The 121,896-nt window shown below is 47.2% G+C and overlaps 3 protein-coding genes across 5 annotated transcripts; 1 reads left to right on the top strand and 2 right to left on the bottom strand.

The window, feature by feature from the left end:
• Positions 1-1,319: 1,319 nt before the first annotated feature.
• On the bottom strand, positions 1,320-24,936 carry COPS7B (COP9 signalosome subunit 7B). Of its 2 annotated transcripts, none has more exons than XM_042950506.1 (7): positions 24,715-24,936; positions 18,073-18,250; positions 14,238-14,313; positions 12,821-12,909; positions 10,955-11,157; positions 8,514-8,619; positions 1,320-2,287 (listed from the first exon to the last, which is right to left on the bottom strand). In XM_042950506.1, the coding sequence occupies exons 2-7, from the start codon at positions 18,232-18,234 to the stop codon at positions 2,129-2,131; spliced, it is 795 nt and encodes a 264-aa protein (XP_042806440.1). In that variant the 5' UTR covers positions 18,235-18,250; positions 24,715-24,936; the 3' UTR covers positions 1,320-2,128. The 2 variants fall into 2 exon arrangements, with proteins under 2 accessions (XP_042806440.1, XP_042806439.1); XM_042950505.1 differs by lacking the exon at positions 24,715-24,936 and adding an exon at positions 20,139-20,247.
• Positions 24,937-25,280: 344 nt separating this feature from the next.
• PDE6D (phosphodiesterase 6D) lies at positions 25,281-76,858 on the top strand. The gene is made up of 5 exons (XM_042950507.1): positions 25,281-25,546; positions 72,729-72,817; positions 73,426-73,551; positions 74,276-74,381; positions 76,273-76,858. Exons 1-5 carry the CDS (start codon positions 25,497-25,499, stop codon positions 76,352-76,354), a joined length of 453 nt encoding a protein of 150 aa, XP_042806441.1. The 5' UTR covers positions 25,281-25,496; the 3' UTR covers positions 76,355-76,858.
• A 14,655-nt stretch (positions 76,859-91,513) lies between these two features.
• PTMA (prothymosin alpha) lies at positions 91,514-96,521 on the bottom strand. Of its 2 annotated transcripts, none has more exons than XM_042950503.1 (5): positions 96,276-96,521; positions 93,454-93,525; positions 93,091-93,187; positions 92,513-92,586; positions 91,514-92,266 (listed from the first exon to the last, which is right to left on the bottom strand). In XM_042950503.1, the coding sequence occupies exons 1-5, from the start codon at positions 96,318-96,320 to the stop codon at positions 92,219-92,221; spliced, it is 336 nt and encodes a 111-aa protein (XP_042806437.1). In that variant the 5' UTR covers positions 96,321-96,521; the 3' UTR covers positions 91,514-92,218. The 2 variants fall into 2 exon arrangements, with proteins under 2 accessions (XP_042806437.1, XP_042806438.1); XM_042950504.1 differs by having other exon boundaries at positions 93,091-93,184.
• Positions 96,522-121,896: the final 25,375 nt, after the last annotated feature.

Below are 121,896 nucleotides of genomic sequence, written 5' to 3'. Positions count from 1 at the left end.
CTCTGAGTCGCCACTTTCTCATATGGAAAGTGAGGATGACTGTGGTAATACCTACTTACTTACCCTTTACCGGCAGGAGGAGACTGAGTGGAAAGTATTCAATGGCTTATTGTACATGGAGACACTTTACAGAGCACTTGACAAATGTGTTCTAAGTGCTGCCGTTACCATCTTTAAGGAAGCAAACAGCAGACTTGTAAAGATGAACCTAGAGCTCCTTAGGGCCCTGGGGCAAACATTTCACACAAGTCAAGCCAGCTTCCTGGTCTACTTGCCAGGTGGGAAAGATAAGGATGAAAGACCACCTGCCAAGAGCAACGTGCCTGTTTCAGGTATCGAAAGAATATCTGTAAAAACCTAAGAGGCTGGAAGGTGTTTCTGAGAAACAGATGTTTCCAAAGATTTCCTCAAAATGTGTTCCACTAGCTATTACCAAGAATTTGGAGAGATCAGTGTGGGAATAGGTTTCCTCACTCAGGCCTCTTCTGAGACCTTAAAAATGAATTTCCAATGTGGATGTGGGATAGAGGATGTGCCGTATTTATTTAATAACGGAACCCCTTTTCCACAGAGCATCTGTCAGGGGTTTCGTGGAACATACTTTGAGAATTAAACTCTCCAGTCGGGCACAAGGTTAGATGGGCACACAGACCAGCTGAAAAGGGAAACGAGAATACTTCGCTGACATTCAATCCAACAGTCGACACCTGCTGGACAGTTTGGAAAAAGGAGAAACCCATTTTTTCACCATGGTACTGAAACAGTGTCACATTTTCCCTGAACCACCCTAACTCCAGACCCTCAAGATCCACCAGCCATGCAACCCCGCACTCCACAGTCACATACGTTAAATCTACACTTTTATTTTTTGTTCTAAAATGTGCTTTTACTCCCAATGAACTTGAATAAGTCGGTCCAGGACCACCACCTCCCCTTTAAAAACAACAACAACAACTACAACACACGCACACATACACACATGCCACCCTCCAACCAGGTGAAAAATCCCCGGCGATTAGTCTGTAACAAATATTGACACGAAGGGGAAAAAAAGCATGTTGAAATGTATTAGAATCAGAACCTGTACAAAAAAAAAAAAAAATTAAAATATAACCTGAAACAGTCAAGTTCAGAAAGGCCAGTCAAGTCCTTTTCTCTTGCCAGGAGAATGTCGTCATCAGAGGGCCCTGGGTCATCAGCCAAGGAGGGGCAGAAAGAGAGAAACAGAAGCAGCAACAGGTCCTTCACCAGACAGAGGGGCCTGGGCACTGCCATCCCCAGCACGGACACAGCCGGGAGGGATTAAAGATCTTGGGGGGGGGGGGGGGGGGGGCAAGTGTCGGCAGACAGTCCCGGGCGGCAGCTGGGGCCTTCGCACCGAAAACCAGTCTGAGTGGTCAGGGGCAGCAGGAAGCGAGGCCAGCAGAGAACACCAACCCGGAAGAAACTTCTGCCACCCAGCAGACCCACAGCGCCCTCCACTGGTGCTCAGATTCCAGAGGTTAGTGCTCCCAATGGATGAGAGATTGGAGCTGGGCTTAAGAGGCTGAAAACCCGCAGGTTTAGTAAACATAGCCCAGCATCACATCCCTCCGTGGCCTGATCGGAGCTGCCAACAAGGGATAAGGCAGGAGAGGGGAAACAAAGCATTTGATACCTGGCTAGAGATCACCTGCACCAGTGTGGGAACTGTGGTACATGGGCTGGAGAAGGCACACCCCCCTCCTCACGCAGAGAGGGGCCTCCTCCGCAGTCATCCCTGTGGGCCGGCTAAAGCTGCCTCCGGCTTATGACCAGCCTGACAAAATGACATGGAGCAAAAGAAAAACTGGGAGGGAGACAAGCCCTTACACAGAGACGAGAACCTCCTGGAGGAAAGCTGGGCAGTGTCTGACCCTGTTGGGATGGCATCAGTGGAGCCCCTGAGTCTGAAGGAACTGGGGGAGGAGGGAGGGGGTGAGGGAAGGATTAACGGTTCTTCTGGAACAGTACCAACAGGGTGGGAGGCGCTGGTGAGGGGACGGGCAGGTCTGGAACTCACTGAAGGTAGAGAGGGGAGGAAATAGGCCCTTGGTGTCCCCTCCCCACCTGACCCAGGCCTGGTGAGTGCCAGCTGCCCCAGCCGGCCCTAGTGGCGGCTGGAGACCAGACCTTTCACTTTGGACATCTTCTTGGTGGGCTGCCTCTGCTCAGCGTGAGGGGGACACTCCCGTTCAGCCAACTGCTGCTCCATCTCCTGAGCCGAGGAGGAGGCGGTGGCTTTGAGTGTCTTCTTAATGTTGGTAACCTGCAGGGAGACACAGGATTAAGGTGCTCAGCCTCTAAGTGCCAGAAACTCACTGAAACCTGTTCTCATTGTACTGGGGGCCACCCAGGGAAGAAATCAGAATCCTCTGCAAGAAAATCTGAGATTATCTTCAGAAACCCAGATGAGGAGAAACAAGCAGGGGCCACTCATAGAAGATACGTGGAAATGAATCACGCAAAAAAAGGAACTAACACTTTCTTGGTTGAAAAGAGTGAATATGGGGCGCCTGGGCAGCTCAGTCAGTTAAGCATCCGACTCTTGATTTTGGTTCAGGTCATGATCATGCGGACAGAACGGAGCCTGCTTGGGATTCTCTCTCTCCTGTCTTTCTGCCCCTCCCCCTGCTCGCTCGCTCTCTCAAAATAAACAAACTTAGAGAGAGAGAGAGAGGATAAACCAGTGGAAGTGGACCATCTGACAAAGAGGTACAACACACCAGGTTAAAATGGCCTTAGAAACAAAAAGGAGGTCCCAAGAATGCAATAGTCAGCTAACCACTGGCTCATGTATGAAACTAAAAATGCTTTCATAGGAACTTTGGGAATACAGCTCCACGAGCCTTCTGGAATAAACAACTAGTGGATGAAATTTAGCCAACCAAGTGACAAATGATGAAAACACAGCAAAAGGACCGACAGACAAGATTACGCTAGGTTTCAGCATACCTTTCTTCACTTAACAAAGGAGGGCTCAAAAATATTTAAGCAACTTCTGAACATTTTCCACATCAGAATATATGTCCTTGGTAACATCTGCGTATTGTTATTAAGAATGTTCTACAATTTTTAAATTAGTTCCCAGTTTGCTTTGCACTTAGGTATAGCGCTGCTATGAACAGTCTCCTATGTTTACCTGTTCGTACTTGTGTGACCAGCTCTGGAGGGCATATTCCTAGAAGTGAGCTTTCCAGATCAAAGGGTTGGCACATTTTACATTTTAACAACTATCATTATCTTGTGGAAACTGATTGCACCACCCTGTACTTCTACCAACTGTGTCCTCCTGTGCCTGTTTATATACACATTCCCCAACAGCCGTTCTAAAAGATCCTTTATGGGACGCCTGGGTGGCTTGGTCGGTTAAGCGTCCGACTTCGGCTCAGGTCATGATCTCATGGTGAGTTCGAGCCCCACGTCGGGCTCTGTGCTGACAGCTCAGAGCCTGGAGCCTGTTTCAGATTCTGTGTCTCCCTCTCTCTCTGCCCCTCCCCTGTTCATGCTCTGTCTCTCTCTGTCTCAAAAATAAATAAACGTTAAAAAAAAATTAAAAAAAAAAAAAAGATCTTTTATGCTTTTGCCCTTCAGCCAGATGAGAGGAAGAAAAACGGGAGGAAAAGCATTGGAAGGAAGAAGAGAAAGTAAAGATGTTTCCCCAGTTTGACGGCCCCCATGTTTTCTGGGAAGCAGGCCTGGCTTGCTATAAAGAAGGGAATTGTGGGGGTCAAAAGTTCTCAGCAGTTAGACTACCAGGAGCTGGAATAAGAGGCAGTTCAACCCAGAGATGAAACAATCCTGTGACTGAGGCCAACACCAGGCTCTTGCAGATCTATCATCTGCAGAATGAGCCTTGACTAGATTAAAGCTCATCATTTATTTTGGTTTTTGTTGTTGTTTTGTGATGAAGGAACAGCCACGCCCTAAACTGATGTCACCCTGATCAACATTATAACCTTTCTGAAAGGACGGTGAACAGAGGGCTGTGGGCTGGGACACTGAAGACACAGGGCAGCCTAAGTCAAGTGTGGCTTCGTCCTGTGTCCAGTCAGTCCAAGACATGCCATCTCGAACCCCAGGCGGCAAACGTCCCAGGGCGTCACTGCCTGCTTTGGGATCTCTTGTTCAGGAGAGTTACTTGGGGATAGAGTAGAGAAGAATCTGAAGCAAATGGATGGCCTGCCACTTTTATCTTGTAAAAGAGATATTTAGGTTTTGTTTGTTTTATTTCAAGGCGTATTTTGGCTGCCAAGGTAGGTCCACCAATTAAACCTGTTGTGGCCGCGTGGAACAATCAGGACAAATCCACTTCCTCTTTCACAGAGCCACCCTTCAAATGATGGCAAACATCCCCAATGACTTGTCTTTTTTGGCCTAAGTGTCCCTGGCCCCTTCCAATTTTCTTTGAGTAGCTAGCTGGCAGGCCATCACATCTCATTTACCAGATGACCTAGAGTTTGTCAAGCCCCACAAACCATGGGCCTCAGGAACTTTCAAATGGGACTGTACCCGCTAACAAGACTGCAGCCTAACTCCATCAGAGACCTTAAAGATTCAAGCCAAAGGAGGGAGAAGAGCCTCCTGGGGGAGGAAAACTTTTGGCTGTGGGGCAAAGGTGGACGAGAGGAAGCAGAGTAACAGCTTGGGAAGGTCAAAGATGAGGAGAGCAGCAAGTGGTGAGAATGAGCCTCCAGGAGGAAGCAGGGGCACCCTGTACTCTGGCAGCCGCCAGACTCAATATCCATCACTAACTTAACCCCCTGGGATTCTCTACAGAATGGAAAGCAGCTTACTTTGCCCAGTTACGGTTTTTCACCTACATGCCTGGAACACAGCCTATTTTGTGAATGTAGCAAGAGCTATACGCTGACATTCCGTAGAACATCAGACATAAGCACATTCAAATGTGAAGAAAAATACATTCCAAAATCAAATATAAATGAAAAGGTGTTTCATATTGTTTCAGCTAATCATTACCTCCCCTCCAGATTGTTGGCTGCGAGATAAGGAAATAGCTCACAATGTTAATGTTCTATCTCCCCCAGGTATGATGGAATTGTAACTAATATGTATCACTTCTGTGAAAGGCAGAAAGGAGAGAAGACTCCTAAGCAGTTTATGATGGGACTGACTTCACTAATAGGGAAGGCTCTCAAAACTAATATTCACCAGAAAAAAGCTGCTGTTATAAGATTTGGGGGGAAAAAAACATCAAGTTTTTCCCTCTGAGAACAAGCAATCTAATTTAAGGAGAAATAAAAGATCAACTTAGTTGAAAAAAATGCCAAAAAAAGTTGGGTTGAGGATAACAGAAGCATAAGTACAAGCAGAATATGACAGAATTACACATTCATTCTTAATAGATTTGTTTTCAAGTCAACAAACTGGGATGCCTGGGTGGCTCAGCGTCCGACTTTTGATTTCGGCTCAGGTCATGATCGCACGGTTCCTGGGATTGAGCCCTATCGGGCTCTGCACTGACAGCATGGAGCCTGCTTGGGATTCTCTCTCTCCCTCTCTCTGTCCCTCCTCTGCTCATTCTTGGATGTGCACGCTCGCCCACTCTCTCTCTCAAAATAAAAACAAACAAACAAACAAAAAACAGCTAGCCTTCCGTGTGCCTTAAGCTGGGGAATGGTCAGTAAGTATCCTACACAGAGTATGCATGTACTGAATGGAAAACTGACAAGGCTCTGGGTTTTGACCATGTTCCTTCTCTCCTCATACTGGTCTGTTCCAGGTTTTCTAAAAGACTGTTAAGTCAGTAGACTGTTTTAATTGGTGGTGGAAGTGGCCTTGGTATTTTTCTCAAATTTCTTTCTCTCAAAATTTAATTAAATTATCACCACCACCTGGTGGCAGCATCAGGCTCTGGCAGCAGGAGTAACCTCAGCTGTGGTTTTCCAACAAATCCATGTGCACAGGTCCTTTTTTTTTTTTTAATGTTTATTTATTTTGAGACAAAAACAGAGAACATGAGTGGGAGAGAGCAGGGGGGAGAGGGGGGAGAATCCCAAGCAGGCTCCATGCTGCCAGTGCACATCCTGACGCAGGCTACATCTTTGCAAACCGTGAGATCGTAACCTGAGCCGGAATCAAGAGCCAGACGATTCACCTACCTAGCCACCCAGGCGCCCCTCTCTTTTTTGTTTTAATATCTGTAATTTAAGGAACCCACACTGTTCTCAAGTATTGGTCATGGCTCAACATTAGTCAGTGCCTTCTTTCATCAGATGCCATTTGTCACAGAAATAAACTAGAACCACTCAAAATTCTAAAATTAATATCATTCATTTTTGCTAGTGACCACACTCCAAGCCCACCACCTACCACACTATGAGCAACAGTCTGGGCACAATGGGGCAGCCAGCTACTAATCAGGTTACAATATGGTTTGCTTCACACAGGCCACCCCAAGTCAGGCGGGCACGGTTCACCTCCAAACCTCATGTTTCCACGGTTTGATTTACAGAGAAGTATCAAGGATAGGAGAGAGTGCTCAGCCCTTCCTACTTTGCTGAGACATCAGTCTCAGCTCAGAGAAGAGGTCACCATATTTAAGAGGGGAATTATACAGATTAGAGAAACAGCAGGCTTTCTATCCTAATTGTATATGTTGTTGGCTAGTGCTAAATTAAATGTAGTTCATACTTCTATGGCTAGAAGTAGGGTTAAAAATTAATGCACTGGGGGCGTCTGGGTGGCTCAGTTGGTTAAGCGTCCGACTTCAGCTCAGGTCACGATCTCACGGTCTGTGAGTTTGAGCCCTGCATCGGGCTCTGGGCTGATGGCTCAGAGCCTGGAGCCTGCTTCCGATTCTGTGTCTCCCTCTCTCTCTGCCCCTCCCCCGTTCATGCTCTGTCTCTGTCTCAAAAATAAATAAACATTAAAAAAATATATATTTTAAAAAATTAATGCACTGAACCAATTCACAGACCTGGTAGGTATGTACCTACAAGCATGTAGGGGGCTGTGTGTATCCAAAATAAATTTGTTCTAGTTCATGAAAAGTCTAGTTCAGCAGTCCACCGACACATAGGGTGTACCAGAAATATTCAGTACAACAAACATTTCAGCACCTACTACGGGTCAGGCATGTGACAAAGAGATGGTCTTACATAGACAAGAGAGGTTTTATTTTCAAGGAATACATATGACAGAGTAAGGGAAATCTTCAAATTCCACGAGTCCCCCTTTGAAACCTGACTGAGACTGGGTGGCTCAGTTGGTTAAGCATTCGACTTCGGCTCAGGTTCATGATCTCACACTTTGTGGGTTCAAGCCCCATGTCAGGCTCTGTGCTGACAGTACACAGCTTGCTTGGGATTCTCTCTCTCTCCTTCTCTCTCTGCCCCTCACCCACTCACACTTTTTCTCTCTCAAAATAAATAAATAAACTTAAATAAAAAAAAAAAAAAAAGAGGAGCGCCTGAGGGGGGCTCAGTCAGTTAAGGGTCCGACTTCTGCTCGGGTCATGATCTCACAGTCTATGAGTTCGAGACCCACATCATGCTATGTGCTAACAGCTCAGAGCCTGGATCCTACTTCGGATCTGTGTCTCCCTCTCTCTCTGCCTCTCCTCCGTCTGTGCTCTCTCTCTCTCTCTCTCTCTCTCTCAAAAATAATAAAAAAAGAAAGAAAGAAAGAAAGAAAGAAAAGCACATCTACATCTACATATTTCTTATGTTTCTTAAGTATAACTCTGGGTCCCATTCTGCCATAGTCTTGGCCACCTGATTTATAAAACCCATTAAATAACATTAACACTTCAAGCTCCATCACACTAGAAAAGGACTTTCAATGCTAAAATGTTTATCTTATGGGCTCCAAATTCTGAGGTCTCCCTACAGGTGTCCCGGCCACAGGCACACAAACTCCCATTAATCCAAAGGCTAGAGCCTATGTCTTTCGGACAGGTTAAAAGTGTCAGGAACAACTAGGTGTCACTAAAACCACAATCACACACTTTTAACTTCACCTGCTTTTCACCTGCCAAATGTTTTCCCTTTCTTCCTTTTTTCAATGTGAAATCTATCATGCATGTCAAAAGGTTATCACACGTATAGTTTAAAGAATAAAGTGGACACTGTGAGCCTATCACACGGCTTTAAGAAGCAGAACAGAACCAGGGCCTTGAAGCTCCATGCGCCCCTGCCCCCTGCCCCCCTCCTCCATCCCGCCAGCTAACCACCATCCCCTCACCCATCTCGAAGACCTATCCCCAAACTCGTTTCTTTTACTCCACAGCTGCAGAATGCATGTGTACTGCGGAAGGACAGCATTCTCCACTCTCCCAAGCCTGCTCACCCTCTGGTAACCAGGAATCAGAAAGGAGACAGAGAGCATCAAAAGCAGGGACCACGTCATACTCATCTCTACCCCACTAGCCCAGTGCCTATCTGTTGGTGACTGTTTCACCTGCGCCAAGAATCGCAAGATGAAGGAGCAAACAGGGATACCCTGGAGCAAGTAACAAATGTTCTCTTCCTTACCTCGGCCTCTACCTGCTGCTGAGTTCGGCTGTGGTTCTCCTTGTACTGGTTGGCTCTCAGAACTTGCTGCTCGATGCCCAGCAGAACTGCTTCGCAGCCATCACACCTACAAAGGAGATAATGGGCTCTGAGCCACAGAAAGGTCTGGGAGCTCTCCACCTCTCCCAAATCTCCCTCCCTAACCCCTTATGGGGACTTCCTTTAACACCCTGTCTGCCAAGGAGGGCTCTTGTGCTTCACTCCTTCCAAGACCAGTGTTTCTGAATACAAAACACAAGGCACCTGGAGACAAACACGGAGGATGTGGGATGGTTTCCTAGAACACAGCTTGAATTTCAACCTTTGTCTCCAATGGGAAAGGCTTACAGAATGTGCCCTTAAAGAGACTAGGACAGCCCTTACAGGTAGAACAGATTCACCGCTTTTCTCAAAGGAAATAATGATTTTCTAAAAGCCTCCCATTTTAAAGATTGCCCCTTTCCTCAGAAGTTTGTTACTTCCTAATTGCCATCCCCCTTATTTCATTTCCCAACTTTTTATTTTGAAAATGTTAAAACCTAAAAAAAAACTTGAAAGAACAGTACAATACCCATTTACCCTCTACCTAAAAGTCAACAGGTGCAAACATTCCGCCATATTTGGGGTACTGTTCTACCTAACAATTTTGTTTTAAATCTAACTCAGTGCTTTAACATAAGCTTTAAGAACCTGGACTGGCAGGGGCGCCTGGGTGGCTCAGTCGGTTAAGCGTCCGACTTCGGCTCAGGCCATGATCTCGCGGTCTGTGGATTCGAGCCCCGCGTAGGTTCGAGCCCCGTGTCGGGCTCTGTGCTGACAGCTCAGAGCCTGGAGCCTGTTTCAGATTCTATGTCTCCCTCTTCCTCTGACCCTCCCCTGTTCATGCTCGCTCTCTGTCTCAAAAATAAATAAATGTTAAAAAAAAAAAAAATTAAAAAAAAAAAGAACCTGGACTGGCAAACATCTTGGGATGGGGTTAGGATGGCACCTCTAGGTGGAAACACAGTGAAGCCAGACTATGGATGTGAGAACAGTGTCAGCCATCTCAAAGATGGAGTAAGAGCCAACACCGGTAGGGCTAGAGGCCTGGATTGTACTCCAGCTAGAGCACTTCCACACAAGGGGCGTTTTCTAAGTTTTTTCCCCCCATTTACTCTGACTGAAGACTTTTACAGTATTTTGAAAGTTCCTGCCTGTGTCAGAAAGGTGTTTGGGGTCATACCTGGGACAGAACCTGGGGTAAAGGGTAGACAACACATACCCTGGGGTCCAATAGTAGCTGAAGGAGGGAAACTTGGGGGGCTGTGAATGTGGGGTGGGGGTGGGAAGTCAAAGCTGAGCCATTCATGCCTGGAAAGTTTCAGTCTGTTTTAAAGAAGACAATTTCAGGGGTGCCTGGGTGGCTCAGTCGGTTAAGCATCCAACTTCAGCTCAGGTCACGATCTCACAGTTCATGAGTTCGAGCCCCGTGTTAGGCTCTGTGCTGACAGTGTGGAGCCTGGAGCCTGCTTCGGATTCTGTGTCTTCCTCTCTCTCTGACCCTCTCTGGCTCGTGCTCTGTCTCTGTGTCTCTCTCTCTCGTAAATAAATAAACATTAAAAAAAAATTTTTTTTAAATGAACAAAAAAATAAAAAATAAAGAGGACAATTTCCCTATCCCTTGCACAAAGCTTGAGTGCTCTGCTTCGTGATCTCCAACAACACCACGTGCCTGCTTGGGGACATGCTCTCCTGACCTCCAACTACGCCCTAACCCTGCCCTCCTTCAAAACTCAGCTAGAACCTCTTCTCCAACTAGTCCCACGTAGCTTTGTAAGCTCCAAATCATTTCAATAACTTCATAACAAATCCTTCTAGAACATGCAAAGCTATTGCAAACATCAAATCCTATTAACATAGAGAACATGCAAAAACAAAATAAAATACAGAACATGCAAATGCCCCCCTTCTTTTTACATACCAGACGTTATCAAACAGTCTATGTGTACATCTTGTGTTCCAACTTAGAATAACCCATTCCTTGTCTTCATGATCCCTCACAATGTTTTGCCAACACTAGCCCAAGGTTACTGATGCTGAACATGGGTTCTCTTATCCAAGGAATCTGATCAACACTAACTTCCTGAGCTTCATCAAGCTCAGAGGCTGAGTTTGCAAAGCACTGGATCCACGTCAGAAGCCAGGTCTCAGAGGCTCCAGCTGCCAAGACTACCATCCAATAGTCCCCCCACTGCAACAGGACAACCAAGGCCCTGGGAGGCCTGCAGTGACTCCTGCTGCCACACAGCTTTAGTCACAAATGCAGCCCAACCCCCTGGCTTACTGTCCCAAGGCTCCAGCTCCCAGGCAGCCCCAGCTGACACTGGAAGACATTTCCCCAAGCGGAGGCACGAATGGCACACCCCTCCTTCTTTCAGCCTCACCATTCATGCAAGGTCTTGACAATATTATTGATATCCTTCTTTCGGATGTCACGGCCAATGCAAAAATCCACTTCCAGCAGCTGGTTTCTCTGGTCCAGCTTGCCCTGGATGATGTCAGTATAGACAGCCTCAATGATGAGGTCTTCCAGTTCCCGGAGATTCCGCATCTCCAGGTCCTTCAGCAGCACGGAGTAGGGGATACACTGTAGATAAAGCCATGTGATATTTACAAAAACTGCTGACAAGCACTAAAGAAAATGCAGGTGTACACCTGCCTCGGGGCTTTGGGAAATGCAGTCTGGTTGTAGTTATTAACATCTGTGGCAATAAGACATGGATAAATGAGCTGTGAGACCTATAGGATCCAAACAAGACCCAGAGCCTCTAGGAATGCATTCTCCTAGATTCTCTACCCCTGGACTTCACCCAGACTTTAGCTTTCATGTTGTGAAGCACTCTTAGAAAGTGTCCGAAACAAGAAAGGGAAATACTCAGTGTGTGCCACTCTGCCACCTTCTGGAAGCTTGCAGACTTGACATAAAATGCCAGATCATCAAAAAACTCCAAACAATTTCAGACACTGGAGAGAACTGGCTGCCTGCCCAGGAAAGCACAAGCAAAAAACATTTGCAAGCTAACATATCCACCTACAGGTAGCCAGTGGGTACTGCATCTGTTTTCTCAGACTTGCAACCAATGTCAGTGCCCCAACAACAGTCCCTTACTGGGGTACACCAACATTTTGCATTTCTCCAAGACAACTGTATATCTAAATATCCACTTTTGTGGACACATCACTACTAGTGTGGAAATTAACACAACAATCAAATCTGCAAAATCAGACAGGAGGAAGAGGTATACAAAAAAGAGAGTAACAGCAAACACTGCTAGGGAGATTTTTAATAACTAAAGGTATAGATGGGTTTATAATGACAGGTTGCAGAAAGAGGAAAAAAAAGTTACCCCTAAAATTTGCTACACTTGGGAAGTCCATGATCAGGACAAAAAGAAAGATCAGGTCCTCATTTCCTAACAAAACAGCCATCCCACCTGAAATGCCAGGCTGAGAATCAGAAATTTGTGACTAGACCAGGGAAAATGATCTCAGCAACTGAAATGGCAATGCAAGAACAAATCTACATCTCTCAAGCTCAATCACAAAGGGGAAATGTAAAGGGCAAACCTCTTCCGATGGCAAAGCACTACAAAAACTTTGACAGTTATGCCAAGGTTGGGCAGAGAGCCAAAATCAACTATAAATTAATGGAATCTGGATCTTCTTTGTTAACGGCTATGAGAAGCTGGCTGCAAGGCCTTTTCTAAATTGAGTGGGGCAGAGACCTCAGAGAGATGATGAAGTAGTTTTCTTATAGAAAGTTAGGGTCTAAAGATAGCATATAACGTAAAAATCCAGCTTAGTATAATTAACCTTGACAATCCCCAGAAGAAGGCCACATATTAAAAACCTAGTCTCGGTAAGTCCAACAAAGCCAGTTTTTCCTCCAGCACTGGCACAATTCACTGTGCACTGAGCAACAGATGGAAGTGGTTAACCTGCCTTGAGATGTCCTGCTGTTTGAAAAACTACGTCTCCCTTTAGTACAGCAAAATGCTCACACGGAGTGAGTCACCACAGCATGCCAGAACTGAGACCTGCTGATTCACAATGTCTCCTGGGCATACTTTTCCTGAATGAAATGGTGAGTAGTTGTCTAATTGTTATCTTTTCTTCTTTTGTCCTTTGCCAAGCAAATTTTATGCATTTATGACATGACTACCGTGCACAGCTAGCAGCTCGCACACTGATGCCAGTGCGACACCCGCCTGAGGGTGAGGAGCAAGACGGGAAAGAGTTCAGGACTGTACCTTCATTCTCGACGCCAAGCTCACGATGGTTAGGTGCTTCAGCTTGTTCTGCTGAGCTGTGCTCAATTCTGGCAGGCTCTCCTTGTTGGCTGCTCAGTCCCACCCACCACAAAAATCAAGACACAAAATAAAATTAGAATTTCTTTACCGAACAAGCTTACCAACTCCCCACATGAAATCTACTATTGATTCACTGTCATGACTCTGCACTTATTCATGAGACAAATGTTCCACGAGCACCTCCTGTCTTCTTTGAAGGACTATGTGCTCCTGAAAAGCCAGGCATGAATGCACAAAATGACAGGACAATCATCTTAATCTATCTGTGCCCTTTGTGACATTCAACCAAGCTCAACACGTCTTCACTGGGAATCTGTTACGTGCAATGCACTGTCCTAAGTGATTCAGAGACGTCAAGGATAAATTAGATGGGCTTTGTCAGGGCTGCTGCGCTATACAACCCCAGGGATAATAACCACCAGACTCGTGCAACTCAATGGCCTTGGACTTGTCCTCGGTCTTACAATCAGGTATTTCAACAGCTACAAGTCCAAGACAGAAATACTAGAAGAAAGGTACAAACCACCAGAAGAGAGCCAGAGAGTGAGGAAGAGGAGGAGAGGCAGAAAGGGAGAGAGAGGCAGGCAGGGGAGAAAAGGAAAGAAACAGAAAGGGAGAGAGCAAGTGAGTGCAATCACATTGAGGAGGTACAGGAAAGGAAAACAAAGATGGAGTTTGAGATGAGCTTTGAAGACTGGGCAAAATTTTAGTAATAATAATAACAGCAGCAAAGGCAGCAGCAAAGACCATGTGTACACACACACATGCAGTTAATCCTTCACAACGACCTCACAAGATAGTTCCCAAATGCCTTCAATTCCTTATCTGTAATCCTGGATTCCAAAAAGGTGAATCCAAACTAATTTTTTTTCTTGAGCATGGTGCTGAAATCCATCTGGTGGCAATTCCTGACCTGAATTGATGCAGGCTTTTAACCCTACTTGTTGTAAGTATCCATTTGTTTAGCTGAAAAACTGAATGTGTTTTGACTACAGGTGCTGTCCACGTCTTGAAGCGTGTTACATAAAAAGGTATATATGTATCATATTACCTCTTTAGAGTCCCCAAAATTCTAAATTCTGAAACATCTAGCCCAAGGAGTGCATGTTCAATTGGATTTTCCCCGATCTTTCAAATTATTAGTAACCCAATCTAATTTTACCCCAAGTTGAGATAAAAATATTGACTAGAAGGCGCCCAAGACATCATCCTTGCTCTCTTTCCCTCTCCCTCCCCCAACTTCCCATTCCTGCTCACCAGTGCACCTCACAAGTCCACAAAGCTTCAGCCCTGAAATTCCTTGGAAACCAAATAGAGTGACATAAGAAAAGTCTTTGGAAGATCTTAACCAACTCACCTATGTAATCTGGGTATGTTCCATAGGCAAACAGGTTCAGCAACTGCAAATATGCAGCATTAGCTCCTTCTGCAAGCTGAGGAAGAAAAAATAAAAGAGTTCACAGACGTCTACCAGTCACTGCAGGGTTCAAGCAAAGGATGATGATCGTGTGCCTCAGTTGACTGTTTCACTAGATGGTCCCTGAGGTTCCTTCCAACTCTGATTCTTTGGAAAAAAATAAAATTTAATTTTAAATTTAATTCTTCTCTCTTAGCAATACGTGTTTTACGCACAGCATACCCAAGTAACTACTTCTGTCTGTCCATCTCTCTCTCTCTCTCTCTCTCTCTCTCTCTCTCTCACACACACACACACACACACACACACACACACACACACACACACACACAGGAGTTAGTACTGGAAGCAGTGCAGGTTTTCTCAGGATTTCCTTGCCATTAAAACAAAGAGTGGAGCAGCCTTGTCTACATACCACGTTGGTGGGTACAACACTAGCCACTATCAGTCCAACCTGAACAAGGTGTAAGGCAGGTTCCGAGGTTCGGGACCACGCAAGTAGAAGAAGCGCTAGGAAAGATTAGCACAGCATAAAATGTAACACAAGAGCCCAGGTGGGACAGGAAACCACAATATCAGGCAGCTTCAAATAAAAACATTCACTAAAATTACTTATTCCTCACTAAAATGGCAAAGAGTCATCTGTGGAAGTAAAACAGAGATACTAATCCGTCTGGAACTGCTCTGCTCTGTTGTTGGTTAACTGGGTGTTTCTTTTACTTACAAATGTGTACCTGTTACTCCATAAACTCCATATACCAAACTCCATAAAGTAGTACCCAAGGAGTATTCTGTGGATACTGACAGTAATACTACTTAATTTGACCTATCTTTTTATTGGGACGCCTGGGTGGCTCAGTCAGTTAAGTGTCCGACTTTGGCTCAGGCCATGATCTCTCAGTTCTTGAGTTCAAGCCCCGCGTCGGGCTCTGTACTGATGACAGCTCAGAACCTGGAGCCTGCTTCAGATTCTATGTCTCCATTCTCTCTGTTCCTCCCCAACTTGCTCTCTCTCTCAAAAATAAACATTAAAAAAATTTTAAAAGAAAATAAACTATCATTTTATTTTATTTTATTTTATTTTATTTTATTTTGTAAGTTTATTTTGAGAGAGAAAGTGCGAGCAGGGGAGGAAGAGAGACAGGGAGAGAAAGAATTCCAAGCAGGCTCCACACTGTCAGCACAGAGCCTGATGTGGGGCTCAAACTCACAAAACCATGAGATCATGACCTGAGCTGAAATCAAGAGTCAGTTGCCTAACCAACTGAGCCACTAAGGCGCCCCTAACCATCTTTAAAAAAAAAAAAAAAAGGTTCCAAGAACTACATCCATAATTTCAGATCACTGAAAAACTACTAGTGTTCCCAACTCACATACAGAAAAACAAACAAACAAAAAAAACAAACTGTGGGGAGATAGAGGTGATTTGCTCAGCACCCGCATGAGAACTCTCACATCCTAATAACCTAGTCTACCCTATCAGGGTTATCAAGAACTTCTTGAGGTCCTGAATCAGAGGAGGAAGAGATCATCAAACGTAGCCCCTACTTTTCAGACAGATGATTACAAAACTAACCCTAAAAGACTATTTTCTCTAGAGTAGATACTCCAAAACTGCTCCCACTGGCCTAAATCAATGTCTTTCTCACTTTAATTTCCATCCATCTCCTCTTAGCCAATCTTCCTTAGTTACGAAACCACCACTTGACATATTCATTTAGGCTTTTCATGAACCTGAAGGAACATATTACCCCTTTGTCATCTCTTCTGTTGATAAAATGATGAACTATCAAACCATAAAAAGACACGGAAATTTAAGTGCATATCACTAAGTAAAAGAAGCCAATCTGAAACAGCTACATACTGTATGATTTCAACTCTATGACATTCTGGAAAAGTCAAAACTAGGAAGCCAGTAGAAAGATCAATGGTTGCCAGGGATTAAGAGGGGAGGGAGGGATGAAGAGGCGGAAAAAGAGGATTTTTAGGGCAGAGAAATTACGCTGCATGACACTGTAACGGTGGACACATGTCATTACACATTTCTCCAAATCCACAGAATGTACAACATCAAAAGTGAACCCTAATGTAAACTACGGTGTTTGGGTGATAATGTGTCACTATAGGTTCCACACTGGCTGGGGATATTGGTAATGGAGGAGGCTATGCATGTATGAGGGCAGGGATATATTGAAAATCTCTATACTTTCCTCTCAATTTTGTTGTGAATCTAAAACTGCTCTAAAAAATAAAATCTATTAAAAAAAAAAAACAATAACAACCTAGCTTTAAAAATTTTTCTTCACAGGATTCCTTTTACATCACTGGTAAATTAAAATTTGACTATAAGCCAACTGTGTGTCAAGCTATATATTAAGTGCTAAGGAAACAATGAGGAGCACCAGAGACCTTACCCTTACTGAGCTCACAGTCCAGCAAGCAAGGCTGACACTAAATAAAAATTCACAATTAAAAAATAAAAGCGGCTCTTTCGGTCTCCGGCTGCCATAGGGAGACAAGATGATGCAGGTCCATACATCAGCAATGGACAGCCACGGGGAACCGCTCCAGTTTCCTAATCAAGAGGAACAGCAGACGTGCAGCAGTGAGTCCCACAGCCTGACGGCCCACACCTCTCCTACGAGGGGCTGATTCACCACAAGGCTGCGGACACGGAGCCAGCAACTGCCAGCCAAGGTGTCCTAGTGGTCATGAAGTGAAGAACCAGTCGGCAAGAACCCACTACCTCCTATATGTGGACCACCATCGACAAGAATGCCGCCCTCAGCAGCATGGTGCACACAGCGAGGCGCACGCAATCCACAAGAACGAGCACCACACAGATCTGTGCACGGCGGCCATCCGTAGAGCCAGCGGCCGTCCACAGAGCCAGTGGCCATTGGCAGCGCCAGCACCATCCTAGGCAGCCAGAGGGAAGTTGTGATGGGGAAGAGTAAGCTCACCCACCCTCCAAGAGCTTCTGAGCACAACCCCCAAAGTAATAAAGATGTCACCAGACTTTTCAATCAGTTAGTCAACACAAAATTATCAATCAATAAATGTAAAAGTATCCAAAGTGAGAAGCAGAGATTGAAAAGTATAGGTTGCTTCACAACTCTTTGTTCTACCTGGTCATTCTTCACCAGTCTTCTCATTTTTAAGGCACAATAACCAAAATTAGATACCCAAAGTTTTAAGGACAACAATCAATAAAAAAAAAAAAAAGTAAACAAAGCAAAAAGGACTACTTCCCAGCTTTTCATGTCATATTTTTTTTACATACCAACTTAGTATAACATTGTCCTTTTCATCAGGACAATATATTCCTTCTACAATATATTCCTTCTTCATGCCCAGCTCATTCAACAGCAACCATCTTCTGCTACGTATGTACCTAACCAATCTTTGTCTATATTTGCCCTAGAGGTTTTTGATCCCTGCAAATGCCTGAAACAACCTCTGTTAAATATCAGCCGGTGCTTATACTCTACTTTTCTTATTTATCGGGTTCAATTGGATTTTTCCCCTACCTTTCAAATTATTAGTAACCCAATCTAATTTTACCCCAAGTTGAGATGAAAATATTGACCAGAAGGAGCTCAAGACATCATCCTTGCTCTCCTTTCCTCCCCATCCCCCAAATTCCCATCTCTCCCTCAACAGTGCACCTCACAGGTCCACAGAGCTTCAGCCCCGAAATTCCTTGGAAACCTGGAGAATCACAGGAAGGTTTAGATCAAAGAAGACAGAGAAATTGTTTGGAAACTGCTCTTACCTCCTGCACATTGGCCAGCTCCAGCAGTTCTCCAAAGACATACACTCCAGGAGCCTCCAAGACTTGGCTTATGAGAGCAGTGAGGGCTGAGCCACTGGTACCTTTGGCTAGTAAAATAAACTGTTCTAGGAGGTTACTTGATGGTTTCTGTTCACCTGCCATTCTCTGGCCTTGAGATCTGTCCAAAAGAAAAGTGTTTCAGTCATTCTTCCTTCTCCTTTGCAAAGTCTATGCTTATTTAATGCCAGATCAGACATCAGTAATACTTTAATTTTATAGTATTCAAAAAGAGGGGCGCCTGGGTGGCTCAGTCGGTTGAGTGTCCAACTGCGGCTCAGGTCATGATCTCATGATTTGTACGTTCGAGCCCCGCATTGGGCTCTGTGCTGACAGCTAGGAGCCTAGAGCCTGCTTCAGATTCTGTGTCTCCCTCTCTCTCTGCCCCTCCCCCACTTGCACTGTGTGTGTGTGTGTGTGTGTGTGTGTGTGTGTGTGTGTGTCTCAAAAATAAACAACTAAAAATTCAAAAAGAAAAACAGCTCCTGAGTCCGTATGCTACAGCCACTTTGTGAGACGGACAGGGTTCCACCTAGAGTTAATGGGATTTTGTCCTTGCTCAAAGGTTTGAAACACATTTAGGAAAAACCACTTCATCCCCATCTGGCCCTCTCCCAACAGCAAGCAGCACCTTCTAAGCCCTTAAACCTGACCAGACCCAAAGAAACACACAGGAGTTTCTCAGGAGCGGTTTTATCTACCTCACTTACAGACTCTAGTTAAGAGAGAATCTGGCCCGTACACAGAGGCAGCAGATGTAAGCAAAAGCAATCAGTTACAGCTTTCAGTGTATCAATGGAATCCCACCTACAGCCAGATACAAATGAGGAAAGCCACAAAAAGTAGACAAGACCTCTCATTAAGTCAAAGAAGTCATTTAAGCATAGAAAAAGGGGGGAAATCATATTGAAAGATAAGCAACATATTCAAACTCAGAAAATACATGCTGTGTAAGTCCATAAGGAAAATCCCTCTATTTGACTTCCCACTGCCATATGATTTTACCAACTAGGACTTCAGAATTTGTACAAAATCCTAAGAAAATAAAAAGGTTTGAGAAAACAATGAAGATACTGTACTGCAATCCTGAAGATATCCGGGAGGACGGCCCCTCAATTGTACAATCCAATTACATGCTGGGTGTATGTGAACACACACTGCATACCTACACTGCAGGAGTCCTGCATAAGAAAAGACTACCCCTCCAAGAATGACACATTTTGGGGGTACTAAGACAAAAAGAAGAGAACAATTCCAAGAACTGTTTGGTGCAAGAGAAACTAAGTTTTCCTGTGGAGGCAGGCATAGAGAGCAGCAGCCTTTTCAGAGTATGACAGAAACAATGATGTCGCCTCACTTAGGGTTACGTAAGAACGTCTCGTCGGAAACAGAAACAGTGAAGTGCTAAGGGAATAAAAGTTGCTGAGGAGAAAAGAGGAAAGAGGAGAGGGATGGGGTAGGGTGGGAGAAGGCGGGAGAGAGGTGATGGTTAGGAGAGTAAAGAAAGAAAACCTCCCCTCCAAGCGGACACATGTGGAGGCTGAATGGAAAGGCCTGGGGTGGAGAGGGAGTGGAGAAAAGACAGAAACTTCAGTCCCTCAAAAAAATTCCGGCCTAAGGCGCAACGCCCTTAGGGGCAAAGAGGTAAGAAGACGCAGAGTCGCTTTTTTGTGAAGTGGGAGGGGCGGAGGAGGAGGGGAGATGAGTTCGCGTCGTGGGGGGGGCGCTATTTTGATGGACAGCAGAGGGGCAAAGAGGCAGCCTGTGGGGGTGGGGAAGCGAGAGCAGCCGCGGGTTAGGAACTGAGGGTCGCAGGCTGGGGTGGACTTCAAGGCGGACGGCGTGCTCCAGGCAGGGCCGCGGGTGCGGAGTGAGGGGCCGAGGGGCGCGCTCCCCGGGGCGGGGCCGGAGCGGTGTGGCCGCGGGCTTTCCTGAGGGCTGGCGCTAAGCCAGACGGCTGGGACAAGGCTGGCGCGCCGGGCTCCGCCCTCTCGCCAGCCCCTACCTACCCTCGCCACCTCTCCGTCCTCTCGGTCGCTGGCTCGGCCTCCCGGCGCCTGTCCGCAGGTTGTCAAGCGTCCATGATCGGCCCGGCGTCCGACGCTTTTCTGCCTCCGCCGACCCGTTGCCCTTGCGGCTCCCCCGGAAGCCTCCTGCCGCTGCACTCGAGTTCCGCCCACACTACGTTCCCCCCGCGGCGTAGGCGGCCTCAGATCTCCCGTGCGGCCTGGGCCTGGGCGAGACCGTCAGAGGCGGGTCGTAGCCCAGGAGCCGGGTGGAGAGGAGTCCGAGGAGCGCAGCCTAGGGCAGTACTGGGGCCCAAACCGTCGCCATCACCATCCTGGGCCCGAAATTCACCTCTTTGGCCGAGCTACACCTCAGGAGCTCCCTATGGCGACTGCGGCTACCCAGGGGTACAAAGACCTATTAAGTCTAACAACAGCTACGGCTTATTGTGCCAGGCGCGTACATTGTCTTGTGGAATTATCAAAACTCTATGGCCTGTAGCAGTAATCCGATTTTTCAGATGAGTTAACAAAGCTTAAAAATCCAAAAGCCAGTAAGTAGCAAAGGTTGCTTTGGAACCCAGGCTTCGGAAGCCAATGACCATATTCGTGACCTCTTCAGAATACGTTTTAAAATAAGCAAGAGACGGGTTGAGCCAACAATGGTTCTGTGAGCAAAATGACAGAGGTTGCGTTGCATTTGGTACTCAGCAACTCTCCCGGAAGATGGCTAAGGGATGCGAGGCAGCTGAACACTTAAGCTGGTTCCTTTAAAGCGTATACCACAGACTTTCGAGACTTGAAGAGCCCTGTTTGCCTTTGGTGAAATAGAGTGCAGAAATCAGACAGATGCAAAGGAACCTAGCACCAACTCACTGATCTATTCAAAAGATGTCTTGTTCTAATTTCTATGTTCTGGAAGATTTATATAAAGAGAAGACAAGGTCCTTGCCCTCAAACGGCTTCAATGTGGGAGCGCCTGGCTGGCTCAGTAGGTACAGCATGTGACACTCAATGTGTGGTGGTGAGTTCAAGTCCCACGTTGGGCATGAAGCCTACTTATAAAAAAAAAAAAAATTCAATGTGTTATGAGGATGCTAGGGAAGAGAAAGGCATCTTCCAGGCAAAAAGGCAAAAAAAAATTTATTTTAAGGCAAAAAGTTGGCAGACCATAGTCACAGAGGTTTGCTCTGTGTAGCATACACTAATGCAGAAAAGAAACACGGAGTGTCTGGAACCCAAGGTTCAGGGGTGAGAAATGAGGGCTACAGACCCGGAGTCAGGTCATCAAGGGTCTTCTAAACCATATGCAAGGCACTATACCCAGCAAAAACCTTAATACAGCAAAGTTCCTACCTGGGGGAGCCCACAGCCCCTGAGACAGACAGACCTGTCTGGCTATGACAAACAGTTGCCATAGGCACCCTAGTGATACAGATAAGGCTCTCCTGCCTCTGCTCTGGGAAGAGGTGATTTGAGGCAGGGTTCTAGAGGAGATGAGGCTTGAGTTGAGCATGGAAAAATAAGCAAGAAAATCACAAAAAGGGTAAGCCATGGAAAGGAGTTTTTATTTTATCTTAAGGGCACTGGGGAACTATTTAGGAGTTTTAACCTGTGAAGTGTGAATGATTGCCACTTTAGAATGATCACACTAGCTGCTATAGGAATGGATTGGCTATGCAAAGAGCTGGAGGCCAGGAAACTCTTGAGGGGACACAGTCTAGATAAAATACCGTGAGGTCTTGAACAAAGGCAGTGGCAGTTGGGCATGAAAAAGAAGGGATGTTGTTGGAGACATTTAGACCATAGAATCTATTGGACTGGGTGACCAGCTGAATGCAGGTATAGGGGAGGAGGATATTACCCAGGATTCTGGCTGAGTAGGCCAGACAGAGCTGTCTTGGAGGTGGTGTTAAGTGAAAAGGGCGGCAGAAAAGAAGAGGCAAATTTGGCGGTGGAAGGAAAACAACTAAGTTCTGTTTGAGTTCATAAATATTCTGGCAGTGCCTCCACTTCCTCCAGAATAATGTCCAGACTGCAAGGCTGCAGTGAAAGCCCTTCTCAGTATGCTTCCCTCAACATTTCCAGCTTTGTCTCACCCCACCTTCTTACAGTCCAAACTCCAGGCCTTCCCATGCCCATCACAAGAGGTGTACCTTACCTCTGACACCAGGGTCTATGCTGAAACTTGCTCTCTCTCTTTTTTTAAAAAAGTTTTATTTATCTATTTTGAAAGAGAGAGAGAGAGAGAGCGAGAGCGAGCAGGGGCAGAGAGACAGGGAGGGAGAGAATCCCAAGCAGGCTCTGCCCTGCCAGCGTGCCCAGATGCCCCAGCTCTCTCTTCTTTTTTGCAATGCTCTTCCTTCGTATTTGCCTGTTAAAATCCTACCAACCCTGGCGTGCCTCGGTGGCTCAGTCAGTTAGGCATCTGACTCTTGATTTTAGTTCAGGTCATGATGTCACCACTGTGGGATCGAGCCCAGCATCGGGCTCTGTGCTGACAGCGTGGAGCCTGCCTGGGATTCTCTCTTTCCCTCTTTCTCTGTCCCTCTCCAGCTCACACGCATGCTCTGTCACTCGCTCGCGTTCTCTCTCAAAATAAGTAAATAAACATTAAAAAAAATCCTACCAACCCTGTAGGCAAAGATTTCTTAAACTCAATGCAAAAAGGCACTAGTCATAAAACACTGAACTATTGCACTCCATTAAGAATCGCTGTTTACCAAAGACACCAGTGTGAAACTGAAAAGGCAAGCCACAGACTTGGAAAAGATATTTGCAAAGCCTGTATCAGACCAAGAACTCCATACCCAAACTTTATAAAGAACTACAAATAAATAAGAAGACAAAAAGCCCAAACTAAAGAGTGGGCAAAAGACTTGAACAAGCACTTCACAAAAGAGGACATTCAAATGGTCAAAAAACAAATTAAAAGGTGTTCAACACCAGAGACCATGTAAGAAAAAACTATAAGAGACCACATTTAGCCAAAATAGCTAAAATTAGAAAGACTGACAAGACCCTGTTTTGACAAGGATAAAAGACAACTAGGTTTTTTTTTACATTGCCGGTGAAGGCAAAATGATACAAACCCTTAGGAAAACTGGCAATATCTAATGTTGCTGATCATATGCATACTGTACAAGCCAGCTACTCCTCTCCTAGAAATGAGTGCAGTCTACAAAAAGGAAACCTATAAGAATGAGCATTGCAGCTTTGTTAATAAAAGCCAAAAACTGATAGCTGACAACCTAAATACCCATCAACAGAATAGATAAATATTGCTACATACATACAATGGAATACTAGTAAGCAATTTTTTAAAAAAAAGTCTACTGTTACATATAACATGGATGAATCTCACAAAAATAACTGCTGAACAAAAAATGCCATTTACTCTACATACTAAATGATTACATTTAAATGAAATTCAAGACAAAACTAATTTGTGGTAATAGAAGTCAGAAGAGTGGTTTAGGGGGTGGGAGGATGCAGTGCTGATTGCGGAGGGGCACAGGGTGTTAGAAATCTTGATTTGGGGGATGGTGACACAGGTGTATACATATGCAAAACCTGTGCCCTTCCTGCATATGCCATACCTCATTAACAACAACAAAAAAATTTAAGAGTAAGTTTTTCAGCAGAAAAAAAATCCACCCGTCCTTCAAATTCAAATGCCACCTCCTCCATCAAGTCTTGTCAGCTAGAATTAATCTTTCCACAGAACCCCTGTGGCATTCCGATGACCTTTCCCTTATGACATTTATTGAAGCCCATCTTAAATCTCAGCAGAGTCTCCTTTTTTTCCTAACTAGATGGTTATCTTCCTTGTGGCAGTGACAATGCCTTTCACCCTTTACCGGAAACCTGAAAAGGCTTTTTGTTGAATTACATGGAAGGAAAAATTGGGTGGGTGAAAAGGGGACAGGAAGAGGAAGGAAGGCCTAGGAAAAGAGATAGGAGATCTCTAAGGAAACCTTAGCTTACAGTACAATTTTACCTAGTTCCTGAACTGAAATCACATTAAATGTCACCTTGAGCAACAAAGAACAAATCAAAACACCAAGTCCTTCCTAGACTGAAGATAAACATCACACTCCTTCACTTGCAGGAAATTCACCAAATAAATGCTTACTTAACCTCTGGGTATTTCAACCTGGATGGGGAAACTTCACCAAGCAGAATAATAATCACATAGCCATGCTGCTAAAAATATCGCCACCTTAGTGTGGTGTAAACAGCCCAGACTGCGGATCAGGAGACTTAGGGCCGAATTCTAACTCTATCCCAACTTGCTGTAGCCGGTGGACAATCTCTGAGCCTCTCTGGGCCTCAGTTTCCTCATATGTAAAACGACAGGGGTTGGATTGGCAAATTCTCTTAATATCCCTTCCGGTATGGATATTCTGAGTATACAATCGATATCTCTCCCAGTCCAACGCAGTAGCACACCAGAAACCCCTGCAAAACAAGTAAAAAGCGCCCCAGACCAGCAAACAAGCACAATTTGAAGGAGTCATTTTGTTACATTATCTTCCATGGTTTAATCAGTGTTTTTGTTTGTTGTTTGCAGTCTTACCATGATTTGCAGGAGATTTCTGAGTTCCATGTAAACAGATGTTACCTCTCTGTGGGCTGTCATCTTCTTCTGAGAGTTAACGGGGTCTTCCCGCCTAGTTTCAAGTCTCCGAATTCAGAAACCCCCAAGGCGGAGGACGGTTTATGAATTTGCGCACACTGCGCGGCACACTGGAGTCTAAGTTACAGAGGAACGGGGTGCAGGGAATGCTGGGATTTGTAGTCCCTGGGCCTCTTTGTTGCGTGATGGGATCTGTGGTCCCCCGAGCACTCTCCTGGAATGCTGGGAAATGTAGTCTCTTTCGCATCGCCCAGTGCAACCTGCTGTCATCCCAGAACCTTATTGTGCCCAGCGGCGGGAGCGGGCCCCTCGAGCCTCTGCAGATTTGAAACCAACCCTCCGCTGGGGCAAACTCTAGGCAACAAAACCTAAGAAACGATTTGTCCTACGGGACTTCCCGGGGAGGGCCCTTCCCACTGACGCTCGTCGTCCCCCCCACCCCCTCCGCGAAGCCGCTGAGTATTTCTATTGGCTGGTCAGGTTGCCAGTCGGCGAGGCGGGCTTTCCATTGGCTTCGGGGCGGGCACTCCGAGGCTAGGGGGAAGGAGAAGAGATCAGGAGCGGGAGCTGAGGGGAGGGAGAGGCCGGTCCGGGTCTGGCCGCTACCGCTGCTCGCCCGAGGTCTCCAGGCCGGGCTGCGGCTCCGTCCTCGGCTCCTGGGCACCGTCTGCGAGGCTCCGCCGGGCCAGCGTGGGAGAGCCGCGGGCGGCGGCCGCCGCATCATGTCAGCCAAGGACGAGCGGGCCAGGGAGATCCTGAGGGGCTTCAAACTGTATCCGCCCGGGAGCGGGGCGGGGCCGGGAGGACTTGGGAGGCGGTCGCTCTCTGAGGAGACTGGCGGGGGGCGAGGGTCGCGCCAGGTGGACACCGGACGGGAGTGCGGCGGGAGGCGAGGGAAAGAACGGCGTCCATGCCCCCGGCGGGACCGGGCGCTGGAGGCGGGGCAAGGGGCGTCCTGAGGGAGGAAGGGGACGTTGACGCGAGCCCCGGGGGCTGGAGGCGGAGGAGACCCGGAATTGGGCCGGGAGAAGCGCGGAGCGTCGGACACGGGTGTCGGGGAGGCCAGCTTGGCTCCGAGCTTCGGCCCGCACCCAGAGGCCGGGAAGGGGTTGCGGCCCGCAGGGGAGGGCCGAGGGGGCGCGGTGGGCTGGCCTCGGAGCCCAGCAGCCCATTTGGCGGGAAGCACCGGGGGAGCAGGAAAAAGTGACTTGGGGCGAGTGACCTTGTGTGGGACAAATGCAGATGCTTGTGTGAAACTCTCCCGGGTTCCCCCATCCCATCCCATCCCATCCCATCCCATCCCATCCCATCCCATCCCACCCCCGCCTTGTTTCCACAACTTCTCTGCCTCACTTGTGGCTCCTTCCAGGACTGGAGCCGAGGAAGGTGGGGAAAGAGAAGTCCGGGATCGACCTTATCTTAATTCTGGCTTGGCCTTCTGAGGCATTGGATGGTGGCTGCTGCTTTCTCAGCTTTTCACTTTTCTGTCCAGCGAAATGAGGACCCTAAACTCGTGCGTGAGATGCCTTCAGGTGTTTGGGTTTTGCCCTGGGACTCCCGGCAAAGGTGTCTGCTGGATCGCGTCGGTGTGGTTAACGCGTAGACAGGGTGGAGCTGTCCAGCAATTATTTGATTACGTTGGGGACACGGTAGGATTTAGCAGGATATAGAAATCATTGCCTCGGGCCTGTTGTGGTGCCGCCTGTGCAGCCTCTCTCCTTCACGTAGTGAGGAAGCCTCGTGTTTTAACGGAGTGTTGGTCGGTAACCGTATGATGCGGATGAAAAAATGCAATCCCGTACATTCCAATTTCACATCTTCCTGCTGACCTTAATCTCTTTTTTACATCCTGTGCCTACGATACGGAACATTCTTAAATTCCTCTCTCAGCGAAATCGTAGTCGTCCCTTTCGGTCTCCTCCCCTAACAGATTTGGCGGAGACTGTTCTCTGAGCCGCCTGTGTGTTTTCACAATGCCCACTTCAGCCCTGCAGGTTTTAATTGCTTTGTCACAGTCAGAAACCCAACTTGGTAGTAAACGTGAGAACCAGAGATGCAAAAAAGTTGCAGGATGTTTGGATGTACAAATGAGAAGTTTCACACGGAAACAGACCTGCTGTGCTTCCTTTGAAAAAACAGAGGGCATCATCACCTATGCGTACTGCCATGCGTTGTAAACTTTCCTACTTTCACGTGGTGAAGTTTAGTGACAGCCTCTTTCATCGCTTCATGCACCTTTCCTTGTTTCTCTTCATAATGGCACCTAGAAGTAAATAGGGATGGCTGACGTGTTAGAAGAACTCTGACACAGATTTCATTTTTGCCTTAAGGAATTTGTATTGTTACTTAACAGGTATGCTGTAGACAGTAAAGCCAGAGACTGTGGAGAATTGGGAGATTTCAGAAGCAACGTTTTTATCCGATAGGAATTGATGTATTGCCGAAAACAAGAAAGAATTTTTTAAATGGCTTTCAGACAAAGCAGAAGGGGAAAGTTTAACTTCTCACCTCATTCTGGGCTCTTGCAGCTGTCTTTCTTTGCAGAAAGAAAGCTTTGTCTTTCTTGCAGAAAGACGCTAAGGGACAAACAGGGAGGAGAGTAGAAAGAAGAACCTGCGACAGCCCACTAGAAGGGCAGGTGAATTAATCAGTTCAATGATGACGCTGGTGTGTCAAGAAACAGGCTTTCAGAGAAGGTTTGACCTGAGCTGATTAAATCTCAAGGGAAGCAGCCACATAAAAAAGTTAGCATAGGACCAATAAGATGCCATCGTCTGGTACCCTTTATTGACATCTGAGGATTAAGAGAGAAAAGGAAAAGAGTTCTAATATTTGCTAGTACCTTCGAGGAAAAAAAACCAATATTTTAGTAAAACAAACGACCTGTCGCCCACCTTTTATTGGGTAAATTGCTTTTCTAAACCTTCCTTGTATCTGTTTCTGTAAGAGTTTTTTCTACAAAAAGAAAGTGCCGAGATATTCTCCTACTGATGGTGTTGACAATACTCATTTTTCACATTGACTATGTCTTTTTTATTTTTGCCAATTTAGACAAATGAAATCTTGTTTTAATTTGTATTTCCCTGGGTACCTAGATCCCTGGACAGGCAATATAGCATGGTGCTTAAGAGTGATTCCGAACTGTAGAGCTATATGCTGTCTGCGTTGGAATCCCAGCCTTGCTCTCTTGGTTGTGTGTCCCTGAGCAACTCCTTTAACCTCTGCCTCAATTTCCTCATCTGTAATCAGGGATAAAAATAGTACTTATCTCATAGGATTGTTGTGAAGATTGAATGAGTTGATAGCTAAAAGCATTTAAAAAAAACACCTGATCCCTAGTAAGCATTATGTATTAGCTATTGTTAGAGAAGTTGCAAAATCTTCCGTTTGGCAATTTCTTTTCTGTGAATTGCTTGTTAATTTGTCCTTTGCCCATTTTACTTTTGATTTTTTTACTTTTCTTATTGGTTTATAGGTGTTTTTATTTTAATATCAATCATTTGCCTGTTCTGTATATTGCAACTATTTTTTATCAATGTATTGCTCATCTCCTTTTTTGTTAAGCAAATTTTAAATTATCATTTCAAATTCATCAATATTTTGCACATGGCTTTTGCATTTTGTGTCTTAAGAAGACCTTCCTGACCTTGGGCTAGTCATTCAACTCTCATTTTGCATCCATTTTTTTAATATTCAAACTGATAAAAATCATACAGATTAAGTGAATTGTTATAACAGACAGATAAAACAAGACCTTCCTTATCCCAAGATTAATTAAATACTCTTTATTTTCATCTTTTTTTAATGTTTAGCTCTTTAATCCACCTGGAATGTATTTACACAGATGATATGTGGTAGAACTCTAAGTTCTTGTGCAGTTTTAAAATAGATTTAGGGGAGCGCCTGGGTGGCTGTGCATACAGCCCACTTAAAAAAAATATTTAGTGGGGGGCGCCTGGGTGGCTTAGTCGGTTAAGCGTCCGACTTCGGCTCAGATCATGATCTCACAGTTCGTGGGTTCGAGCCCCATGTGGGGCTCTGTGCTGACAGCTCAGAGCCTGGAGCCTGCTTCTGAATCTGTGTCTGCCTCTCTCTCTCTGCCCCTCCCCTGCTCACGCTCTGTCTCTGTCTTTCAAAAATAAATTTTTAAAAAATGTAAAAAAAAAAGAAAAAGAAAAGAAAAAGAAATATTTAGGGACACCTGGATGGCTCAGTTGATGGAGCATGCAACTCTTAATCTTGGGATTATGAGTTTGAGCCCCACATTGAGTGCAGAGATTACTTAATATATATATAATCTTTACAAAGTAAATAAAATGGTATTTAAATTTTCTATTACAAACTCCAGCCACCTAGAAATGACCTTTATTGATAATTTAATACAGCCTTCCAATGTAGCTAATGTAATGTATTTGCTTTTATAAAAATAGAATCACAAGCATTATTTTGTAACTTACTTTTTTCACTTAATTTACCATGTTCGTAATTTCCAAAGATAATTATTTTTAATTGCTTTCCATGACATAGACGTATCACAGTCCTTTTATACTAGTTTTCTAGGGTAGTCTGTATAATGCACTGTTCTACCTATTCAAACTGCTCCTCCTCAAAATAAATATAATTGATCCTTGAACAACATGGGTTTGAACTATATGGGCTCACTTATGCGACAATTTTTTCAATAACTACAGTATACAGTATTGTAAATGTATTTTCCTTATTTTTTTGCATTTTCTCTTACAATTTTCCTTTTTGTTTTAATTTTTTTTTTAATGTTTATTCTTGAGAGAGAGAGAGAGACAGAGCTTGAGTGGGGGATGGGCAGAGAGAGAGACACACACACACACACACACACAGAATCCAAAGCAGGCTCCAGACTCTGAGCTGTCAGCATAGAGCCCAATGCGGGGCTGTAACTCACCAACTGTGAGATCATGACCTGAGCCGAAGTCAGATCCTTAATTGACTGAGCCACCCAGGGGCCCCTCTTATGACTTTCTTTTTTTTTGTTAAATTTTTTTAATGTTTATTTATTTTTGAGGGAGGGGAGGGGCAGAGAAAGAGAGAATGAGAGACAGAATCCAAAGCAGGCTCTAGGCTCTGAGCTGTCAGCAAAGAGCCCTATGCGGGGCTTGAACTCACAGACCTCAAGATCATGACCTGAGTGGAAGTCAGACACTTAACTGACTGAGCCACCCAGGCACCTCTCTTACGATTTTCTTAATAACATTTTTTCCTCTTGCCTTACTTTATTGTAAGAATATGGTATATATTCATATATATAAGAATGGGTATACAGTGTATATGCTGTGTGTGTGTATGTGTATGTATATATATATATATGAGTATATACCATATTCTTATACATATATAAGAATATATGCCATATTCTTATCTATATATATGTGTGTATATATATGTATATATATATATAAACACATGAAGCACGCATTGACTGTTTATGTTGTTAGCAAGGCTTCTAGCCAACAATAGACTATTAATAAGTTTTGAAGAGTCAAAACTTATATACAGATTTTTGACTGTGAGGAGAATTGATGCCTCAACCCCTGCATTGCTCAAGAATCAACTGTACAACTTTATTAATATCAAGAAACTGACAGACTACCGTAAGAAAAATTATGCTTTTATGATTTTATTATTTTTACTCCATCTGGAATTTGCTTTGGTCTAAGGTATGAAGTAGTAATTTAACTTTTTCTTTGAAGATTAGCTAATCATTCCTATTTACTTATATTCCAGAAGTTAATATAATATCTAGAATGTAAATGACTGCCTCCAAATCAAGAAGATATTTAACTGAAAATGGACAAAGGCTATGAACAGTTCACAGAAGAAAAATAGCCAATGAATAAGTTAAGAGATATTCAACCTTAATAACTCAACAAACTATCCCTTTTTCCCAATTAATTGACAAAAATTTAAAAGGTTGTCAATAGGGGTGCCTATCTGGCTCAGTTGGTGGAGCCTGTGACTCTTGATCTTGGGGTCATGAGTTCAAGCCCCACGTTGGAGTATTTTTAATAAATAAAAAAAATTTTTTTAATGTTTACTTATTTTTGAGACAGAGAGACAGAGCATGAGCAGGGAAGGACAGAGAGAGAGAGAGAGAGAGAGAGAGAGAGAGAGAGACAGAATCCAAAGCAGTCTCCAGGCTCTGAGCTGTCTGCAGAGAGCTCGACATGGGGCTTGAACTCCCAAACCATGAGATCATGACTTGAGCCAAAGTCAGACATTTAACCGACTAAGCCATCCAGGGGCCCCTATTAATTTTTTTAATGTTTATTTATTTTTGAGGAGAGAGAGACAAAGAGAGACAGAGCATGAGTGGGGGAGGGGCAGAGAGAGAGGGAGGGAAACACAGAGTCCAAGCAGTCTCCAGGCTCTGAGCTGTCAGCACAGAGCCTGACGCAGGGCTCAAACCCACAATCCATGAGATCATGATCTGAGATGAAGTTGAATGCTTAACCAACTGACCTCCCAGGTGCCCCCTCAAGGCCCCACATTGGGTGTGGAGTCTACAATAAATAAATAAATAAATAAACAAACAAACAACCAATCAATTGATAATATTCAGTATTGGCAACTCTTGATGGAAAGGGACTTCATTTGCTTCATTTGCTGTGTATGTATAGCTTTTATGGAGAATAATTGAGACCTACAAAAGTTTACACATAACTGAAGCAGAGCATAGAGCAGTGGTTAAGAGTGTGGACTCTGGGTTCAGACTTAATGCCTCCACTATTGTTACCCTACACAGAGCATTCAAACTCGGAACCTCGGTATCCATTTAATTTCCTCAGAGGGTTGTTATGAGCCTTAAATGAGACTGCACATATAAAGTACTTAGTACAGTGCCTGGCACATAGTAATAAATGTTAACTGTGTTATTTGTTTTATTAATAATTACTAACATTATGATAATAACCATGATGTTAGTATTACTGGAAAGCCATTTTTTTTTCCTGAGATAAACCAATGCCTTCATGCTGTTATTCTCCTTATTGAGAAACCATAATATTTCTGTTTTGCCTCTTTGAAGAAATGATTTAGTTAATAAGCAAATATGTATGCCTAGTGTTTTCTTGTTTTCTAGGAACTAATTACATTTCAATTTATGACAACAGAAAAAGAGCTAGTTTGGCTCAGAAGGTTTCTGAAAGTATTTTTCACTTGTGTTTTTGCATTTCCTGTCCATAGTTTGGTCCTGGATCCCCCATATCCTCTTTCTCATAGCACCTTGATCTTTGACTTTACTTCCAGTCAAAAATAGTTGGCTTTAGATCTTTTGTTCACTTAGATTTCCTTATTAAAAATAGTTGACTGGGGCACCTGGGTGGCTCAGTTGGTTAAGCATCCAACTCTTGATTTCAGCTCAGGTCTTGATCTCAGGGTCATGAGTTCAAGCCCCACGTTGGGCTCCACGCTGGGCATAGAGCCTACTTTACTTTAAAAAAAAAAAAAAAATAGTAGACCGTCAAACTTTTCTTGAATATCAGTATTCCCTAATAGATGCCTTTGCCAAGTGTTAAAAATGAGTTTTAATTTCAAGTAGATTGTGATTGCTAGTATGTTTTCCAGGATCCTCAAGCATGGACTCTGAGAAGTTGTTATTATTATCCTGAACGGATTAAATGAATATAATGTCCTATTGATTATGTTACTTAGAATTTTAAAATGGGTATTCCTACTTTCACATTTTGGGGAAGATTTTGGAATATAATTAGATATTTATAGTCTTCTTCAGACCTTCTAAATTTCTTTCAGGATTCTATATATGGTTTGTAGTGAAAATTATAGTAACTTCTGGAGAAATGGAACAGAACATGGTAAGACTCCCATGAAAAATTCTAGCTGTATTGTCAATGTATTTGATAGAAGGCTAGCAACAGTGCTGCGGTTTGGCAGCCCTAAGTTCTTATTAAACTTGACCTCACTTTTGGCTCACAAGCCTTCCTTGTCAGCATTCTGCATCCTCAAATCCCCATGACAGAGGAGAACTTGACTTCTGAATGTATGGACTTGTCCCTATTCCTGAGCTTTAGCATCATAGGAAGGTAGTTTAAAGGCCAGTCATTGCTTGAATACTTAAACTTTAATTTTTAAGATTTTTAAGAGCAGTGTTCTTTATTTGCTTTTGACCTGCTGATAATTTTGGAGCTGAGAGGAAAAGCAAATCTATTTTCTTACAGTCCCATGTCCATAAAGATCACAGTGATTGGCAAGGAAGGTAATAGTCCCACACGTGAGGAATTTGTTTGGTCTACAATGAGGGGGTCATGGTTAAGTGGTGCTGTCCCAGAGGAGAGGCACTAGAAACATGTCATACATACAATGATCTGAGAAGTGGGAAGGTTTGACCTAAAGATGAAAAATGAGGCAAAGGATGTGAGTGTTCTCTTCTGAAGCTTAAGATACTGTTCCAAAGAGAAGTAAACATGTTCTATGTGGCTCTCAGAGAAGTATGAGACTCAAGGGTAGACATTATAGGGGACAAGGTTTACTTAGCCCAGTTTCTAACAATTAGAATTACCGTGAGGGGAAAAAGAAAAGAAAAAAAAATACACACACACACACACACACACACACATTTTCCAGAAAGTATTTTCAGCAGCACATGGGTGCTCCTGTCCATCAAGAGTATTGCAGCAGGAGATTATACATGCATCAGAGAAGGTGTTAGAGTAGATGGTCTCCAGAAGGACTCAAATCCTTTTCCAATACCGCATTTCTTTGATTTGGTGACAGTCATTCTTAATTAACAAACATTCTTTTCAGCAAGTATTTCTATTCAGATATATGCTACACCTAAAATAGGCAAAACATTTTTTTGTAATTTGATATAATTAAACAAGATATCATTTCCATTTTCTTTTTCAGACCACTCTTCCTAGATACTCAGTATTGATGAAGTATTCTGTTCAGTGCATTGTGGATCACTGATTCAGAGTCATGGAGAGCAATTATTGTCTCTGAATTTAGATGCGGCCTACAGAACTAAACAAAATAGCTCTAATATAAATAACACTTTAACTATGACAAGAAGAAAAGGGGTGGCCTAATAATATCTGACCTTCCTATAGTCTTTTTCAATTTTTCAAAGTACTTTGATATATTATTACATTATGACAACAATTCTATACATTACTATCCTCACTTTCTAGATGGGAAATTAAAGATTGATGAGGTTATCACTGAGATAAAGGCAGAACCTTAATTTAAACCTTGCTTTATCTTTGTATAAACTGGTTTTTTCTACAGTGTACCATGATGTCTCTCTAGAGAAATTTTTTCTGTATTACTGATTTTGAGTTTAGAAACTTGCCTCAGTGTTTAAGTTACAGATTTATTTTTCACTTGAAAATCATTCTTTTCTATTGTGGTCTTCTTTGTTTTTCCTCAACTCTCAGTTACAGAGAGTAAGGTGTAGCTTGGGATTAGAGTTACTTGAAAAGGACATCTTCCAGAAAGTTTTAAGCAGCATGTATTAGTCTATTGGAGCTGCTATAACAAAATACCGTAGACTAGGTAGCTTAAACAATGGACATTTATTTCTCAACAGTTCGGAGGCTGGAAAGTCCAAGATAAGATACTCTCTCATTTGGTTTCTAGAGGGGTCTCTGCTCCTGGCTTGCAGATGGCCACCTTCTCCCTGTGTCCTCACATGGTGGCAAGAGAGTGGATGGGCAGATGGTAGGACAGCACAACTATACCATATGTGGCACTGCTACCTGGGTGACAGTTCTACTTGGAAAGGGTGGTTCATGGACAGGTTGTTGCTAAATAAAAAGTTTTTTAAGAGAGACTAAATCTGAGAATCTAACCCGGCCACTTTCATGGAATAAGAAATAAGGAATTTAACTCTAAGCCTTTGCTTTTGAGCCATCTTCTGTGGAAAGAGCAAAAGCAGAGGAGCTCTGGCCTTAGGCTGCCACTTAACTGGCCATTCATTCAGACACGTGTTAGCAGGATCTATAAGTGCCATGTAAACTGTTAACCGAATGCAAAATGATAAACCAGTTTTCATATCCAAAGAAGTTGTATAAGGGAGAGAGGAAGGGACAGTAACAGGCAGAACACAATGTGATAAGTGCCTAGTAGCATAAAGTGCTCTGGAATCTCAGAGGAAGAATGGCTGCTGCTGGAGGTGTTGTGGAGGACTTCAGAATTGTCATTTGAATAGGATCTTGAAAGATGAGTAGGTGTTGAGCAGTTTAATTTTGAAGACATGGGAGAGTAACAGGAAGAAAAATGATGATGTGAAAAATTCAGAAAGAGAGTGTTTCAGCGGGGATTTGGGATCAAGAAGGAGGAGGAAGGAGGGTTAAAAACAAGTCCTTGGAATTGCTGGAAACTATTCATTGACTGAATGAATATTTGAGACTCTACTGAACATCTGATGATCCCTTATGATCATTGGTGAGCCTTTTGACAGTACCTGATATTTGGGGAAACAAATTAACTATAATCTGCCAAGATTTGAAAATGGATAATAGATGAGGAAATAAAGTCACCAAGCATAGATTACTCTTTTTTTTTTTAAGTTTATTTATTTTGAGAGAGAGTGTGTGACCAGGGGAGGGGCAGAGAGAGAAAGGGAGAAAGAGAGAATCCTAAGCAGGCTTTGTGCTGTCAGCACAGAGCCCAACACAGGACTCGAACTGACAAACCTTGAGATCATGACCTGAGCTGAAATCAAGAGTCAGACGCTTAACCAACTGAGCCACCCAAGCGCCCCAAGAATAAATTGCTTTATAAAGAATCTTGTGACCTAGGAAAGCAGAGATTAGAGAAGTGGCTTTAAGAGCCTGGGTGGCTCAGTTGGTTAAATGTCCAGCTCTTGATTTTGGCTCAGGTCCTGATCCCAGGGTCATGAGATCAAGCCCCATTTTGGGCTCCATGTTCAGCATGGGATTCTCTCCTCCTCCCCCTCCCCCTCCCCCTCTCCTCTCCCTCTTCCTCCCCCTGCCCCTCTCCCCTGCTCAAGCACACTCTTTCTCTTTCTCTAAAATAAATAAATGAATGATGGGTGGCTCAGTCCGTTAGGTGTCTGACTCTTGATCTTGGCTCAGGTCATGACCTCATGGTTTCATGAGATGGAGCCCCCTGTCAGGCTCTTTGCTGTCGTCCACAGAGCCTGCTTGGGATCTCTCTCTCTCCCTCTCTTCCTCTCTCCCTAATCCCTCCCTCCCCGTTCCCCTCTCCTCCATTGCCCATGAGTGCTTTCTCTCTGTCAAGATAAACGTTTTTTTTAACAATTTTAAATGAATAGCTGAATGAATGAAAAGTAGCTTTAGTAGATAGATCTTTATTAAAGAATGGAGGGGTGGAGTGCCTAGGTGGCTTAGTCAGTTAAGTGTCCGACTTCGGCTCAGGTCATGATCTTATGGTTCATGAGTTCCAGCCTCTTTTAGAGCTCTGTGCTGACAGCTCAGAGCCTGGAGCCTGCTTCGGATTCTGTGTCTCCCTCTCTCTCTGCCCCTCCCCTGCTAGCTCTCTCTCTTTAAAAAATAAATAAACCTTAAAAAAAAAAAAAAGGAGGGGCACTTGGGTAGCTCAGTCAGTTAAGCTTCCGACTTCAGCTCAGGTCGGGATCTCACCATTCGTGAATTTGAGCCCCGCATCAGGCTCTGGGCTGACAGCTTGGAGCCTGCTTCAAATTCTGTGTTTCCCCCTCTCTCTCTGCCCCTCCTCCACTGACACTCTGTCTCTCTCTCAAAAATAAACATTAAAAGAATTTTTTTTAAATAAATAAAGTATGGAAATCACTATGGTGCCTGACTGGCTCAGTTGGTACAGTATGAAACTCTTGATCTCAGGGCAGTGAGTTTAAGCCCCACATTGGGCATAGAGATTACTTAGTTTAAAAAAATGGAAATCACTTATTTAAGCTATCTAACCTTGTGCAAGTTGCTTAACATCTATAAAACAAGGAAAATGCTTTGTCTGCTTTACAGAGATGTTAGGAAATTTGAGTGAAATAATACATGCCTACTCACTTTAAAAACCATAGCTCTACAAATGCATTATGCTTACTATAGCATTGTTTCAATTATTTATTTTTGCTTTAAAGTTCAGGGTTGCTTTCTCTTTTGTAAATGTGTAGGTTTCATGTTTCAGGGTATTAATAAAAAGCCAGAGTCTTAGTGATTCTTTTTTACTCCAGCTTAGAAATCTGAAGCTTTGTTTTCACAGTTCTGGGAGGTAGTGACTATTAGAGTGATAGCAAAGGAAGCCTTCTACATGACACTTATGTCCTATTTGAAAACCAAAATCATCTTTGCTTTTGCTTTTCTTTTTTTAAGAGGATTATAACTTGAAGAGGGTACCTGACTGGCTCAGTCTATGGAGCATATAACTCTTGATCTCAGGATTGTGAGTTCTAGCCCCATGTTGGGTATAGAGATTACTTTAAAAAATAAAATCTTTAGAGGTACCTGGGTGGCTCAGTCCATTAAGTGTCTGACTTCAGTTCAGGTCATGATCTTGGGGTTTGTGAATTGAAGCCCTACATCGGGCTCTCTGCTGTCAGTGCAAAGCCTGCTTCCAATCCTCTGTCTCCCTCTCTCTGTCTGCCCCTACCCCTCTCTCTCTCTCAAAACTAAATAAAACATTTTAAATAAAGTAAAATCTTTAAAAAAAAAAAAAAGAGGGTTATAACTTGAGGAAGTTGATTTCCCTCTCAATACTAGCATTTTTTAAAATCTAGGTAAAATTCACAGATCTCTGAATGTGGCTTTTGGTTAGATTCAAAGCAATATCCCTCTGCCTCCAAATAGTATATAAGAAATAGTGGCTGATACTTTCAGGAACATATCCTTGGGAAAGGACCTTGTATTATCTCTTCTTCAATCAGGAGGTTCTGGGAAGCAAATAAAAATGCAAAGTGGATCTCTAAGAATCTCTAGGGCTATGTCTATTCTAGCCTGTTTCTGACCAGTTTTAGGCACATAACTGCACACATCAGTAGAGTAATTGACCTGTTAGAAGAAAAAGGGTTTGTTTCATTTGACTTTGCTAGTGAGAAGACTGTGTTATATTTCAAATAGTGATCTTTTTCTCATTACTAAATTACTTGCCTCCACTGTTTCCCAGGCCAGTTTGAATTTTGATTGTATGCTTTCCAAACACAGCGCCTTTGCCAGGGCTAGAGTATTATTTCACAGGGATATCATCACCACTGATTACAGTGCTGCATATTATGTTTCAAGGATACTGAAACCTGGTTTCTCAGGGATCCATTTATATTTTCTCACCTTGTCCCCCACAAACAGGAAAAGATGCCACAGGGAAAATCACTGGGAAATTTTGGGGCAGAGAAAGATGTGTAAATGTCTGTGAATTAGAATTGGTTCTTATAAATGTAAGGATATGTACAGATTGCTCTGTGTAACCAGTGCTAGTGCAGAAAAAGCCTACAAGAAGGGCTTTGAAAGAAGTGATATTTAAGAATTATTGAAGGTTCGGGGTGCCTGGATAGCTCAGTCAGTAAAGTGTCCAACTTCGGCTCAGGTCATGAATTTGCAGTTCATTAGTTTGAACCCAGCTTTGGGTTCTGTGCTGACAGCTCAGAGCCTGGAGGCTACTCCAGATCCTTTATCTCCCTTTCTCTCTGTGCCCTTCCCTCACTCATGCTCTGTCTCTCTCTGCCTCTCAAAAATGAAAAAACGTTAAAAAAAAAAAAAAAAAAAGAATTAACAAAAGTTTGGGGCACCTGGCCCACTCAGTCAGTAGAGCACGCGACTCTGGACCTCAGGGTTGTGATTTCAAGCCCCATGTTGGGTGTAGAGATTACTTTATAAATAAATAAATAAATAAATAAATAAATAAATAAATAAATAAATAAAAGTAAAAGAATGAAGGTGGGAGCAAGAAAAGGAAATGAGTTCAGAAAGTGAGCATGGAGAGAGTTTGAGTGGGGAGAGATCATAAAGGCAGAGTGTTAAAAGCAAGCACGAAGAAGAAAGAAAAAGAAAAAGCCACAACCCAAAACTAGGAAAGCAGAGCAAAGAAAGGCATTCCTATGATGAAAATGCTTAGGATACCACCAAATAGAAACTCCCTTTGTTTATTTCTGGTCATTGCAACTGCTTCCAGCCCAGAGAAATGAGAAGAGAGAGGTTTTTCTTCATGCCTGTGACCTTGGTGTTGAAGCTTTGCCTCCTTTTGCTCTGGCCTGCCATGGTAGACATTAGCATATATCAGTATGTGCTGAGTCAGGCACTTTGCCTGGAAATTCTACTTACCTTGAAATTCCTCAAACTATAGGTAATGAACCACATGCCCATATATAATTTACAGATACTCTGCCAAGTCATGAATTCAACTTCAAGTAGAATGGGTTTTTAAATTCTAATGTGTTTTTACCTGCAATTCGCCTGCCTGACTTAGCTGTTCTCCTTAGGGAGAAGGGGGGTTTTTTGGTTAGTTGGTTTGCTTCTTGTTTTTGCCGAGCTCCAGTTCTAAGTAGTCCTTTCGACAGCCTTCTGAATCCTCAGTGAGCAGTTCTCCATGTTTGGCTCCTGGATACTCTTCACTGAGCCTTGCTTTCTGGTTGCTCAGCCTGAGAGAGAGAATTCTAGTCAACCCCTCTGACTTGCTCTCTGATACTCATTGTGGTTCAACACACATTTGAGTGCCAATTATGGGCTGAGCACTGAGAAGGGGTAAATAATATTGTGCCAGTGGAATTTAGCTTGCATTCTGGTAAGTACTGTGATGCAGGTGTAAACGTGTACAGGTGCACTGAGAAGGGATCAAATAGCCTTGCGTCAGGGTGTATCAGGGACCACAGTTAGAGAGGAAGTTGGCATAGCACTGTGGCTTTAAGGAGCATGCTGGGAGTGGGATGCATGTTGTAGGCGGAGTAGAGCAGCATGTGCTAAGCGCTGAAGCACAAGAATATACCGTCTTTGGGAAATGTAGCAACTAAACATGGCTGGAGGATAGGGTGCATCTGGGGGCTCAAGAATGGAATGAAAGGCAGAGACCAGACTCAGTGTCTTTCTTCCCCCCAACAAACCTTAATTTACCCTCTTAACTTCATTATCCCAGGGTTATAGCACTTAATTATACCTGCTACCCTCTGAGTTCTTGTTCTTTATCAAATTGTCCTTTCTACTTGACACTACCTTCCTATCTCACCCCTCTCTGTTGTTCTTTTAACCTACTATTAACTCATAACCCTTTAAAAAGAAAATCGGGCGGCTGGGTGGTTCAGTCAGTTGACTTTGGCTCAGGTCATGATCTTGGAGTTTGTGAGTTCAAGCCCTGCATCAGGCTTGCTGCTGTCAGCACAGAGCCTGCTTCAGATCCTTTGTCCCCCTCTCTGTCTGCTCCACCCCCGCTCATACTTTCTCTCTCTCTCTCTCTCTCAAAAATGAATAAACATTAAAAAAATAGTTTCAAAAAAAAATCAACATTCCCCAACCCTGTTTTTTACAAAACCTGAACTTTATATGCCCCTCGGAAAGGTTTATGTCTGAAAATGGAAGGACTTTTTTTTATTGGACATTGACATAGGATTATACTGAGACCATGTCAGGACCAGAGGTCTTATCTTTGTATCTAGAACAGTCCTTAAACTATTACTGGTAAAAATCCAGGCTTTTACTTCTAATCCTTCACAGACCAATATTTTCATAAAATAAATAAAAATGAGTTATTAGAAAAATGACATACAAAATAAAAGCTGAAAAATTTTATTAGAATCAACAAATTACTCTGCTTAATTGCTATTAAAGTTTTTAAACACTTAACCTTGCCACAGACTGGTAACAGACCATTCACAAACCAGCTTCACTGGTCTGTGGATCACATTTTCGGCAGCACAGCTATAGAATCCTCAATACAGCTTGTGGGTAAACAGTAGGACTTCAGTGCATGTTTTGATTTGTAATGAGACGGCTACATGATTACAGTAGAAAAGAGAAAATAGCAGTAGCAGCTCTCCTTGGGGGGTTGGGGGAAATGATAAAGGGAGAAAGAATGCTGCATGTTACTCTCCATATAAAACAAACTCTCATCACTCTCTCTGAACATTGTCCTTCCTTTGTTTCTGTAGCAAGAAGAAACATATTAGTAAATCACTTGTGTGGATTTCTGAGAAATGATAGTTTGATCTTGCCGATTATGCAAAACTTAACTCAGTGTTTGCAGATGTCAACCCATGTCTCTGAACTAGCTCTCATGAGCAAGCCTTCAGTTGGCTAGGATTGATTTCAAATACTAACCCCTGCTCTTTGAATCAAAGCATTATTTCTCCATTTTGTAATATGGACCATACTGCCAAATGCTTTCCCTGCCTCAGATTTTCGCTTCCTTTGGTATCGTCTGAATAGGGTAAGAAGTCTTTTTTTTTTTTTTTAAGTATACCAGGCATGGAGCCCAATGTGGGGCTTGAACTCATGAATGACTCTGAGAGCAGACTGGAGCTGAGATCAGGCATGGGATGCATAACCAGCTGAGCCACCCAGGCACTCCAAAAGGTCTTTTTATCAAAAACTTTGTAACAAATTAGCCTTCAATGTCAATTAACATAATTTTAGCTTGCTTACAACACTGCAAATTCTCAATTCTTAAAAGCCAATTGTAAGGTTTTGAATCCCTTTCAAATAACAGGGATTCATGGTATCATTCAGAAGATAGAAAAGCAGGTCTGTTTTTTAATATTCAGACATTTGGCTGCTTTTGAAGGATATTGTTATTTTGAAATATTCAAACTCAATATTTGAATGTAACTTATAATAGGGGAGTTTTATTATCATAAGTAGAATTTTGTATCCATCATGGATCAGTACAGCATCAATAACTCAGTACATCATCCTCATTCTCTGCTAAACATACCCCAGGAGAACATTGTTAGCAGACCAAAAAGATCACTTCCATGGCATATTTGGGGATCTGGCTGCCTTTCGCACCCTCTTATCAGTTCCCTCAGCTCTTCCAGCTCTGGATACCTGTCCTCACAAAAAAATACCTAGGACCCTGCAGCTGCCTGAAGCCACTGTCTTTCTAAGAATATATAATGTAGACATATCTCTGAATGCTAGCTATGTTATTTACTAGCTGTGGGTTGCTTAGAAAGGTATTTAACTTTTGAGAGCACCACTGTTTCATGTGAATGTGAGTATTAAATAAGATTGGAAAATTTAAAAGAAAAAGAGCTCTTCCTACTGTGCTTGAGATACATATATATTGAATGTAGGAACTCAAATATTAGTTCTTTTACCCTGCCTCATCTTTCTTTGAGTACTAGCTTTAAGCAATGAATGTAGCCAGCTGCCAGATAAGGCTGGAGGTACTGTTTACCTTTTCCCTGGCCTTATACTGTCAGCAATTACTAAGTTGAGCAAGACTGTTAGGAAGCCAGCTCTGAGAAATGCAAAAGAGTTAGGACTTCGTCTGCATTAGTAATGAAGCACTGATGAAGAATCGTTGACTTTGAGACATCTGGTTGGCTCAGTGGGAAGAACATGTGACTCTTGATCTCTGAGTGGTGAGTTTGAGCCCTACTTTGGGTGTAGAGATTACTTAAATAAGTAAAACTTAAAAATAAAAAGAATTCTTAACCTTTTTAGCCATCCTTAGGCTAATGCAGTGAGTGAGGTTTTCCTTACCCTTGGAAGACTTTATAGAAACTCAGAAGAGAGACCAGAACCTTAATCTTAGACTGATCTGTTTTCCCAATTTTAACTAGGCCACACACGCCTTAGCATTTGAACGTGGAAGAGACCAACCCTCAACTGGTACTAGATCTGTTACTTGGACATTGTGGCTTTATCAATTTTATATAGTTTGATGTGGTTCGATAATTTCCAAAAAGTTTGACTAAGCTAGAATATGGTGTCTCTAGTCACACAAAGTGTCATTTTGTAAATATATTTTTTACCCATCAAAGATATATAAAAGATCAAGAATCAGGGACCCCAGGGGTGCTTGGGTGGCTTAGCCTGTTGAACTTCCTGACTCTTGATTTTAGCTAAGGTCATGATCCCAGGGTCATGGGATTGGGCCTTGCATCAGGCTCTGCACTGAACATGGAGCCTGCTTAAGAGTCTCTCTCTTTCCCCCTGCCCCTCTCCCCCACTCACGTTCTCTCTCCCTTAAAAAAAAAAAAGGGAGAGAGAGAGAGAATCAGGGACCCCAAGAGTAAATGAATTCTGACCTGGGGAAAACACTAGCAAGCATAATCCGAGCTGGCATTCTATGATACCAAAGACAACTGTATCCTGCAGTGTTTCGAACTGCCTTTCTAGCCTCTGGTCCTGGAAGGACTGCTTACCCTGTACCATGAGCTTAAGTATCATGACTTACTCATCTTCTGTCCCCCTGTCTTACGTATAGTCTCTCCCTGATACAAACTGGGCATGCAGGATAGCTGATCTTGTCATAAATGTTAAGAATATAGACATTAAATCAGGTGGTCAAAAACTAACTTTACTGCTTACTGGCTTGCTGACCTTTGAGCAAGGTACTTGCCATCCCTAAACCATAGATTCCTCATTCATATACCAACTCTAATAATCAATGCCTATTTCATAGCATTGTGAGGATTGATTTAGATATGGATAAGGCACTTAGCCCCATGTCTGGCACTCAGTAAATGTTAGCCATTGTCATTATACAGTAAATAAGTGCTGAATGTAAAGATCAGCGGTACTGTTATGGTTGTCTATGTTTCTGCCAAAGATCCTTACACTCAAGAAATGTGTGACATGAATTATCTGGCAAAAGAATTCTTTCCATTTCTTAGTAAAATCTTCCCCTTTCATTTCTTCTGTTCATTTAAACAGAAGTTTACTTAGAAATGGCCCCCTTTAGGGGAACCTGGGTGGCTCAGTCATTTAAGCATCTGACTTCAGCTCAGGTCATGATCTCACGGTTCATGAGTTCGAGCCCCATGTCGGATTCTGTGCTGCCAGATCAGAGCCTAGAGCCTGCTTTGGATTCTGTGTCTCCCTCTCTCTCTGCTCCTCACCTACTCACATTCTGTCTCTCTCAAAAATAAATAGACATTACAAAAAAATGGCCCATTTAATAAGGAATGTCTGATAAAGTATACCAACTGATTCTTATAACTGCTCCAGGTAATCTTATATGAAAGTTTTCATATTTTATTGTTTTTAAAATTACTTTGGAAAAAGTAACAGCATGGTAGTGACATGAATATTTTTATATTAAGTATTTATTAACTTTGTCATGCTAAAAAAATATCTTAAACATTTCCGATTTCCATGGGGAAGTCCTCAGGGAGAAGAAATTTTTCCCTTTTTTTTTTTTGTAATACCTCTAGTGACGTTTAGAAATTCAAAGGGTATTGTGGAGAAGCCGCAAAGAGACCCCACGTTTGAGTTTCTTGATGTTCTTTCTGTGCACAAAGAGAAACATTTGGGCAAATAGTCCACTGTTTGTTGTTGGTTCCCAAAGCACTGCCCAGGGAGACTTAATACTCTTGGGGTCTCTTCTTAGGCTCCCAGGAGGGAGTTGATGGAAGACGGTTTTAATCTACACCACCTTCAGTTTATTAGCTGTAGTGGTTCCCAAACATGTTTTTGGCAGAGAAATAAACTCTGCAGGTCTCCTTGCAGTGTTTCTCTGTCCCTTTCTAGCACTGCAGCCAAGGGTTTTATTTTTTCCGTAACAATTTTTTAGACATTTGATCTTTTTTTCTCACTGCCCACCTCTCTTCTTCCCCCTGCTTGCTTGTCCTCCTTTGTGCACACAAAATAGATAAGCTTCAATGACTGGTTTTCCTCTGAAAAATGTATTATTGCGAACTTTTTTCCAGTTCTCTAAAATCTTAACTTCCTAGAAACATCTTTTAACAAACGGCGTCAGTTCCTTGTTCATCCCCTGTTGATCACCACTCCCTGTCTTATGGTGTAAAATATGGGCTTCAGGGGCTACAAGTTGTTCTTTACATTCTTAAAAGAAAGGTTCTTTCCCAGAACCCTAAATCTCCAAGTACAGTCCCTGAGCCAGTAGTCTTGGCATAACCTGAGAGCTAGTTAGCAACGCAGCATCTCAGGTCCTACCCCAGACCTACTGAACTGGAATGTATATTTTAACAAGGTCCCCAGAGGATTTGTATGCACATGCCAGTTTAAGAAAGCACTGCTATCAACCATGATGTGTTCAAAGCAGGGGAAACTGTCATGTAGTTCTCAACCCTGGCTGTTCAGTGGAATCACCTGAGGAACTTTGAAAAATACCAATACCTGGACTCCATCTCCAGAAATTCTTTATTTTCTTAATTTTTTAAATGTTGATTTTAGAGAGAGAGAGTGCGCGTGAGTGAGCGTGAGGGGGGAGGTGCAGAGAGGGAGGGAGACGCAGAATCTGAAACAGGCTCCAGGCTCCAAGCTGTCAGCACAGAGCCTGACACAGGACCCGAACTCAAAAGCTGTGAGATCCCTGAGGCCAAGTCAGATGCTTAACCAACTGAACCACCCAGGCACCCCAGTCCATCTCCAGAAATTCTGATTTAATTGGTCTGAGAAAGGTCCCATTGGGAGTTTTAAATGTTCCCCAGGTCAATTCTAATATGTATCCAAGGTTGAGAACGACTGTTGTACATGAATCTTATAATTTGTCCTAGATTTTTAGAATAGCATGTATATGTAAATCAATGCAAAACTAATGAATAAAAAAAACCAAAAAAACCTATATTTTTTTAAAATCACATCTATTGGGAGGAAGTATATATGCATAGAAAAAATACTCGAAATACGTACACCAAAATATTAAACAGTAATCTCTGGGTTATAGGATTTATACCTTTCTTATTTTTTGTCTTTTATTTTTCAAACTTTTTAAAAAAATTTTTTATTAATGTTTATTTTTGAGAGAGAGACAGAGCATGAGCAGGGGAGGGGCAGAGAGAGAGGGAGACACAGAATCCGAAGCAGGCCCCGGGCTCTGAGCTGTCACCACAGAGCCTGACGTGGGGCTCAAACTCACGAACCGCAAGATCGTGACCTGAGTCAAAGTCGGATACTTAACCAACTGAGCCACCCAGGCGCCCCTAACTTATTTTTGAAAGAGCATGCACAAGCAGGGGAGGGGCAGAGAGAGAGAGAGGGAGGCAGAGGATCCAAAGCAGGCTCTGTGCTGAGAGCAGAGAGCCCGATGCAGGGCTCAAACTCAAGAACTGTGAGATCATGACCTGAGCCGAAGTCTGACTTAACCAACTGAGCCACCCAGGTGCCCCATCTGTTTTGTTTCTTAAATTCCACATTATTGGAATCATATGGTGTTTGTCTTTTTCTGACTGACTTATTTCGCTTAGCACAGTATACTCCAGCTCCATCCACATTGTTGCAAATGGCAAGATTTCACTCCTATTAATGGCTGAGTAATATTCCAGTGTGTGTGTGTGTGTGTACATACATACATACCACATCCTTATCCATTCATCAGCCAATGGACATTTGGGCTCTTTCCATAGTTTAGCTATTGTTGATAATGCTGCTATAAACATCAGGGTACACGTACCCCTGCAAATCTGTATTTTTGTATCTTTTGGGTAAATACCTAGTAGTGCTATTGCTGGATCATAGGGTGGTTCTGTTTTAACTTTTTGAGGAACCTCCATACTGCTTTCTAAGTGGCTGCATAGTTTGCATTCCCACCAACAGTGCAAGAGGGCTCCCCTTTCTCTGCATTCCCGCCAACATTTGTTGTCTCTTGTGTTGTTAATTTTAGCCATTCTGACAGGTGGCTCTTATCGTGGTTTTAATTTGTACTTCCCTGATGATGAGTGATGTTTAGCATCTTTTCATGTGTTAACCATCTAGATGTCTTCTTTGGAAAAATGTCTATTCATATCTTCCCATTTCTTCACTGGATTCTTTGCTTTGGGTGTTGAGTTTGATAAGTTCTTTATAGATTTTGGATACTAACCCTTTATCAGATATGTCATTTGCAAATATCTTCTCCCATTCTGTAGGCTGCATTTTAGTTTTGTTGAGCTCTGAAACCCAATAAATAGAACTTGACTTTCCTCTTGCAGAATATGCTCTCCCAGGGAATTCTTAATGATGTTTGGATTGCAACCTGTGTGTCCTATTGGAGGGAATTATATTTCTAAACTTCCTTTTTAGGTTAGTTGGAATTGTGCTTCAGGACAGTATCTCTTACAGTTTGAGTTTCCTGTTTATTAATATGTACTTTATGATATGGAAAGCTGGCAAATTCTTAGAGCAACATCTTGAAACCTCAGTGGTGTGGAATTGGCCAAGCTATGTAATCAAAGAAAGTCAAGTACATCCTCTTTCCCAAACCTTAGGAATAAAAACTGGTTTTACAACTTCAAAACAATGATCTACCTCTCAAACTGTTCTGTCCTTAACCCAGTTAAGTTGTATCATATGGGAAGAGAATAATTTTGCTAGTGGTCTCTGCAAGAAAGACACAGTCTGCATTTGGGGAAACTTTCAAAGATGCACAGTAGCTTGCACTGCAGGAGAAAAGCTCTATTTGGCATCTTCTTTACCTTATAACCTTTTCTCTACCAAAATCTGTATATGAAACATTCAGAAGTGTGCAGTTTTGGAAAAATAGGCTTAATATTTATTCACAGAATTGAAGTTCTGACTAATAGAGCTTTTAAACTTAGCATTTCTTCTGAAGAGAAAGATTCCCAAGCACTTCATAACCTAAAGACTTCAGGAGCTGTACCTGTTGACTGAGGTCATGGCATGATGTATATTCTTTAAAGTACTTAATGTTTGGTCTGAGTTTTACCCTTAACCTGAGATGGTAGCACACTATCAACCTTGGCTATCTTATCTGAATATGCAAATCAGGAAGAGACAAGATAGCACAGGGACAGGGTATAACACTGTATTGCAAGGTGATACAGGTTAGCGAGTGTGTGTTCAGCTTTGGAGTCATGTTTTAGACACTGATATTTATCTTATCTAACAAGACTTGATCACAAGTAAGCTGAAGATGGTACTTTGTACAAGCTTCCCTTATGGACAGTCCTTCTCACATGGCACTGTAATTATTATTTTACCTGGTGGTTTTCCCTTCCTGGAGGAGAAGCTCCAGGGAATATGTACAGGTATTATGTATTATTAATCATAGTATATCCTGGCCCTGAGCCCGACACTTATAAATCTTCAGTAGATGTTAGACAATTGGAATGTCCAATTCAGCCTTGTTATAATCCAAAACCCTCTGATCGTATTCAAATCTGAGTTAGCTTTGGGCACCTGGGTGGCTCAGTCGGTTAAGCATCTGACTTTGGCTCAGGTCATGATCTCGTGGTCTGTGAGTTCGAGCCCCACGTCAGGCTCTGTGCTGACAGCTCAGAGCCTAGAGCCTGCTTCAGAGTCTGTGTCTCCCTCTCTCTCTCTGCCCCTTCTCCTCTCGTGCTCGGTCTCTAAAAAATAAATAAATGTTAAACAAATTTTTTTTTAATCTGGGTTAGCTTTATTTTTTATTTTTTCACCAGTTATAACTTGATCATCACTTAATGCCAGTGAGTGATTAACAACTGTAAAGTTGATGACTATTCTGGACATTCTGGAAGCAAATAATTATGAAACCTTTTATCTAAAATTACATCAATATTGGGGCTTTGGGGGCACCTATCTGGCTCAGTCAGGGGAGCATGCAACTCTTGATCTTAGGGTTGTGGGTTGAAGCCCTATGTTGGGTGTAGTGATTACTTAAAATCTTTATTTAGAAAAAAAATTTTTTAATGTTTATTTTTAAGAGAGAGACAGAGTGCAAGCAGGGAGGGGCAGAGAGAGAGGGAGACAGAATCTGAAGCAGGCTGCAGGCTCCGAGCTGTCAGCACAGAATCTGACGTAGGGCTCGAACTCACTGACCACGAGATCACGACCTAAGCTGAAGTCAGACACTCAACTGACTGAGCCACTGAGGCGCCCCTAAAATAAAATCTTCCCCCAAAATCGGGGAATTTAAATTTTAGACCACATTTGTGTCCAGAATGAACATGTGTTGGAGTATGTGTGTATAGTGCACTGTCCTCATAGTGCTTTACCTCTTAAATAAGATGAAAACACAAAGAAAATGATTTCTCTGGCTACTGATGTTAATATATTAGGTAAACTGAATGTTTGATATTTGGATGCCTAGCAAAGTTATTGCCTGAGAGCATTATTTTGACCTCTTAAGCATTAGTATCTGTGGTAGTCAGCTTGGAATTTGTTCAGCCTGATAGTTTTTTATTTTTATTTTTAATAAATGAAATATATATGATTGAGATTAGTGTAGAATATATATTATACTGTATTTTTAACTGTGTTTTAGTATATACCAAATTACTATTTATACTGAGTTCTAAATATTGTATGTAAGAGGAATATTCTTGGGGCACCTGGCTGACTTAGTCAGTAGAGCATCCGAGTCTTGATCTTGGGGTTGTGAATTCGAGCCCCACATTGGGTGTAGAGATCACTTAAATAAAGTTTAAAAATAAAGGAATATTCTGTACAAAAGAGCATTTCTTCATAAACTTAAAAGGTGGCTTAGTAGAGGTAAGACCTGGGTTCTAATGTAGTTCTACCTCTCACTAGCTATGAGGCTTTGAGTCTGTTAATGTCTCTGAGGCTGTTTTTTAATCTTTATTAATTTTTTTTTGAGAGAGAGAGAGTGCATGCCCATATGTGCACAAGTGGAGGAGGGGCAGAGAGAGAGGGAGAGAGAGAATCCCAAGCAGGCTCCCCACTGTTAGTGCAGAGCCTGATGCAGGACTCCAACTCAAGAACTGTGAGATCATGACCTGAGCTGAAACCAAGAGTCGGACACTTAACCAACTGAGTGACCAAGGCACCCCTGTATTTTAATCTTTAATATGGGAATGATACCTACTTTAAGAGGGTCAGCTGAGAAAATATGTTTAAAAAAAAAATTTTTTTTTTTTAACGTTTATTTATTTTTGAGACAGAGAGAGACAGAGCATGAACGGGGGAGGGTCAGAGAGAGGGAGACACAGAATCTGAAACAGGCTCCAGGCTCTGAGCTGTCAGCACAGAGCCCGATGCGGGGCTTGAACTCACGGACCGCGAGATCATGACCTGAGCTGAAGTTGGCCGCTTAACCGACTGAGCCACCCAGGCGCCCCGAAAATATGTTTAAAAATGATTTATAAACTTTAAGGTGCTATACAAATGAATGATGGGTTTCATTGATGGCCTTAGGTTTGATAAACCAATTCTGTATCTTTTTGTTATTGCATAATCATAATCTAGTAAAACAATGGTTTGGAAAACATTTGGTTGGAAGGTTTTCTTGGTCATAAAAAATAATTACCACTAAGCTTTTTGTATATCTACAGAGTCTATATGCAGACTAGACTCTTTTTTGTAATTTATACAATAATACTGCAAAGAAAGGTGGAACAGGTTATGTTAGACTCTCCCTAGTTTTTCTTTTAATATTTTTCCAGTCTTATCACAATATAATCAACATGTTTTTTCTTTTTCTTTTTTTTTTTTTTCAGAACAAATCCAGACCAAGAATATGTTCTTTGTTCTAGACCCTTTCCATTCCTATAGATCCCTTTTTCACATGCTTGCCAAGTGTCTCTCTGTTCTTTATTGGATTTTTGCTTTTGAAACATTTTATGACCCTTTTATTAATTTTGAAAGTCTTTTTTTTATATTTCTGTAATTTTTTAAAAAAATAATTATATATTGTTGATGAACATTTGGGTTGTTTCCACTTTTTTGATTATTATGTATAATGCTGCTATGAGCATTCATATACGAGTATTTGTGTGAACGTATGTTTTTATCTCCCTTGGGCATATACCAAGGAGTGGAATAGCTGGGCCATATGGTAACTCCATGTTTAACTTTTTGAAGAACGCCAGGTTCTTTTCCAAAGCGGGTGCCCCATTTTACATTTCCAGCAGTAGTGGATAAGGGTTCTAATTTCACTACATCCTCATCAACACTTATGTCTTTTTGATAATACCCCTCCTAGAGGGTATAAAATGGTATCTTTTTGTGGTTATAATTTTCCTTTCCCTAATAACTAATGATGTCCAGCTTCTTTTTATGTGTTTATTGGCCATCTTTGGAGAAATGTCCAGATTCTTGCTCACTTTTTAATTGGGTTCTTTGGCTTATTATCGAGTTATAAGAATTCTTTATATATTCTGGATACAATTTCCTTGTCAGATCTATGATTTGCAAATATTTTCTCCCATTCTGTGGATTGTCTTTCTACTTTCTTGATAGTATCCTTTGAAGCTTAAGAGTTTTTAATTTTGAATAAGTCCAATTGGTGGGATTTTTTTTTTTTTTTTGGTCACTTACGTTTTTGTTATCATATTTAAGAAGACTATGCCTAACTCTAGATCACAAAGAGTTACTCCTGTATTTTTTCTAACAGATTCATAATTTTTAACTCTTACATATGGATCTGTGATCCATTTTGAGTTCATTTTTATGTATGGGAGAGTTGGGAATCCAGTTTGTTTTTGCATGTAGGTATCTGTGGTCTCAGCACCATTTGTTGAAGACTCTTCTCCCATTGAATTATCTTGGCAACCTTAGCAAAAATCAATTGACCATATATGTGAGGTTTATCTGTGTATTCTCAATTCCATTCCATTGATCTATATGTCTGTCATTATGCCAGTACCACACTATCTTGATTACTGTAGCTTATAGTGAGTTTTGAAATCAGGAAATCTGAGTTGCCCAACTTTGTTCTCTTTCTTGGGATTGATTGGCTGCTATGAGACCCTTGATTTCTATATGATTTTAGTATCAGTTTGTAAATTTTCGTAAAAAAAAAAATCCACCTGGGATTTTGATAAGAATTAAGCTGAATCTGTAGATGAATTTGGAAAGTATTGCCATTTTAACAGTATTAATTTGTGCCATCCATGTAATTCTTTTTTGATCTACAGGAGAGAATAACAAAAAGCATCATGGAAGAAGTTCTTGCTCTCCTTCCACAAGTAAAAAGCCTCCAGGGAGAATCCAACAAGTGGATGGATAAAGAAAAAAAACCCTCAGAACCCTGTTAGTCATCCATCTTTCCCAGTTTCCTAGCTCAGGAAGTTATATAACACTAAGCCTTGGAGAATCCACACCTAGGGTTTCCATAGGCTGACAATGGGCCTCTCCCCTACTGATGGGGATGTATATTTTGCTCCTTCTGACCTCTAAAGTATCCTAAGTGATCAGACACAGTAGAGCAGGGGAGACATGTTTGTTTCCTAAGTAGATGAACCCGTTGGTTTTGTCTCCTTCAGAACTTTCACTTTCCTGAACATGAGAAGATTGCTTTTCGTTGTTGCCATTTTGTCTTATGGCTGTTAGTTTCTTTTGCTTGTCTTTTTGGAAGAGTTCTTTAAACTTTATCAACCAAAACATTTTGGGAGTTAGCAAGATAAAATTTGCAGGTTTAGCATAGACGCCATGCTTCTTCAGTCTATAAACTGTAGGCTTCTAAAGAAGCAATGTGTAATGATTCCGTTGGAAATCAGTTTGTAAACCTAAATACAAGATGAGTTAATGGCTCATTTTTATGTTCCTTCAGTTCTTGCCCCCCACCCCCCCGCCCTGCCAAATTCTACTTGTATGTAGTTGCACTCTCATGTAATAGATCAGAGTAAAGAATACACAGTGGTAGGGTTTGTCCTTCCCATGCCCTTGAGGGTTTTGTCTTTCTTACTCTTAAGATTCACACTCTTTTAAATGTTACCTTTGGGAAAATTTGGCCTCTTCTCTGCTCAGGAGGCTTGGCTCTTTGTATTAAGAGCCTCTTTTTTATCCTCAAAAAACTAAAGGAGGATAAAGGATGCCTTTTGCTGATGGAAACCTGGTTTTTGTTCTTGATCCCTGATGGCATGATTTCTGACTCTGGAAATGATCTTCCTCTCTTCTAACAAAACATGGTGCTTCTAGTATATTCTCTGTCTGAAAGTCAAAGGGTAACAAGCAGTCCCTGGAGGAAAGCATGGGCTCTGACTGTTTGCTGAGTGATGTTGAAGCCAGATCTAGTGACAATGCTCAGTTCTCCCTGGGGAAATCTCTAGGTAAGGGAAGAATGACAGAACTGGCTCATTAGGACTGCCCAGTGATCATTTGTAGAAATCCTAGGCAATTTTTAATCTTAAAAAGAAGTCAATCAAAAAAAATCACTTGCATCTTTATCCCACTGTTTGCTAGCTGTTTAATATTGGGTAAGGTTTTAATATCTCCAAAACTTCATTTTCCCATCCAGAAAGTGAAGTAATAGAGGTAACGATACCTAAATCATGGGGTTTTGTATCTGTAAAGCCCCTAAAGCACGGCTTGGCACACCCGACTGTTAATGAGATGAAGTCTATAGTATAGGAAACAAGACCTAAGTATAAAAAGTTTAAGTGGGAGATAAAATAACAATGCACACAAGCTATTACCAGCTAGTGAAACAGACTTGACACTCAGAGAAAAGAGTGTATTTGGACAATAATATTAATACTGATCTAGTGAGTACTTCCTATGTTCTAGGCACTGTCATTTAATTCTCATCAAATCTTCAGAAAAATCATGTAAGAACATATTACATTTTGGCTGGCAGAGCCATGGTTACAACGTTGGCTGTGAGACTCCACACCTGTGCTTTAACCACATGTACACTGATGGTAAGAGAGGGAATGGAACCAAATATGGGAGAATGCTAGAATATGGAGAAGTAAAAGGGAAAGAAAAGAGGATTTCAGGTGCAGTGTCAGGCATAGGAAGACATAGAAAAGGTTTCAGGGGGTGGTGTCACATATAGAGATAGGTCAGTGATTGAACCAGTAGACTGGAGCAGATATTTTTTGAGGCAAACTGGAGGCATCTCAGAGTTAAGGGTGTTGGATGAGGGCTGTGTTTATACTTGATCCAGTGACTGTAGAAAGCACTGAAAGGTTTTGAAGCAGAGAGATGGCAGGATCCAAGTGAAATTTTAGAAACAATAGTCTGGCAGTAGTGTGCAGATTGGGTTGAAAAAACGTGCAAATGCATTTCAATGGGAGAAATAGCAGGGCTTGGTGACTGACTACAAAGGAAGGTCAGGAGGTCGTGAAGGTCAGTGCCCAAAGAGACAGAGCCCTCAGGCAATTTTGACACCAAAATAGCTTTGTCAAATTTGGAAACCTTGAGAATAGGCTAAAAATGTCTCCCTGACTCTCATTCCTGTAAACTTCCTGTACTTCCAAAATGCAGGCTCCTCCGGGCCTCAGCCCCTTGTGGTGGCCTCAGCCTTTTGCTTATACTCCACCCATTTCTCTCCAACAGCACCCTGTCTGAATGCCCTTTTCCATTCTAAACACAACCCTTCCCTCCTGGGGCTCTTCACAGAGTCCTCCCTCCCATTCCTGCCTCCCTGACCCTGCCTCCCTGACACCTGACCCTTCCCCAGGAGGCCACGTCCTTGGGAGGGCTAGGGAGGACAGCTCTTCCCCACCCGCTGAGGGCCAGGCTCAGGGTGCCAGTTTGACAGGTGAAAATTTGCATTTCCCCCATGTTTTGCCTAATGTTCTTTTGAAACGTTATTTTTTTTCTTGTATAAATGCTCCTTGTATAGTAAAGACCCTGTTCCTTTGCTTGTCATAATACAAATATTTTTCTAGTTTTTCATTTGACTTGATTTATGATGGCTTTAAGGTGTAGAAGGTGTTCTGTTTTTACTTTCAGAAATACTTTCAGAACTAAATTAATTCAGGGAATACACAAATATATTTTACTTGTAAAAACTTAACAACAATTTGAATAAACTTGTCTCTTTTTGTCTGTATGTACCCAACCCTAGTCCTCTTTCCTTTCTACTGAAACCACTCAGGTTCTAAACTTTTTCTGTGGAATCATATATATTTAGTTTTGTTGTTTTGTTTTTTTTTTTTTATGATTTCTTCTTTTGTTTTTCTGCTCGGGGAGGCCTTCTTTATCCTTAGTTCATATAAAATATTCACGTCTGTTTTCTTTATATCTAACTCTTGAGGCCACCTGGGTTAAGGGATCCCCTGCTTTTCAAAAGTTCGTGTTTGGCCACTTCACTTTTATGAAAGACCTACATCAGTACTTGTTTTCACTAACTGAAAGAAATCCAAAGAGAATCTTCACTTCTATGGAAAAAGGTAAAAAGCAACAATAGCGTTGAGCGTTTGTCCAGCCGTGAGCCATTATGGAAGCAGTACCCACCCGGAGCTGCGAGCACAGCACCATCCAGCTCCTACCCTGGAAACTACACCCACCATAGCTTTGAACTGTGTCTGTGAGAATCTGTGCTTAATCTGGATTTACTTTGCGCATCTGTTGGCAAGATGTGTTCTAAGGTATCAGAAAAGCCTAAGAGAGATGGTTTTATAGGTGTAGAAACACTCAGAACTTTTTCCACATAAACTCTAATTATTTCTTTGCTTTTTGCCATTTCGGCTTACGAAAGGTTTTATAGGAACGCTGTACTTTTGGATAGTGGGGGAAACTTGTCTATTACAGTAAGCAGTTTGAGATAATTAACTTTTTTCACTGATTTGGAATTTAGCATATATAAAAGTCAGTATATGCTAGGGCCACAGCTAAGTTTTTTGGTATATCAATCTGCCTATTTTTATGCTAGTACCACACTAATTGTAGTTTGGAAAAGTATACTTTAGTGTACTTCCCGCCACTACCACCTACGCGTTCTACATTACCTTTTTTCCCCCCATTCTTAAGGTTTGTGGAGGGCCTTCCTGTTAGCCTCCTTCTTTACCAACCCTTTCCAAAACCCTCCTCTCTAAAGTAAAATCCGTTTTCTCTCTTGAATTCCTTGTTTGTTTGTTTTTCAAGTAGGCTCCATGCCAACGTGGGGCTTGTACTCACGACCCTGAGATTGAGTCCAGTTTTCTACTGACTGAGCCAGCCAGCTGCCCCATTGAATTCCTTAAGTTTTAGAAAGTTTCCTTATTTTTCTAGCTACCCTGGTTCCAAACCACCACCAGCTGTTTACCACTATTAACTTTTCTTAATTTTTCTCCCACCCTGAAACCTGTAATTGTCAGGCAGAGAAATGAACCCCAGTCAACGGAGGACGAAAAACAAAACAAACAAAACCCTCCTCCCAGCCTTTTCCGTAGTTTCCCTTTAATTTCACGTGGACTATACTCCTGGCCTCTCTTTGCCTTTTTTCCCTATTGAAATTTTTGTTATACTACTGGAATATCATTTGCTCTGATATTACTAAGGAATAAAAACTAAGTGGTAAGGTTTAAAACATAAGTAAAGTAAAACAACAATGGGGTATTGAAGGCCATAAAGAAAGGCACAGCTGTAAAGTCTTGAATGTTTTAGAAACTAGCAATGTGGGTGTACATGTGGGTGTCTTTGTTAATTTTTTTATTTTTAAGCTTCATTTTGAAATAATTTTAGCTTACAAGAAGTTGTAAAAATAGTACAGTGAATTCCCGTAAACCCTTTATCCAGTATCCCTCAATGATAACATCTTACATAGCCATAGTATATTATCAAAACCAGGAAATGGACAGTGGTAGAATACCATTAACTGCTGTTTTACCTAGATAACAGACATTCTAGAATTACCCTGAGAGTTCACTTGGCAAATAACCATGCAAAACAGTCATGGAACCGGCAGCTTTTCAAGTATCTTATTTACATTCAGGCTTGGTGATGTACATCAAAAGAAGTGAGAAGTTGAACAAAGAAGCAAAGGGTAATAATTGGACTTTGTTGTCAAAGCCAGCTCTTCAGAATTTCCTCCTGATCCTCCTCTGACAGACATTTCCATGTTCCCCAAGTAGCCAACCAGAATTTTCATGGAATAGCAGATTACTCGTCCTGTTTGGTATGTTCTGTCTCCAGCTCTATCCTGTTTCCAGGGGAGGAGCCAGGAGTCAAGTTAGGCAGGGGAGGGAATCCATAGCCTCTGCTGTTGTTACAAGTCAAAAGCAAAACCCGTAGCCCTCCCCTGTGGCTTCTGACTGAGACAAAGGAAAATAATATGACAGGAACAAGTTGACAGTGGCCGCATCTGCCAGCAGTTACTAATATAGCTTAGATGTCAGGTTCTTTTGGTCACACAAAGTTTGTGCTGCCCTGGATGTTTCCCATAGATAGTTTGGTCTTCGCCCTTGCTTGAGGCAATATTGGAAGTGTATGCTTATCATAGAGTGTCATCGGTATATATGACATTGCTACATTTCAGGTTCTTTGGGGAAAAAAAAACAACTAGGAAGACATCAAAGGAAATTTGTTTTTTGTTTTTGTTTTTTGAGAGGTCCTATGTGGCAAGGAAAGGTGTATTACAGTGGTATGACAAATTAAGGTCTGGCTTTTTAGGGGAGTCAGTATCTGCAATGTGATTAGATAACTCATTTGGTACTTTTAATTTTTTTTTTTTTTTAAGTAGGTTCTACACCCAGTGTGGAGCCCAAAACAAAGCCTGACACAGGGCCCGAACTCAACACTTTGAGATCAAGACCTGAGCTGAGATCAAGAGTCAGGCACTTAACTGATTGAACCACCCAGCAGTCCCCATTTGGTACTTTTAAAACAGAGCTTTTTAAATTGTTTAATTTACGAAAACAAAAACAAAAACAAACTTCATTTTCACTGTTTCTTTTTCTTTTCCCACCAACTGTTTTTAATGTCTTAGGGGTTTTGGGTTGTTTTGTTTTTGTTTTTGTCTTTGTTTTTAAGAAAGAGAACATGGGAGGGGCAGAGAGAGAGGGAGACAGAGGATCCAAAGCAGGCTCTGCGCTGAAAGTTGCAGAGCTCAACGGGGGGCTCGAACCCACGAACTGTGAGATCATGCCCTGAGCCGAGGGAGATGCTTAATCAACTGAGCCACCCAAGCACCCCTCCCACCAACTGTTTTAAGTTGCTAAAATTCGCCTGTATAAAAAAGCATTCTTTCTGTGTTCCTCTTTTTTTTTTTAATGTTTTTATTTATCTTTGAGAGGGAGAAAGACAGTGCATGAGTGGGGGAAGGGCAGAGAGAGAGAGACACACACACACACAGAATCCGAAGCAGTCTCCAGGCTGTGAGCTGTCAGCACAGAGACCGACGCGGGGCTTAAACTCCTGAACCACAAAATCATGACCTGAACCAAAGTCCGACACTTAACTGCCCGAGCTACCCAGGCAGCCCTCTGTGTTCTCATATTAAGGCATCTCACAGGCTCTTAGATGTGGTATCTTTTTCTAGTTAAAAGTGTGCATTCACATGACCAGCGAGCAGATGTACCTGTTTACTTTTAAAAGCTAACAAATCTCCTGTGATCCTTGATTTTGGCTCAGGTCATGAGCTAACTAACAGTTGTGAGATTGAGCCTCTCATCAGGCTCCTGTGCTGAGCATGGAGCCTACTTAAGATTCTGTCTTCTCCCTCTGTCCCTACCTGCCTCCCCCCTTGCGACCATGCACATGAACTTGTGTGTGTGTCTTTCTCAATTAAAAAAAAAACAAAAAACAAAAACAAAAACAAAAAACCTTTAAAAATAAATAAATAAAAGCTAACAAATCTCCAAAAATAGTATGGAAATCTAAAAAGACTGTTATTTATTTAGAACAGTACCCATTTTAAAAAGATCCCTTTGTTGTGTGTCAACTATACTTCAATAATAAAAAAATTGTAAGTAAATAAAAATACAAAAAAATTTTCAGCGTAAAATCCTGTGGAATATTTATGTCAGCAAAATTCAAGGACTTCCAAATGGATGTGCCTATTATTTGAAAGTGAATTGAAGACATTTATAAGATAAAGATTGTGTGTTTATGATTTCTACACTTAATGGGAAAAATCATTCTAAATGAGATTTATTCATTAAAAATATTTAAGACCAAAATAATGATTTATTTGTGCTTGTTCCAGATTTATGCTAGTAGAGGGGTGCCTTGGTGGCTCAGTTGGCTAAGCGTGTGCCTCTTGGTTTCAGCTCAGCTCATGACCTCAGGGTTTGTGAGATGGCGTCCCCACGTCCCTGCTGTCAGCACACGGCTGCTTGGGATTCTTGCTCTCTCCCTCTCTCTCTGCCCCTCCCCTGCTCATACGCACGTTCATGGCTTGCTCTCTCTCTCTCAAAATAAATAAATAAACTTTAACAAAAAAATATTTATGCTAGTTGGGCTAGTGATCTTTGTTTTTCTGGCGTAGCTTTAGGAATGTGCCCCTGTTTTGACTTTGGTAGTATCTTTAAGAGATTTCATTTTCCAAAGTTTATAATTCTAAACTGTCCTTAAAATGACAGGAAAGGATTATTTCTAGAATCTGATTATTTTTTAAATAGACTAAAAATAAGAACTGTACAACAACTCTAAGATACCTGTTAATAAGTGCCATAAGAAGGAGATCATTTGGACTTTACAAAGTAGAATAAAAATAAAATACTGATTGGGGCACCTGGATGGCTCAGTCTGTTAAGCGTCCAGCTTGGCTTCGGCGCAGGTTATGATCTCACGGTTTGTGGGTTTGGTCCCCAAGTGGGCCTCTGGGCTGACGGTGTGGAGCCTGCTTGGGATTCTGTCTGCCCCTCCCCCACTCGTGCTTTTTCTCTCTCTCTCTCTCAGAATAAGTAATAAACTTAAAAAATGATAATAAGGGTGCCTGAGTGGCTCAGTTAAGAGTCCAATTTCGGCTCAGGCCATGATCTTGCAGTTTGTCAGTTCAAGCCCCGTGTTCAGCTCTCTCTGTCAGCACACAGCCCACTTCAGATCCTCTGTCCCCACTCTCTCTGCCCCTACCCAACTCGTTCTCTCTCTCTTTCTCTCTCTGTCTCTCAAAAATAAATATTTAGGGGCGCCTGGGTGGCTCATTTGGTTAAGCGTCCAACTTCGACTCAGGTCATGATCTCACACTTCTTGAGCTCAAGCCCCACATCCTGCTCTCTGCTGTCAACACAGGACTGGATCCTCAGTCCCCTTCTCTCTCTGCCCCTCCCCTACTTGTTCTCCCTCCCTCTCTCTCTCTGTCTCTCTCAAAATAAATAAACTTAAATTTAAAAAACTAAAATTAAAAAAATTTTTTAATACCGATTAAGAAATCAGTCCCCTTTTTGCCTTAATTCAAACATAATTCTAAAATGAAAAGCTTTCGTTAAAAAAATAAAATAAAAATGAATAAAATGAAAGGCTTTCCTAAGAAAATGTACCCTGGAAAAAACTGATACTGACTATTCTTATACAGAGTGCCCTAAACCTAATCTAAAAATAGTTTCTCTATCATTTGTCCTTCCTAGCCATATTATCCAAAAGAAAAATAAAATCTTTGGTAAGTACCTTCGTACACCAGAAAGTTACCGATTGACGTAGCTAAATGCCAGAAACTCATAGTCAAAGATTTCCCTGCTTTTGCTGTCAGCTCAACGAGAGGAAACACCTCTGCCCTTAAGAAGCACCTGGTCAAATTAGGGAGACAGTAACTAGTACACAAAACCCCCACTGAGAGCACTATGAGTGTTGAGAAGTGTAAGAGGGAGCAAGTACTAGAAAATCACAGAGGAAGAGAAGAAACAGGCACTGAGGAGGGGCCATTTGGCAAGTAGAAGCTGATTTTTAAGTGTTATTAGTTCAGAGATGCAGAATTATAGTGTCTTGGCTGGGAAGTACATGTATATGGCCTGATAATTCTGCCCCTCGCTTTAGAGAGGCTGCATGCACACCTCTGCCATCAGTGAAGTGACACCAGTGACTCCAGAGTTGACATGGTAGAAGGTGCACAGGCTAATCTGATCAAATTCAGTGGACCCTGCTGGACTCTTCTCCTTCCAAAAGAAGTTGGTGTATATTAGACTGATTAGGAACCCAGACCCAAATCATCACTAAAAAGAAAATGAAAGAGAAATTTAAGTGACCTAATGTTAAGAAAGGACTAAAAGCTATATTTTAGGGGCACCTGGGTGGCTCAGTCGGTTGAGAGTCTTACTCTTGATTTCAGCTCAGGTCGTGGTACCAGAATCGTGGGATTGAGCCCTGCATTGGGCTCCATGCTAAGCATGGAGTCTGCTTGGGATTCTCTTTCTCTCCCTCTGTCCCTCTCCCCCACTTGCACTCACTCTGTCTCTCTAAAATAAAAAAATAAAAAACAAGAACTTTATTTTTTTTTATTAATTTTTTTTTTTAAGTTTATTTAAAGAGAGAGATGGGGCGCCTGGGTGGCTCGGTCGGTTAAGCGTCCGACTTCGGCTCAGGTCATGATCTCACGGTCAGTGAGTTCGAGCCCCGAGTCGGGCTCTGTGCTGACAGCTCAGAGCCTGGAGCCTGCTTCCGATTCTGTGTCTCCCTCTCTCTCTGACCCTACCCCATTCATGCTCTGTCTCTCTCTGTCTCAAAAATAAATAAACGTTAAAAAAAAAAAAAATTTAAAGAGAGAGAGCATGTGTGGGGGTGTGGGGAGGTGTGCAGACAGAGAGGGAGAGATAATCCAAGCAGGCTCCGCACTATAAGTGCGAGGAGAGTCTGATGCTTAACTGACTGAGCCACCCAGGCACCCCTCAAAAAACAAGAACTTTAAACACTAAGACGTTAGGACTTTACTCAGTGAAAATCTTTTGAAAGTTTTTGAAGGGGAAGTAATGATATGATTCAGCTTGGATTTTAGGAGCGTTACTCTAGTCACTGTGTATTCGATTATAAAGGCTAGATGAGTGGTACTTCAACTTTACTGCACATAAAAATTGCTTTTTACAATGGTACTCCCAGGGCGCCTGGGCAGATCAGTCAGAAGAGCATGTGGCTCTTGATCTCTCGTGAGTTCAAGCCCCACATTGGGCATAGAGATTACATACAAACATACATACATACATACATACATACATACATACATACATACATACATACATTTTTAAATGAGCATTCCCAGACCTCACTTGGGGAGACTCTAATTAAGTAGGTTTGAGATGAAGCCCTAGAAACAGCATTTTTAACAAGATCATCAAACTCTGCTTTGAGAAACAATGGACTAGAGATTGAAGGAGATAAGTTAGTTGAAAGGCTATTGTATTAACAATAGGGACACGTGGGTGGCTCGGTGGGTTGAACTTCCGACTTTCGACTTAGGTCATGATCTCGAGGTTCATGGGTTTGAGCCCCACATCAGGCTCTGTGCTGACAGCTCAGAGCCTGCTTCAGATTCTGTGTCTCCCTCTCTGTCCCTCCCCGGCTCGCACTCTGTCTGTCTCTCTCAAAAATAAACAAACATTAAAACAATTGTTAAAAAAATAAGAGAAAAAATACCTTAAGACAACTGGCTAAACTACAAGTGCCAACACTGGGGGGAAATCATTCTTCTCTAGTCATTTTTCTCAAAGAAATCTACTTAAGTCTCTATTTTAGTTAATACATATCAATCCTGATTTCTATGTGAAATTGGGTAAGGTAGAAAATCAGGACTTAAAGTTAGGTTTTATTGGAAATGCTAAAACTAGAGAGCATCCCTACCTTTAAATTGTTTTATGGTTAAGATAACTCAAACCCCTCAAATGCAGTTTTTCTCTCTATATCTGATATGTAGAATATAAGTTTTTACAAACAAAAGTAGAATTAGGTCTTATGTGTACTTGGAAACAGATGAAGGGATGCAGATTAATGTATGAGCAACACAAAGGACTGCAGCATATTTTCTGGGAATTAGAAGATTTTGAGTGAATAAAACCAAAGTCAAATATTCATACAACTAAGTTTTTGGTGACTTTTCCCTTATTGAAAATTATAGAGTATCTAAGATAATACGTTCCTTTCTTTTTTCTTTTCTTTTTTTTTTTTTTTTTTTTTTGTGGGAGAGAGCCCAAGCAGGAGAGTGGGGGTAGAGGGAGAGAGAAAAAATCCCAAGCATGCTTCATGCTCAGTTCAGAACCCTACATGGGGCTTGATCCCACCACCCTGGAATTATGACCCAAGCTGACATCAAGAATCAGATGCTCAACCGACTGAGCCACCTGGTGCCCCAAGATAATATGTGCTTTTATTAGAGAATTTGAAATAGCTTGTAAAAAGTTACTTCATCAAGTTTTTTTGCTTTTTCCAGTCCTGAATAATAATGATATAATAATGTCCAACATTTGCATCATGTTTTACAATGTATAAGCCATTTTTGTAGGCATTTCATATAATGCTGCAATAACCTTAAGGCTTTGGTATTATCTGTGGTTTATAAACTAAAACTCTTGTAAGTTAAAAGACTTATCTAAGATCACAGCTATTATGCAATAGAAACAACTCCAACCCAGGTGTTTTGCTCCAAACCAATTTTTATTTTCCCCTCTCTCAGCCTTGCCTTATGACTATATGCTAATATATCCTGTGGTCTCTCTCTTCCTCCCACAGCCCAAATGAATCCCTGAGACTTATAAGTGAGCTTTTTTTTTTTTTTAATTTTTTTATGTTTGTTTATTTTTGAGAGAGCACATGCATGCTTACACAAGTGAGCAAGGGAGGGACAGAGGGAGGGAGACAGAGTTTCCAAAGCAGGCTCCACACTGACAGCAGAGAGCCCAACATGGGGTTCAAACTCATGAACCTGAGCCGAAGTCAGATGCTCAACCTGCTGAGCCACCCAGGCACCTGTATAGATGAGCATCTTAACTAAATATTCTTAAGCAGATTGCTTAGTGTTGAAATATTTTCATGTTGGGAGGTAAAAATTTAGGGATCAGAGCACAGTCATTTGATAATAAACAAATGGCCTGATATAAATAAATAATTGAATCAAAAATGGGAGGGGTGACTCAGTCAGCTAAGTGACTCAGTCTCAGCTCAGGTCTTCGTCTCAGGGTCATGAGTTCAAGCCCCACGTTGGGCTCCACGATGGGTGTGAAGCCTACTTTAAAAAATAGAAGAGACCGATCTCTACTGCAAAATTCCAAATAACTCATATAGTTATTGTTACCTCAAGGAGATGGAGAACTCCCCACTCATTAGTTTGGGCTGCATATAGTGACTTCCTTCCAAGAATACAACGTGGAAAGGAGGGGAAAAGTATATTTACAGTGGAGAAACGACAAGCACCACCTCAGCCAGGTGATCAAGATCAACATCAACAGTAATAAGTCACGTGGATAGTATGTAGCCATGACGTGATGGGATGAAGATGGCATTTTACCTCAGTGGGTCTTCCTCCTGAAAACCCACAGCTCCAGCCTCATCAGGAGAAAAACATCAGACAAACCCTGATTGACAGACACCCAGAAAATACCTGACCAGTACTAAACACGGTCAAGGTCATCAAAAACAAAGGAAGTCTGAGAAACTCTCATAGCCCAGAGGAGCTTCAGGAGACATGACAACTAAATGTAATGTGGGATCCTGGACCAGATCCTGGGACAGAAAAAGGACACTAGATTAAAACTAAGGAAATCTGAACAAACTGTAGGCTTTAGTTACTGATAGTGTATCCATATTAGCTCATTAGTTGTGGCAAATCTGTCTCTAATAGGGGAACTAGGTGTGGGGGTGTATGAGAACGGTGCTATTTTATAGCCTTTCTGTAAATCTAAAACAGTTTACTTCTTAAAAAGAGCTAGAACAGAATAACACTTGATAAACCAGTTCCCTTCCTGGTGAATTGTTAGGAATTGAAATGATACAGATCTTCCATCCCTAGATGAGTAATCAGGATCTGAGTTAATATCATTAGAGCGTTATCTCAGTATCACTGGGAATTATCCAGCTTGAGTATGAGTTGTTTTGAAGGGCATGAATAAATAAGTTTTTTGGCCATATATATAGAGGAAATCCACAAAATTAGTAGAATAATGCCCAAATATAAGGTGACCGTGAATATAAGGCAATCTTTTACCATTCCAATGAATAAATATTTTTTAAAGTGATGTGAGTGGAATAGACAAATATATATTTTACTTCTCTAACACCATAAATTTATAAAATAATGTACAGATATAAAAATATTGTGCTTTATATGTCTGTCACTTTTTATGAAACCGTATTGCCCAAATTTTTTACATGCAACTTTGATGTCAATACCTGGCACATAGGAAGTTGTTAATAAGTACTTAGCGAATGAATGATAGTTTGGGGGCACCTTGGTGGCTCATTGAAGCATCCAACTCCTGACTTCGGCTCAGGTCATGATCTCATGGTTTGTGAGATGGAGCCCCAAGTAGGGCTCCACGCTGACAGCACAGAGCCTTCTTGGGACTCTCTCTTTCCCATTCTCTCTGTCCTGCTTATGTGCTCGCTCTCTCTCTCTCAAAATAAATAAAGAAGCGGGGGGGATGCCTGGGTGGCTCAGTCGTTTGGGTGTCTGACTTCGGCTCAGGTCATGATCTCACAGTTCGTGAGTTCGAGCCCCGCATCAGGCTCTATGCTGACAGCTTGGAGGCTGCTTCGGATTCTGTCTCCCTCTCTCTCTCTCCCTGCCCCTCCCCAGCTTACACTCTCTCTCTCTAAAAAATAAACACTAAAAAAAAAAAAAAAAAAAAAAAAAAAAGAAGAAGAAGAAGAATAGTTTGAAATCAGATATATGGAGAGACCTGGATCAGTCTGTGAGGATCCTTTGAAGGTCTTTGACCAGGAAAGTAATACAGCAAAGGTGAAGTGGTATTTAGTCTCCTCTCAGGGGAAATGGAGATAGCACAGACTGCTCAGGGGAAGCCAGGTTGTGGTCAGGGTTGGCATGGGGGCACAGAAGGAGGGGGGCCAACTTAGGAGGCAGCAAATCTAGATTCAGAGATCACTGTAGACTGAGTGGTCCCAAAAGTGTGGGGGTGTGAAGAGTAAGGGCAAGAGCACTCAGGTGACATCGTGAGCAGAAGACACTAGCGTGTTGAAGAAAGGAGACTTATGGCTGAAACGTGGCAACTGGGGAACTTGCAAACCATGGAAAGGACTTGAGTTTTGTTTTTAAGTGCAAAGGAAAACAAGGGATTGCCATCTAATTCACAGTTTTTAAGAAACTGCCTTCTGTGAGGAGTATGGATTGAAAGAGGAGGCAAGAATGGAAGCAAGGAAAACCATCAGGAGACTAGGTAGGAGATGATAATGAATTTGTAACAACACTCTGTTCACTAAATGCCCGGGCACTGTTCTAAGCACCTTACATGAACCAACTCATTTAAGTGTGCTGTCCAGCTAGCACCCTCTTTCATTCTCAAAAGTACAAGTTTGGATGACAAATTACAGGAATCTATGAATCAGCCAATTAACATTTTCAGGGAGGCAGTCAACCTACCCATCAATTTCAAATCATTGTATGAAAGCCACTAACCAAGACAACTCTACAATACACGATTCAAGCAGGAAAAACTAGAATCTCATCTCTGAACTTCTTCCTTATTGTTCCCATCTGTTCTGGGCCTGTCTCTTGGTTATCAGTTACATGTGGGCATTTCTATTTGTCTCTTTCTCAGTATCTTTTTTCTTTCACTCCATCTGTTGTGTATGCCTCTCTGTGTGTTTATGTGTTCTATGTTTCTTTCCTCTTTCCCCTTTTTGCCTTCCCCATTCCTCCTCTCTCCTTCTCCCCCTCCCCTAATCTCCCTCTTGTCTCTCCTCTCAACTGGCCAGTGAGGTACTGCCATGTATCTGTTCCGTTTAATATGTAAAAATTGAGGTTGACCATTTCCATTTAAAACTAAGCAAGAGCCAGTACTCATTCCAAAATGCTTCTAGATGATTGTCACTAAATATTTTAAATTCTTTTATCCCAGTTCCTTCATTCACATCTCAAGGAAATTTACCTAGTACCTCATTCACCTGACTAGTTTCTTCCAGCCCCCAAGCCTTCACTTCCCACTCCGCCACCACCTCCCTGGCTGTCTTCTCTACCTCAGGTCTGTCCTCAGCTCCCGCACTGGATCGAAATCATACCAGGTCACAGCTATTTAAAACATAAGAGGACTTATGTAACCTTCTGTGTTGAGCCAAGTGACTCTCACTCTTCCATGTTTATCTTAGTTTATACTTCCTTTTTTACCTTTCCTAAAAGGCTGGACACTTTACCATCTATTGATTTTTTTTTTTTTTTTCTGGAGCTTATTGTTTCCAGGCCGAAGCTTATTTTTAAGATGCTCTTACATATGAGAGTGCTACTTTTGTCTGCCTGGTTCCAAATAAGCTACCAGGAACAGCTCTCTGAGAGAGGCTTCCCATAGTAAAGGAGTGTTCCTTTGTGCTCATCTTGGGTATAAATCACCTGGGAGCTTTTAAATGAGAAAAGACCTGGCTGACCCAGAAGGTGGTATTTATAAATAGTCCTCCAGCCCCCCTCCTTAAAGCCTGTCTGCCTAATCCTCTCCTCTCTCAAGATTGGAAGTGACTTGACCTTTGAGTCTTAAAACTCAGGCTCTTTTTCTCTGAAAAATCTAGTTAGCAAAAAGCTGTTAAAAATGTTTTCAGCCAGATGATCAGCCATCAAAGCTTGCCTTTCATTTCCAGCATTTTTAGCCAAATATGCTGCTTCTTTTGAGGACCATCTTTTGTCATTGTTATTATTTTAAGATACCTACCTTAATAATTTTTATTTCTGGGGCACCTGGGTGGCTCAGTCCGTGGAGCTTCCGACTTCAGCTCAGGTCATGATCTCACTCTTCATGAGTTCAGGCCCCGCATCAGGCTCTGCTCTCAGTTCAGATTCTGTCTCTCTCTCTCTCTCTCTCTCTCTCTTTCTCTCTCTCTGCCCCTCCCCCACTTGTGCTCTCTCTCTTTCAAAAGTAGATCAACATTAAATAATAATAATATTTATTTATTTTTGCTATTGGGCTGTTATGGATTTGTATTTTTATGATTTATAAAGCTGTTCCCAAATGGCTGCATCTCTGCCGTGAATTAAAGAGTATTCCTTTGTACCTCTGACTTACAGAACTTGGAGGGGTTCTAAGCAGCCTCCACCCCAACATCACTGGATGGAACTCTGTATGTATTTCTCTCATTTTGTGTGACTTATTGAGGGTAAAGTCTTACAGGTTTTCTTAGGATTATAAAGTGAAGCACATGACATAGACACTGATAGGTTTCCAGACTAAGGTACACGTAGGAAATGCCTAGTTGTTGAACTAGCCAAAATATTTTTTTAATCTATTTCCCAAAAAGATAATTAAAGTTCTTAAATTGATTATTTATAAAGAGAAGAGGTGCTTATGTTAGGGAGATAAGCCATATATTTTTAGCAGCTTATCTCCCTTGCTATAAAATGGAGGAAGCTTAAATTCACTATCCACTAATTACCGGAGAGAACACTCATTTTCTTTCTATCCTCTAATAGACCGAAGAGTAAGTTCTGGTGCCAGGCTTTTCTTTGCTGACCTGGGCAAGCAGCAATAATGCTTTTTCTGAAAACTGCTAGGTCTGATCTAGCTGTTGCTTTATGAAGGGAGCCCCTGTTCCCAGGCTTTTCTTGCAGTTTTGCTAGAAAGCTCCACTTGTGTGTGAGCCTGAAACTTGAAGAATAATTTTAGTATTGTCGTTTAATTGAAGAAAATCTGGTGTCCAACGTAGCTATATTGGTACACGTGTCTATCTGAAGAGAAAGAATGAAAAGCATGTATACGATAGGTTAAATGAGTACCGTGTCTTCTGAAAACCTTGGGCTTAAATGTCTAAGGCAGTTCTGTTTAGATCTGAGCTCAAGAGTGGCCTTGCTGGACAGAGCGATAGGATACATTGTTTCGTTTCTCCAGTTGGGGAAGCTTTCTCTCAATATATGGAGACCCCAGAATACATAAGTGTATTTGTAGTAATTGGAATTTTAATGCGTGATCTAGGGGCATCTGGCTGGCTCAGTTAGTAGACCATTTGACTCTTGATCTTGGGATGATGAGGTCAAGCCCCACATTGGGTGTAGGACCTACTTTAAAAAAAAAACAACAAAGTGATCTAATAAGTATGTATACTTTTGACTTGCTTTTGAATTTAGTTGTTTTAAAAAAAAGTGGAATTTCAGGGATGCCTGGATGGCTCGGTCAGTTAAGCATCCGACTCTTGGTTCTGGCTCAGGTCATGAACTCAGGGTCCCTGAGATCTAGCCCTGTATTGGACTTAGTGCTGACAGCACAGAGCCTACTTGGGACTCTCTCTCTGCCCTTCCCCCCCACCCCCACTCTCTCTCACTCTCCTCTCCAAATAAACATATAAACATTAAAAATAAAGTGGAATTTCAAAATATGAAGCAGGGAAGAGAACACCACATAGGTGTATAAGAGCAGCAGTATCTGATGATACAATGAGCATACAAGGAGACGTGGTTAGGATTGCACACACCGAGAGGAGAGTAGCACAGCAGTGGTAGGTTCATGTGGGAGGGTGGGGGTATAGTGCACAGGCAAATGGAGGGCCCAGGAGGCTTGGGTACCCCTCACATTCAAGGCACTCTACTGGATAACCCCTGGCTACCTTTTGTGACTTCTCTCTTACCGCAGCAAAACCTAGAAAGAATCTCTCCAGAGGGTTAAATGTACCATTACGTGCATAGTGATGCTAACCAGCTGTGCCGCTTGGGGTTCAACACCGCAAGCTGCCCAAACAGTGGGAAAGGCCAAAGGCTCCCTGGGGTTTCAGAACTGACTGGCAGTCGGACCAGAACCTGCAGCAACAGCCACACGGCAGGAAAGGTTGGCTTAGCACTACCTGCTGCCCCGTTCTGAAGAACGGCCGCCTTTTCCTCAAACCCTTGTGTGACTGGGCCCTCGAACTGGTGCCCAGGCGTCCAAGCCTAGGCCATGTGCTTGCCTCCCGCTGTTCCAGGCTCCCGAGAGAAGGATTTGGGTCTGCTAGTTACAGTACCGCCGAGCAGTGGCTGTCTCCCACGAGGGCATGGAGGCTGCAGGGTGCTGTTGGGAAGAGGGTTTGGTTGCTAGACGGCAGAAAGAGAAAACACAAGACCTGCAAACCAAACCCTATCACCTGTATTTAGCTGAAGCTCAGTCTCTTTACAAATATGAACGATTTTTCTCAGACTTAGCCTCTATGGATAGATAATATTAATTTTCTTTTTCTGTAATTATTTGTCCATTGTGAAAAAAAACACAACACCTCAGGACTATCTTCGTAAGTTTAGTCCATCTTTGTCACAGTTGTGTGTGTGCGTTGCTCAGTGTCCTAGTTCTGCCTGGTTTTGCATGATGAGCAGAGTTCTGTGCCCTCTGACTCCTGTTTTCTACTCCCCGGAGAAAACTGTTTTCAATTTCTGGCTGATTTATTTGGTATTTGTCTTCATATTTCTGAGTTGCACACTGTGGCTATGTCTTAGTGTTTCCATTTTAGACATTGTTTATCAACTTCCCACTCTGGAAAATGAGTTTTACTCTTTCCCGGCACTTCTGCCTGAGCACACATACATGCTCTCCTTCCCCCAGCCTCGTGGGATAGCGGTATTGGGTCCACAGCCTATGTCTTTATTATTATGACTATGTGAACATTTTTGCGATGAAGCCGTGTAGTCAACTATAACTACTCTTTTCTTCCAATACTACCTTTGGTTTTTCCCTGGTGATAATTACTGTCTTGGTTTTTTATTTATTTGCTTAGATTTTCTGTGCTTCTCACAAATTTAACCCCCAAATCTCCCCTAATTGTAGGAATCTTCCCATATAAACACATCAGATATTCAATGAATTTCTTAATCTCTCCCTAGGCATTCTTTTTTTTTTTTTTTACACGTATATTTATTTTTGAGAGGGGAGAGTCAGAGCATGAGTGGGGGAGGGGCAGAGAGAGAGAGAGAGACACAGAATCTGAAGCAGGCTCCAGTCTCCGAGCTGTCAGCACAGAGCCCAACGCAGGGCTTGAACCCATGAACCATGAGATCATGACCTGAGCCAAAGTCAGATGCTTTACCGACTGAGCCACCCAGGCACCCCTCTCCCTAAGCATTCTGACCTGTTCTTGTCTGGACCCTTGACCAGTTGCCCTCCAGACCCACTGAGGAGCTGTTGTTCTGGGGTCTCTTTCACAATCATTTGAGGACCTTCACCTGTACCTTGTTTCAGATCCCTTGCTTCCTGGATTCAATATTGTTCTCTTCCTTAGTCTTCACCTGTTACTTTGAAATAGCGTATTACCATTAGTTTCTTGAGAAAGTAAATCTTTTTTTAGTTCCAGGAATTTCCCTGAGAATTTTAAAGTCACTGCTTCATTTTTTTTTTCCTCTATCCTTCAGAGTCCCTGTTGAAAAGTGTAATTCATTCTGATTCTTTTTTTCCCATTCTGATTCTGACCTTTTATGTGACAGCTTGTTTTCCCTCTGAAAGCTTCTCTCTAACATTGATGTTCTGCAGATTCTCTCTGATGTGACTTGGGCACTTGCTGGACCCTTTCAATCTGGGACATTTTTGTGAATTAACTCATTCATGACTTTCTCTTGGTCTTTCTCTTCTGTCTTTCTTGAACTGCTGTTATTTAGATGTTGGACCTCTTAGACTGATACCCAGTTTTTGTATCTTTACTCTCCTGTGTTCTATCATTGTGGCTTTTTATTTTTCTTTCTGAAAGAGTTCCTCAACTTTGTCTTCCAACCCTTACATTGAGTTGTTTGGTTCTGCTATCAAAATGTGTATTTTTCTGGGGCGCCTGGGTGGCTTGAAGTTGAAGTCAGACACTTCAACTCAGGTCATGATCTTGTGGTTTGTGAATTCAAGCTCCATGTCGAGCTCTCTGCTGTCAGTGCAGAGCCCGCTCCGGATCCTCTTTCTCCCTCTCTTCGCCCTTCCCCCACTCATGCTTTCTCTCTGTCTCTCTCAAAAAGAAACATTTTTAAATGTGAATGAATAAACAAAATATTTTTTTCTAACATTATTTCTAACATTTTTCTGAATGTTCTTTTTTTCATTGCTATTTATTACTGACTCATTTATTGTATGATGAACAATACAGAAACTAGAAAATATAATTGCTTGAAGGCATTTTATGACAAAAAGAGATTGTCAATCGACTAGCCTCAAAATTTGTAAGCTTGGGGTGCCTGGGTAAGCTCAGTTGGTTAAGGGTCTGGCTCTGTTTCGGCTCAGGTCATGATCTCACGGTTCGTGAGTTCTAGCCTGTGCTTGGGATTCTCTCTCTCTCTCCATCCCTCCAGTGCTCTCTCTCTCTCGCTCTCTTTCAAAATAAATAAATTAAAAAAAAATTGTAAGCTTGAGCCAGAGAAAATCACCAAAATATACAAAATTCTATTGTATATAATTTTTAGCAACCGTAAGGGTTATGTTATCTCTGGCCGTTTTGTTTGTTTTTAATGTATCTTTTTAAAAGTTTGTATCTTCCTGTATATTCTCTTTTTTCCTCTGAGTTGCTTTTTTCTCCCTATTTTGGTCTATCTTTCATAGTAAATGCTTTCCTCAATTTCTGGTGATCCTTGGCTATTTTCTGATATTTAAGAGCAGGCCACTAAACAGGTGCGTGAGAGCTCTGGACTTGTGAGTAAAACTTACGGGCTGTGAGCCTCACTGTGGGGTGGGGTGGTCTGCGTGTGTACTGGTATACCTGTCTTATCTTTTTCTTTAGGTCTGTTTATTTATTTATTGAGACCACACAAGCAGGGGAGAAGGGCAGGGAGAGAAGGTGCAGAGAGAGAACGAATCTCGAGCAAGTTCTACGCTTCGTGCGAAGCTCAGTCCCACCATCCCAGGATTGTGACCTGAGCTGAAATCAAGAGTCAGACCCTTAACTGACTGAGCCACTCAGGCACCCCTCTTTAGGTCTTTTATCTTGGCTGGTCTGATTCTGTTGGAAATTTTCTAACTTTGCACTATTTATTTTCTACCACTTTCTTGCAATTTCTAGGTGTATATGGTCTTTGGTTCTTATGTTGTAGATAAAAATATCTCCACTGGGTCTCTGCTAAAATCTTTCTTTGGATGTCCTTTAGACCCTCCTGTACTCTTATTTGCTTCCATGGCACTTAGCAGATAGGCCAACTTGCTAAACAGTAAACAGGAGTCAGTAGGAACAGATCTGAGAGCTAGAACACATCTAGAGTACCAAGTAAGAGTCACTTTCAGTGCACTATTTTTCCTTAGTATATTTGATCAGAAATTGGATGAACCTCCGGGATGCTGAGACAGGGAAGATACTATGGCAAGGAACAGAAGACCTGTCAGTCCCCGGTGTGGAGCATGAAGGTACTCTCCAACCCTTTATCTGCACAGGGCTCTCGTGTTTCGGGAGCAGGGCCCAAGCATCAGGGAGCTGAATTAATGCAGACCCTAATGGGGGGCAAGCCCCTGCAGGCACAGCACATGTTGTTGGACCTCCTAGTTCCTTTCCTATCGTTCTTTCTCTCACTTCCCAAAGTCCACTTTGTGCTGAAATTTTAGCATCAGAACATACCTAAAGATACAAACCAAGATCTCAACTTTGTTGTTTTTTTTTCCAAAAGAAAATTTGCCTTTTTATCCCCCTGAAATAAAAGAAAAACTAAGGGGTTAAAACTAACAGAACACAGTAGAGAAGGTGCCTGTTCAGCCCACTTCCTGATGACAGCAGCTAGGGAAGGCCCTTAGATGCACTGTATCTTGTGTTTCTTGATGATCTTTCAGTCAGATGCACTTGACCAATTGGGGACCTCTGCCTAAATTAAAAAGTATAATTCTGTTACCAAGGCATCCTCTGAAATTTAACATAGATAATGTGTTCTCTAAATCAGCTCTAAAAAGCTCCCAGAAACTTGAAGCACCATAGTATGTGATTTTCGTTGAGGGTGGCTTCAATATTTCTTTTTCTTTACCAGCCCGTGTTCCCAAGAAAATCCTCAAGTGCAAGGCAGTGTCTCGAGAATTGAACTTCTCTTCAGCGGAGCAAATGGAAAAATTCCGCCTGGAGCAAAAAGTTTACTTCAAAGGGCAATGCCTAGAAGGTATTCTGTGGCCTTTGTGCCTAGAAGCCACACTTAGGGTGACAGGGAAAAAAAGGCAAGATCCAGGGAACTAAAGCACTGCTTTGGTAACATTCATTTCGCAACTCAATTTGTGATAGGATTCCCACACCCCGCGAGACTGGGGGCCCCCAGCAAAAAGAAACAAAAACAAAGCTGATGACAAGGGGCACTGAGCCCAACAAAAGGGTTTCTGACCCTGGTGGGCCTGGGCTTGGTGTCTACTTTGTCACTGGTGAATTGTAACGAGGTCACGAGGAAGCAGCCGATTGGGGCCTGGTACAGCGCTCTCCATACAGTCTCAGGCAGATCTGACTGGCAAGGCCACTCTGCACTGATTTTCTAACCATGGACTGTAAGAGTGCACGTATGTGTGTTAGAGCCGAGATTCCAAGTAGAAGGCCTATTCTGTCCTTCTCTTTATCATTTACCTATTGCCTACTTCTAAGAAAGCCTTGCTTATGCTGTATCTGCCCACTGGTCCTAGTGCTTTAGACCCTGGAGCATAGGCAGCAAGCCTCTGGTGGGTTCAGAGGACAGCCTGAGGGGGCTTCCGTGTCCTTTCTTATGGCTCTGGCTCCAGAGGTTTCTGACGGCTGCATTTATGGTTCTTGGGGTAAGAAGAGGCTCACTCCAAAGGGGGGCGGACAAAGAGTCCTGAGACTGTCTGGGACGCCCACTTACCCACTTTTCCTTCTTCCTTCAGAATGGTTCTTCGAGTTTGGCTTTGTGATCCCTAACTCCACAAACACCTGGCAGTCCCTGATAGAGGCAGCGCCTGAGTCCCAGATGATGCCTGCCAGCGTGCTAACGTGAGTGAGCAGACCACAGGGATTGTGGAGTGTGTCTAGAAGCAGGCGTTCCAGGCAGTGGGGGGACTGGTCAGCAGGCAACCTGGGTTGAAAATAAGGGTAAAGAGTATCCAGAGATAGTCAGATTTACAGGTTACTGACTTCTGTCATATGAAAAAGATAGTGTGATCAAATGGAAAAAATACACAACTTTAGGTTAGACTAAACAACTTTAGATTTAGACTAAATTCCTGATTAACCCTGACTAGCTGTGCAATCTTGGACAATACCTCTGGCCTTATTTTTCTCCTCTCTAAACATAGAATTAATAATTCTGTCTCACAGAGGTGTAGTCAGGACAAAATGAGATGATATGGAAGGACACTGGCATGTGCTATATATTAAATCTAGGCTACTTTGCTCACTTTCCTGACTACCAAACGTCTGATACTCTGTACGTTTCTTGAATAGCCTTTAATGGAGTCTGTCAAAGGTCTAATTTTGTTTTAGAGGATAATCTTTGGTTACAGTTTTTCAGAGACTAGCTTACCACTTTTAATAGCTATGCTTCCTGCTCAAAGAATCATTAGTTTGTCCTTTGTCCAAAACCACTGTCAGTAACAACCCACTTACCATTCTCTCTTGGAAAAAGGTATTAGTCTTTCAAAGGTTTTAGTAATACTGTGTTGTAGTGGGTTATTCACACAGATAATCGTGTAATATTGGATTGTCCCTTTAAACAGATCCTTGATGAAAGCCACACTGAATATAGAGGTTGTTTATAAGTCCTTAACAGATTTTTAATTACAATAGTAGGTGTTTTTATATTCTATTAGCCATTTAAATCTTGAGTTTCTTATGTACCTACTTTATAATTAATTACCAGCAGAAATGTATCTGCTGGCTATTAATTACGCCGGAAAAGTACAGGGTAGTATATAGAAGGGTGTTTTTTATATTTTATTAGCCTTCATTTGACTCCTCCTTGACCAGGCCCAATTTTTTTCAGGTACTAAAACCAGTAAGTATATGATGACATATCTAGGTTATTTCAGTCATATTTTACTTTTTGGAACCTAAAATCAGTTCCTCTGTTGCCCTTAACTTGGTTCAAGAGTGCTTTGGTTTGGAAACACTGAGAGACCCACCAAGAAAAATGAAATTCCACTCTGTGCAGCGATACAGGTGTATCATTTGGGGTTCTTTGGCTGCAAGCCATAGAAACTGACTCCAGCTAATAGGACAGAGAGCTGAAAGGTGTGGGGTGTCCTGAGACCTGGGCAGCTCAAAAGATGCAGATGGCAGGAATCCGTGGATGATTTCCTTCAGGAGCAGCCATAGGAAGTATCCTGCTCTAGGGAGAGAGTCTGACTGGCCCAAATTATGTCCTATGCCCACCTCTTTGCCAGGTGAAGCGGGGGCTACTTGACTGACACAGACTGGAGATGGTGTGGGTCCCCAAAAGAAGAGCAGAGTGCTATTACCCAAAGTGATGAGAACAGATGCAGGAAAGGCCAACCCTCAGCTGTCCACCACAGTAGGTGTTGTAGGGAAAGATACGACCCCTGAGGCCTGCAGGTGTCCAGGCGTATCAAAAAGTCAGTTATTTAAAAAAAAAAAAAAAAAAAAAGTCACATTTTATAAGCACCCCTGTGTGCAAAGTCCTCTACTAAGGGCTTTATATATATCAAGGATTAAGATATGCTCTCTCTTCTGTTTTCTGAACTTGCAGAAAGTTAAATGTCACATTAGACTTCTAACCCCATTTAGACATAGATTTTAGTGTCCCCAAGCCAAGGTTCTAGGTGGGTGCATGTCCTTGAGCCCAGCAGACCCAAACTGAAACCACTTTGTGAGAATGAAATCTGTTGCCTAACACATTCACTCTTTTGCCCTCTTTTCTTACTTATAGTGGGAATGTTATCATAGAGACAAAGTTTTTTGACGACGATCTTCTTGTAAGCACATCCAGAGTGAGACTTTTCTACGTTTGAGAGAAGAATGTGTGTGCATTTCAAGAATTTGGGGTTTTGGGGGGAAAGGAGGAAACTGTTTACTTTTTTCCTCCACACATTTGGTTTTTGACACTTTCACCCCTAATTCCCTCTATGGCAAAACCCACCTGCAGCCACCAGGGGACCGGTTCTGTGTAGGTAACCAGATGGCTGTTTCCTCCCAAGCTGCCATCTTCCACTGACCAGACTAAACTCCCAACCCCAGACCAGGGTAGAAGGCGAGCCTTGAGTCCTTCCCACGGTGACACAGGGACAAACGCTTACCACGAGAGTGGATGCTCTTCCCACCCCCTCCCTGCCTCCTCCTTGGGCCCTGCAGGCAACACATCTTCCTTTGGCCCCTGGTTTTGGAAAAATTCATATTCCTGACTTATGTTTAGTTTTTTTCCTACCATTTCTATTTCATACATTCTCATACATCTAACTTGTAAAATAGACTGATATTATTATTACATAATGAATTAAAACATATGAATTAAAATATTCCTACAGTCTTTAGCATGGCACTGCTTTCATCTCTACTTTTTCTGGAACGTGAACTCGGCCCCATGATGGGAAGAAAGACATTTATCAGACCGTAGGATCACCACTATGTTTTACTCCAGAGATCGACTGATAGATCTTGCGGTTCCTGTTGCTTCAGTTGCTGCTTTCCAAGAATGTTACAACGTACCCAGACAAGACCCATGACCTTAACATTTGTCTTTTAGACATGATATTTAGTGGTTCTCTTCCAGAACATAGATGCGCCCGTTGTTTGTTTGTTGTTAACTTTTTTCATACCTTTATGATGTACATTTGTTCAAGAGATTTCCTTGGCAGAGTAGGGACTCTTATATTCCTAAGTGAGAGAACAGAGGTTACAAAATGGAGAAAAAAAATCTCCTTCGAGTCATGTGGAGAATGATGGGAATGCATCTGGGATGGGGTGGGGTGCTGGGAGGCCTCAAAACCCAGTCAAATGGTGGTGTGACCGGTGTGGTGTGGGAGAGAGCGATCATATCTGCAGTGCCTGCAAGTCCGACATGAGAGAGAGAAGGGATCTTTTTTAGGAACTTACTCTGACCTCCCAGTAGCTTTCACTATCCTTTATAAAATACCAACAATTAAAAGTTTTGCGGTTCCCACAGTAGTAAGGTCTGAGGCCAGAGGGAGGAGACTACACCAAGAGATGGGCCCTCTGTGGTGTAGCCCCTGCTCCCAGATTCCTCCTCTCCTTCTGTCTGTTGCCGAAGGGTCTGTTTGCATCTGTGGATGGGGAGAGAAGTACATTTTTAGTAGACTATTGCCCTCTTTCAGTGGTAATTCTATTCTTCACATTAGGGCTGTTGTCTTCAAAAGCCAATTTTTAAATTCCAAGGTTGGATTAAAACAACAACAACAAAGTTCAATGAATCCAGGTTTCCTTTTACTTTCTGGAAATACCATCTCTTTTCTCAGAGTGAGAGCTCGTCTCCTTTCCTTTTCCTAAACTGTATCTGCTCCCCATCAAGGAAGGCTCTCAGGGGACTGGACACCTCCCGGTGGAGAAAAGACCATCCCAGGGAAGCTTCTCCACCTGCTTAGAGCCTCCTTCACTGTCAGGGACACACTTCTTTGCCAGCTGCTCTTAGAAAAAAAGTTACAGCCCAGTCCTCCTTAGACTCTTACCATCTCCTCAGGCAACAGTGCGTATGCTCAGGCAATGTGGATCATCTTATCGTGAAACAACTAAGGCCAAAAAAGTGTGTACTCCAGGGACAGTGTGATAGAGGGACCGTGCAGGAGGGACCGGAGCAGGCCCAGAGGGGGGCTGCAGCTGTGGTGGACTAGGAGAAGAGGAGCACGGGCAGCGGGGAGCACAAGCAGAAGGAGAGGACAGAGCTGCGGGGACGAGGCCCTTGTAGGTTCAAGTCCGCCTTGGTAGAGTGGGTGCAGATCCGAATGCCTGCAGAGCTGGGCCGTCCGTGGGTACATCGAAGGCCACAGAACGTTATGAAAGAGAGCATACAGCCCAGGCATAGCACAGCGTACAGCCACTCGTTCTCAAACATTTACAAGTACCTGCCAGAGACTCTGATTCAGTAGGCACGGGGCCTAGAAATCCACCTGTTAGAACACCCCAGGTGATTCTGATGCAGGTGGTCTGTGGACCATACTTTGAGAAGTACTGGTGGAGACATTGAGGAAAAGTTAGAGAAGGAAACATGTACAGCCACACAGGTGGCCGTAAGATAAACTAAAGTCTCCGGGCAGCATGCTTGATGAACAAAGGGCACTCCCAGTTGGGACTTGTGCAGGCAGAGGGTCAGCATTCAGATGCTGCGGGCAATCAAGAGGACCCGAAGAGTCTGCGTAGGTAGGGGAGGAGAAGACAGATGACCTTGGAGAAAGCTGTGGGAGAACTTAGAAGACCCTTTCAAACATAGATTTCTATGTAGAAAACTCTGGTTGAGGTTCGCTGCGTTCCTTGCCAGTGTTTTTGGACTTCTGTGGCGGGCGTGTGGTGAAGCACTGAGTCTGGCCCCAGTTGGGCAAAAGCAGGGGTTGCAGGCAGTCAAGTCCACCAAAGGCCACGTTAGGTCACACTTATACTCTTACTATATATGCGTGTGTGAGGCACAGGCCTGCCTTTCACGTGCCTCTAGTAGAGGGACGTGACGGGTAGAAGTGCCTGCCATAAGGGAAGCACGGGTGAATTTAAAGGAAGAAGAGATCGGGGCGCCTGGCTGGCTCAGTCGGAAGAGCGTGCAACTCCTGATCTCGAGGTTGTGAGTTTGAGCCCCTTAAAACAAATACAACTTTAGGGGCGCCTGGGTGGCTCGGTCGGTTGGGCGTCCGACTTCGGCTCGGGTCACGATCTCGCGGTCTGTGAGTTTGAGCCCCGCTTCGGGCTCTGTGCTGACAGCTCAGAGCCTGGAGCCTGCTTCGGATTCTATGTCTCCCTCTCTCTCTCTGACCCTCTCCCATTCATGCTCTCTCTCTGTCTCAAAAATAAACGTTAAAAAAAATTTTTTTAAATACAACTTTAAAAGAAATGAAGGAGAGGTAAAAAAAATAAATGAATAAGATGAAAATTTAAAAAGGAAGAAGAGATGACACACAATTCAGAAAAATCAGCAAAGCCCTCTTCTCCGAGTCCTTCAGTTCTTAACCTCAAAATGTATTCAAGTCACCCTAAAAACCAAGTTTTTAAAAATAACGTTTTCCCTCAGTCCTGCTGCATCCTTCTCTTTCTCTGCAGATGCAAACTCCTTGGAATTGTCTCCACTCCTTCTTTCCACTCCCTGCCTCTCATTCACTCCTCAGCCACTGCTGTCTGTCTCTGGCCCGGGCCTCCTCTCCTCCAGTGCATACTCGAACGCCACTGATCCACTGCCCCCTTCTGGTCCTTCCTGTTCTGTCTCCTGCCTTTAATCCTTTTGACATCTGGAGATTCTTCTGGATTCTGGGAGCCCCTTTTCTGGGAGTTCAGCTCCTTTCAGACTCTTCATTTGCTTCCAACCACCTTGTCCCTAAAATGTTTGTTAGTGGATTTTTTTTTCTTTTCTTTTCTTTTCCTTTCTTTTCTTTTCTTTTCTCTTGTTTTCTTTCTTTCTTTTTTAGCTCTTGAATATCGAGAATATACGATATGCAAACCCTTTAAGCATTATACATTCACTCCACGCATATGTATCGAGCACTTTTTATATACCAACCACTGTTCTAAATGGTGGAGGTACTTGCTGGACAAGACTAGGGAAGTCCCTACCATTAGATTCTAATGAGAGGAGACAGGAAGCAAATAATTTCAGATAGTGATCAATGCTCTGAAGAAATAGGACAGTGCAGTGGCAGCATCAGTCTGGTGTGAAAAGGAACAGAAGACGGCATTCAGCTTTTGACCACCAAAACAGGCTGGATGAGTCCCCAGCAAGCCAACAGCCTTTGACAGCCAGGCTTTTACTCGAAAAGATGTTTTAAGTCCCCTAAACTATCAACAAAGCAAGAGCCCGGTATGGTACCCACGATTCTCTAATTTACTACAAGGGACTCCTCCTTGTGAGAGGCATGAACCGGCCCCATGCAGCCTGGTGCAGGGTGGAGGGGAGAACTGAGGAGAAAACGGGCCACAGAGGTCCCTGCTTTCCTTCACCACCACCCCCCAGGCTGGGGTGGGACTGGCAGGCAGAAACATCTGCCCGGGTGCAGGGAAGGAGGAGAACTTCAGAGCTGATGACCACTCCCTGGAGGTTAGTGGGGAGAATGGGCCGCCCCACAATTCAGACCAGCCTATTGACCAGCTTTACAGACATCTTTTCCAGCCCTGCTCCCCGTGCTGTGGTTCCTACAACCACCTGGGCCTGTGGGGCCAACTGCATTGCCTCCCCTTCTGATTTATCCTTCGCATCACGGCCAAAAAGAGCCCCAAAATGTGCGTCTGGTTGCCAATCCCTCTGTATTGAATGGTTTATTTTTAGAATTTCTTGCTGGTGAGCAGGCAATTGTTTTGGCAGCTTTCAAAATACACTGTTAAAATAGTCCTCACAGTGAAGACATAATCTGCTTAGCGGTTTTTTTGGTGCTTTTATTGGGTCTGAAACTAGCATCTTTGGCTGTAGTTTTGAATAAAACAGAGGGGTGAAGTGGAATGGAGTGAAAAGTAGAGATTTGGTTCCCAAACTGTGCACCGAGGCACCCCAGGCAGGGCACTTCAGCAAATTCACAAGGGTGCCAAAGGATATTTTAATTTTCAAAGGAAATGCAACAATTTGGGACATATGTTGTACACCGGTCACTATGAACTAAGGCAGTTCGGTTTCAACATCACATTACACCACGCTACATTCTTTTCGAGAAGGTATCTTTAAGAAACCGAGTTTTGGGAAGTTTGGGTGATAAGTAAGCACCCCTTAAAAATCAATGTGAATAGGAAATGAGGGTGGTTGTGTCCAATCTGATTCCAAAGTTTGAGAAGCTGTGCGGTGCTCAGCAGGCACATAGCCCATCAGTAAGTCATTGTGATTACAAATAAAATAAAAGTATTTTTTCTCGCAATTTATGTGGCTTTTCTTTTTCCCAGATAATATGACAGCTACTAACTAGGTTAGGATATAAATATTTAATATACTACATAATAAAGAGAAGTGTTGTTTATTTTGGTTTAGTTGCATTATGAAAAAACTACTGACACGCTAAGGATGCTGTGAACAGAGGAAGTTTAAGGACTTTCTAGTAAAAGCCCTTAGGTGTTTTGTTGTTGTTGTTTTAAGATTTATTTTTGAGTAATTTCCACACCCAGTGTGAGGCTCAGACTCACCGCTCTGAGATCAAAGAGTCACATTCTCTACCAACAGCCAGCCAGGTGCCCTAAGCCTTTAGTTTAACATATGCTTTTCAGGGAGCTCAGTGGGTTAAGCGTCTGACTTCCACTCAGGTCATGATCTCGCAGTTCGTGAGTTCCAGCCCCATGTCGGGCTCTGTGCTGACAGCTCAGAGCCTGGAGCCTGCTTCAAATTCTGTGTCTCCCTCTCTCTCTGCTCCTCCCCTGATCATGTTCTGTCTCTGTCTCTCTCACACAAAAATAAATAAACATTAAGGAAAAAAAATCTCTAAAAAAATATGTCTTTCAGGAGCACCTGGCTAGCTCAGTCGGTAGAGTATGCAACTCTTGATCTTGGGGTCATTAGTATGAGCCCAACATCAGGTGTAGAGATTACTTAAAATAAAATGAAATCCACCTTTCAGATGGCTAGAGACACATGCACATAAAACCTTCAATGGTAGCTAGCAAAACTGGGTATTGACCACCCCCTCCCCACCCCATCTCCCGAACTCAGACAGCTCTTGGTTCCATGGAATGCTTTTGAATTCTTGTACTTATTAGAGGAAATGTTTTCAAGGGAAAAGAAGGCATTTATTCAAATTTCTTAGAGTGGCTTTTTAAGTGACTTGATTTATTCAAATCATCCTCCAAATAGCTCTTCTCAATTATAAGAGGATAACCAAGATTATTATCACATGAATGTTTTATGTATAATTATTTTCATCTGGGGCTAACATATGTGTATTAAAGCCATACAATATGGTATTTGAATATTTTATGGTGCACAGGGAACCCCTATGTCATCAGGGGTTCTATTTACAGAACTTGGAATTTCATTCCACTTTTTTATGTTGTTAGAGATTGATAATGGTCATTTCTTTTCTTTCATGGTATATTATTGGCCATATATATACTGTTTACTCAGGGCTCAGCCCTTGGTCAGGATTGGGATCCAAATCCCTTCTTCTGGCAGATTGTCTAATTGTTACCCTCTTTTAATTGGCTTGTATTCAGCGATGATCAGCAATACATTTGGTACAATTAGGTTAAGGTTTTTCTTGAGGGGTTTACATCTACTTAAAAGTAGACACTTTATTTATTTTGAGAGAGTGCACGAGCACACGTGCATGTGAGTGGGGGAGGGGCAGAGAGTGAGGGAGAGAGAGAATCCCAAGCAGGCCCTGCATTGCCAGTGCAAGTCCAACGTGGGGCTGGAACCCACGAACCGGGAGATCGTGACCCGAGCCAAAAGCAAGAGTCGGAGGCTTAACCGACTGAACCACCCAGGCACCCCAAAAGTAGACACCTTATATGATATTCGGGTGCTTTTATGGCCACAGTGATCCTCAAACATTTCCAGGCTCAGATGATATCATTCTGGCACAGAATTCTGAGACCTCACTGTGGATTTGGTGGCGTTTTGAAGAAGACACACAATCATTTGCTGAAAAAAACCTTGCCCCTGCCCACAGGCACCTCCTTGGCCTCCTTGCAGAGGCAAGTGGCCACTGGGAGTGCCACATCTAAAAATGTCATGGCATTACAGGAGACGAACCGTTTATAATTTTTTTTAATGTTTATCTATTTTTGAGACAGAGAGAGAGACAGAGCATGAGTGGGGGGAGGGGCAGAGAGAGAGGGAGACACAGAATCCAAAACAGGATTCAGGCTCTGAGCTGTCAGCACAGAGCCCCACACGGGGCTCGAATTCTGGAATGGCGAGATCATGACCTAGGCCAAAGTCAGACACTTAACCAACTGAGCCATCCAGGCGCCCCACAAGAGACTACCATTTAAAAGCTAAGTCATTGTTTGTGATTTTGGCAAGCCCCTGAGCAGACCAGGAAAATAATATAAAGCCCGCCTACCTAATAATGGGACTCATTTAATGCCAAGGTCTTTAAAATGCATCCAGGGGCGCCTGGGTGGCTCAGTCGGTTAAGCGTCCGACTTCGGCTCAGGTCACTATCTCGTGTTTCATGAGCTCAAGCCCCGCATCGGGCTCTGTGCTGACAGCTCAGAGCCTGGAGCCTGCTTCAGATTCTGTGTCTCCCCCTCTCTCTGCCCCTCCCCTGCTTGTGCTCTCTGTCTCTCAAAAAATGAGTAAATGTTAAAAAAATTTTTTTTAATAAATCAATAAAATGAAATGCGTCCAGACCACACTGTCTCCAAGGAAAGAAATGAGCATCTCCTGGAGAGAGATATTTACTGAGAGGTTGACCAGTAGAGAGGCCAGCGGCCCCTCAAAGCTGGCTAGGGACAATGTTGACAAAGGGGTCGGAATTGTAGAATCCACTGTCACCTCCCCCCTGGTGCTGGAACCCATCCAGCCTCAGTATCTTCAAGACTAGATGTCTGCCCATCATCAGTCTCCAACAGGCCACAGCCCCCAGCTCTAGTGGGACATTGTGGGGAGATTGGTGAGAAGGACCCAGAGAATACCTGTGGGAAGTGGTAGCGATTTTCCTAGGGTACAGAATGGAGTTGCAGATGAATTCCTAAGACAAAAGAATATGTGCACCTTTTTTTTTAATTTGATATACAGGGTCAAATGCTTTCCAGAAAGATTTGTACCACTTTCCACTTTTTGCTCCACCCAAACCTACTGATACCAACCACCTCTTGGGCCGTGTTGACAAGGGTCACAGGGCCCCAGACTACCGGCAGCTGAGAGAGCCTGCATGAGGCCCATGGAGGGTTCTGTGAGCCAGACTATGGAACCAGCTCCCAAAGGAATCCTTTCCTATCATCTGTTTAGTTCAGCAAACATTCCCTGAACCCTGGTGGGGATCCTTGTACAAGGTCAGCTTTTTCTGGACACTAATGTCTTTCAATATGTTAATAGGCTTTCTACTAAAAAAAAAAAAAAAATCCAGGTCGAATTTGGAATGAGCTGCACATGTGAAATTTTCCTCTTAGAGACTCCATTGTATATTAAAGACCCAGTGAGACCCTGTTCTGCAGAAAGAAAACCCTTCAACCTTGCTTACCTCAGCACTTTGGCAAACTGGATGGATCTCACCTCTCAGGCACACCTTGGAGCAGAGAAACAATTTGGAGGTGCCAGGCTGCATGAAGATGGGCGGGGCGGGGGGCCTCTCCCCTTATTCAGGAGTCGCACAGCGACTGAGTCCAGTGAGACTGTGTTTGGCTGTGAGGCATAGGTGGGAAGACTGTAAGTTCAGTGAGTTGCTGGGAGGCCAGAGGACCAGAGAGCACCGACGGCTGGAGAAGAGCGAAAGGGCAACTCCAAGCAGTGGAATTAAGGTGGGCAGCTCGGGTGGCTGGGCCGTGCTCCCCCACCCCCAACCCAGCTGGGAATGAGTCAAGCGGTACTCCGATCCCACTGAGAGATGAACCACGAGCATCGCGGTATCTTCTGAGGTTGACTCACCTCCCTCTGCTCCCCCTCAACCTAGAAAACACACCAGGAAAGCAATGCCCACACCTCTTCGTTCCTCCCTCCTCAAGCTGTCTTTGTTGTTCATGGAGGCCTGGTTGGCTTTGGAGATTGGAGCCTGGAGCCCCCTATTCTCCTGTCTGCTAATATGACTCAGTTACAGACGATGGAAAACCCAACCTTAACCAGCCTAAACTAGGAGGAAATTTACAGACTTGCGTAACTGAAAAGTCCAGAGATTGGTACGGCATTTAGGCACAGCTCAACCCAGAGACTCAAGCAATGTCATCAGAACTTAGAGTTCCTCTGGGCACCCGGGTGGCTCAGTCGGTTGAGCATCTGACTTTGGATCAGGTCATGATCTCGTGGTTTGTGAGTTCTGTGAGTTCGAGTCCCACATCAGTCTGTCAGCACAGAGCCCGCTTCGGGATCCTCTATCACCTTCTCTCTCCACTTCCCCCACTTGCGCTGTCCCCAAAATAAATATATATAAAAAAAAAAAAATAGAACTTAGAGTTCCTCTGCCTCTTGGCTCAACTCTGCTTCTATCTGTATGGGCTGCAGTCTCCACCATCGATCTAAGTTCAAGGCTCACCTCCCAGGTCCAAGTTTCTTCCCTTTTCAACAACTCAATAAAAAAAATCCCAGATTTTGAGTACCTGGCTGGCTGAGCTGGTGGAGTACGTGACTCTTGATCTCAGAGTCATGAATTCAAGCCCCCTGTTGGGCTAGAGCTTACTTAAAAAACAAACAAACAATCCCAGGGTGCCTGGGTGGCTCAGTCAGCTAAGTGTCTGACTTCAGCACAGGTCATGATCTCACGGTTTGTGAGTTCAAGCCCCACATCGGCTCGCTGCTGTCAACACCGAGCATGGTTTGGATCCTCTGTCCTCCTCTCTCTGTCCCTCCCCTACTTGTGCTCTCTCTGTCTCTCTCTCTTTCTTAAAAATAAACATTTAGGGGCGCCTGGGTGGCTCAGTCGGTTGGGCGTCCGACTTCGGCTCAGGTCATGATCTTGCGGTCTGTGAGTTCGAGCCCCGTGACGGGCTCTGGGCTGATGGCTCAGAGCCCGGAGCCTGCTTCCGATTCTGTGTCTCCCTCTCTCTCTGCCCCTCCCCCATTCATGCTCTGTCTCTCTCTGTCTCAAAAATAAATAAACATTAAAAAAAAAATAAATAAACATTTAAGGAGTGCCTCAGTAGCTGAGTCGGTTGAGTGTCTGACTCTTGACTTCAGCTGGGGTCATGATCTCAGGGTTGGTGGGTTTGAGCCCCGTGTCCAGCTCTGTGCTGGTGGCACAGCATGGAGCCTGCATGGGATTCTCCTCCCTCTCTCTGACCCTCCCCTGCTCGCTGGCTCTCCCTCTCTCTCTCAAAATAAATAAACGTGCATGAATAAATAAATAAATTATTTTTTGAAAATCCCCAGGCTCACTCCGATTGGACCAGCTAGGGTCATGGGCCAACCCTGAGCCAATCAGTACAGCCAGGGGTTCCTGGGCACTGATTGGTCAAGACCAAGTCACGTACTCTGCGGTGGGATTTGAGAGTACCCGGGCTGAAGTTCTTTAAGAGGCAAACTGGACGCCATTTCAGGAGATTATTGCCAAGAGAAGGACGATGGGATGGCTGCTGGTGACAAAAACAACATATGTCCCCTGGTACCTTATGGAATCCTCACCAGCAGCTCCTTCCTGCCAGAGATCTGCTCTCTGCCAAGAGCCTCACAGCTGGGCCCCAGCATGGGTGCATGTGAAATGAGGTTGTCTCGAGTGACCACCTGGCTCTTGTTGCTGCATTTCTGCTGCCAAAGGCAGCAGCCTTGACAAAGAGCTCACGAGGGCGTACACCCTCCAAGCTGGGTCCCTTGGCTATGCTCAGGACCTCACGGAATCCCGGCCAGCCACAGGCTGCTAGGCCTTCTCGGTAAATTGCGCACACGCACTAGGTACCATTCCCCTAGTATATAAGGTCCGTGTTGCAGGCAGCCTTAGAATGTTTCAGCCGTTTCCTAATTCGAGCTCTCATCGCCTCTCTGAACTCAGACCAGACCCTGTGAGCAGAGGCTGAGGTCTCTGAAGAGGCAGGCCTGAGGAGAGCACTGCCCCCTTCCCTGGCTGGCCCCACCCTTGCCTTCAAGGGCTTAGAGCTAGGGGTTGACAAGCGGCTACACTGCAAAATTGTACTACCCCAAGGAGAGCTGGGACCAGAATTTCCATCCCCGTGAAGCAGCTTTCACCAGGCAGGGACCACACAGTGGCCAGGGCCTGAGGCGGGCAGGGATGGCCCGTATCCAGGACATAGGAGGCCTCAGAGGAAGCATGGCAGAAGGCTGGGCACTGGGGATGTAGGCCGTCTTTGGACCCGTGGGCCGGCGTTGGCAGCCGAGAAGAGGTGGGACCAGACCCTGGCGCTCGGGCCTGGGGCAGCCTGGCAGGCAGCTCAGAGCATCAGGGAGTGCCTCTGGGAGCCTGGGACCTCCAGCCCCCAATTCCAAGGAGCAGAGGCTCCTGAGACTGTGACTTAGGTCAGCAGTCACGGTGAATAGCGAGCAGAGATGGCCAAGAGCTGGACCTGCCCTAGAAGGGTGCTGTGTACACCAAGCATTTGACCAGAGTTAAGCAAGAGGGAGCTCGGGGGACCGGAACTCAAGGTAGACACAGGAGGAACTGCCCCTGACCTCAGCTCGACTCTGGAGGGTCCTGGGGTCTCCCCTTGAGGAAAATAAGGACCAGATTCCTGGGCCATCAGCTGCCCAGAGGAAAGGCTTGCGAAATGACCACTGACTCTCAGGTCTGATTGGGGCTCCAGAAACAGAGAGGGAGGAAGGTCTTTTTGTGGGGTGGGGGTGGCTGAGGTTGCGCTCCCCCAGGCTAGGGCCCCTGAAGGGCTCTTTCCCGGACTGAGCAGAATCCAGCAGAGCCCCCTGCAGTTCCTCTATGTCCACCAGAGGGAGCCCGTCCCTTGCAAATCTTCCAATTTGGGCCGTGGGGGCAGCCTGGCCCACGGAGGGGACTTTGGGAGGAAGATGGATGCGTAGAACAGGTTGTCTGAGAACAGGTCCCCAGGGAGTGACAAATAGTGTAGTGGCCTTTAGAAGGACTAGTGCCAAAGTGCCAAAGGCAGCAAAGGGCTATTCCAGGCCGAACTTCGGGGGGCGAAGCGATGCGGTGAGGCCATGTGGCTGGGACAGAGGGTGCGGGGAGCTAGGTGCGGACATGGGACATTAAGAAAGCAAGCCCTGGGCCTGGCTCATGACTCACACTCTTGTTCCCATTGTGCAGAGGAGGACAGGGAAGCCCAGCAAGGTTCAGTTACTTGCCCATTAACACAGCTGTCAAATCTGCGTCTGGATGGGGCTAAGCCTCTTACCTCTTTTCTAGAAGTTTTGAGGATAGTAGTTCCTTCCAAGCCCGAGGGAGCCTGGGAGCCTGATGCCAGCTCCATGCGTTGCCTTCTATGTTGCCTTCTTTGCCCCTTGGGCTAGAGACCCAGCCTGGGCTATGGGCCTTGGGAACATCTGCAGGACCGAGCTGCCCTGGAGCTGGTCAGCCTTGCCTGGAGAAGCCACCAGCCCAGCCTGTGCGGGACACATGGGGTGGGTGCTCAGGGCCAGAAGTTCCTTCCTACCGAAGCCTTGATCTGACCCCGACCCTGGCAGCAGTTTGGGTGCAGTTCAGTGGGCGACAGGCAGCCTGGGGCTTGAGCAGCCCAGGACTCGCCACACTTGTCTTCACAGGCTCCAACACCTGTGCAGGGCAAGCCCCCCACCCCCCTCCAGAATGGGGTGCCCAGCAGAATCCACGAACGAGGGTGGGGGAGACAAAGGTGTGGAATGCTGTCTCACAACCCGGAGGTGCCCTGTGGTGTCCGGAGAGCACTGGGCGCACATGTAAATGAACGAATGAATGAACGAACGAATGAATGAATGAATGGAATCGGCAGAATACTGTGTGCAGGGAAACGTGGTAAACAAGGCACGGGGACAGCCAAAAAACACACAAACCGGTAAAATATACGAGCTCACATTGTGAGACCTGCTTTGTGGTTGAGGGACAGAACCGGGGAAGGCCTTCTTTAAGTCAGGGACAGGGACGGCCTGTCTGGGGAGGTAACACTGGCACTGAGACCTAACATGGATCGAGTCATGAGAAGTTTGGGAATCAGACATCCCTGGGGCAGGAGTGGCAAGTGCAGAGTCCCTGCGGGAGGACCAAGCTTGCCTTGGACACAAGGGGGCTAATGTGCTGGGGAGCGAGGGAGGCGGGGCCTGGGATGAAGGGAGAGGTGGCCCTGGGCTCAGAGCTTTCACTTACTGAGAGGGACAGCATCTAGCTCTGTGTTCCCTGGTGTGACTTAATGCCCTGTGTCTTCTTGCCGGGCCCTCGTCCTGGCCTATCTTGTTCGTACCTCGGCCTCGGTTACTCTGGCCCAGCCCAGGCCTCTCTTCTGCCCCCAGACCTGTGCACCCGACAGCCTCTGACAATTCACCTCAAACACAGCAAGGTTTCCGTGCAGGTCTAGACCTTCATCTCCAGCCCCTTCCACGTGGCAAGTGGCTCCTCCCTGTGCCGAAGGGCTCAGGCCCCAGCCTGGGGTCGGGGATCCTGGCCTCCAACACCCAACCTATCCCGGAGTCTTGACACTTTACCCCATGTTGTATCTCAAATGCACCTGTTTCTCCTCCACCCAGGACTTCTTCTTAATCCAGGACCCCTGACTCCGCAGATGTCACTTCAGTGCTTTCCAGGGAGTTTTCCTACTAAAGCCATTCCATGGCTTCCCCCCAAATCCTACCTCAGCACCTGGTGCAGACTGCCCGCCCCCTTTGCCCGTGCGCTCTTAGCACCCTCCTGCATCAGGGCCTGGCCGCGCACCGCTGCTGCCCCCCCCCCAACCCCCCCCCCCGCCCCGATTTCATCCTCCTGGCCTTTCCAGTCTCAGCTTCAGTGCTGCCTCCCCAGGGAGGCCCTCCCTGCTGTCGGGACCCCTTGTCCTGGTGCTCAGAGTCCCCTTGTCCAAGATTCTCCTTAAAGAGTTGTGGATGGGTACCTCAGCTAACATCCCCCTCCCCCCAACCCCTCACTGCCCACGGGTGTTTTGAAGACTCCTTAATGCAGAGCAGGGCCTGAGGTGGAGGGAGGGCAGAGGGAGACGGGAGCGATTGTCAGGAGAGGGTTGTCTCTTTGGATAAAGCAGTGGGTAAGTCAGCTCAAGTGCGAGGCAAGAACTCCCACATACCGTGTTGGGAGGTAGGGAGGGTGCATGGTTTTTGTCCCCACCTCCTCCTCTGCCCACTCCTGCCTGTGGCATAGGCTCAGGAACACCGACCTGAGACGTATCCCTCCTGAGGATGGATCTGTGCACCACCCCCTTCCAGCCCCCTTTCCCTCTCATCCCTGCGTATCTAAGAGCAAGGCATCTTTAAGACCGAATTCGGGAGGGACAGAGGAGGCCCAGGGTCCCCCCAGCGGGTGGCAGAGCCCATACATTTACATGCTCAGTGAACAGGCCCCTCACAGTGGGTCCTGCAGCCTGTCAGCCAGTAGGACTTCAATCTCGCTGACAGCCTAGAGAATGGGTACCACCACGATTCAGGGGCACACACTAGTGATGCCTGTAGGGGGCTTCTGCTTGTGAAGCTCATCTTCAGGCCTCAGGCAGCTTAGGGGGCTCCAATAGCTCCCTCTCCCTGAGGGCTTGAGCTTGAGGTCACCGTTGCTTCACTCAGCTTTCCTCACTGCTCACTACCTGTGTCTGAAAATCCGAAGTGCCCAGCTACCACCTTCAACTGAGCTCAAGGGTCAGGCTGGCCTGCCCTTCTAACCAAGGTCCTACTTCCTTCTCCAGGCTGGAGCTTGGAAAATTAGGGCAAGGCTGCATTAGCGCCCTGAAAAGTTTAAAGGGACCAGAAGGTGGCATATGCCACATGCCACCACCAGGGGGAGCCACTGTGGCCACACTAATTGGGAGGCCCCAGCAGGAAAGGCCCAAGTTGTCAGTTATCCTACCGGGGGGGCGGGAGGCAGCCTGGCTGGGGTCTTGGCCCCGGGCTCACATCTGGCCAGTGCAGACCCCAACCCTAGGGCCTGTTCCTCTGGAGTCCCTGGGGCTGCAGACATCACACCTTCCAGGGTACCCAATGAGGAGGTCGTGGGACGACCCTATGAGGTAAGCAGGAGACCGACCCAGGTTAAGCAGCTCGCCCTTCAACCCGGAACTCCAGGGTCCTTCCCCATGTCTTGGTGGCCTGTCGTGGCTCAGTCGCTGACCACCATGGCCACCCACCATGCAGCCCAACGGGCATATCCATCCTCCTTGCAAACTGAGGATTTTGGCCCACTATCCCCAGGAAACATAGCTGGGCTTGAGCTCAAGACCCTCCCCCTCCCATCTTCACCCCCTCCTCAAGTCTAAAGAGAAATGAAACACAGAAAAAACAGGCTTGAGACAGCTTTGTTAGAACAACTCAGCAAAATAAAATTCCGGTTTATTGTTGGACAACATTGTTTCACACATACATCAAACAGGCCAAAAAAAATAAACAGCAACTTCATAGACAAAAAAGGAAAAAAAAGAAACCTTTTATCTTTGGCCTTTTTAACCATCTCATACAAACCAACTACTTATAGTACAGCTAAGTACATACACAAAAAAAAGTTACTGGAATGCTCGGAATAAGATTGTTTTTTTGTTGTTGTTTTTGCTTTTTTTACAAGGTTTTTTTTCTCCTTTGAGATTATAATGAACATGGTCACACCACAAGTAAAGTCAGAAGTAGGACAGAGAACGCTCCGAAGGCTGGTTTGGTCATCCGAGATCATTAAAAATGGCTGACCCCTAACAATATGTACAAAAATATAAAATGTAAATAAAAAATACAAACAAATTTTCCTTTTTAAAGTACTTTTAAGAAAAAAAGCAGGGCCTTGGAAGTTTTGGTTCTTTTTTCCTCCCCTGTTGCAAATTCACGTTGTGGTTTTGGTTGGGTGGCGGAGAGCGTGTGTCATCTGCGGGTGGCGCTGCCCGCGTGGGGCGGGCGGGCGGGACTCTCTACTCGAAGGTGACCACGTTTAGATTCTGAGACGGGAAGTGGAGGGTGAACAGGTCACGGTGGCCTTTTTTTGTTTTGTTAAGTTTAACTTTTCCTTTTTTGCTGTCTAGTCATCCTCGTCGGTCTTCTGCTTCTTGGCGTCGACATCGTCATCCTGGGCAGAGAAAGACAGTCAAGGCCCCTGCGGCGCCCCCACCGCTTGGCATAGCCAAGCAGGGGCCAGGCACTGGCCCCTCCAGAGGCTTCCAGAGCTCTGGGAAGGCAGGCCTAGGTTCCTTCCTATTCCTGCTCAAGACAAGGGAGCCTGCCTTTCAGGACCACTCACCACCCCAGACTCCAATCGGCAGCCCCTCGGGTGGTAACGCCTTAGCCCCCAAGCCACACCCAAGCCAGGACCCACCTCATCATCTTCAGCTGCCCGTTTGCCCGTAGCTGCCTCAGCCTCCTCATCTTCGTCTCCATCCTCTTCCTCACCTGCAGAACCAAACCCCAGGGTAAACCATGCTGCCTCCTCAACTAAGGGAAGAATCTTGGTACCCTGCCCACCCAGCGACAGCCAGAACTTGGCGGGGGGAGAGACACGCAACACCACAGCGCCTCAGGGGATCTGCCAGGAACAGAATCGCCAGGACAAGAGACCCCTGATCTCTGCAGCCCGACAAACAGGGCAGCCAGGGTACCACACCAGCCACACCGGCACAAGTCTTCGGAGGAAGAAAAAGGGCCCACATAGCCGGCTGCACCCCAAGAGGACAGATGAACAGATCAGTGCGCGGAAGGCACCAAAGGGAGTCAGTGTGGGTGCATAGGGCACAGCTCCGCCTCACTAGCCTACAACAAAGTCCGAACTCCACAGTACAAACCCGCCTGCAGGGGGTCCACCGGCCTCCAACCCCAGAAACCCCCAGTTCCTGCCCCTTTTCTAGACAAAGCAAGGGAAAGGTAACCCCAAAAGGGGAGATGAACAAGGCTACTCACCGTCACCTTCCTCCTCCTCCTCTTCTTCCTCTCCCCCTTCTTCCTCTTCTTCATCTACCTCATTGTCAGCCTCCTGCTCCCCATTTTCCTCATTCTCCTCGACAGAAAACATAACCAGGTTGTTAATGAGAACAGGCCATCGGTCCTGCCCCATCCCTTCCCCGGGACCCCACCAGTGCGTCTACAGTCCCAGACCAGCTAAGAGAACTCATCAGTTCATCTTCCTAAAGCTCCACCAGGGGACCACCATGCAGGAACTGCCCGAGGGCTCAGCCTCCTCCCCTAACCAGGATTAAACCCAAGCTGGAGTGAGAACTTCCTGGCCGGGAGCAGTTAGGGGTCATGGGGAAGGTGGACACTCACAGCGTTCCCATTAGCAGGGGCGTCTCTTCCATTCTCCGCCTCCTCCACAACTTCCTTCTTCTCCTTTAAGTCCTTCAAAAAGTAAGAGGGAACCAGTAAGTCTTTTTGAGAAACCCAGGGCTGGCAAAGAGGCCCAGGACTCAAGGCATGTATGTACCGCTGATGTGGGTGTCCTAACAGCCCCGTATTACACTTGGAAACTCTGCAAGGAAGGGCCACAGGATACCCAGGGTGTCTGTGGTCAAGATTTCCTCCGATTTCTCAACCCTTAAGAAACACACCAAAAAGAGTCCGTCCCCTACAGTTGTTCCCACCATCCCTTACTCATGCTTCTTAGGAAAAGAGCCACTGTGGCACCACAGCCTTAAACCCGTCTGGCTGGGCAGACGAGCCCGGGAACACCTCACTCTCACACACCCATCACAGACTGGTTTCCAACCAGAGGGAGCTCCGCCTCTCACAAATCCTCCTTGGAAGACAGCAGGTATGCGCCATAAATAAATAAGGTAATGGAGGGAGGGCCCGGGCGCTGCGGGGAGAACTCCCGTGGGCGGGTTAGCCTGGGAAGGGAATGGGAGGAAGCAAACAGGCAGAACTGGGGAGGCCGCCTTAGAGCCGAGCTTAAGCTCCAAGCCCACCGTAGCCCAGGACCTGCAAGGGCAGGTCTTTGGAAAAAACCCGAACCCACCAATCCCCTATATGTGACAGCTGTCCCAGGAGGTCCCAGACCGTTGCCGGGAAATGCACCCCAGCTTGGGTGACTCGACCCTTGTTCAGATGCGCGCGGCCCGGAGCTCCCCATCTCCCTCCCAGCTTCTCGCTGTCCGCGCGGCGGCTCTCAGCGTTCGGCCGCACCTCGAGGAGTGGACACGGTCCAAAGGGCAACGCCGTCGGGGGCGCCCCAAAGCCCCGTAACTTTTTCCACCTGGCACTGCCGAGCCGGCTGCCAACACAAACAGGCGTCGGGCCGGGCGCCGGTGCAGCTCGGCCTCCATCCAGTGAGCGGCCCCGGGGCACCTGTCGGCCCCATTACCCCGGGCCGACGGGCCGCGAACCCAGGCACCGCCCGCTCCCGCCCCCTGGCGGCCGAAGCCCCGGGGAGCGGGTGGGGGCGGGGAGAACGCGGCGCGCAGGCGCGCAGCCCCCGCCCGGCGGGCTTTGCGCGCGGACCTCGGCACGCACCGCGCGCGCGGAGCACGTGGCCCAGGGCCGCCGAGTGCGCCCCTGACCCTGGAGACCCGGGGCGTGCGGGCTGCGCTGGCCCGGCCACTGCGCGACTTGCGCGCCGGTCTTTCCGGGTCTCTCGACGCCCCCACCACAGGCCTCGACGCGTGGGCCTGCGTCTCGCATTTGGCGGGCAAAGTCCCGCGGGAGGCCGCCCCGAAGTCCACAGGGCTTTCTCAGACCGGCAGCCCGAGGCCGTCGGGGACGCGCTCCACGCGCTATTTATTCCCGGCGGGAAATTGCCTGGAAGGAAAACGAACGCGGACGTCCGCACCGGGAAGGGCCGACCCTTCCACCCCCGACTAGTTCCCGGGCTGGGCCCAGAGGGGGCCGGGCTGAAGCCCTTGCGGAGATCCCAGTCGCCAGCTCCACTCCGCAGGGGGAGTCACCCCTGGGAGAGAGCCAGAGGTGACGCCAGGGGCACAGAGGTTAAGGAGACGCCAAGGTGACTCGTCCCCGTCCCCGTAGGGGCACGAGAGAGGCGCGGACAAGAGCCTCAGGGTAAAAACGCCGATGTGCCTTAAAGTGCCGCGCTCCCGCTGAGGGCGGAGACGCTCGCCGCGCGGGCCGCGGAAACTACCCGGCGCGCAGGACCAGAGCTGCGCCAAACGCCCAAGACCTCAAAACCGAGGGCGGTGAACCCGCAGCACCAGTCTCCCAAACACCTCTGGCGCCCGGCTTGACCCCGCAACGGGGCAGCCGCGGCCACAGCTTTTGTTCGTGTCCGCGTCGCCTCCGGAGCGGCCGCGCACACGGTGCTTCCCGGGCAGCCGCGGGGGGCGCCCATCGTCGCCGCGGCGCGCCGTTCCTTCACTTTCCGTTTCCTCCCCAACGGCGCGTGGGCTCGCCTCCTCCACAGCCAAACCCGGCACCGCTGAATTATTGAAGCTGGGCGGCTGCTCCCGGAGCACTCTCCCCGGAGGACGCCTATCCCCGCCCTCCCTGAGGGCCCCCAGGGCGGAGGAGACCTTCACACCTCCGCGGAGACAATCGACGTAGCGGCCGGCTGACCCGCTGCCCCACTCCGCCTTATCAGAGCTTAGTCCCGATAAAGCTCCTCGGACCCGCTGCAAGGCGCGAAACGAGGCAGCCCGGCTCCGAACAAAGAGCAGCGCCGCCGGCGGGCGCTCGCTGCGGAGCCGCCACTTCCCGCAGCCGACCCGCGCCTGCAACGCGCACCCCCCCCAGCACTTCCGATTCCAAACGCGCTCGAGTTTCAAAGTTATTTCCGTGTGCCCTGCGGGCTGACGACCCCCAGCCCGGCCCCTCTCCTCCCGCCACTGTTCAGACGAGTCACAAACAAGTTTCAGGAGCTGTGCGACACCCATCACCCGAGCCCCTCAGCCCCCGCACCCGCCCTCGGGACCCCGAGGGCACCCCGGCCCACTCCTCGACGGGCATCACGTCTGCCCGCAGCGCTTCCCGCCCCCTCCCCCGCACACAAAAGAGTGGGCTGCCGGGGGGCCTAGGCCGGGGGCGAGCAGTCTCTCCACAGGAAGAAACGACAGCGAGCTTGGGGCAGCCCAGCCGTCGCGCGCCAAACACCGCTCCGGCGGCAGCCTTCGGACCCCGAAGGGGCGGGCGGCGTCCAGCCTCACCTTGGTGGTGATCTCGGAGCTGGTGTCCACGGCCGCGTCTGACATGATGGGGCACGCCGGTGATCCGATGCAGCGGATTAAAAGGAGAGCGAGAGTTCGAGGACTCTGGCGACAAAGCTGCCGGAGTCCGGGGTGGCGGAGGAGGCGCGCGGCGGAGGTGGTTGCGGCGAACGGGAAGCCGGACGCAGGAACAATGCAAAGATGGCTTTTCAGAGCAGCCAGTGGGGAACTCACGCGGCGCCAGAACCTTTAATATAGATTAGTGGGCGGCGCTCGGCCTCCTCTGCCCGAATGCTATTGGCTGAGCACAGGGAGCGGGCGCTCGCTCATTGGCTCGATTCCGAACAATGGGCAAGCGTGCTTAAAGCGGCAGTGCCTTGGTGCGTCCCGCGCTGCGCAGTCGCCGGCCGCACTGTCATTCAGGGCCTTAGTTTGCCGGGTCTCGGCGGCGCCGGCGCCGTGGGGGAGGGGCGCGCGAGCGCGCTCTGGGCGCGCGCTCCCGCAGCTGTTTTGCTGGGGCTGCTGACGCAGAAAGCCAAAGCGCGGCAAAGCTGCCCGCCCAGCCCCCCCGTCTTCCCCTCCCCGCTGCTGCTCGGAAGGAGGGGGAGGGAAGAGGAGGCGGCGACCGGCGCGCACGACGGCTGCCAGCGAGGGGGAGGGGAGGGGAGGGGAGGGCAGGGCAGGGCCGGGTGCTGGGCTGCGCTCGCCCGGGGCGGTGCCCTGTGCAGTGCCCGGGGAGGTGCCCGCCCCCCGCTCCTGGGCACCTTCAACCAAGAATTGTCCCATGGCAAGTGGGCGGTAGCCCTAAGACGATCATTGAGGGCGCGAGGCCGAGACCCGCGCTCCTAGGCCGCCCCGTCTTTACGTCGTCAACATCCTCTGCCCAGCCCCAGACGCCCCAGTCTTTGAAGAGGTGACCCCTTTGCCCACCACCAGCCCCGGCGTTGGCCGCCTGAGCCACCCGACGAGCGGGCTCCGTGCCAAGCACACTCTCTGGGATTCGTGCTTCGAGGGGAGTCGTGGGCCGGTGCAGGCTCCTGCCTTCGAACAGGACAGTCCCACGGGCGTCGCACCACACAGCGGTCTCCGCACCCCAGGGCATTGGACAGCACCCCGGACCATCACTGCCGTCGTGACAGCCTCTGGGAGCCTCCTTCCACGGCCCGGCCATCGAGTCTACCCTCTCTCACCGCCCTTAAGGGGCTGCGAGGGGCACATGAGCTTATACACTGAGGGTTTACTGGGGGAAATAATCGTCCTTTAGACCAGTTGGGCTAGTCCTTGGGGACTCCTTGAAGTTTGGGGCGCCATTTAGGGAACCACGCGGAGCCCTGAGAAGAGAACCATCAAGGCGCCACACTCAAGATGGCGTTGGGCTCGGTAAGCGTGGCGTGACGTGGCGATCAGATCACGCAGACGATCCGAAAACCGCAGGCTACACCCTCCTTATTGCAATCGCGCTTGGCTGTCGAAGTAAGAGGCCAGCCGTGTGGGAAGAAAGATTAGAATAGATGGGAAAACGTTCCAGAAAAAAAAAATAATAAACTCTCTGTGCCGCACTCAACATGGCGACAGATAGGGTTCATCCCCGTGTTGCCAGAAGGGGGCGCCCGACACGGAAGGCGGGACTCCGGAGGAACGGGCGCACACTGGCTGAGAGTGGCGGGCGAACACAAAGTTGACGCTTTGCGTCCTGCCATTGGCAGGTTCCGCTGTCTGTCTCTTGGGGCCGCCGATCTGGGAATGGAGAAAACCCGGAGTCTTAAGTCGTGGAGGAGGGACGGATGCCAAATCCAGTAGAGCTTCAAGTGAGGAACGGGAGGAGAGACTGAGTCGCCCTTCTTGTTTCTCTTAGGTCAGGGGCTCGCTGACCCCATTCCCACCTCGAGACTCCCTTTGCTGAGCTTACCACGCATCCGCCTGGCTGCCTCCTATGACCCGGGACTCCGCTGCCCCGCCGGGAGGAGGCACGGAGTGCAGGGGCGCCACCTGGGTCTGGGCCCCCTCCCCGCTTCCCCTGTCCCGCACGCGTCAGGCCCGCATCCTGGTTCACATCTGTCAGTCTGGCCGTTGGGGCTTTTCCCAAGCGACTTGTCCTCTGGGAAGAGAGAAGCCCGGGCTCCCTGTCCTTTGGCCGGGAGAAACGTAGGACAGGTGCTGGAAAGGGCGGGAGCATCGCGCCACCTCCTGCTGCCTGGCGGTCGCCATCCCGTCCCGGGTACGCGGCAGCGGAGGGGGCGTCTGCGGGTCTCCGTCCTGCCCCCAGGCACCCCAATGGCTGGAAGTGGGATTTTCGGCAGGGTGGGCGCGCGTCAGTCCAAGGGACTCGCAATAGTATCCCCAAGGACCACGCGTCCCAACTCTTTGTTCGGTCCCTTCCTCCCCCGGCCAGCTGCCTTTATTGCGGCGTGGACCTGGGGCGGTTCTTCGCCCCAGAGGAGGAAAGGGTTTGTTGTCCGCTGCCGCTGTGATCTCCTCCTTTGTGCCACAGTCTCCAAGAACTGGAGGGATTGTGCGGCATCGTAAATGAGGCAGGACAGCGCCTTCTACCTTCCTTGCATCCATTAATCTCTGGTTTACCCTAGAAGGAATTGTTCAGTCCACAAAACCCAGATGCAGCGAGAGCTTGGTCTGTGCCACATCTAAGCAATTGAGGCTTCTAACCTCCCTGGATGGTGACCTTGGGCAGTCTGTATATCCAAGCTGAAAACTGGACATGACTTCTGGATTATGGCTCAGGGACAGGGGCAGGGGCAGGGGTAGGGGCGGGGTGCGGGGGGGGGGGGGCGGTGAGAGCGTAGGGGAGTGGTTCTGGGCAATGCTGCAGACGTTTGGGAGGAGCTGGGTGAGCGTGAATTTCCCTCGAAGAACTGCTTTGCCTGACCCTGTCCCCCTCCCCACCCCCTGTCCCCCAAGCTGTTAGCTCTGCTAGAAGCAGTAAGGAAGGTTCCTGCGCGCCTGGTTCTGGAACCAGCATTTACATTCAGCAAGCATTCACTGAGCGCTTGCTGTGTACATAGCAGGGAGTCTTTGGCTCACCCCTCAAGCATTTTCATTTATCCTCTGCATCTTGCAAGGTAGACAGGACAATTATAGGGTTGAATCATACGAAACTGATGTTTTTGTAGGTCAAAACCAATTGAAAATCAGCGAATTTGTACGTTCAGCCTCCAATATGATATCACTTTACTTGTAACAAGTCAAAAGAGCAGACCAAGGATTATAGCAAGGAACTTGAAGTAACCAAGTGAATCAGTGACCAAGCTGGGGCTAAAATCCTAAAATGAAAGACTCTGCCTTGTTAGATGTGTCCTGGAGCAGAAGTGGCCTCCTCGGACCTCCTTGGACTCATAAGTGATGGAGTTATTTAGGCTATCAAGAGCCTCCGTTCCTCCAGGGACAGGCCGCTCACATCATCTTCGCTGTTTCTGAATGGCTGTTCTTCCTGTCCTCTGTCACTTCCACTCACTGATACATCTCTGTCCTTTGCTGCTTCTGTGGCCTTTGAAACCTCCCAAGATGAGCTGGTATGCCCTGTTAGACCACATTTCCACGTGCATGTCAGAGGTGCCCTGGGCTTAGGTTAGAGCTTCTCTAAGGCAGGGGCCCCAAGTGGCCCCCAGGCAAGTTTTGTTTTTAAGGAATTTGTATAAGGACACCTCTGGGTCACCTACACATTCTCCAGTTGGGACCACAGGCCTCTCGCTGCCAGGCCTGAGTCACACTTATTTCACCTGTCTGGCCCTGTAGGCACTTATGTTTGCAACCCTTGCTCCTAAGCCATTTCCAATGTATTCCTGATTGGTTGTCTCACAAGTCTGCTTGATTCCCAAAAGACCAAAAAGGTTATAAACGCTGGTAAAGCTGCCTGGGTTCATATCCCAGTCTTGCCACATGCTAGCTGTGTGAAACTAGGCAAGTCATTTCCTCACCTCTAAAAAAATGGAGAGGATAATAACAGTTGCCTACCTTCTGGGGTTATGGTGAGAATTGAACTGGTTAATATTCAGAAAGTGCTTAGAAGAGTATCTGGCACATCCATCCATCCAGGAAAACCATCGGTCTTCTCAGGGCCCCATTTTCCAGCTGCTTTCTGCACCTAAGTGGATAGGTTTCGGTGTCTGCAGGTCTCTGGGCAAAGGAACAATGTCTTCAGCAAATTCTTCCCATATTCAGTGGGAAATGAGGGCACCAGCCTAGCGGAGTTTCCGGAAGCCGATGATTTGGTGCCCGACATGCTCGGCAGCCCCTCTGGCCTCAGAGGAATGACAGAGTCTGGGAGGCAGCCTGAGTGGAGCAGGCCTCAAAAACTCCCGCCTTCCCGCCCTTCAGAAACCCAGGCGTTTCAGGCTGTGGTTTCCTTGCCCGGGCAGAAGGGCCTGGGGAGCTGCCAGGGGCCTTTCAACTCTCCCGCCTTGCCGAGCCCGGATGGGATTGTGTAAGAGCCACCCCCCACACGCCTGCTCCCCTGTGCAGCACGTCCGGGCCTGCCCTTTCTCCCGGGGAGCTGTGCCAGAAGGCCCTGGTACCTACACAGGTCTGGCAGCTCCTGCCAGAGGTCCAAGAGGCTCCTGCCTGGCAGGGGGAGGGTGGGGGACATCTCTTGATGTTCAGGGCCTGCCCCCAAACATGCCAAACTGGAGCTCTGGTTGGAGACTAGATAAGGAGGCTGGGGGAGGTGTGTGTGCTGTGTCCATGGCCACCGCCGCCTCCTGAGCACGCTCGCGCCATGGTGCCCGTTCTGGACTCCCGTGCACATGCCCCCCCCCCCCATGCTGTCTCCAGGAATCTTCTGCCTGCCCATGCCGTTTCCCAGCCCCTCTTCCCTGCATCCATCTGTGTGTGTGTGTGTGTGTGTGTGTGTGTGCACGCCTATTTGCATAGCTCAAGCTCCGTGGGTGTTTTGCTTAAGCTCTGGTTACCGTTCGTGAGTGCGTGGGCCCGGCATCATGCTGGCAGGTGAAGGTGCTGGTGGGGGGGGGGGGGGTGGTGCACGTGTGCCGGCACATCGGTCTCCCTGCCCCGTGAATGCCTGTGAGGGAGGCGCATCCAAGGAAAGGTTAAACACCTATATGTGACATGAGGAGGCATTGAACTGGACATCTCCACACCTGTCCCTTCTTGCCACCTGGCCCCACACGGGAACCCAGCAAGACAGGAGTCTCCAGTGGGTCCTAGATAAGGGTCTGTGTGCCCCCTCCAGGTCAGAAGTAAGCTCGAAGTTGGGGAGAGGTAGCTTGGAATGTCTGCTTTCCTCATCTCTGTTAATCTCAAACGGGTCTCTTCCCTTCACCCCTGGCAGAGAAGCCACCTCCAGCCATGTTTACGGGGAGAGGGTGTAAGGTGTGGAGGACGCACCACCAGCCAGAATTTACTCATTCTCTCACACCAAAGTGGAGTACGGACAGAGTGACCAACTCTCCAGGTTGTTCCAGGACACGGGGCTTCTCAGTGTTACAACCAGGAAACTCCCAGGCACCCTGGGACACGCTGGTCACACTGGTTCAGTCCTTGTCCACAAGCGGGTGAGAATGGCGTTTCTGAAGAAATCTATAAGCACCGCCAAGAAGGGTCCTGTGGCCCCCGATCCCAAAACAGCCCCCCACTTGGATTCTGCTTGTCTTTGCCGTGGAGGATCCAGGGTGACGCTGGGAGCATTTGGTTTGCACATGGCAGAGCAGAAGGATTGAGGGGCTTAGCGAAGATCACAGAGCAAGCTGGCGGCGCCCGGATCAGGACCTCCCGCACCCTCCCGAGAGGGCTCTCAGCTGCCATGTGCCGGGAAGGCTGACATGCGCAGTGACAGTCACGAGCACGGGAATCTTTTTCTAGATCCAGGTGGGAGCCAGGGCCTCTAGAGCAGGGGGAGAAGTCTCAGACTCCTTTCAGAAACACTCTCTCCAGGGCACCTGGGTGGCTCAGTCAGTTGCACGTCCAACTTCCGCTCAGGTCATGATTTCACGACTTGTGGGTTCCAGCCCCGCGCCCGACTCTGTGCTGACAGCTCAGAGCCTGGAGCCTGCTTCTGGTTCTGTGTCTCCCTCTCTCTCTGCCCCTCCCTGGCTCTTGCTCAGTCTCTCTCTCTCTCTCTCTCAAAAAGTAAAATAAAAACATTAAAAAATTTTTTAAATACTCTCTCAAAAAGTAAAACAAAAACATTAAAAAAAATTTTTTTAATAAAAAAAAATGTCCTCTCCACTTAGGGGAGCCTGGGTGTCTCAGTTAGTTGAGTGTCTGTCCAACTTCGGCTCAGGTTATGATCTCACAGTTTGTGAGTTCGAGCCCTACATCGGGCTCACTGCTGTCAGCACAGAGCCCACTTCGGATCCTTTGTCCCCGTCTCTCTCTGCCCCTCCCGTGCTCACACTTTCTCTCTCTCTCTCTCTCAAAAATAAATAATAAGGAAGGAAGGAAGGAAGGGAGAGAGAGGGAGAAAGAAAGAAAGAAAGAAAGAGAAGGAAAGAAAGAAAGAAAGAAAGAAAGAAAGAAAGAGAAAGAAAGAAAGAAAGAAAAAGAAAGAGGAAGAAAGAAAGAAATACTCCCTCCAAGAGGTTTTCTGAGAATCTCACAGGAGAGAAAAAGCATGGCTCTCACTGGGACGATTCTGCAGGAAACTCTCAAAGCAGGATGCAGCATTACCTCAAAACCCAAACCTCCCCAGGGAAGGGCAGCTGGCGTCCCTTTTCCAGGGAAATGTGAGCGCCTCGTGCCGTTAAAGCCTGAGAGGAAAGCTCGAGGTCACACACCTGAACTGCGAGCCGCCCCAGCCCCAGCGTCTTCCCCAGCTGGGGCACTTCTCAGTCGCTTGCCTGGGGCCAGGCCTTGCATGGCTCTCAGTGGCTTTCGCCAGATTGTGCCAGATTATGCCGTCTCTTGCCACCGAGGCGCTTTAGGAGTGTTACCTCAAAAGCATCAGCCAGACACCTCCCAATCCACTTGGCTCCTGGCAGGGCCTCAGTTTTCCCACTTGCTAAACGAAGAGAACATGGCACAGCTCCCAGGGAGAAAACAGCATGGCTGCTTGTCCATGCTCCTGGGCTGTTCGCAGGGCCACAACGCTCTGAGGGGCAAAGTCCTTGGCCAAGACGTGCTTTTGAGATCCCCAAAGTATTTATCACCTTGTGGTGATCAGGCTTGGGCCATATGTCATACGTTGGAGGTGTCCCTCAATCGAGACTTTCAGGATGATAAAATGTATTCCAGAACGTTCTTCAGGAGTCACCACTACTATAAAGGCTGAATTTGGGTTCAGGGACATTCATGAAAGAATTCATGACATTCATGAAAGAGAGTCAAATGTGTTCTGAATACCTGCAGAAACAGATAAAAGGGAAATTAGAAATTGATGATTAATGTTAATGAGTGAGCCTACACGGGGGGTGCCTGGCTGGCTCAGTCAGCACAGCATACGACACTTAATCTCAGGGTTGTGAGTTCGAGCCCCACATTGGGCATGGAGCCTACTTAAAAAAAAAAAAAAAAGTAAATAAGTGAGCCTACATGAAATGAAACAGCTCTTAGAGCAGGGAGGGATGAGCGTTAAGAATCTTAGCTCAGAATCCCAGCTTGTAATTAGTCAAAGCTCTCAGCTTCATGGAAGGCTGTCATCTCGCCGTGGTGGGGGTTCTCCGTGTTTGCTTTCTTCAGTCCCAGCCTCTCTTCGTCTCGGGGCCACCGGTGGGAATCGGCGCACAAGGGACTGGAGGATCCACCCCTAGGCTCAACTGACACTGGTTCCGTCCCCACCCTGTTCCCATTATCTGAGCTAAAATGAGAAGGGATTTCTGGACCGGGACAGTCACGTGAGTGCCCACCTCTCTGCGTGTGCCGTGAGCTGGTGGTGGCGGGGCGGGTCTGGCTGTGACCCCGCCCGGCATGGCCCCGTGCCCTGTATGCCTGGGGACGCTTCATCAAGAAATGCCCGCTGGATTGCTCTGAATCACATGGAATTGGGCTCGACATTTCACTGAGCCCCCATGCCAGGGTGTTGACACCTGCTTCGTGCCAGAGAAGGGAAAAATTGAACCTACTTCAAGCAGTTATGGCAAAGCACCCCCGCAGATGGAGAGGACGAAAAGGAGCCTCCTTCTACAGATGGAGGCGCCGGGACCCAAAATGGGAGACTGATCTGCCAGCAGAGGGGCCCCTGGCCAGGAATAGAGCCCCCCTTGGCCCTGGCTGCCAGGGCTCCGTGCCACCAGCCCTCCCTCTCACTGAATGACTGGAGCCCCGACTGACACTAGCTCTGGAAACTCAAGAGACCAGAGTGGCCAGGGGGTGCATCCTGGAGCAAGCGGGGCTCGGCAGGAGCCCCAAGTCAGGGCAGGATGTGCGGGTGAGAGCAGGAGTGAGAGTCTGGGCAGCTCCAACACGGAAGCGAGCCAGGCGAGTGCGTGAGGAGAGAAGGCAGCAGGAGGGGCACCAGGAAGGGGGGCTCTTCTGAAAGCTGGCTTGCCCCGACCGAACGGAGACATTTCAAGTGTGCACTTCCACTTTGTTGCACGACTGGAACCCTGCAGACCTGCCCCATCGGGGGCACGGTAAGGGACCATAGCCCCAACCCCAGCACGTTGCAGTAGAGAGGCCACGAGAGAGTGGTGGCCCTGCTTCCTGAACGATCTCTGGGCCAGATGTCGTTCTGAGTTCTAGACAAATCAACTGGTTCAGTCCCGTGAGGTTTGTTGTTATCCCTGCCTTCCGAAAGGGGAAACTGAGGCACAGAGCAGGCAGGTGCGGCCCAAAGTCAGTGGCGGAGCTGGGATTTGAAACCAGGCAGCCTGGCTCCAGAGCCCCCCAGCTCGCACGGGGAAAAGTCCCTGGTCCTAAGCAGCCCTACCACCACCAGGCTCTGCCCACCCCGCCTCTTCAAACGTCAGGGACAGGATCTTGGGGTTTCCTCTGTTGATCGCTAAGGAGTTTATTTTTACCCACTAAGGCTCTCATCCCCCAGCAGGTGTCTCTCAGGTTGCAGGAGATGACGAGAAGTCTTCCTCAGATTGGTGATTTCTGGTTGTGAGGCAAGATTTTTTCCAGTGGGACCCAGAGACCTGGGTGAAAGGGCACTCTGCAACTGTTTGTCACCAAGGGCTGACGAGAAAATCAGCCTCCTGAAAAGGAACTGTTCCCAGGATGTTCCATTGAATTTTTTCATGGCATCAGTAGACAACTGGTAACATCTGCCTTAGACATTCTACGGGCTGCTGCTCACCACAGCCTGGCCCTGGGCTCTGAATGTACAACATTGCACAGTGTTCCTTTTATAGCGACCCTCGGGATAAATTTCTCTCTGGCATCAGCACTAGCAGGACAGTGTGACCTGCTGGTTAGGAGTGCAAACCCCAGGTGTCCCCTTCATGTCCCCCTAGGAGTGTGGAGGGGAGGAACCCATTGGATCAGGGCTCCCCGCCTACCTCTGTGACTTGGTGTGGGTCCTGAGGCAAGATTTGCCCCCCCCCCCAGTTCTCAGTTTTCTCACCTGCAAAATGGGACTCAGTAACAACGTCCTAAGACTTCTCTTGAATAGGATGTTTCATTTTGTCATTATAGATCCTCCTTATCTTGTACCAAATCCCATTTCCCTCTCTGACTGGGCTGTGGGAAGCACAGCAACCATCTTGAGGGCACTTCTGAGTTCCAGAACATACCCTGAGGTTAATAGGAGGAACCCAATGCCTGGCTTCCTCATAGACTCTGCCTTATTTCCTTAGCCTAGCTTCTTCAATGATTCTTTTTCTGTTGGCCTCTAGGTATTTCAATATACATTAGAGCTGAGGCCTAAATTAATTAAAGTGGTAACTTGGGTGCCTGGTGGCTCAGGTGGTTAAACATTGGACTCATGATTTTGGCTCAGGTCATGATCTCACGGTTCCTGGCTTCGGGCACCACGTCAGGCTTTGTGCTGACAGTGCAGAGCCTGATTGGGACTCTCTCTCTCTCCCTCTCTCTCTGCCCCTCGTCTGCATGTGTGCATGCACATATGCTCTCTCTCTCTCAAAATAAATAAATAAACTTAAAAAATAATAAAGTGGTAATTAAACAAGCTGGAGCCCTTTATACCTAAAGCACTTCCACACTGGTTGTGCCATTTAAGCCTCACCTCAAGCCAGGTGGTTGCCCCATTTTACAGGAGAAGAAATGGAGGCCCCCAAAGGGTGCTGATGGGGTAGAGACAGGTCCGCCCCCTCTGCCCCGACTGCCAGTACTGGCCTCCCTTCGCCCTTGCTCTGGCCCCTTCCCAGCGTCCCTGCCCCATTGTGGTTTGGTGACTCTGCCCCTCCCTGACACTTTACTTCCGTCCCACCTTCCATTTCCCATTACCATTCTCTTGTCTTTTGGGGACTTTCCAAGAGATGGTAAAGTTCAGCACATGATTTGAGGAGGAGTGAAAAATCAGCCTCTCCATGACCCTCTTCATGGCATTTACATCGAATAATTCAGATTTGGCTCTCTCCTCAAGTGACAGGAATGTGTCCCCCAAGTGCTGCCACGCTTCTCAGCCTTAAGGAGATGTGGCCCCAAACACTCCCAGAAACGAGCCTCGGGATCTCGGAACAGGGGGGCACGGACAGCCTCCCTGCTATTTCCTGGGACAGTCAACCTAGACGTTCCATGGCTGTGCCTGGGCTGGTCCCTCAGAGAAACCAAAGGCAGGCTGGGAAGAGCTACCACCCAGCCCAGCACACCCCCTCACTCCCTGGATGGCCTTGGGGAAAGCCCAGGACCCCGAGGGGCTCACAAACGCCCAGCGAAATATGGACAAGACCCTCTCGATGACCCCAGCTGTCCTCGCAGGCTCAGAGCCCCTGAGGCACAAGATGTGCCCGCCTGGGGGCTAGGAGCTGAGCTGGGGTCAAGGTGGAGAGAGCTGAACCACTCTGCAGGATACGGGGGCACCTGAGCTCTTCGAGGACACTGGGCAGCAATTGTTTTGCTCACATCTCAGTGACAGAGCAAGCCACGACTTCGAACATACTGGTAATTTTTATTATCATTACTTGATGGTAATTTCCGTGCACAAAGCTCCGTGATTGCTGCCTTTCAAGAAACTGTGGCAGTGTGGTTGGTGGTATTAGTTCTGAGGTCACCCAGCTCTGCCCTGAAGGCACTGATCCCTGCCCTCTGGTCCCCCTCCTGGGGGTGGGGGGGGGGGGGGCGCTAGGTCTTTATCTGTTCCCGGCAGCCACACCCGTGCTCGTAAGTCATCCTGGAGACAGGCCTGCCTGCTACCTCCTTGCTGCTGGAGGTCAGGGGACAGGGCTGGCAGAGGGCTCAGCAGGAAAGGCTGGGAAAGAGCCAAGTGTTGCAGCCCGAAACCCCGGAAATAGGGTCAGGAAGCCCCAGCCCTGCTGGCTCACGTGTGGGCTCTGGGTAGCCAAGGTAGGCTGCCTTGTCTATCCAGACGGAAGCCCGAGTGGGAGGGGCAGCTGGCCTGGAAACCGTCAGCAGACAGGGCAGGCCAGCAGCGGCCACACCCGGCCTCGGCCCAGCTTCCCTCTTCTCTGCGACACGCCCCCTTCCAGATTACGGGTGTGCACGTGTGTTGTAAGTACAACCATGAACACAGCCCCACGTCGGGTGACATGTTTCATGAGTGCAGGCCAGACACGTGTGTTCGCGTGTGTTCGCGCACGTGCAGACATGAGCACGTGCCTGGGACGTCAGAGGTCACGTAAGCCCCCTTCCCACCGAGGGACTGGGGCACGAAGCCAGACCCTGCAGGTGCATGGGTGTTTGCTTCATCCTCCTTTGGACTCTTCTGTATTTTTCTAACCTTCCCAACTGTAAGCATACACACACACACACACACACACACACACAGGCTCCCTGTCCTGCTCACCACCCAATAGGAGAGGCAGGCACAGTCGGGAAGGTCCTGGGGCCAGAGCAGAGGACACCAGAGGAGACAGCACATGAGCTTTGCCTGAGCAGTTATGGAGGGCTTCCCAGAGGAAGTATCCTCCAACGGGGACTCCTCCAAAGATGATGAGCGGTGCTGCTCTGGGTAGATCTGGACCTTTCCTTCTGAGGGCTGACCCTGCCACATCTACTTCCCCGGGGCAGAGCCACAGAGCCACCCCTCTGTGGCTCCTTGCTGTGCTGCCTTCATCTCCCATCCTCACCTCACTGCACCTCCGCGACAGGACCATGTCCTGGACAGGTCCCTCAGTTTTCTGAACAAACAAAATAAGCAAATCAAACAAACAGCTAATAATGCAGCTTATCTGCATGATAATGGAACTTCAGTTCCAGCGGAGACATTTCATTCCAATGAGTGAGTATTCTCTGGAAGTTTCTGAGTCACCTAAGTCTAAAAACAGAAAGGGAGGGGGCAAATGGCTGGCTCAGTCAGTAGAGCACGCAACACTTGATCTCGGGGTCGTGAGTTCAAGTCCCATGGTGGGCGTAGAGCCTACTTTTAAAAAATAAATTGGGACACCTGGGTGGCTCGGTCAGTTAAGCATCTGACTTTGGCTCAGATCATGATCTCACGGTTTGTGGGTTGGAGCCCCACATCGGCCTCTGCACAGACAGCTCAGAGCCTGGAGCCTGCTTCAGATTCTGTGTCTCCCTCTCTCTCTGCCCCTCCCCCGCTCACAGTGTCTGTGTCTGTCTCAAAAATAAATAAAACACTAAAAAATAAATAAAATAAATAAATTAGTGGGGCACCTGGGTAGTTCAGTCAGTTAAGTGTCTGACTTTGGCTCAGGTCATGATCTCACGGTTTGTGGGTTCGAGCCCCACGTCAGGCTCTGTGCTGACAGCTCAGAGCCTGGAGCCTGCTTCAGATTCTGTCGCCCTCTCTCTGCCCCACGCCCGCGGGCACTATGTCTCTCTCCATCTCTCAAAAATGAATAAATGTTTAAAAAAATGTTTTTAATAAATTAAAATAAAAACAGAAAGATTATGGAAATAACCTAGTTCCACATCACATCCTGGGAGACATGATCCCTCCATAAGCCTCCTTCGGGATCACCTTGTCTCAACCTGAACAGCCACACACACAGATGAGCACACAATCCTGCACAGACACCCGTGTGCCCAGCCTGCCTTGGAAATGCCCACCTTGCCCATTGGCCATCAGACCCCTTGCCTCCTGCCCGCTCCTACCCTGTGCCTCACTCTCCCGCCTGGAACTGGGGAGACAGTAGTCTAGGGACCAGCAGGCTCCACAGGCTGGGGAGAGGTGAGCTCTGCCTCCTCCTTCCTGTGTGGTCTTAGAGAAATCTATTAACTTCTCTGGGCCTCTAAGTTTCTTTTTGTAAAGGTGGGAAGGGGATGGGGGAAAAGTTAGTTTGTAAACTGTGAACAGCTCTGCAGATGCTACTTATTACGATGAAACCATTTGGGAGCAATTACAGAGCAACCATCAAGGATTATAGAACAATACAGGGGAAATGGCACACATATGTGCCAGGGAGGCCCCCCAGGAAGAGCACTTTGAGCGGAGTCCTCTCGTGGCTGCCATTTGGGTGGTATCTCTATGCCCTCTTTTCTTTGCACAAGATAAAACGCCTCTAATCCTCAAAGCTAGCCTGGGGGAGGGGGATCAGCCCAACATGACCATGAGGACCTGTTGGCTCAGAGACTTGATCGCACGGCTTAGAGACAACAGGCCAGGGCTGGAATTTGCATCTTCTGGCCACAGAATGTAGGTGCTTTCCACTCTGTAGGGGCAGTAGGACAGTTTTCAAGCCAGAGATCTGAGAAGATGTGTCACATGAGTTGATGAAGAGAAGTCACCATTTGCTGTGGGGAAGGGCATTCATTCATTCATTCATTCATCAACACCTGTTTCTAAACATGCATTTCTTGTTGAGTAAATGAAAATGAGGGGTGGGATGTCATTGAAGGGATGCCTGTGGGCTCCTAAGGGCTTTCGTGGTAGAGAGCAAGGTGGTATCTTCCTCATCCAGTTAGACCTAAAGCCAAGACCCAGCCTGAGGCTGGCAGGGACCAGCCTCAGGCAGTTACTAGGAACTTCTAAGGCATGGGCAGCGCTTCTGTTTTTCATCAAGACTGGTTAAGTGAATCCCAGGGCTTCAGTTGAGGGGGCAGGAAGGCAAAGAGGGAGAGGGAAAGGATGAGGGGGACTCCCTTGGGTCACTCGAGGGGCCCAGGGGATGAAGGGAATGGGAGACAGAGCCTGGCAGGGTGGCCAGGTTGGCGGAAGCGGGGCCGGGCACAGATCCAGGGCCACCGGGCCTGCATGAAGGAGGGGCAGGGGGATGGAAGCCAGTGCCACTGGAGGGAGCAGGGAGCAGCCTGATTAATAGGATGATACAGGCAGATGGACGGGCAGCCGGGGCTGCTCTGGGCACCAGCCTCCCGCTCCCCGGCCGCCAGCCAGGCCAGTGGTCTGGGGGCAGGGACACTGCTGGCCTCTGGAGGGGGTGAGGCTATGGTGAATGAATCACTGGCCAGTGCCAGGAGCCTGCAGGCCTCAGCACTCGTTCCCCGAGGACTAGCTAATTCACTTGGAGTGAGGCCGGGCTGCTAATGACAAGAGAAGCTTGCCTGGGCCTTGCTGAGCCCCAGGCACAGCTCACCACTAAGCAAGGGGCCGGGTGGCAGGAGATAGGAGGGCCCACCCCGGCACAGGCTCAGCCAGGGCTCCCCACCTGCCTTCAGAAGGGGCAGCAGTGCCTCGAGGGATGGGGAGACCCCCACCCCGGACCAGCCTGGGGCGAAGAGGAGGTGCAGATGCCCACTCCTGAGCTCTGCAGAGCCTGGTTATGGTGGGACAGCTAAGAATTGGGTATGGAAGAGTGGACAGGGAGGACTAGCCTAGTCCTCCTGTCCTGGGAGAAGGAGGAGGAGGAACCTCGTTCAGCCCAGGCCCATGGCCAGGTTGAGAGCTTGGCCCCACCAGGAATAGACATTCAAGTCCCTGAGAAACAAACCACTTGGAAAACAAGGCCTGGCATCTTGCCAGGTGCTCCCTGATGCCTGCTGTTTGCTGATGGCATAGGTGTGCCATTCCCAGGCTGACCCCTATCGTGCTCATGCCCCCGGGTTTAGTGAGCACATACTGTGCGACTCTCTGCTGGGGTCCAGACACCGTCTCAGCCTGGAAAGGGCTCAGCACACAGTAATCACAAGGGAATAACACCCGACTTCCATGTGCCAGGTGCCTGGCCCCAAACCAGGTCTCTGCATGTGCTACCTTGTTTGTCCTTGCATACACCTGAGGGCAGCAACCGTTAAGGATGCCCATTTTACAGATGAGAAAACTGAGGCTCAGAAGGGTAGATCACTGGCTCAAGGCTTTTAACTTGTAGGCAGCAGAGGCAGATCTCCAATGATTCCCAGGCATAGCCTCTGCTTAGCATAGGACTCTGGGTTTCAGGGTTGGGGGTTGGGAAAACCTCAGGCTTTGATTTCTTGAGGAATCAGAGGCTTCCCCAGTGGCTTGACGGGGCCGGAAGAGCTGGGCACTGGTGAGAGGGGAGGACTCTCCATTTCAGTGTTCAGGGTTCTCCTCCCAGGAGACAACACGTTAAACTCTTGGACAGAAAATGGGGAGGGGAGAAGGGCTGCAAGCCCGTGAGAGCCCTGGGGGCTGCACGGTCCTGCCTGATGCGTCCTGGGCAGTGGGCTGGCTCTCCCTCCTTGTAGCTGCCATCCCTGTGCTGGCACTGGCCTTCAGCGTCAGCCATCTCACTGCCCTGTGGCCCCCCAGCTCATCCCCTGGGCCAAGACGAGTGAGACCAAGCAGGGCCCAGAGGACTCTGTGACTAAGTGATCCCCAGGCGCGGTGGCCTCCTCCCAGGCCGGGGAACAAAGGGGACCCGGTTTGGGAAGGTGGGTGGTGACCACATGCTCCCCCTCCTGCCGGGACTGGGCCTGGAGGGAAGGGGCCTCGGGCGCCCTCTGCTGGCCTGGTGTCTCCAGGAGGAAGGAGGTGGCAACGGTGGCCGAGACCAGTAGCTCCTCCTCCGGAACCTGAGACCTGGCTGAGTGTGCTACCTGTGTGTGCAAGTACGTGTCTGTGAGCGTGTCTATGGGTGCCTGTGCGAGGCGAGCATGTGTGTGTGTATGTGTGTGCGCCTGTGTGTGCATATCTGTGTCTGCGTGAGCACCTATCGATGTGCGTGTTGGTACGTGTGCACATCGGTGCTTGTATTTGTGTGGATGTGTGTGAGTGAGCCGTGCCTGCCTGCGTGTGCACGTGTCTGTGTGAACGCGCATGTCCGCCTGGGCCCTGGTGTGTGGAGTGTGAATGGAGCCCGGCCTTGGCTTGTAGCGGTTGCCAGGTTTGCGTTTGTTCTGCGGAAAGCACCCTGGTCAGGTGGTCCCTGGAGTGGACAGCTCACGTGGGCATCAGCGGGAGGCCGGGAGGGGCAGAGTGGGCCCCTGGCCACCCTGATGTTTGCTCTGTGCCTGTGAGGAGGAAGAGAGGAAGATATCGAGCTGGGTTCCGTCCCTAAGGAGCTCACACGCGAACAGTTCTATCTCGCATGATGAATGGCAACCACACGCACACGGGCCGGCCTGTGAAGGTCTCTCTCGGTCTCGAGCGATCCCGAAGCGGATCATGGAGGAGGCAAGCCTGAGCAGAGGCCTCAGGGCACAGAGAGCAGAGAATCAGAGCGGGAAGTGAGAGCACACCAGACAAACAAGCAAAAAGTCCACTCGGAGTCCGGTGGTGAAGAGCTGGGCCAGAGAGGGGGCCAGGCGCAGGGGCCCCCGTTCTGCCTGGTGGGGCGGGGTGCATCCCTGAAGAAGTCTGGCCAGGGGAACGAAAACACTGCGGGGCTTCGGGGTGGATGGAGGGCCCTCTGCCTCCTGCCAGCACCTGGGAAGGAAGGCCCGTGGTTTCTTCCCTCTGAGGGTGTGTAGGCACTGAGTCAGTTCTGCTTTGCTGCACAGAAGTACCTCAGGACGGGGCGCCTGGGCGGCTCGGTCAGTTGAGTGCCCGACTTCGGCTCAGGTCATGACCTCACGGTTCCGAGTCCGAGCCCTACAACAGGCTCTGTGCTGACAATTCAGAGTCTGCTTGAATCCTTTGTCTCCCTCTCTGTCTGCCCCTCTCCCACTCATGCTCTCTCACTCCAAAAGAAATAAACATTAAAAAAAAAAAAAAAGTACCTCAGGACAAGGATGCCCAGGGCACGCACACTGACCACAGATGCTCAGATGCGGTGCCCTGGAGCCCCGTGGAGGCCCGGGTGCCGCCGAGATCATCCTGCCTCCCCTCCAAGGCCCAGCGATGCCCATGCTGCACCAGCTGCGGTGGCCTCTGGGCGCCTCTTTTGCCATCAATGCCTCCTCTGTGGCCTGGGCCTGGGAGGGTAGGCTGGGTAAGGCCTTGGGCCTCAGCCAGCCCGGTCCCCTCTCAGGGTGGCACCAGGCTGGCCCGTTCGGCACTGGCCTCAGGGTCTTAAGTGGGCATTCTCCATCCTGAAGCCCCCTCCCGAGGCTGGTCCTATAGCTCATGAAATCTAGCTGAAGGAAAATCTCCCTGAACACACACTTATGCGGGCTCAAGACAATGGGCACGTGTGCACACATGCCTGTGTATGGGAGAAACGCAGCTTTATTTTTCTACACTCCAATGGCCTTTAAAAAAAAAAGTTTATTTATTTTGAGAGAGAGAGAGAGAAAGAGAGCGAGCAAGTGAGCAGGAGCGGGGAAGGGGCAGAGAGAGAAGGAGAGAGAGGGTCCCAAGCAGGCTCCACACTGTCAGCACAGAGCCGGACGTGGGGCTAAATCCCACGAACGGTGAAATCATGACCTGAGCCAAAATGAAGAGCCCACCGCTTAACCAACTCAGCCACCCAGGGGTCCCTCCAATGGCCTTTTTTATGTCAAGCTCCATTCACTGCGTACAACCTTGTGGGGTGCTGACTTCTTGCCCGCACCCTGCCTTTTCCTACGTGGCACTCAGGCCTTGTATGGGAGCCCTGGAGCCCCTCAAAGGGGTTTGTCTCTGCAGGCCACTGCTCCAACAGCCTCCTTCTTGCCCACCCACGTGCCGGCTCAGGCTGAGCTTGGGCTCAGGGACACATCCTGTGTTTCTGGACCCCAGCTGCACAGCCATTGCTGTGCAGGACCCCCCTCGGGAGCCCACCAACATTCTCACTGTATACACCACTGCTGCCCCCGCTCACCGGGAAGGGAAGTGCACAACAGTGAACGCCTCGGACCACACGGAGGCTGCCCTGTGACTCAGGAGCCTGAGCCCCCGTTCAAACCACTCTTTTTCTGGGGCGCCTGGGTGGCTCAGTCGGTTAAGAGTCCGACTTCAGCTCAGGTCGCAATCTCGCGGTCTGTGAGTTCGAGCCCCGCGTCAGGCTCTGGGCTGATGGCTCAGAGCCTGGAGCCTGCTTCCCATTCTGTGTCCCCCTCTCTCTCTGCCCCTCCCCTGTTCATGCTCTGTCTCTCTCTGTCTCAAAAATAAATAAATGTAAAAACCACTCTTTTTCCCACTAGTGAAGATAGCGCACTTTTCAGGAGAGTTCCTGCGTGCATCACATCATCCAACCCTCCCAGCAGACCCACAGGGAACTCTCGTGTTGCCCTCAAATTACAGTTGAGGGAGCTGAGCCCAGAGAGGCTCGAGGTCGAGGTTGGAACCCAGATCTGTGTGACCCCGGGACCCCTGGTGTTATCCCCACAACAGGCCACTGCTGTCCCGCATCCAAACACACCTCACTGCCTCTCCGTGGACTGTGGCCGTGGGCTCGCCACTGCCCTTGTTCTCCACTCCATCTTATTCCTTGCTCAGCCTCTTCCGTGGCTCCCATACATTTCAGATAAATTCCTGTCACCTTGGCGTTCAAGGCCCGTCTGTCACCGGACCACATACTTCCTCCTCACTGTGAACCTCTACTCCTGTGCCCCTCTCATTCTGCACCCCTTTGCTCAGCTCTCCTGCTTCCTTGGACCGCCCTCTCTTCCTTCCCACCGTACTCAGTCCCATTGGGGCCTTGGGAGAGGGAGAGATAGGCTGCTGAAAGTGAAAGGGACAGTCTCCCCACCACCATGCTCTGGCCCAGAGCTTATGGCCCTACTGCTGAGGTTTCCTCCCTGCTGCTCCCTGCAAAGCTCAGCCCCAGGCTGCTTGGGGACCAGCCCACAGAAGCCCCAGGCTCTGAGATGTGCAGTTTGCCATGGCCCTGCCTCTGTCCTTGGAGCCTGTGTCGTAGGCAGGCTGACCCTCTTCTGGAGCAGGTGTTGGCAGGGAGCTCAAACATCAAGGGAAAAGAGGAGGCAGCAGGCAGAGGGGAGCGCACGAGAGCTGCCATCCCCTCCTGGCGCTGCCTCTCCCTGCCCCTGGGGGCGGTTGCTAGGCTGGCACACGGCAGCAGCAGGAGCACACACTCCTGTACGGGCACAGCCTGTCAGCTGCACCCACAGCCCACATGGCAGGAGCGGCCGCGGCCATGGGCAACTCTCTGCCCAGGGAAGATGCCAACAGGCCAGCCAGACCCTGGGGGCAGGGGGGGGGGGGATGGGCACAGACAGAACATGGCCCTGGGGCCACAGGAGAGGAACCTCTTCCACAAAGGCCCAGGAGTGGGTGACCAAACGGTGGCAGGGGTTCCACTCCAGACACCCGGGGTCCTGTCTGGTCTTCCTTGTTTATATGCATCCTCTCTGATGGGCCACCCAGGGCTCTTCCTGGCATAACTGGAGGCCAAGGGGCCCGAGGGGAGCCTCTTGGCTTTCCCCCACAGCCTCTGTCTGCTGCTCTGCCCTGTGGGGTAGGCCCCAGGGCCGGAGGACTCTTCCAGGCCTCACGTTTGGGAGGTTCCTCTCTTCTCCAGAGTTCCAGGCACTCAGAGCTACTCCAAGGGCCTTCATGTTGACTAGACGCTCAGAGACTGATAGTCTGGGCCAGCTCCAAGTCCTCGGACGCCCTTGGGCTCTCTTAGGCTCTGGCCTTTCCTGCGGGCTTCCCTGGGGCTGCTGTCAGGATGTGTGTGGCCTGAGGGGGAGGATTTGAGCCTTGGGCTGAAGGGGCCAGATGACCAAGACTGGGTCCTTCCTGCCCTCCGCTGTTGCAGTCCCAGGAGCAGATGTACAGCTGGGTGTGAGCGGTGAAGGCACAGGGTGGGGGGTGGCGGAGGGAGGGGCACAATGATTCTGGGCAGACTCTTCAGCTGGCAGAGGCTCCTGCCAAGACATTTCTCCGCCCCGCCCCCCGCCCCTCCACTCATTATCAACTTGGGGTTTGTGTGCAAACAGCAGCTGGTCTCTTTTGTCAGCCTCCCCTCCCCCCTGCCCCTTCCCTCCTCCCCAGTGCCTCCCAAATGGCTTTCCCATCTCAGGCACTGCCTCTCCCTCCAGGTGATTTAGAAGCTGGGGCTCTGGGGGGTACCTGGGAGGGGAGGCAGCCCCTGGCCAGTCTTGGCCCTGGTCCTAAGTTCTCCTCTAGCCCCTCAAAGAGGCAATATTAAACTCATCTGGGTCGTGACACGAGCGCCAGAAAGGATGAGTGACAGAGCAAAGTCACAAAGTGGGCAAGTGCAGAGCCAGGACCCAGACCCAGGTATGCCTGTTTGCAGAGCCTGTTTGCTGAGCCAGTCTACCCCCTAGACCTAAGTGTCCTACTGTGCCTGGCACCGCTTCGATTGGGGAGCCCTGGGAATGTGGACCCACTCCCAACTTTCTAACTTGTGTCAAGGGCTTCAACTGAAGTAATTCTGTGTAGGGGCGCCTGGGTGGCTCAGTCGGGTAAGCATCCGACTTCGGCTCAGGTCATGGTCTCACAGTCCGTGAGTTCGAGCCCCACATCGGGCTCTGTGCTAACGGCTCAGAGCCTGGAGCCTGCTTCGGATTCTGTGTCTCCCTCTCTCTGACCCTCCCCCATTCATGCTCTGTCTCTCTCTGTCTCAAAAATAAATGAAGTAATTCTGTGTACCTGGGGCAGAGATGCGGAGGCAGCAGGAGTTGGGAGTTACAGCCAGGAGTTGGGACTAGGTGCTGAGGACAGTGGGGGAAGGAACTTTGCCAGCAGCAGGCCCCGCAGACCGTGGAGGCAGAGAACAAGCAAAAAGTAGAAGAGCTCGGGTCAAGGTACTGGCCCTAGGGCAACAGGGCAGCCAGATCTGGAAGTGCAGACTTGGTCACAGTAGATGGTGTGCAAGAGGGGTGGGGATGACACCCAAGTCTCTGGCGTGGGCAATGGTGATACAGATCTAGGAGCAGGTGTGGCAGGGTTAGGACCTTGAGTTTGAGACAAACTAGGTTTGAGATGCTTGAGGGGTATCCAGGTGGAGGTTTCCAGGGGAGCCAGCAGACTGGTTGTGGCAGGGCAGGTGCAGGTCTGTGGGTGGATGAGCTCACAGAAGATGGAGGGAATAGGGGTGGCTGGCTGGCTCAGTTGGTAGAACATGCCACTCTTGATCTCCAGGTTGTGAGTTCAAGCCCCACATTGGGCTTGGAGCCTATTTAATTTTTAAAAAAGAAGGAGGAGGAGGAGAAGGAGAAGAAGGAGAAGGAGAAGAAGGAGGAGAAGAAGGAGAAGGAGAAGGGGCAGGGGAAGGGGAAGAAGATGATGATGATGATGGGGGGGTAGAGGGAATAAGGGGAGAAGGCAGTTGAGGACAGAGTCCTGAATAGAAGGCTCAGAGGTCAAGGGAGGGCACTGTGAGGAGGGGCAGCGGGGGGGGGGGGGGGGTGGGCAAGAGGAATACCCACTGGATTTGGGAACTTGTAAGTGCCAGGAGCTCTGGGAGGGCAAGTCCATGGTACGGCAGGGACTGTGGCCTGAGCGGGTGCCAGGGCTCCTTACCAGGTGCGCACTCTATTTTTCAAAGATTTTGGTACTTTTATCCTTACAACAGGCTTGAGATAACAAGCCTCAGTCTCAAGTGGAACCAACATTATTAGGCCTGACGGTGCTGTGTGACTCTGGAAGTATTTAGGATGACAGCTTGTTGCTGTCCCTTGAGTAGACATGCACGGAGCACCACTCTCTGCCAAGCGCTGGGGTTACTGAGTCTGAGTCCCTTGGAGCGTCGCTGTTGCAGATGCCACAAACCCAGACCAGAGGGGACCACGTGCTGGATGGGGGGGGGGGGGGGACACCGGAGGCACCGGCGACTCCCAGGAGCGCCACAGAGAACGTAACCCCCGAGATAAACCTGAAAAGAAGGCTCCGAGCTCATCAGGTGGATGTATCTGAGGCAGCAAGCAGGCAGGTGGGCCGAGCAAAAGTAAAGACGCGTGAGAGTATGAGGAAAACCAGGGCCCAGAAAGGAAAGGTGCAGCATGGGCTGGACCGCTGCCCAGGTCCTGGTGCTCACTCGTTGCCCCTGCCCACGGTCAAAGTTCAGCCTCTCCAAAGAGCTTTACTGGGGCTTTGGTCAGGGCCTCCGGGGTCCCTGGGGCACACGAGTGTGCAAGGACACCGGCAGGCCTGTGCCTGGCGGCTGGGCGCGGAGTGTCCCAGGGACCGGGGGGGGCGCTGCACAGACGCGCGCGCACACACCGAGCACACGGGCGCATGCACACAGCCCGGTCCGCGCGGGCCGGAAGTCGCAGGGCTGGAGGCCTGGAGCCGGGCGGCGGGGGCCGCGCCGGGGGCCGCCGGGGAGAGCGGGAACAAAGGACGCGGCGGGGCGGGGGCGGCCAGGCCGGGCCGTGATTGGTGACTGGGGGTGGGGGGGGCGGAAAACTGTCCCGGCCCGGCGGTGATTGGCCGCGGCCCCAGCGGGCCCCTCGCACCCGCCCCTCCCCTCGCGGCCGAAACCGGAGCCCCGTTCGGCCGCCCGGGACCCGCCCCGCGCCCCCGCCATCTGCGCCGGGGGGCGGGGCGCAGGCCGGAGTCGGATTCCCGCCCAGCCCCCATAGGCTGGCACTCCGCGCAGCCCGACAACCTGTGCACCCACTGCCCTCAGCCCCGCCCCCGGCCCAGCCGCGCGCGGGTCCCCAAGGGTCCAGGCAGAGGGGCCTCGCCCGCACGCCCCGCGGGGAGGCCGGAAGGGCACGGTTCCCCGGCACTGGAGGGCCAGGTTGCCCACCTAGAAAGGCGGTAGGGCCCAGGAAGCCGCCCGTTGCGGGAGCCTGGCCCGGGCCTCGTGGCTAGCCTGGGAGAGGGGTCAGAGAACAGGAGACACTCAGAGAGGACTGGCCAGGGGTGAAAGGAGTGGAGGAGGGCGCGGGCTGGAGGACGGCCCAGAAAAGGGGTGGTTGGATGACCTGAGGCCCGGGCTACCCAAACCTGGCAGCTTCGGGAGTCACTGGGGCTGATGGCGGCGCCAGAATACCAGACAGGGTCCTGGCAGGGCTTGGGGTGGGAGAGGAAGTTAATTGAGTTCACTGCCAGCCAGGCCACGCTTCGAGCTGAAGAATTTACGTGATGAGGGGCCTTCTCAACCCCATCCCTCTTGCCCAAGCTGCCTGGGAGGTGAGAGAGAAGGGGTGGGGCGAGGGACTGGGGCCACCAATCACAGCCTCGGCTCCGGTTTGAATCTGGGCCGGCGGCTGGGGCTGGCTGCACACCTGACAGCCTCTTTGTCCCCACTTGCCCGCCTAGACACGTCCCACTCCACCCCCACCCTTGGAAGGCTCTCCCCTACCCACCTGGTTTCCCTCCTCTTCTGGTTCCCCTAGCTGAGACTGACGCTGGACCCTTGTCTTCCCCCGGAGCACTGGTGACTCCAAACCATGCCGCTCTCTCAGCCCCATTCTCCGCTCTGCGCGGAGACCTAAGCTGTGGGCTGTAGCGGCCTCCATCGCCCCAAGATGGCCACCAAGAACCAAGGGTGCTGGGAGTGGAGGGGGTAGGAGCCCAAGATTTGCAGCAGAGGGCCAGTCGAGGCACAGGCTATGTGAAGCTAGGGCAAGCTCCTCATCTCTCAAGTGGCGCCTGCAGGTAATAAGAAAGGATCCACTGTCAGGTTGTTGTGAGGATTAAATGAGATCCCGTCGCTTTGTGAGACTGAAGCGTCGAAGTGTGTGTGGGAAAGGAGGGGATCATCCTGTCCCATGCTGGACAGTAGGGCAGCTGGAGAGGGTGGGTGAAACTCCCCTGTCCTGCCCTGGGAGCAAGGACCGAGGTGCCAGGTTGATGGCAGACAACAGCCTGGTGCCATTCCCCGGGAGCCCAGAGCCCCCTAGACTGAACAGAAGAGAGCCTGAGTTTAGGGTGCCTGGCCTCACGCCATCCCCAGGCTCTCCAGGAAAGGTGGGGCAGAGGGATCTAGGGGTGGTTCTTTTTTATGTTCAGCCCTAAGGGTATCAAGTCCTCTCCCAGGTCAAGACCAGAGGGCAGGCCAGGGGCCTATAGACTTCTCCCTTGAGATGCCCCACACACCCCTATCCTCTCCCAAATCTGCTTTCCCATCCACTGCTCTCCACCCCCTCGCTCCCCCAGCGCTGGTTTGAAATTGGTCACCAAGTCCCTCCAAGCTGCTTCTTTAATGTCTCTCTAATGTCTTCTTTCTACGCCTCCACTGCTATCCTAGTCACAGCCGGGACCATGGGACAGCCTCCACCTGACCAGTATCACCCTGCCACCAGGCTGCCCCTTCTATAGCCAGCGTGCAAAGCAAACTAAGTCTTGTTTCCCTACTAAAATTCTCTAGTGGCTCCCTGCTGCCTCCAGGATCCCCTGATTGGACCTACCAGGGGGTCTAGTAACTGGGTGAGCCCATACTCTGCAACCGGCGGGCTCATGATTTAATCCTGAGGCCATTCCTTGTTAGCTGTGCCTTGGTTTCCCAACGTGTAAAATGGGGATGTGTTCCCAACAACTGGGGATAACAACTGGGCAGTGTTCCGAGTGCTTTACGCATAATCATACATACCCATTTAAGCCTTGTAGCAACTCTATGAGGTGACTACCATGCTTGCACCCACAATACCCACGATACCCACAATAAAAGTAGAATAATGGGAAAGCCGAGTTCATACAGTTGTGGATTACATGAGCTAGTGCATGTGAAAATCTAGAAGAACTGGGAGCACAGCTGGTCGTGCTCAGTACATTCTAGCTGTTATTTTTGACCCAGCCCCTCCTGCCAACACCTTTGCCCATCTAACCTCCAGTCCACTGAAGCATAGGTAAGTGCCTCTTCCCTTGCCCTAACCACCTTCCCCCTCCCCTCTCCCCTCTCTGCGCCCTATCACCTAGCAAAGAATGTGTGCTTGTTACATATTTAGCAATCAGTGAATAAGGGTTTGGGGAGGAGGCTGGCTTGAGGGGATTAGTCAGTGCTCATGCGCCCCCATGTGGCCAACCTCGGCATTCGAGGACCTGGCCCAACCTTTAAAATGGGAGGGCAGAAGACAGTTTCAACGCCTGGGAAGGTGGGAGGAGGCTGTCTGAGGACAGACCCTGCTGCAACCCACGGTTAATCCCAGGGTTTAGGCCCCAGGTGTCTATGCGGCTGCAGGGATTTTCAGCCCCCTGGCCAGCTCGACCTTTTTTCCTCTTCTCTCTGAGAGTTCTGTGTGTGTGTATATTTGTCGATAGAAGCTGGACTGTGCACCCAAGAGGTCAAGAGGTCAAGTGTGTCTACACATGGCGGCAGCAGTTTCTTTTTTCAGATGTATGTATGTGGGGGGGGGGGGGGGAGGGCGCAGGTGTCCAAGCCCGCATGCATGTATATGTCCCTTGCTTGTGTGTGGCTATCACTGGGCCCCATCTAGGTTGAGCACACTGTGTGCC

Source organism: Panthera leo, chromosome C1 (genome assembly GCF_018350215.1).
Source record: "Panthera leo isolate Ple1 chromosome C1, P.leo_Ple1_pat1.1, whole genome shotgun sequence".
NCBI classification, from domain to species: Eukaryota; Metazoa; Chordata; class Mammalia; order Carnivora; family Felidae; genus Panthera; species Panthera leo.
Note: the sequence above shows the minus strand (reverse complement) of the source record. Positions and strands in the feature narration are given on the sequence as shown.

Coding starts and splice junctions, on each gene's coding strand:
- COPS7B (XM_042950506.1), bottom strand. CDS start 18,234: ATGGCAGGTGAACAGAAACCATCAAGTAACCTCCTAGAACAGTTTATT. Junction 14,314..18,072: donor AGCTGGCCAATGTGCAGGAG/GTAAGAGCAGTT, acceptor TTTCTTCCTCAG/CTTGCAGAAGGAGCTAATGC. Junction 12,910..14,237: donor AACATACCCAGATTACATAG/GTGAGTTGGTTA, acceptor GGGACTGAGCAG/CCAACAAGGAGAGCCTGCCA.
- PDE6D (XM_042950507.1), top strand. CDS start 25,497: ATGTCAGCCAAGGACGAGCGGGCCAGGGAGATCCTGAGGGGCTTCAAA. Junction 25,547..72,728: donor ATCCTGAGGGGCTTCAAACT/GTATCCGCCCGG, acceptor ATATTTGATCAG/AAATTGGATGAACCTCCGGG. Junction 72,818..73,425: donor CCCCGGTGTGGAGCATGAAG/GTACTCTCCAAC, acceptor TTTCTTTACCAG/CCCGTGTTCCCAAGAAAATC.
- PTMA (XM_042950503.1), bottom strand. CDS start 96,320: ATGTCAGACGCGGCCGTGGACACCAGCTCCGAGATCACCACCAAG. Junction 92,587..93,090: donor GGAGGAGGAGGAAGGTGACG/GTGAGTAGCCTT, acceptor TTGGTTCTGCAG/GTGAGGAAGAGGATGGAGAC. Junction 92,267..92,512: donor GGGCAGCTGAAGATGATGAG/GTGGGTCCTGGC, acceptor TTCTCTGCCCAG/GATGACGATGTCGACGCCAA.